The 138275-nt window shown below is 53.2% G+C and overlaps 4 protein-coding genes across 4 annotated transcripts in view; 2 read left to right on the plus strand and 2 right to left on the minus strand.

The window, feature by feature from the left end:
* GRPEL1 (GrpE like 1, mitochondrial) overlaps positions 1-11331 on the plus strand; it is a 16416-nt gene extending 5085 nt beyond the window's left edge. The window contains 1 exon segment of the mRNA XM_003356847.4: positions 10220-11331. Coding sequence (XP_003356895.2) covers positions 10220-10566 — 347 coding nt within the window. The 3' untranslated portion in view covers positions 10567-11331.
* On the minus strand, positions 12662-25719 carry TADA2B (transcriptional adaptor 2B). Its single transcript, XM_003356846.4, has 2 exons — positions 25387-25719; positions 12662-15904 (listed from the first exon to the last, which is right to left on the minus strand). Exons 1-2 carry the CDS (start codon positions 25654-25656, stop codon positions 14912-14914), a joined length of 1263 nt encoding a protein of 420 aa, XP_003356894.2. The 5' UTR covers positions 25657-25719; the 3' UTR covers positions 12662-14911.
* CCDC96 (coiled-coil domain containing 96) lies at positions 25995-28916 on the plus strand. The gene has a single exon (XM_003356850.4). It carries the CDS (start codon positions 26286-26288, stop codon positions 27951-27953), a length of 1668 nt encoding a protein of 555 aa, XP_003356898.2. The 5' UTR covers positions 25995-26285; the 3' UTR covers positions 27954-28916.
* On the minus strand, positions 30920-116389 carry TBC1D14 (TBC1 domain family member 14). The gene is given in 14 exon segments (XM_021100966.1): positions 30920-33346; positions 36873-37131; positions 45872-45981; positions 49274-49402; positions 50060-50131; positions 53229-53323; positions 54831-54911; positions 58141-58247; positions 60686-60803; positions 62803-62885; positions 65168-65286; positions 88654-88774; positions 115649-116297; positions 116300-116389. Coding segments are annotated over 14 exon segments (2082 nt in total). The 5' UTR covers positions 116373-116389; the 3' UTR covers positions 30920-33280.

Genomic DNA, 138275 nt, shown 5'->3' on the forward strand with positions numbered 1-138275 from the left:
GCCCATGGGCCTTCAGTCCCTGTGTTCCAGACGCAGGACTGCAGGTTCACAGTGGAAGGCTCAACCCTGCCCAAGCACAGGCGGCGAGCGCACCCAGTGGAAACTAACATCCAGGCCTTGTGGGTACAGAAGAAAGCTTTTCTTGGAGCACTTTTGTTCCTGCATGCTGCCGCCTCAGCTCCTGTTCTCCTTCTGTACGGCTGCTTGCCTGCGCCCCAAATGTCTGGGTTCTTCAGGACCCGGGGCCAAGCCTCCCCTCCTTCTTGCGCCCCTTCCCTGCTGACCGGCCCTCTGACAACCATGAGCAGGTTCTGTGTCCAGCCCAGAGATTTCTTGTCTTCCAGTCCCGTATATCTCTACCCGGATGTCTCAGGTATTTTAAACTGAATTCTTCCCTCTGCCTGTGCTTCCTTTCTTCCCATTTGAGTAAAGGATGACTGCCCCCCCCAGTCTAGGTCGGTCATCTGAACCCAACCTCCCCATCCCTCATGCCCACTTCCTCCCATCCAGCGAGTGGTGGTGGCTGGACTCTGCTGCCTGCACTCTGCTCCTGTGTCACTGTGCCTCACCCCAGACATGCAGATGTGACGTGAAGCACAGCTTGACCACAGCACACCTCCACCCGTCTGCTAATCCTTCCAGAACTGTCAGCTGCTCCGTGTCTGCCTCTTCCCCGTAGACTGGCCTCCTTTGAGTCCTCCAGTGCTTGAATAGCTGTTAACCCTCCAGGGCTCAGTTCACAGAACCCTCCCCTGAGGGTAGTATCTTAAGCCACCCTCAGAAAACAAGGGAAAATTAGGCAGACCAGTTTTTCTAGACTTGCTGCAAATAGGTTTATCTGACATTTTATCAGCTATAAAACTGTGTCTAACAATAGCTGTATTACAATGCAAAAGCCTAGAATTCTCTTGTTTTAGGAGTTCCTGTCATGGCTCGAATGCGACTAGGAACCATGAGGTTGCAGGTTCGATCCTTGGCCTTGCTCAGTAGGTTAAGGATCCGGTATTGTGGTGAGCTGTGGTGTAGGTCACAGACAAGGCTTGGATCCCGCACTGCTGTGGCTGTGGCGTAGGCTGGTGGCTACAGCTCCGATTAGACCCCTAGCCTGGGAATCTCCATATGCTGTGGCAGCGGCCCAAGAAAAGACAAAAAGACAAAAAAAAAAAAAAAAAAAAAAAAGCAAAAGTCTAGTAAGTTAATGACGTTCCTTTTTTGATTCACTTAGTGTGATAATCTGTAAATGCATCCATGTTGCTGCACATGGTATTTTGTTCTTTTTTAGGGCTGAGTAGTACTCCCTTGCATGTATGGGCCACATCGTCTTTATCAGTTTATTTGTTGGTGGACATTTAGGTTGCTTCCATGTCTCGGCTATTGTAAATAGTGGTGCTGTAAACACAGGGGCACATGAACCTTTTCAAATTAAAGTTTTCTTCCCTTCTGGATGTATGCCCAGAAGTGGGATTGCTGTATCATATGGCAACTCTACTTGTAGTTTTTTAAGGAACCTCATTACTATGCTTGTTTGCTGCATTAATTTGCATTCCCACCAGCAGCGTAGGAGGGTCCCGTTTTCTCCACACCCTCTCCAGCATTTGTTATTTGTAGACCTTTTGATGATGGCCAGTGTGAGGTGATGACGCACTGTACTTTTGATTTGTGTTTCTCTATTAATTAGCATGTCCAGCATCTTTCCAGGTGCTTTTTGGCATCTCTCTTCTTTGGAGAAATGTCTGTTTAGATCTTAGCCCATTCGTTGATGGGGCTCCGTCTTGTTTTTGTTTTGACGCAGAGCTTCATGAGGTGTTGATTATGGAGATTGAGCCCTTGTTGGTGCTTCATTCGGATGTTTTCTCCCATATTCTGTGGGGTTTTTCCTTTTGTTTATGGTTTCCTTTGCTGTGCAGAGCTTTTAAAAAATTTAAGTAGGTCCCATTTGTTTAATTTTGTTTCTGTTTTCATTACTCTAGAAGATGGATCCAAAAAGATACTGCTGAAATTTATGTCACAGTGTGTCCTGGGAGTTCCCGTCCTGGCTCAGCGGTAACGAACCTGAAGAATATCCGTGAGGATGTGGGTTTGATCCCTGGCCCTGCTCAGTGGGTTAAGGATGTGGCCTTGCCATGAGCTGTGGTGTAGGTTGCAGACGTGGCTCAGATCTGGTGTGGCTGTGGTGTAGGCCGGCAGCGACAGCTCTAAATTGACCCCTAGCCTGGGAACCTCCATATGCTGCAGGTGCGGCCCTAAAAAGACCAAAAAAAAAAAAAAAAAGTGTTCTGCCTATTCTCCTCTAAGAGTTTTATAGTATCTGGTCTTATATTTAGGACTTTAATCCATTTTGAGTTTACTTTTGGGTATGATGTTAGAGAATGTTCCATTTTTTTAGATGTAACTGTCCAGTTTTCCCAGCAACACTTATTTAAAAGACTGTTCTCTGTTGTATGTTCTTGCCTCCTTTGTCACAGATTAGTTAACCATAGGGGCCTGGGTTTATTTCTGGGCTTTCTGCCCTGTTGCATTGATCTGTGTTTTTGTGCCAGTACCACAGTTTTGACGACTAACTTTGTAGTATCGTCTCAAGTCAGGAAGCCCCTTTCCTACAGCTCCGTTTTGCTTTCTCAGGATTGCTTTGGCTATTTGGGGTCTTTGGTATTTCCATACAAGTTTAAAATTTTTGGTTCTAGTTCTGTGAAAAATGCCATTGCACTGAATCTGTAAATTGCCTTGGGTGGTACAGTTTTGGTTTTTGGTTTTTTTTGGAGGGGGAGGTTCCGCCCCATGGCATAGGAGTTCCCAGGCCAGGGACTCAAGCTGCAGTTGTGACCCACACCGCAGTTGCAGCAATACCAAATCCTTTAACCCACTGTGCCAGGCCAGGGATCCCATTGTGCCACAGCGGGAACGCCAGTGTCGTCGTTCTGACGATACCAGTTCTTCTAGTCCGAGGACATAGTGTTCCTTTCCATCTGTTGGTGTCGTCTTCGGTTTTTCGGAGCACAGGGTAGGTTTATTCCTGGGTGTTTTATTCTTTTGAATGCAGTGGTACTGACGTTCCTTTCCAATCTCTCATTACTATTGTTCAGAAGTACAAAGATTGCTGTATATAATTTTTGTATCCGGCAACTTCACCACATTCATTGATGAGATCTGGTAGTTCTCTGGTAGCATCTTCAGGATTTTCTTTTTTTTGTTTTACTTTTTGTGGCCACACCTGCAGCATGCAGAAGCTCCCAGGCCAGGGGTGGAACCAGAGCTACAGCCACAGGCCTATGCCACAGCCAGATAGGATCTGAGCGGCCTCTGCCACCTATGCCACAGCTTGCGGCAGCACTGGGTCCTCACCCACTGAATGAGGCCAGGATTGAAGCCACATCCTCAGAGAAACAGCGTCGGGTTTTTATCCAGCCGAATCACAGGGGCAACTCCATCTTCAGGATTTTCAGTGTGTGGTATCATGTCATCTGCAAACAGTGGCAGTGTTCATTCTTTTCCAGTTTGGATTCCTTTCATTTCTTCTCTTGATTGCTATGGCTAGGACTTCCAAAACTGTGTTGAAAAGAAGTGGCAGGAGTGGACATTGTTTTGTTCCTCCTCTTGGAGGAAATGTGTTGAGCTTTTCACCGTTGAGTATGATGTTAGCCGTGGGTTTGTCATATGTGGTCTTTATTATGTTGAGCTAAGTTCCTTCTACGCCCACTTTCTGGAGATTTTTTTCTCATAAAAGCTTTATGTCAAAAGTTTTTTCTGTATCTACTGCTGTGGTCATGTTTTTTATTCTTCAGTTTTTAATGTGTATCACATTGATTTGCACATATTGAAGCATTCTTGCATCCCTAGGATAAATCCCCCTTGATGCTGTTGTATGATGTTTTTAATGTGTTGTTGGTTTTGGTTTGCTAGTATTCTGTTGAGGATTTTTGTGTCTATCACTGATATCAACCTGTAATTTTCTTTTTTGCGTGCTCTCTGTTTCTGATTTTTGTATCAGGGTGATGGTGGCCTCATAGAATGAGTTTGGGAGTGTTCTTTCTCTGCAGTATTTTGGAACAGTTTCAGAAGGATAGGTGGTCATTCTTCTAAATGTTTAATAAAATTCACTTGTGAAACCGTCTGGTCCTGGACTTAGGTTTGCTGAAAGTTTTGAAATCACAGTTTCAATTTTAATACTTGTGATTGGTCCCTTCATACTTTCTCTTTCTTCCTGGTTCAGTTGTGGACTATTGTACCTTTCTAAGAATCTGTTCATTTATTCTAGGCTGTCCGTTATATTGGCATGTAGTTGCTTATAGTAGTCTTTTATGGTCCTTTGTATTTCTCTGCTGTCAGTTGTAACTTCTTCTTTTTCATTTCTAGTTTTATTGATATAAACACCTCCCTTTTTCCCTTGATGAGTCTGGCTAAAGGTTTATCAATTTTGTTACTCTTTTCTAAGAACCAGCTTTTAGTTTCATTGTTTTGTCTCTTTCATTTATTTCTGCACTGATCTGTGCTTTCTTTGCTTCTACTAACTTTGGGGTTTTGTTCTCTTAGTTGCTTTAAGTGTAAGGTTAGGTCGTTTATTTGAGGTTGTTGTTTCCTGAGGTAGGTTGTATTGCTATAAACTTCCCTTATAGAACTGCTTTTGCTGCATTCCTTGGGTTTTAGATTGTCACGTTTTCATTTTTATTATTCTCCAGGGTTTTGTTTTTTGTTGTTGTTGTTTGTTTGTCTTTTTCTAGGGCCGCTCCCGAGGCAAATGGAGGTTCCCAGGCTAGGGGTCGAATTAGAGCTACAGCTGCTGGCCAGAGCCACAGCCACATGGGATCCAGGCCACATCTGCTACCTACACCACAGCTCATGGCAATGCCAGATCCTTAACTGAGCTAGGCCAGGGATCAAACCCACAACCTCATGGTTCCTAGTCGGATTCGTTAACCACTGAGCCACAATGGGAACTCCTCCAGGTGTTTTTTGATTTCCTCTCTGATTTCTTCCAGGATCCATTGGTTATTTAGTAATAACATGTTGTTGAACTTCCATGTATTTATGTTTTCTACTTTTTTTTTCTTGTAGTTAATTTCTACAATCATAGCATGGTTGGGAGAGATGCTTGATGTGATTTCAATTTTCTTAAATTTATCAAGGCTTGTTTTGTGGCCCAGCATGTGATCTATCCTGGAGAATGCTCCATGCGTACTTGAGAAAAATGTGTATTCTGCTTTCAAATGGAATGCTCTGTAAACATCAGTTATGTCCATCTGGTCCAATGTCATCTAAGGGGTTCCTGTCATGTCTCAGCGGAAACAAATCTGACTAGTATCCATGAGGACGCAGGTTTGATCCCTGGCCTTGCTTAGTGGGTTAATCTCCAGCGTTGCTGTGAGCTGTGTGTAGGTTCGGATTTGGTGTTGCTGTGGCTGTCGTGTAGGCCAATAGCTGCAGCTCCGATTCAGCCCCTAGTCTGGGAACCTCCATATGCTGCAAGTGCAGCCCTAAAAAGACCAAAAAAAAAAAAAAAAGTCATTTCAGCCCTGTGTTTCCTTATTGGTTTTCTGTCTGTGTGCTCTGTCATTGGTGTAAATGGGGTGTTATAGTACCCCACTATTAATATTTTACTGTCACTTTCTCCCTTTGTGTCTATTAATGTGTATGTATGCTGTGTGTATATGTGTGTTTGTGTATGTTATATATTGAAGTGCTCCTATGGTGGGTATATATGAATTTATAATTGTTGCGTCACCATTTTTGATTGATCCTTTGATCATTATTTATTTAGTATCCTTTGTTTATCATGACCATCTGTATTTGAAAATCAATTTAAGTATTGCTCCTTTGGCTTTATTTATTTATTTTTTTTAACTTTTATTATTTTTTTCTCTTTATGGCTACACCTGCAGCCTATGGAAGTTCCCAGGCTGGGGGTCGAATTGTAGCTGCAACTGCTAACCTTCACCACAGCTTGTGGCAATGCCAGACCCTTAACCCACTGAGCAGGGCCAGGGATTAAACCCACATCTTCATGACACTGTGTTGTTTCCATCTGCATGCAATACTTTTCTCTATCCCCTCACTTTTAGTCTGTATGTGTCTTGATAATTGTTTTGGATTTGTTTTTCTAGGTCTTTTTTCTTTCCTTCCTCTTTTATTGTTCTCTGGTGATTTGATGTCTGTCTTTAGTGTTGACGTCTCTCTTTAGTGTTAGATTGCTTTGTGTGTGAGTGTGTGTGTCTATTGTAGATTTTATTTTGCAGTTACCATGATGTTTTGATACAGAACTCTGTATGTATGCAAGATTGTTTTAAGTTGCTGATCTCTTAATTTCAAGTGCGTTTCTAGTATCCTGCGTTCATGCTTTCCTCTTGTCACATTCCTGGTTTTTATATTATATATGCGTGGGGATGATTTCCTACCTTTACGGTATGTTTGCCTTTACTGGCGAGCTTTTCCATTTGTAGTTTTCATGATTCTAGTTGTGGCCGTTTCTTTTCCACCTAGAGACGTTCCTTTAGCATTTGTTGGAAAGGTGGTTGGAGGTGCTAAATTCTCTTAGCCTTTGCTTGTCTATAAAGCTTTTGATTTCTTCATTGAATCTGAGCTCAAGCTTTGCTGGGTACAGTATTTTTGACTGTAGGTTTTCCTTTTCATCATTTTAAATATATCATGCCACTCTCTTCTGGCCTGCAGTTTCTGCTGAAAAATCAGCTGATAATCTTCGGGGGGTTCCTTTGTATGTTACTTGTTGCTGTTCCCTAGTTGCTTTTAATATTTTCTCTGACTTTAGCTGGCCAGTTCGATTCATGTGTCCAGGTGTGTGTCTCCCTGGGTTTATCCTGTATGGGACTCTGCTTCCTAGACTTGAGTGAGTGTTCACTCCCACGTTAGGGATGTTTTGGGGGTATTCTGTCTTCAGATATTTTCTCAGGCCCTTTTCTCTCTTCTTCTGGGACCCCTGTAATGTGACTATTGGTGCATTTAATGTCCCAGGGGTCTCTTAGACTACCCTCATTTCTTTTCATTCTTTTTCTTTTTTTTCTGAACCTTAAATATTTATTTTGAGATATAATATACACACACACCCCAATCATATTTTAAAATAAATATTATATAAAATTTATATGTAAATTATAGTTTTATTCTTTTTCTCTTTTATGTTAAAAAGGATAAGCTCCTTGCTGGCAAGAACAAGCCGTATCAAGTTACTTGTGTGATGGGAGAGTGGGGGGTGTGGTCTTGCCATGTTGACCCTACTGTTTTTTGTTCTGTTTTGTTTTGAAGTGTAGTTGATTTACAGCTTTGTGCCCATAGCTGATATACAGCAAAATGACCCAGTCTCCACACACACACACACACACACACACACTCTCTCTCTCTCTCTCTCTTTCTCTCTCATGTTCCATCCCAAGAGATTGCATATATCGTTCCCTGTGCTATACAGTAAGACCTCATTGATTATCCGTTTTATTTTCTTTTCTTTTTTGGCTTTTTAGGGCCACACCCACAGCACAAGGAAGTTCCTAGGCTAGGGGTCGAACCAGACCTGTATCTGCTGACCGACACCACAGCCGCTGCAATGCCAGATCCTTAACCCGCTGAGCGGGGTCCGGGATCAAACCCGCATCCTCGTGGATACTAGTTGGGCTCGTGATTGCTGAGCCACGATGGGACTCCTGCTGGCCCGTTTTAAGTAGTTTGCATCTGCTGATCTCAAACTCCCAGTCCGTCCCACTCTCTCCCCTCCCCTCTTTGCTCTTTATTCTGTTCTGCAGCAGCGGTGTCCACTTTTGTCTTCCAGCTCACTTATTTGCTCTCCTGACTTACTCTGCTGGGTTCCTTCTAGAGTAGTTTCCATTTCAGTTATTGTACTGGTCACCTCTGTTCCTTAAAGCTTCTGGGTCTTTTTTAAACATTTCTTGTGTCTTCTCAACCTGGGTCTTCTTTTTCCGAGATCCTGGATCATCCTCACTCTCGTTACTCTGAGTTGTTGTTTTGGGTAGACTGTCTGTCTCCGCTTCGTTGTCCTTCTTGGGTTTTGTCTTGTCCTTTGTCTGGAACATAGCTCTCTGCCATCTCGTTCTATCTTTCTGTGGTGGTGTCTCCACTCTGCACGCTGCGGAATTGGAGTTCCTCTGCCGCTGGTCCTGCCCCCTGGTGGGTAGAGCTTGGTCTTGACCCTCTGGTGGGCAGGCCTGTGCCAAGGGGTGTGTTCAGAGGTGGCAGTGGGCTCTGGATGACTTTTAGGCAGCCTGTCTGCTGGCGGGCGGGGCTGTGATCCCATCCCAGTATTGGCGCCCGCAGGCTGCTGGTGGGGCCAGGTCTTGGTGTCCAAATGGGGGCCTCCAGGATAGGTCACACTGATGCCTGTTCCCTGGGGACTCCACCACCAGTGTCTCCCCACAGTGAGCCCCGCTGACCCTGCTTCCCCAGGACCCCCTCCAAGACCCGCGGGTAGATCTGGCCCAGGCTCCTGTGGAGGCCCCGCTTTGCCCTGGGTCCCAGTGCCTGGGGGAGCGTGTGTGCACCGTCCAGGACTCGAGTCCGTTTTCCCGTCCAGAGGAGCTCCTGCACGCAAGCCCCTCTGGCCTTCAAAGCCAAACGCCCTGGGGGCTCCTCTGGACGCCAGACCCCAGGTCCAGCGTGGGGCCCGGAGTGCTCGCTGCCGTGGGGGAACCTCCATGGCAGGAGCTTTCCCAGTGTGTGCCACCCACCCGGCAGATGCAGGCCATGGATGCATCTCAGAAGCAGCCCTCCTCCTGTCCCGCTGTGGCTTCTTTGTCTTTAGTGGAAAACTGCTTTTTTTAGGTTCCAGTCTTTAACGTTTTTGTCAGTGGTGCAGCAGCTGGTTGCGTTTTTTGGTGTTTTCGCGGGAGGAGGTGAGCTCGTCATTCTGCCCCCCCCCCAGCTCCTCTTGGATGTTAACTTGCATTTTAAAGCAGCAGCGTGAAAGTATCCTGCGAAGGAGTAAAGTTTGAAACGAGCCTCGCCTCCTGCCAAGTAGAGCCTCTGAAAGCTGGGAGGGCTGGAGCGGGAGCTGGGCTGCGCGAGCCTCCCTCGGCCCTGGCTCCCACCGTTCAGCAGCTGAGGCGTTTTCTGGAAACCACGTCCGAGTTTCTAACATGTTATTTCTCCTGTTAGATTGGGGCGAAGGCTGGGCGTGCAGCTCAGTAACCTCTAGCGCAGGGTGCCCAATACTCGCTGCCAGTTTGTGAGTAGCTAACGGTGGTCCACACACCTGCGTGTCGGTTAGGTCCTCTTGTCCTGGTTTATAACCTGAGGGGCTGAGGCCCGGAGAGCTTAACCAGGACCACATGGCAGCTCGGGAAGAGCACCCGGGCCCTGGCTCTCTTCTGTGCACGGCAGCTGCCTCTTGCCGACGGACCGGCGGGGCCCACGCTGGGGCTGTTCTGCCCTGGGGAACCGTGTGCTCTGAGTGTGCGCAGCCTCTTAGTTGGGCGCGGACTGCCAGTGAGGGGCTCTGCAGGTTTGCAGCTACCCTTTTTTTTTTTTTTTTTTTTGTCTTTTTGTCTTTTGTTGTTGTTGTTGTTGTTGCTATTTTTTGGGCCGCTCCCACGGCATATGGAGGTTCCCAGGCTAGGGGTCCAATTGGAGCTGTAGCCACCGGCCTACACCAGAACCACAGCAACGGGATCCAGCCGCGCCTGCAACCTGCCCCACAGCTCACAGCAACGCCAGACCCTTAACCCACTGAGCAAGGCCACGGTCGAACCCACAACCTCATGGTTCCTAGTTGGATTTGTTAACCACTGAGCCACAATGGGAACTCCTCAGCTGCTTGTCTTTATATCTCATTGGCTTTTGTCTAAAACTCAGAAAGGTTTTTTGTTTTTTTAATCCAGGCATTGAATTTCTTTCTTTTTTTTTTTAAAGGGCCGCACCTGCGGCACATGGAGGTTCCCAGGCTAGGGGTGGAATCAGAGCTGCAGCCACCAGCCTACACCACAGCCACGCCAGATCTGAGTCCCAACTGCAACCTACACCACAGCTCACGGCAACACCAGATCCTTAACCCACTGAGCAGGGCCAGGGATCGAACCTGCGTTCTCATGGATGGTAGTCGGGCCCATTGCCCCTGAGCCACATTGGGAACCCCCCGGCCATGTAATTTCCAAGACAAACGAATGTTTTCAAGAGGTGTCACTAAGCGGCTGTGTGTGAAGTTAGGGCACACAGTTGTGCGTTGTCAATGCGCTTGCTACACGTGGTGTCCTTGCCCTTGGTTTAGGCATTCAGGGCTTCTGCAAGGACCTGCTGGAGGTCGCAGACATCTTGGAGAAGGCGACACAGTCTGTCCCGAAGGAAGAGATCAGAGACGACAACCCCCACCTGAAGAACCTCTACGAGGGGCTCCTGATGACCGAGGCCCAGATCCAGAAGGTGTTCACCAAGCACGGCTTGCTCCGCCTGGACCCCCTGGGCGCCAAGTTCGACCCGTACGAGCACGAGGCCTTGTTCCACACGCCGGTGGAGGGCAAGGAGCCGGGCACGGTGGCGCTGGTTAACAAAGTGGGCTACAAGCTGCACGGGCGCACCCTGAGGCCCGCCCTGGTGGGGGTGGTGAAGGAGGCCTAGCCGCCGCCAGGGCTGCTGGCGTTTGCAGGTGACTCTCAGAAGGCCGGTTGTCTTTGCTCCTGCCAGTGCTTTGACCTTTCCCTGACCCCCGTTGGAAGGCTTCGGTCACCACGGCGCCACAGAACAGCAAGCCAGTTGCGCAGTCGTGTCAACAGACTGGAGCTGGGGAGTCGTTCGTTGATTTTCCATGCATATTTATAGGTGGTGTGCTGACGGATCGCTGCCGGAGCCTCGGGTGTCGTGAAAAACACTGTGTCTGCTCAGACTCTGGTGACCTCAGAGGGTTTGAGATGAATAAAAGGTCGATGTCTGGCTAGCTGGCCGCGCCGCGCCTGTGTCCTGTGCGTCTCCTGCAGCACACGCGTGCCCGGCCCGCCGCCTTCCATTCACGGAGGAAAGGCCCAAAGAGTTTAAACATTTTCTTGCCAAGGAAAAGTTGATGCCTTGGCGAATCTGTTTGAGTTCAGTTACAGTCGGTCTCGAGGCTGCAAGGGCGCCGTCTGGCTTTCGGCGATAAGGCCCCCCCTTAGCATTCATTTTGCCAGTAACTGAATCTGACAGAATCAGTCACTTTTGTCCTGTATCGTTCATCTATTTAAAGAAATGTTTAAATCTCTGCCCCACTAATTAGTGGTGACCTGAGGGTATTTCCCCTCCTAAGATGGACTTTCCTAGAGATCCGAGAACCGCATGTTTGGTCTGTTTCAGTGTTGATTTTTAAACTTTATTTAAGAGGATTAAAGCCCTGACATGTTTATTTTCCTACGTTCCGATAACCCTTTTGTGTGCTTTGGGGGAGGTGACCCTTGCGAAGAGAAGCCTCACTTGGCTTCCCAGGCTCTGCTCAGACCCTGCCTCTGTGTACCTGACATGCAGACGCGCTGGCTTGAAGCGAGAGCAGCTTCCCTCTGGGGGCAGATGGGAAGCCAGATGCACACGACCTGCAAGCGCGACCCCTGGGCCTCTCGCCGTAGGACCCTCTGGGCCCCACTCACGTTAGGGGACAGCGGGATGGCTGAGGTGCCGTTCCTGACAAGTGAGACGGGAGCTGTCCAGTCTTTTCCTCGAAGAGGTGCTTCAGGATGGAGGGTCAGTGACGTCGCACCTCTTCGCAGCATTTGGGGCAGGGGCGGGCAGTCCACAAGATGGAGATACACTCCCGTCACCACCACTCCAGTTCATGCCCTTTCCTTTGAGCTGCTTTAAATCATGCGGTTAAAGGCGTGGCCCAAACTAAAGGAGCAGTGCGGCCTACTGAAAAGGTGGCCCGGCCTCTCACCTGGTTGTATACTGTGTGGCGCTACAGTCGCTGCCTCCATAGCACTTCACCCCTCTGGACTCATCTGTAAAATGAGGGTGAATGAGAAAACTGCTTTTGGAACTACTTTCTGTGAAATGTGTGTGGTCCTCTCCCTCCCCTTGCAGCCAGAGCTGCACCTGCTCAAGGGCTCCAGACCTTCCGTGTGGTGAACTGCACGCTCCCTGTGCTCCCAGTCGCCGTGTGCACACTGACACCGGCAGGTAAAGGCCTGAGGGCCACACTCTTGTTCACGAGTGCTTGGGTTTGGCATAATTGGGCCTAGATGATGGAGTCAGTGCTGCCAACTTACCACAGACCTTTGCAGCCCGGCTCCAGGGAAAACTCGCCTTTCTCTGGGTGTGTTCCGCTCCTTTCAAGAAAGGAGGGCTGGCGTCAAGTTTTCTGCTTAACAGAAATCAATTTCAGCTCACCGTGCATGACCCACGAAAGCACGTGACACACCAGGACATGCCACGGGCAGACTCCATCCTGTTGGGTTTGTTTTTCTAGTGCCGCACATGCGGCATATGGACGTTCCCAGGCAAAGCTGCAGTTGCCGGTCTATACCACAGCCACAGCAATTCAGGATCCAAGTCTCGTCTGCGACCTACACTACAGCTCATAGCAAGGCCAGGGATCGAACCCAAGCCCTCATGGATACTCGGGTTGGGTGCGTTTCCACTGGGCCACGCTGGGAACTCCCCCATCCTGCTCTGAGTGCTGGTTCACACCGTCTCCGAGGCTCTGAGAGCTAAGGCTTGCGGGGCAAGCGGTAAGAAGCAAGCAGCGACACTATTTGGTTCTCAACCTGTTTAATGTGTAAAAGAGGAATAACCGTAGGCGGAGGTTTGGTTTTAATACATTCTCAGAATGCTGGCCATCCAGAGCGTTATTCTGAACAGCTGAATTATCTAACTTTTGACTCAGAGTTTAAATTTCGAAAATACCTAATTTCATGGGATTATGGAGACTAATTTAACATGAGAATTAAATATAGAAATTTAAAGGTTCCAAGCTAACAGGAGAGTAAGGACTAATGTGACAGCAATCATAAAGTTTTTTCCCTTGTAACAGAAGTGTTAATACTTTAACATAAATTATACATTCATCATGGTGTTTAAAAACAGTCAGGCCTAAGTAAATTCTTCATACCATCAAAAAGATACGCACACTGAAAACCTGCTTAAACTTCCAATTTTTTTCACTTGACAGTTCTCGGCCAGGGCCACGCACATTTACAGGGAGCTTTTGCTTCTCAAGCTTAATGAAAGTCTGGCCATTGTTTTATATAAAAATAAAACTAAATTTAAAACCTCACCAAACTAGGAATCTGCTGTAGAAAATCAATGAAGACACCAGAGTAGCTCAAGCCAGTGGTTCTCCAGCTCTACCTGGAAGGCTTGTCAAACAGCGGCACGCGTGCCCCAGCGCTGGCGCTTCGGACCCAGGAGGACCGAGCAGGACCTGAGTGCCTGCACTTGTAGTAGGTTCCCTGGGGACACGGTGCTGCTAAACCCCAGGGGAGAACCACTGGCTGAAACACCTGTAAAAACTTAGCACCGTCTCCATCTCTGCTCGGCGGTGGTGGACAGTACCAGCTCTGCCAGTTACCCTGCAGGGACAGTGGAGGTGGCCCCCAGCAGTAACACCGTTTGCTGTTTCCTCTGGTCAGCGGAGTCCCGGGCTCTCTGGGTCCCAGGGAGCCCTCCTCTGCCAGCATGCAATGCAGTTTCCCACTCAAGCCATATACAGCGCATTTGAAATGTTTGTTGAATGGTGGAAAACTTACCCTAAGGGACGTCAAACTTACCCTAAGGACGTCAAAAGAAAGGAAAAGGCACGGTAATTAAGTCGTCCTTGGAAATGATGAGGTTTCTTTTTCTTTCAAATAACTTCACTTTAATGTAACTTCAAGCCCAAACCTTCTGGGAGGTGAGCAGTCTGGGTGGCTCTGGGGGAGGGAGGAGGCAGGCTGAGCTCTGGGAGGGATGGGTGGAGTGCTGGGTCTGAAAGCAGGGTTTTGGCCTTGAGCAGTCTGAAGACAAAAAGACTCCTCCAGTTCTAGAAGGAAGGTACCGCGCAGATTCCTGAATACCTTTCTGAAGAGGCCTGGGCAAAGCCACGTCCGTCCGAGTCTGGTTCAAGACCCAGACGCAGTGAGCAGAGCCCAGGCCTCGAGGCCCCTCCCACCCCCGCCCAAAGAAGCCGGAGACGCTGGGCCGGACTCTCGGTGAAAGAGCTAAGTGCCCCTGGGGCGAAAGCCCTGGAGGGAGCTCACGCCAGAACCCGGAACTCTCAGCCTTGAACTTGCTAAAAGGAGAAAGTAAAATGCAAATAAAATGCACTGCAGGTTCTAAGAGTAGCAGAAAGCACCCCCAGGAGGGGCGGCTGGTCCCCCCCTCCCCCAAAGCACCCAGACTCGCCACTCCCACAGCGAGCCCGCCAGCTCTGCCCCCCAGGAAGCGAGCCGGGGAGCTTCAGGCTGCAACCACCCCCGCCAGTGGTCTGAGGGGGAGCTCATCCGTCCCCTGGGTTCCACACCGGATCCCTCCTCTGGGGCCCCGTCCTCAGCCTCACGTCCAGCGGCCCGGCCCCGCCCCCACCTAAAGTGCCACGTGCGGGGCTGTGCCAGGTGCCTGGGCGGCAGGAGGCGCGGCCCAAGCTCAGGTCACAGGTGAGGCTGGCAGCTGGCGGGGCCGACAAGGAGAGGTGCCCCTCCCCCCACGGCACAACTGCGGGTACCCGAGGGAAGAAGGTCGCAAAGAAAATTCGCCAGCGTCATCACAGTCCTCAAACCGGAGGCGAGGCGGCACAGCGCCCTCTTGGGGTGTTCCTTCTAGGCCGAGGTGCAGCAGGCGGGTCTGGCTCCCCCGCGATCCCACGTCAGCCTGAGGCTCTTGCTGCCTCGGGACCACACGAAGAACTGACGCCCCGCACACGCAATCTGTTTTAAAAGAGCAACGACGGGGACCAAGGCGCCCCCCCGCCCCGTCGTCTTGGCTCACAAGCTCTCGGCCTGGTTCCACCCGCAAAGCGGGGTGCGCTTCAGGAGGCGTCCCTGGATATCCAGCCGCTCTCGGTGAGGAAGTTGAGGATGCGCTTCTTGAGCACCTTGTCCAGGTAGCCGGGCAGGCGGCTCTTGGCCGGGACGCCCTGCCGCTTCTGCAGGTGGTCCTTGATGATGATGGTCTTCACCGTCACGTAGCGCGCCGGGCTCAGGTTCAGGGAGCTGCAGAGCACCTTCTCGCGGTCCGACAGGAGCTCGAAGCCCGGCAGGTGCTCGATGGCGGCGAACTCGCCGTCCTTGCCGTCCTCCTTGCCCCTCTTGGAGCCGCCCGTGTTCCGGTTCTCCTTCCGCTTCTCCCGCTTGTGCCGGGCCGCCTCGTACTCGGCCGACTCCTCCATCTTGGTGATGCCGTTGCGCCGGTAGCGCTGCAGCTCGCGGATCTTGGCGCGCAGCATCTTCTCCTTGTGCATGTTCTCAAACAGGTCGTCGAACTCCTTGCAGGACATGAACTGGTAGAGCGGCCGCAGCTTCAGCCGCAGCTCCTTCTCCTCCTTGGTGACCTTGCGCTTGGCCGCCTTCTCCTTCTCCTTCTTGTCCTTGCCCAGGAAGGCCGGCACCAGGTTGTAGTCGCGCGCGATGTTCTTGCGCCGCTGCCGCTCCTTGAGCTTCCGCACGTACATGTCCACGTGCGCGCGCTTCAGCTCGATCTCCACGTCGTCGTCGTCGTAGTTGACCGAGAGCCCGCTGATGAGCGTCTCGGCGTCCTGGTCGTACTCGATCTCATAGTCGTCCCGCAGCGGCATGTAGCCCAGCTGCTGCTGCTCGGCCACCGAGATGTCTAGGGGAGGCAAGGGGGTGGTGAGGCTGGGAGACAGGGGGCCTCCACTGGGGCAGGTGTGGTCTGTCACCCGGTTGGGGATGGTGTCAGGGATGCAGGCTTTCCCCAGGTTGCCGTGGATGTACATGCTTACGTAATGCTCCATCACTTCCTGGGGGGTCCGGGAAGCGCCCACGTGAGCAGCCATGTCTTCCTACAACGACAAAGCGCAGAGGTCATTCCAGAGTCAGGGGAGGCGCAAATTCCTTTAACATTTTTGCACAGGGTCCCCTGAACTACTTTATGACGTCATTATGGCCACCTCCCCAAAGACACTCAAGCACGGTTCTCCCCGGCGCGCAGATGGGATCTCGAGGATTTCCGAGCTGGAAGGAGCCTCCCGAGATCCACTGGACCCAGTGGGGATCCAGACAGGAGCAAGACAAGCGCGAGCTCAGTCAGGACCAGTCCAAGAGGCCACTTCCTCTTCCCTCCTGCAAACCTGCCCACGGAAGGGCCGAGGCTCTGTCTTTGACCCCCCTCAGATCCAAGAGCCAGCAGCATGTCCCTTTCCTAGGTGGCAGTCAGATGACTAGGAAAGAGACTTTTATTTTTTTATTTATTTTGGTCTTTCTAGGGCCGCTCCCACCGTAGGGAGGTTCCCAGGCTAGGGGTCAAATCAGAGCTGTAGCTGCCGGCCTACGCCAGAGCCTCAGCAACGCGGGATCCGAGCTGCATCTGGGACCTACACCCCGGCTCACGGCAACGCCAGATCCTTCACCCATGGTTCCCATGGATGCTCATGGTTCCTAGTCGGATTCATTACCCACTGAGCCACGATGGGAACTCCAGGAAAGAGCCTTTTAAAGGGGGAGGAGAGCCATCCCTTCTAGCAGCCCCCACGGTCCGGCAGGCAGCTGGAAACCCGCCCCAGGCCGCAAGCACGCATCCCTCCAGAAGGTAACCCGCGAACACAGGGTTATTAATGGGAGGAAATTGTACAACTCCCTCACTCTTTCCTTCTGCCAAGAGGCCTCTTCCTTAAGTCAACCGCTAAAGCCACTTCAGAAAGTGACTGCCCAAAATGCGCACTCATTCCCCCCGGCGGCCGCGCAGCACCCCACCTGCCTCGCTCGGCCCCCTCTCTGCCCTCCCCGCTCCGGCACAGGCTCCCTGCCGCCCCAGAATCGCTCACCCCCGACTGAGATCGGGGTGGTCTCTGCACCCCTCGAAGGCCATACGGGAACCCAGCCAGTCCCCTCGGGCTGAACGTGCTGACAAGCTGGGCACCGCGGGGAGGGAAGGATTCGTGGCACAGTGACCAGCCCGGCGTCGCGGGGCCTCAGCGGCCTCTTCCCTCCAGGGGGCCTGCGCAGGGTGGGGCTTAGAGGCCCCGAACACAGAAGCAGGGCAGGGCCTGACCCCAGAGGCCTCTGAGCACCAGGAAGGGAGAAGGGGAGAAGCTGACACTCGACTCTGCCTCGTGGAGGTGGACTGGCTGCACGGTTTCCTCTTTAAAAGTCACGGTGAGCACCAAGTGCGTCGCTATCCCTTCCAGGGAGCATCTGGTCCAAAAACCAAAAGCAAGTCACCAAACCCAGCAGCCACTGTCACTCTGTGACCCAGGCAGGCCACTCCCACCTCAGATCCGCAAGTCCTCAGAGTTATGGAGCCACAGGAGGCTGTTCCCCCAAAAGGCCCCCCTCGTGGCGCTGCTGAGGCGCTGGGGGACTTAATACTCTTCCTGCCCCCACACCGCGGGGCCAAGGAGCCCCTGCAAGGAGCTGGGACGGGGGGAACGGATGCGCTCACCAGCCGGCACCCACTCAAAGCTGCAGGCGCCAGGAGGGCAGCCAGGGGCGAGGCGAGCTTGCCCCGCGGCTTCTCCCCACGCCCCTGCACCCATCCTGGGCTGCACGCTCAGGAATTTGGGCCCCAGGTCTTGGCCCCATCCCTGGTCCGGCGCAGACCTGCCGTGAGAGGTCTGCCCTCCTGACAGGTCTGCTGTCCACCCTGAGCCTCAGCGGCCTGCTCTCCAGAAACCACCAGGTGCTCAGAGCACCACGCAGCGGGGGGGCATGCGAAGCCACAGAGAACAGGGTCCTGGATGGCCAGGTCGCATGTGACCACAGCCAGGTACCTTCATTCATTTGTCCATCCCGACCCTCTGGGAACGGAGAGCAGAGGATGGAGGCAGCAAGGAAGCCAGGGAGCACGTGCGTCCTCACGCAGGTTCATTCCGGCACACCAGGCAGCTGAAACCACGCCGCAGAAGTGGGAGCACGCGTGGCCACCCTTGTGCCAAAACGGGGCCACAGGGGCTGTGCTGGCGGCGCCTCAGACTCTTTCCAAGGACAGTACCCAGGGCATCGGGCGGGGTTGGGTACATCACTCACACCTTTTTATGACTTAGCCTTCTCAACTTTATGGATGCACTGCCCACCCTTCAAACTAAGGAAAAATCCCAACCAGGGCGAAGCAGCAGGAGGGGACCCTGGTCCACCCTCTGCGAGGCCAGGACGTGGCTCCCGGGATCAGCAGAGCACGGCAGCCAGACCCGATTAAGACGTGTGTCTGGTCAGAGACACGCAAAGTCGTGTGCGGACCGGGGAGATGTTGCAACGTGTCACCGGGGGTGGCGGGCCCCCTCCCTGTCTGTGGGTCTGCGCGTGAGCTCCTGCTTCTGCTCGCGATGGAACGTCCGCTTCCTGCCCGTGCGGCGCTGAGCGAGGGATACGGCCACTGGGGGTACTGTTTTTTAACTCTTCTGAGCAAAACTAAACGTGTTTAAAGGTAAATTCTGCCTCGACGCTCTAAGATTCTCACTCAAAATATTTAAAGGAAAACAGTAAAACAGACGGCTTAAAAGAGACGACGGCTCTTCTACTCGATGTGCCACAGCCAGTTAAGGACGCGGCGTCGGCGCAGCAGCGGGGCAGGGAGCAGCTGCGGCTTGGACTTGATCCCTGGCGGGAGTGTCCCCACGCCGGCCGGTGGGGGCAGCCAGAAGAAGGAAGAGGATGACTCTTCTGTTGCACCCAGCGCAGAGCTAACACGCCCAGGGCTTCACAAGCGCCACGGCTCGGTCTGTGCGCATTCACGCTGCCGCGGTGCCGCCTCCCCGTCCACGCACACAGCCTGGGTTCCCTGCCCCGCCAGGCGAGCAGGCCCGGCAGCTGCGGACGCGGCACTGACCTCAGTGATCTGGCTCCTCTCTAGGTAACAGAGGGGACCCCGGCTCCAGATGGACCCGGGTTAAGGGGATCTATGAAGCCACAAGTCACAGGGGCTAGCGACCTGTCACCAGGAACCCCCATCAGCAATCAACCTTAGCCACCGCCTCAAGAAGGCCACTGTCAGGAGAGACTGGCCGTCAGCTACTCGTCCCCCAGGGACCACAACACGAGCCTAAAGACTAGTGAGAAAGGCCCAGGAAAGCACACAAGACCCTAACTGCCAAGGCGCAGCCTCAAGGAGGGGGATGACCTAACGCTCTTTTTGGTCTCTTTAGGGCCACACCCACTGCACAGGGAGGTTCCCAGGCCAGGGGTCGAATCAGAGCTACAGCTGCCGGCCTGCACCACAGCCACAGCAACGCGGGATCCGAGCCACGTCTGTGACCCACACCACAGCTCACGGCCACGCCGGATCCTCAACCCACTGAGCGAGGCCAGGGATCAACCCGCGTCCTCATGGATACTAGTCGGCTTCGTTCACCGCTGAGCCACGACCTAGCTCTGCTTCTAACAAGAGGCCACAGAGGACAGACAGCTTCAGGGAAGCGAAACCGCAGTGGTGAACATTATTTTTAAAGATGACGACGGTTAAAAACAGCAACAGGTACAGCACTCCTGCAGGGGCCCGGCAGCCTGCTCACCGCATCCTGGGTGGCTTCCTCATCCCCTCATCCCCACTTGTCAGGGGCACAGGACTAGCCCACACACGTGGGAGAAGTGTCAGCAAGGACCGTCGCCGAGACACAGCTTCGGGTGTGACCAGAGGGAGGTTCTTTCCCCCACATGCTCAAGGCCAAAGTTTCTGCTTAATCAGGCTGGACGGAGAGCGGGACAGAGGAGGGCTGGCGGCGGCGGCGGGGGGGATGGATGGACAGACCACTGGCTGGGCAGGCAGAAGCGACAGGAGTGAATTTCGGAAAGAGCTTGGAGAAGAGAAAGTTCACCCCAAACCCACAGCTAAACGAACCGAGGACAGCGCCGTGTGCTCAGGCTGGTTCCTCGGCCGCCGCAGACACAGAACAGGAAAGGAACCCAGTCTACGAGGTTTGCGCTTCCCTACACAGCACCCCAGAGCGAGCCTTCTCTCTCTGGGAAAGCGAAGGAGAAACAGGCATGCTTCTTCCTCCAGCTCCTCTGAAAAATAAAGGAGAATGTGTCTCTGTGACACCGAACTAGGCCACTGAGGTCTGCTTGGCAAGGTCACCTGACCAGGCCAGGAGGCGACCTCTCCAGCAGAGGAAGCGAGCCCCAGCGGGCCCCTGGCTGGGCCGCTCTCCCCGCCTTTTCAGGGTGCACTCGTGCCAGCCTCCAGCACCTGCGCGGGAAAGGACGAGGAAAAGCTTTTGCACGGCGCCCAGGTCATCCTCCTAGCAGTTCCCACCAGGTGGCATGATGCCCAGTGTCCACACGTCACAGATTAGGAGAAACCTCCCCAAGGGCACAGGCCACCAGCAGTGCCCGCCCATCGGCCTGAGCCCTCCCTCCTCCGTGGACACGCTGCTGTCAGGGGCGCCCCCGGGCAGAGCCCGGGGACCAGCACCAGCCTTTCGTCTGTGTTTCCTGGTCGTCAGCCGCTGCAGCGCCCCGTCTCCCTGGGTGCCCGCGCTTGGCTGCTAGGGGTCTAAGATGCAAGTTCTGTACGCCTCCCTCAGTTTCAGCTCCCGTCCTCCCCTCTGCCCTCACCCAGGCTCACTCAGAATTCACCAACCCGCTCAGGTGACTGGCCCTCAAGGGACGAGAACCTCTCAGGTCAGGTCAGGATGCCCGTAGGAGAGCCTGAGCAAGCTGCGGGGCCCGCTGTGGAAAAGCGCGGCGGGGCCTGGAAACCCCGAACCACCGCCCCACCAGCAACCCCGCCTCCTGGCGTTTACCCCGAGCAGCAAGGATGCCCACAGACGGTGACACCTGTGTGCGCCACGCCCAGTGGCCCAAAGTGGAAGCAGCGCTCGTGCCCATCTGGATGGAGGGTAGAGGCCACGCGGTCCAGCCCACAGGGCAATGTCGTTATTCCACGGAGCGCCTTCAACGGGGAGGAGGAGGGGGCGGCGGCGGCTGACACCTGCTGGTGAACCTGGGGGACCTAAGTGAAACCCGCCGGTCACAGCAGCACAAACGCTGTGAGAATCCACCGCGGGAGGCGCCCGGAGCAGAGACACAGAGGGAACGGCGCTGCCACGGCCTGGGGGGCGGGAACAGACGGGGGCTTAGAGTTCAATGGGGCAGCTTGTGACGACCAGCAGGTTCTGGGGATGGAGGGTGGTGACGGCTGCCCGACGGCGGGAAGGAACTTAATGCCACTCAACCGGAGCCGGAAAAGGGGTGAAAACGGTGAAGAAAATGTTTTTGGCGGCACCAGAGACATGTGGACGTTTGAACCCGCGCCCCGACAGTGACAAGGCGGCACCACTAGTCCACCAGGGAAATCCTCTGATGAAAATTTTAACTGTCTATTTTACCACAATAAAAAATATGTAATTTTTTCAAACATTCAAAGCTTCTGGAGTGGCACGCCCCGCTCCACAGCAGGGGTGAGTGGCCTGAGGCTCCTGGTCAGCAGCCTCAAGCACCACCCGTGAGGCTGCGGGAAACGCACACCCTACCGACCTCAGGCTCCGGAGGAGAGGGAGGGAGGACTTGGGGTTCACAGGCCCTGCAGGGGCGCTGGACCCCGCTCAAGTCTGAGAACCACCGCGCTGCGTGACCTTTCAGCTCCAGCCGCCGTGGCCTCCTCCCCGGCCTTCACGCGACGAGGCTCGGGGCCGTCAGCAGGCCCAGGGACGGACTCAGCGTTCCCACCAGCACACGGAAGGGATTCGGCCTGCGGGGTGGCTGTGCCCGAGGTTCCCAGGCGAGGCTCGGTGGACCCACTGCATCAGAGCTCCCGGGAAGCTCTGTAAGTACCGATCTCCAGGCCTCACGGGGGGTCTGCGACCAGCACAGGCGCTGACACAGACGGGGCCCCAAGTTCAAGTCCTAGGTAAATGAACGGCAGAACGAACACAGTGCGGTGATGGCCGACGCATCTGGCACTGCCCGGCCTTGCGGATGCCACCGCCGGCTACGAAATAAATGCTGTGTTCAGGACGCTCCACCTGCCTCCCACCATCGGCCCGAACGTGTGTTCACGAGCTCAGGGCCCCGTCCGTCCAGGGAACCTCACCTGCTTTTTAAATGTGAGATCCAGCTTCAGAGCCAGCCTGGCCCCGCGCTCCTGAGGTCCTGACCACCACCCGCAGGGCGGCGCCTTCTCAGACGGGTCCGCTCTCTAGCAACCCAGTAACGAATAAATAGGTGGTTCACCCACCGCAGCCCCAAACTGTCATAAAACACGGTACCTTTGTGCTCACGTCCGTGTTTGTGCTCCAGTGGGATCTGAACCCTCTAACTCTGAACAGCCCCCTATAAACAGGCTGCCCTGGGGTCCAACACCGAAGTGATGAGACCCCACGACCACCGGCCCGCCAACCCTCCCCTGGTCTCATCTTCACAGGTGTGGCCCCCCCCGTCCCGTCGCTGCTCAGCCCCAAAGGCTCCCGGCCTCAGTGCTGGCATCCCTCACCTGTGCCCGCACGGCGGTCAAGCCTCAGCCCTGAGAGTGTGAGCGGATGGCCCCGACCTCACGACAGCCTGTCCCCAAGAACCCCAGCCAACCCCGCGGCCCCGCGCACCATCCGAGGAAGGACAACGGTCTCGGCTTCCTCCACAGCCCGGCCCGCGCCCGCCACGCTGCCCCACACCCACCGAGCCCCCGGCCTCCGCCCCAGTCCCCGCACGCCAAGCTCCCGCCGAGCCAGGTCGAGACCTTGCTCCCGGCCCAGTCAGAGCCGCAGCTGCACCAGGGGGCTCCCAGCCTCCGGACCACAGCCGGTAACGCTCACACCGGGAGGCTAAGGCCCAGGCTCTGCAGTCAGGTCCCAAGCTGGCTTTCCCCGAGAAAGGCTGGGCACCCTGGACAAGGATGGCACACTTGGAGCGTCCTGGTCTGCGACTGTAAACTAAGCACACAGCCCACAGGGCTGTCCTGAAGCGCCCGAGCCATACGTGCCAGAAGACCCTCACCCAGAACGGGCACCTGCTGACGGCGGCTGAAGAGCATGAGCCTGGAAGTCGGCACGGAAAGAACACACGCCTCGGGCCACAGAGGGGCCTCCAAGGGAACACAGCCAGCCCCAGGGAGCACAGCGAGAGCCCCTTGAGCCCGGGCCTCAGCGTGGCCTTGGAGCCCTAACCCCGACTGCGCCCCAGGCCTGGTCAGCACGCAGGATCTCGGGGCTCCACAGGAGCCCGCGCGGCTACCGTGGGGAGAGGCACTGGCTTTGTCTGACACCACTGCTGCACCAGCTGCTGCCCTGGGGTCCAATCTGCATTTTAACAAGCTCCCCAGGTCATGCAAGGGAACCATCAAAAGAACACCCCCTGCTTCCAACAATACACTGGAAACGTTTTAGTCCCAGGGCTTGTTTCCATAGTGCTGCAGGGAAGGCAGTGTAGACAGTGCAGCTAGGAGCACAGACTCTGAAGTCAAACTATTCGGTTTAAAACCTGCTGCACAGGGGCGCCGGGAAGATTTCACGAGAAAGGCACGTGAGCGCAGCCCAGGCAGGGCCGGGGCAAGACTCTGGTCCACGCGAGCTATTTTTAGCTGCTACCGTAGAGATAAGAGCTGCAGGAATGAAGCCGGGGAGGGAGGTCTCTCTGAGGCCCTGAGACGCGAGCGCAGAGACCGGGCACGCGTCCTGATGGGGAAGAGCGCCCCGAGCAGGAGACACAGACTCGGACCCAAGAGGGGAGCAGCACACACTGGAAGGCCCTGCAGGCCCTCGCGTGTCATCCAAGCAGAGCTGGAAGCCACCGAGGGCTGATGTGACGTGACACGTCCTCAGAGATGGCTCTGCCTCTGTGGCCTGCAACGGGCTGAGGACACAAGAACGAGGCAGAGAGATCGGACGGAGATAAACATCAGCCTGGACTAGGCCGGGAGCTGCCGCCAGATTCCGGACCTGCTCTGAGGACAGGGCTGCTGCTGACAGGCCCGGAAGGCCCTGAGGGTGGCTGGTCACTCAGAGCCCGGGTGACCTCGCCAGGTGGGGTGAGGCTGGGTCAGCGAGTCGGGATGTCCAGGAGCTGGACACGGGCCATCAGGGGCGGGCCCAACGCCAGGCTCAGGAGACGCTGCGCCCGAGGACGAGGGGCCGCCCCTTCCTCTGCCTCCTTCACGTGGCACGTGCACGGAGCAGATGCCCGATACACATGAACAAACAGCCCCTCAGGACCACGTGAGCCGGAGCTTCTGGGTGGGTGACAACCACGATGCTGCCGCTCAGGGGGGCATTTGAAGGGTGGTGTCTCTAAGGAGCTGGAAGCAGGGCTGTGCAGTGGGTGCTGCTCCCTGAAGACGGGCGCGCTTGAGGGAAAGAAAAGCAAACACAGATAAAGGCAGGGCAGGTTTGGGAAGGCGGGGAGAACCGTGGCCCGTCTTCCACCAGGAAGCCCGGGAGGAGGCGCATGGGCAGCCCTCCGCACCCCTGGTTCTGCATCCGAGGATTCGACCCACCCTGCTTCGCCGTTTTCTACAAGGGACCTGAGGACCGGCGGGCTGGGCGGCCCCTGGGGGTTCTGGAACCAATCTCCCAGGGACCCCGAGGGAGGGCTGCACCGCTGGAGGAGCGGCAGCCAGATGAAATGCTGGTTCAAGGAAGGCGGGAACCCTCATGGAAGGGTCTGGAGAGGTGAGGGTCCGGGGTGGCTCGCGGCTCCGGCCCTGCCTCTCCTAAGGCCTGGAGGGGGCCGCACGCCCGGAGGCTCTGGACCAGAATACAGCCAGATTCGCCCTTGCTCGAAGGGACGAACGCTGCCTCGTCCAGTGACAAGAGAGCTCCTCGGAGGCCGCGAGGGAAGAGCCACCACGTCGCCCTCACAAGGACCCCAGTGTAAACGAATCCAGTCCAGCTCTCAGATAAATGTCTCCATAGAAACCCCCCTGACAAACGAAGAGCAAAAGCCAGGGCAGGCGCGTCCGGGCTCACGCTCCGGGGGCAGAACCCGCCGAGCCCTCCTCACACGACGTCCTGGGTGCTGCGGGGACAAGCAAGTCCCGGGCAGGGGACACAGGCCACAAAGCGCGCGGGGCCACGAGGACAGGGTGCGCGCACGCGAGGCGGTGGGAGAGGCCGCGGGGCCCGGCTGAAGCCTGCCCGGCCTTCCCCGCCGCCCTGCCCGGGCAAAACCAACTCCCTCCTCCGCGCGCCCACCGCCGCGGGTCTGCAGGCCTGCCCGCGCCCCGCCCGGAGGGCGCCCTCGGCGGACACCCACGAAGTAACCTGCCCTGGCGGCAGCCACCGCGGTCCCCATCCCGCTCTGCCACTTCCTGCTGTGTGACCTTGGGCGTGTGGCTTAGCCTCTCGGCGCCGGGTCTGGGGCGAGCACCGGCCTCCCGCGGGCGCGCACGCCCGCCGCTCACCCAGTTTCCGAAGCCGAACTGCTCGATGGCATCCAGCAGCAGCTGCTCCTCGCGGCTGGTCCAGCCGCCCTCGGCCTCGGGCCCCCACAGCGTGAAGCGCCCGCCGTCCACCAGCTGGTAGCCGTGGTAGCGGCGGTGGTGGCCGATCTCGGCGCCGGCCGAGAAGCACTCGGGGCACAGCTCGATGTCCTGGCACTCGGTGCAGCGGAAGCGCAGCGGGCTCACCTCGGCCAGGCAGTACACGCAGTACTTCTTACCCAGCTCCGCCATCTTCCCCCGCCCGCCGCCCGCCGCCCGCGCCCGCCGCCGCCGCCGCCGCGCCGCCGCCGTCAGCGCGCCGCCGCCCAGGCCCGCCGCCGCGCTCGAGCAAACGCCGCCCGCCGCCGCGGCCGCCGCCACCGTGCCGCCCCGCCCAGGCGCCGCCGGAGCCGGGCAGCCGGGCCGCGTCCCGCCTCAGCACGCAGGCGCCCTCGGGCCGGCCGGGCCGCCGCCGCCGCCGTCGCCCCGCCGCACCGCGCAGGCGCCCCGCGCGCTCCACCGCGCGGGGGCCCGGCCCGCCGCTCTGCGCCTGCGCGCCCCTCGCGCCCGCGGTCCGCGGCTCCCAGCGCCTCCCGGACGCCACGCCCCAGGCCGGGCGCTGGGAAAAGGGCGGAAAGGAAGCGCTGCGGGAGCGCCACGCCCCTCGCGGCGCGAGCCCACGCCCTCTCCCAATCAACGCCGCCCGTCGTCCACTCGCGGTCTCTCATTGGTCTGCCTTTGCCGGGAGGCGGGGAGAAGGGGGCAGGGCGTCGGGATGACGTCCGGCCAATCGCCGGGCCCACCGCGCGCGCCCCTGGTTGCCCCTGGAAACCTAACAGCCCTGAGCGGGAGTCTGTGGCGCTGTCCCGGCGGGGAGGGAGATGGACGACTACTCCGAGCACTCCGAGGACCTCGAGAGGGCAGATGGAGACGTGGAGAGCCTGACCTCGCGGTTGTCGGTGATCAAGACCAGCTCTGGCGCCCAGTCCCCGGCCGAACCCACGGAGCCGGAAGCCGTAGGAGCTTCAGAGGCAGAGGCCGCGGAGGCCGAGCGGGTCAAGCCGGCCGAGTCCCAGGAAGGGCTGGGGGCCACCGAGGCTGCGGGGGAGGAGGGGCCCGTGGAGCCGGAGTGGCCGGCCGAGACGGAGGCGGAGGCCGAGCCGGAGGAGCCGGCCGAGGCCGAGCCTGAGGAGCCAGCCAAGCCAGTGCCCGAAGGCGGGCCCGAGGGACCAGAGGAGGAGGACCTGGAGGAGCAGGAAGAAGACGAAGACGAGGACCGGCAGGAGGCGGAGGTGGCAGCGGAGCCGAGGAAGGAAATCCTGTCGCAGGTCCCTCCGGCCGGCAAGGAAGAGGCTGCGCCAGTCCGGGATGCCGAGCGGGAGGGACATGAGGAGGAGAAAGAAGAGAGCGAGGAGAGCGAGAAGAGCGAGGGGAGGCATGTGGAAAGAAGCAGGGAGAAAAGCAAGGGAGAGCTGGGGGATCTGGACGAGGGACTCGAGTTTGGCAGTCAGGAATGGACTGAGGAGGTGCAGAAGCAGCAGGAGCAGCAGCTGCGCGCCGAGCTCCTGGAACAGTACCACTCCCTGATGGTGGAGCGGAGCAGCTACCAGCGCTACAACATGTACCTGCAGCACAAGATCTTCGAGGCGCTGCACAAGAAGAAGGGTCTGGATGCAGCCGAGGTGCTGGACAAGGGCACGGAGCCTGAGGCCCCCGAGAAAGAGCAAGCATACCTAGGCCATCTGGCCTTGCTGGAGGATCTGAGGAAGCAGCAGGCAGACGACCTGAGCTGGTATCACCAGGAGCTAAACCAGCTGAAGCAGCAGTGCAGAGAGAAGCTCTCCCGGGTGGAGAAGGAATGGCGAGGCTTCCAGGCACTCAAGAAGCAGGTGGTGATGCAGGCCATGGGCAGCTGCCAGATGAGGGGTGGTCGCCAGGCCGCTCTGCGAGAGGTGGAGCAGATCCAGGCGTTAGAGGATAAGAAGGAGAAGGAGATGAGCGCTGTGAGGCTAGAGAACGTGCAGCTGAGGCAGAGTCTGGTGCATTTTGAGACCAGGATGAGGGCCCAGGAGGACTTGAACGAGGGCCTGCTCCTCATAGATTTTGAGCAGCTTAAAATTGAGAACCAGACCTTCAACGAGAAGGTTGAGGAGCGAAATGAGGAGCTTTTGAAACTGCGCAGCAAGGTGACCAACAATGTGCAGATCATAACCCACGTGAAGGAAAAGCTACACTTTGTGGACCTAGGAAACGCTTGTAAAAAGGCAGAGCTTATGGAACTTGAGGCGCAGGTGGCCCTGAGGAGGGACGTCTTGACCAAGACCAAGCAGGCCCGAGACAGCCTGCGGACTGACAACATCAGGCTGCACCAGCAGTGTGGGCTCCTGGGCCAGGAAGCCCTGCTTCGGGACATGGAAGAGAAAGTGGACAGGACTGATGCGCTCAGCCGGCGCCTGGACTCCCTGAAGCACCACCACGCCGGGCTTATGCTGTCCTGCAGAGGCGTGAGGCAGAAGATCAGGGAGGCCAAAGCCTTTCTGCCCTCGTGACTCGACTGCTGGCAAGAGTCAGCAGTATGTCCTCGGCCCCGGCAAACTTCACCCTACTGACTTTTATTCTCCATGCGTGGCCGTTCCTGCAAAGGCCTATGGCATTTGGGATAGAATTATATTTTGCATTCTTAATTTTTCGGCTTCAATTGGTGCGGAGCACAAAACCGAGTTAGCACTCCGTTTATATGGGGTTCAGTAAAAGAGGTACGAGAAACCAACAGGGAGGGTTTAATGGAACTGACTCCTCATACAAAGCTGTCAGTTGCCACACCTGTGGCCCTAAAAGAAAGAAAGAAAGAAAAAAAGCTGTCAAAAGCCTTTTATATCTGAGCAATCCCGTAGCTTCAGGGTCCTGATACTGAGGAGAACTGTAGCTCCTCCATGTGCAAAAGGGGTCAGCAAGTGGGCAGGGTGCCAGAAAAAATTCCTGTGCATCAAGCTAATTATTAAATCCCCCTTGAATGTACTGAACTCTGTGGTCCTGAGTCACCACAAAGCTCAATAGCTGTCTCAGCCTAAAGTTGTTTTGCGTGTAAGCGCACTAGCTTTGGGGTAAAAAAACCTCCCAGGAACAGGAGGAATGACATTAACTGGAGCAAGGAGCTGATGGCGTCTCTGCATCTCTCCTTTGCCAATGAAAGGAGGCTCAGTCTGCTTAACTGTGAATGTTTGTTTCTGGCTCAAGGACAGCCTTCAATTCTAATGAAAACGTTTTCTCGGATTCACTAAAGAAATGCCTTGATCTGTACAAAAAAGACGAAATTTTGTTTTCCGGTGAAGACAAAATGGTGATTGTGTGTTTTGCCAGGTGCAAAATATATGGTGTGGTGACTGCTGACTTCCCATAAGCCTTTTGTTTTCAGCAAGCTATTTTCAGATCTTGGCAACAGAACCCTCACTATGCATGTGATTTTACTCTGTATCAAATATTAAAGTCTATCACTCCTTGGGTTAAAGTAAGAAAGAGCTGTTGGGTCTACCTCCTTAACCTGGAATCAGTGATGAACATTTTCAGTTTTCTTTGATGCTTTTGGAGCTAGGGCTTGGCTTTGTTTCTTCTTAATCTTAGCTTGAATTTAGGATGTACAAATTTAGGACTCAGCGTATTCTCTCATCCCTCCATTTAAGAATAAGAACGATCCTAAGTATTTTTGATGCTAAATACCTTTAAAGAATGGTGGCAACCCCACTCACAATAACTGTCATCTTTTGATGATGTGATTTTATTGTCTAAAGTGTGTTCCTGGAGTTCGCTCTGTGACTCAGTGGTTAGCAAACCCGACTAGGATCCATGAGGATGCAGGTTTGATCCCTGCCTCACTCCATGGGTTAAGGATCCAGCATTGCCATGAGCTGTGGTACACAGATGCACCTCGGATCCCGCATTGCTGTGGCTGTGGTGTAGGCTGGCAGCTGTAGCTCCGATTCAACTCCTAGCCTGGGAATTTCCACATGCCATAGGTGGGGCCCTAAAAAGAGTAAAATAATAAAGCGTGTTCCCTTTGAAGCCAATAGATGAAAATCCTTTTTTTTTAATGGCCTCACCCACAGCATATGCAAGTTTCCAGGCCAGGCCTATGCCAAAGATACAGCAATGTTGGGTCCCTTTTTTTCCTTTTTTTTTTTCGGGCTGCACTTGCAGCACATGAAGTTGCTGCACTAGGAGTTGAATCAGAGCTGCAGATGCCGGCCACAGCCACGCCAGATCTGAGCCAGCATCTGTGACCTCTGCCGCAGCTCGTGGCCAAGCCGCATCCTTAACCCACTCAGCGAGGCCAGGGATCAAATCCACACCCTCAGGAACACTATGTTGGGTTCTTAACCTGCTGAACCACAGTGGGAAACTCCAGTGCTGGATCCTCGAACTCACTCCACCAGGCAAGGGATTGAATCCACGCCTACGCAGGGACTGGAGCCACTGCAGTTGGATCCTTAACCCACTCGCTGTGCCACAACAGGAACTCCAAAAATTCCTCTTCTAACCGCCAGAGCTTGAGTACACGCTTTTATAATATTGTACTTATCAAAGCACACAGACGTTAGCAGTGAGGGGAGTTGTTAGCAAACATTTTTCCTCATCAGCCTTCAGGCCAGTGACGGAGGAGGCTGGCACTGCTTTAAGCAGCAAAGTTACCAGTGTTCCCTCAAATTATATCCCCTCTTGCTGGAGATGTTCCCATTAATTAGAAGATAAATAATCTTCTGATTATTTCATAACAAAGTTCTTTCCAATAAGATTACAGGCGAGCTCTTGATCATGAAATAGAACATGTTCATTTTGATAGATGCCTCCGAGGAAGGAAGCCCTGGAGCCCCACACACCCTCTCCCACTGCGCCTGGGGAGGCGAGGCAGGTGGAGAGGCAGGGCACTGTGTCTCAGCATTGGGTTGGGGCCAAAGACATTTGCGCCATGGCCCTGCGAGTTGCTCAGTCTCTGGGCGCCCGAGGACTGGAAGGACGAGCACACCGACAACGTGAGCCTGGCTCTGCCTGGTCCTCTGGGAGCTGGAGGACCGCTTCGCGCTCCCCGCCACTTCAGCAGGGCAGCACTGCTGACCCCGACCGCAGACGGGAATGGAGGCTCAGGGGCCCAGGGAAGAGGCCACGGCCACCCGGCTAACGTCCCGAGCCTCCGAGCAGGTTCCGGGTTAAATGCGCAGAGCCAGCCGGGTGACTGGCCCAGAGCGAGCCTGAGGATGTGTGGGGCTGGGAGCAGCTGAGTGTGGCAGACACGTGGCCTGGAGGAGCGGCAGGCCAGGTTCCCCTCAGCCTGGGAGGGTACCTCTAACTTTCCAATCCCATTATGGCAATTTCCAAATTACCGTTAACTGTATAGACCTTTGTTTATTTAACTGAGATGCACTGGGTTTTAAAATGTTCAAGCAGCATGATGCTCAAGGTCAAATTTTCCCTACTTCAAGGTGAACACGCCAGCTTTAAACCAAAGTGCAGTGCACGTTAAGTAACAATTTTACATGACTTTTATTTAATAAAACCACATATGTACAATTCAAAAAGCCCTAGTTTGATACACTTTACTAAATAAAATTAAAGGTTAACTGTACAAGCAATTAAAACATGATAAGTAGCAAGTGTTATCAGGAGTTTCCTATCAGCAACTATTTAAAATAGTCAAAAACTGAGCAGTTAAAAAGTACCTTTTTAAAGTGAGCCTTTTTTCCAGATAGGATTTCAGGGACTGGTGGGGACATAGCTTCTGACTCTAAAGGGCCAGCTGCACCAAGGTCCCAACCTGAAGTCTCACATTCTGAAAATCAGTGGCGTAGGGAGGCGGAAGGGCTGGCTTCCCAAGGCGGCAGCATTTCAAGGTCAGTCTCTCGTTTTCCTAAACGAGAACGTCAGAGAAACGCAGCCCCGGGTGGCCTGGCAGCTCCCTGCCCTCGCGGAAGGGGTGGCGACCCCAGAGAGGGACTCAGAACGCCCGGCCTCTGAAGTGGACACAGCAAACCAGCAAGACCTCGTGTGGTCCCCGAACAGGTCACAAAAACCTCCTCAGAACTGAAGATTTGCAAGTACTCTGGATTGGCCTGGAGTCCTGTTTAAAAACGTACTGCAGCAGCGTCCTATCCCAAAGAGATGCTAGTCAAGCTGAACGACAACGGTCAGGACTGGGGTCTGACTGCGTGAAGCTCCACTAACACTTTCTGAAGCGCGGCCCTCGGCCCCGCCGAATCGCTTTCTGCCAGCACTTAAGGAACATCTTATGTACAGTAAGAAAATATATACATCTCTCAGGAACAGAAAGCCCACCTCACGGAACAAAACCAAGGGCATCTGCGAGGAGCAGCGGGAGGGGCTGGCGGCCCGTCCCCCAGGCCGGGGTCAACCACGGCCCCGCGCCCTCAGGGAAGGCTGCCGGGCGCGGTGGAGACAGAACGCCTCCCCCAGAGGTCGGGCGGGTCGGCGTTTAAAGGCTGAGGCAGAAAGTGGTGCACAGGATGCTCGGGAACCTCCTCGAGAGCTGTCAGGAACGTGAGGGACAACCACACACGGAACACGGCCCAGGACGGAGTCACAAGGACAGCAACTGGCTTGCACCTGAAGTGTCATCGCGGGAATGGCAGATACAGAAAACCTACGAGAAGGCCACCGCTGGGCTCGACCCTCCCACGGCTCCCCACCACAGCTCAGAGCCGCGGGCCCTCCTGGGGGTGGGACGGTGGCTGGGAAGGGCTGCGGGCACAGGTGCCCTTGAACCCGGCCTACAGAGCGCCCCAGAGCCCAACTCAGTAGCACGCAGGAACCTGTGTCCATGGAGACCTGCCTGCCCTCTGGACATCTCTGCAGACTGCTCACGTCTCTGAATTTGGATAACCACAGTCCTCGACACCAAGCTTTCCAAGTCAGCCGAGCAACAGCTGGAACTCAAATGTGGCTACGGAACCCGGGGAGAGCCAGCCACGCGGGGACACGGAGGACCGCCAGGCCCGTGGGCTGCTGGCTGTGCTGCCGCTCCTCAGTCCTTACAACCGTGCGTCTCCAACGCGCAAGGGGGGTCCCTGCCCACTGCCCAGAGAGGAGCAGGGTGCGAGAGGGGGGCGGATCTGGGCCCCTCCAGCTCAGAGGGGCAGCTTGTCCGGCCTCCCACCAGCACCAATTCCGCCTCTATTGCCGGCGGCATGTCTCTCCCTGCTCCAGCTCAGCGCCATCGCTCAGCAGGCGCAGGAGCCAGCCCCGCACGGACAGCACGCCCGCTGGAACCCTCCCTCGTGCTGGAGTTTTGTCAAGGCAACAAGGTAACTGGCCTGCCTGAAGGTCAGACCGTGTGCCGAGCCTGGGCCCACATCGGCGGCTGCCTGTGAGAGCCCGCTTCCCTGGGGTAGGGGCTTCAGAACACGACCTCCAGCTTGGAAAGGGCTGTCTCCATGACTAAGCTGGCAATCCCTTTCTCACTAAAACATGAAAACACAAGCCAGGGACGTCCTGAGGCCTCCCAATGACATTTCTCATGCACCTTGGCCACGAGAGACTGTAACGTACTTCCCAGTAGCTGACGTAAAAACATTACAATTTAATGAACTTCTGCTGAAACGAGGGGCGGGAATTAGCCGCTGCCCTATTTTAACCATGCAGAGTATGCAGTGCTTGGCCAGGGCGACACCAGGCCATCGCTCCACGAGCTTCTTAAGGCTAAGCCGTGGTTTAATGCTTTAAAGTTTTGTTTGTTTTAAGGCCAACTCCAGTATTAGGAACCAAACATGAAAGCAGCCCTGTTCTTCGGAGCTGCCAGGGTGTCCGCCTGAAACAACACAGGTGCCACTTGGAGATCAGCTTCATGCCGAGCGCAAGTCCACCTGCCTCCTCAGTGCCTGAGAGACGGGCTTCCTTTCTCCAGCTCCCGGCTGTCCCTCTGCAGCGCAGTCAGCACCTGGGAATGAAAGGGACAGCAGGGGTGACCCACAGCACACTGAACCAGGTCCCGACAGCCGCCCGGGCCTCGGCCTGCCCACCACCACCTCCTGGTCCTTCTTCCACTCCTGCATGCAGACTCATCTTTCTTTCTTTTTAGGGCCGCACCTGCGACACATGGAGGTTCCCAGGCTAGGGGTTGAACTGGAGCTGCAGCTGCTGGCCTACACCACAGCCACAGCAACATGGGATCTGAGCAGCATCTGCGACCTACACCACAGCTCGTGGCGATGCTGCATCCTTAACCCATGGAGCAAGGCCAGGGCTCGAACTTACAGCCTCATGGATAGCAGTTGGGTGCTCAACCTGCTGAGCCATAACAGGAACCCCCAGGCTCATCTTTCCAGCAGGGCGATGTGACATGCTGTCTCTGGGCTCATGAACGACAACCACTTCCCACCAGCCGCGAGGCACCACTGGGTACAGGGGGCTTCTCCTTCCCAATCTGGCTGCAGCCCCTGCACTTCCCACTGCAGAGAGAATGCTAACCTGCCTCCCAGGCCTTTACAGGAGCGGCTCCCACCGCCTGTCCCTCTCTTCACCAGCAAGCTGGGCACCTTTTTAAGGCCTCAGGGACATCAGCTCTTTTCATGCCTTCCCGAGCTTTCCCAGCGTGGCTTAGCTCCCTCCTCCCTGCTCTCGGCTCTTGGTTAATACCTGTATTTTCTTAAGCATTCCACTGTGACTGCTTGACAACAGCAGCGACATTAACAGGCCCCACGTACTGCACGCCCGCTCCAGCCACACAGAGCAGGCGCCAGGCACCTCCGGCACAGCGGCTCTTTAATCCACACAACATCCTAAGTTACCTGAACAACAGACTTTCTACAAGCCAAACAGCTCTTATGGATTCAAACCCAGATTTCTCTGATTTCAAAGCCAAGGGAACCTTTGTGGCACCAGTGCTAAATGACTTGGGCCAGGCAATAGGCCACGTTAATTGAAATACAAATGACAAGGGCTAAAGCAGAAACATCTGATGTGGCCTTCGAATGCACTGCGCAGGAGGGCTGCTGGTAGATGCAAGTCTCCAAGTAAGTGAGACACTGACCTCCTCGGCAGCACTCCCCAGGGCTCAGCCTCCACCAGACAGGGACTGAACATCCCTGCAAAGCTCACCGGGGCCTCAGCCTTAAGCACAGCATTTCAGAGAAATGTGCGTAAGCCACAACTCCCACGGGACCTGTGCTGACTAAAGCCTGGAGGCCCACCCTCAGGCTACGCCCTATCAGTGCCCCGCCGTCGGAGGCCGTCCCCCTGCTCAGTGACCTCTGCCCTGGTTTACCAGTAATTTCCACCTAAAGCCAGGAAGCAAAATGGCAGATCCGGGGTCGACGCTTCCGTCTGTGCGAGCGCCTGGGGTCTGGGGTTGCGGGAGTGGCTGGAGGAAGGACCCGAGAAATACAAAGGCAGGTCACCAGGCCCGGGGCTGCCCGAGCTGGAAAGGCAAGGTGGGAGCAGCTCTCCGTGTTGAGTCACGGCCACTGGGATAGGCCCTGGCCTTCTGCAGGGACGTCGGAACCCCCACGCGTGAGTGACTCCCGGGAGACGGCCGAGTGGGAAGTCGCCCAGGCCAGCTCCGTGGCTGCGGCCCACGCGCCAGCAGGCCCTGCACTCGGCGGCCCCACTCGGCCTCGCGCTCTGCGGCCGCCATCCCGAGACGCTTCATACGAATTCCGGACGTGGGCCCCGTCCCCGTGGAGCACGGCCCGTCTCTCTTAATGGGAAAAGGCTCTTGGGCCCTCTCACCAGCTCCCTGCTAGTTACAGAGTCAGGCCTGGTCACACACGAGCTGAGTGTGTTTTTTAAAACACCTTCATCGTGATAGAATTTACATCCCGTACAAGTCACCCAGGTCAAGTGTACAGTTCCGTGGGTTCTGGTACATTCCCAGAAGTGTGCGACCGTCACCTGTCAGTTTTAGAAAGGTTTTCATCACCTCAAGAAGGAGCCCGTGGAGTTCCCGTCGAGGCACATGGGTAGCAAACCCGACTAGTGTCCACGAGGACACAGGTTCGATCCCTGGCCTCGCTCCCTGGTTAAGGATCCGGTGCGGCCACGCGCCTCGGCGTGGGTCTCGGCCTCGGCTCGGAGCCCGCATGGCCGAGGCTGTGGCGCACCCAGCCGCGCAGCCACTCGTCTGCGTCCTGTCGCTCTAGACTTCCGTTTCTCAAGCTGCGCATGAACAGAACCAGGCAGAACGCGGTCCTTGGGGTCTGGCTTTTCACTTCATGTTTTAGCTTCGCCCACATTGCAGCATGAGCCAGTATTCATTCCTCTTTATGAACTGAATGCATCTATTTCAGAAATGCAACTCACATCACCCTAAACTCAAAACTGTGCCCACTCCCCCCCTCAAAAACCCAGGGGGCATCTCACAGGTCCCATCACAGTGGCCCTGCTCCTTCCCCAAACACCCAGACGGGCAGGCAGGGAGTCTGCCAGCCAAAGAGAGCATCACGTAAGGGACAGGCAACGAGAAGGGCCAGCTCGGGAGGCGGAACAAGGAGCCCCTGAGAGGGACCCTCTCTCTGGTGACTGAATAAACAGGCACTGCCCTGGACAATTAAAAGCGTGAATTTCATGGCATGAAAATTAATGAAGCTGTTCTAAGAAAAAAAGGGGCTGCTAATAAGATCCAAGAAAGAAAGTCTGATCCCCCCAAATAATCGGGCCAAACCTAAGAACTTGGAACCTTGCGGGGCCATCAGATCTGTCCATTTACAGGCAACACCGAACAGAAGGCGCACGTTAACCACACCCAGGGATGTGACCACATCCAGACTGCCGGACCTGCCACGGACAGGAGACCTCGTTTCTTTAAGAAATGAGGCGGGGGGAGAAATGGAAGCTGAGCAGCCTATTTCCTGGAAAAGACTTAAAAGCTCTCTCGGCCGATGGCGCGGTGCAGGCCTTCTTCGGATCTTTATTTGAGCAAACGACGAAGCTGCCGCTGACATGCGGAAACAATTAGAAATGTGAAAACTGGGTATTTGGTGATACGTGGGGGCCATCAACACCGGCCAACCCCACAGGGGACAAAAGCTACAAGGGTGTCCGGAGAGGGAGGACGTAGGAGGCCCAGGCTGGGTGCTCCTCAGCGCTCGCCCGCTCCACCCCGGGAGGCCCTCCTCCCCCTCTGCAATGCCTGGGCTTAGTTCCCTTTGCTTTCTGTCTCTGGCGTTAAAAGGGGGGGGCCAGTGGCTTGGCTTACAAAATACCACCCAACATGCAGAGGACAGCGTGAGGGAAGCCAGAGTTCTGACCTCCCAAGGCCACCTCAGAATCGGCAGGAAGGCTTTTTATCCTCTGGCCCCTTCCTCGGACGGCGACCCCAAGAGGAGACGACTGCCCATGACCCCCCGCGGCAGGGCCACGCCTCAGCCCCAGGCCACCTCACTGCCCCAGCGAGAGCTGCTTTCGAGGGGGCTGCTTCCCACACCAGAGGCGAGCCACCGTTCTGAGGGGACGAAAGGAGCCCTCACCTGAGCCCACTTCTTGTTCCGGCTCTGCATCTGAACCGCCGCTATGGAGGCAAAGAACTCCTCGGCGGGCAGGTCCTCGGGCAGCCGCGTCAGGAACTGCGCCACGTGGATGAAGTCCATCTTGGTCAGGATGTCCTCGAAGAGCTTCAGGATGCCCAGCGCCGTGCGGAACAGGAACTCCTCGCCGTCGCGGCAGAACACATCCCAAATGCGGCAGGCCAGGTCCAGGGGCAGAGATTTGCTGTATAAAGTGAAGATCCTGGAAGACAAGCGTGAGGCTCTCAGGCAGCTCCTCCGGCACAAAGACAGGGCTCTGAGCTCAGGTCCAAGCCCTGGAAATGCTCCCGGGTGAGTCCCTTTCACACCGGGGTCCAGGGAGCCGGGGTGGGCTGGCCTGCCTTCGCTCTGCAGGCCAATTCGCGCACCTCACCAAAGAGCACTCTCAGCTTGCAGCGCCCAGTTTCTGAATCCCTGACAGCAAGTCCTTCTGCATGCAGCAACCATTTCGTGCGCACCTACTCTGCGGCAGGCACTGGATGTTCGACGGATGAGCTCAGGGTCTGGGGGGGACGGAAAGACCACCCAGAAATGCCTGGCTCAGCACACACGGACCCGGAACTCTGAGGAGGAACTCTCCTTCCCCCAGGAGGGCCAGCAAAGGCACAAAGCAAATTCTTCCAAACAAATGTGATTACAAGAAACTGAGCCTGTATTTAACAATGCAAACAAGCCATCGGATGGGGGAAAGGGACATACAGATATGTATTCCCCTAACGATCGGTAACAGCCACAATTCAAACCACCAAACAAATGCCATCTTAAGTGGTCAAACACGTCAATGGGTCTCATTCCCTCCCCCTGGACTGCGCCCAGGCCACAAAGCAAGGTGACCAAACGGCAGCTCTGTGACACCCCCCACGCCCACCCTGGCCCCGCCCGGCAGTGGTGCCATCTGAGGGTGTGTCCTGACCCCCTTCCAGCCAGATGCCCTTTCCTGCTCCGGGCTTCCCCTCTCCACTGGCGCTCATCACAACACCGGCTGCCTGTCTCCACCAACACTGGCCAAGGGCAGGGACCCCACCCAGGGCATCTCCACCCTTGGCTTCCGGCACAGCACCTGGCCAGCTCTGCCAGGACGTGGGCCACAAGCTCCCAGCCCGCTTCAGGATGTCCCGACGTCAGGGGGGCTCACCGCCTTCTCGCCAGGACTCGGCCCGCTACAAGTGGTCATCCTCTCTTGGTGGGGGCGTTCTCCACCCCCCCTGGAAAACCGCTCTGCCACAGGTTTCCGCGGGCCCTCAGTGGCCCCGCTGACTCAGGGGCTGGACTCACACTGCGAGACTGACCTGGTCAGGAGCCCATGTCACCAGACCCTAACAGCAGGACCCTCACCTTCTCTTTCTTTTATTCTTTTATGTCTTTTTAGGGCCGCAGCCATGGCATATGGAAGTTCCCAGGCTAGGGGTCGAATCGGAGCTGCAGCTGCCAGCCTATGGCAACACGGGATCCTTAACCCACCGAGCCACCAGGGAACTCCAAGAATGTACCTTTCAAAGAAACACATGGTTTTCTCGGTGTGTTTGTTTTTCGCTTTTTAGGGCCGCCCCCTCCGCATAAGGAGGTTCCCAGGCTAGGGGGCGAATTGGAACTACAGCTGCCGGCCTCACCACAGCCACAGCAACACAGGATCCAAGCCATGTCTGTGATCTACACCACAGCTTGCGGCAACACCAGATCCTTGACCCGCTGACTGAGGCCAGAGATGGAACTCAAGACCTCATGGTTACTGGTCGGACTCGTTTCCATGCACCATCAAGGGAACGCCAAAAAAAACATGTCTAAAAAACTTTCCCCAACACGTACTCCCCTGCAGCTCAGTTAGATAACCCCTTCCTTGGAAGGCTGTTCCGGGCCCCTGGGCTCGGCTGGGCTTCTCCGGTCTCATACCCCGCTCTCCTAACAGTTACCGAGTGGGGATGGACCCCCACTGAGCACTGCAGACTCTGGCCCAAGAGTCCAGGGTCGCTGCACTCGCTCCTCTGCTCAGGCAGAGGCCCTGGTCTGCAGTCTCTGAGCAGGGAGGGTGTTCACGTCTCACGCCCTCCTCCAGGCAGCACCGCTCGGCCGTGCGCAACGCCCTGACGCTCCCGCTCCCCTCCCACCTCCCCTTCACTGGAAAACCGTTCGTTACCAACAGCTTTCAGACGCCTGACTGTATTTTAAGCCACCTTTAGACTCAAAAACCAGCTGTGAAGAGATACGAACAACGCTCTCCTGGTTCATTCTCAGCGGCGTGGGCAACCTCCTGGTTCACTCTCAGCAGCATGGTTCATCAGGCACCACTCACGCGAGTGAAGGGCCACCCAGCTCCCGAGGGAGCTCAGGAAGCTGCCGCCAGGCTCCGTCCTGCTCCCACAGAAGCCCCGCCACTGCCATCCTGCCGTGTCCACACAGCCTTCCCAGCCTCCAGCCCTTCGAGGCCACTCCCCACAGGGCACCGCGGATGAGTGTGCGAGGAAGGGGCGGGCAGTGGCGGCCCACTGCTGAATGTTCCTTCCGCGAGAGGGAGACCTGAAGGACCTTTCTCCCTCGAGGCACGGCTGTTTTTCTGTCTTGGACCACATGTGTCACTGCACTGCCCATCAAAAATGACAGGTTCTGGAGTTCCCGTCGTGGCACAGTGGTTGACGAATCCGACTAGGAACCATGAGGTTGCGGGTTCGGTCCCTGCCCTTGCTCAGTGGGTTAACGATCCGGCGTTGCCATGAGCTGTGGTGTAGGTCGCAGATGCGGCTCGGATCCCGTGTTGCTGTGGCTCTGGCGTAGGCCAGTGGCTACGGCTCCGATTCGACCCCTAGCCTGGGAACCTCCATATGCTGCGGGAGCGGCCCAAGAAATAGCAACAACAACAACAACAACAAAAGACAAAAAACAAAAGACAAAAAAAAAAAAAAAAAAAAAGACAGGTTCAGGTACCAATTCAACTAATGCCAAAAAGGTCTTTCTACCTTGCTAAACTAATGAAGTGGCTTATAAAAGACAAGAAACACAAATCGTATCTATTTTCCCCACGAAGTCAGAGGAACAGACCAGTGTCCTGTCAAGCCATCACAATTTCCAGAAAACATTCTTATCCAGCAAGGCCTAAGTGACCGCCTGCCCAGGTCTGCAGGCGACGGGGGCCGCGTTGGGGCGGGGAGCCCACCGCCTCCCCGGCCGGGCAAGGAGGCACAGCCTCCTCCTCGGAACCGACTCCGACCCGGCCTGCCCCCACAGGCTGGGCGGCAGGCCAACCAGGGCTGGCCGCTGCTGCATCTGCTCCACCTGAATCCTCCACTTCGGGGAGGAACAAGCGCCACCTCCAGGTGAGAAAGCCACGAGTGAAGGCGCTGCAGGAACCGGCTGTCAGCCTGAGGCGAGAGGCCGTCCAGCTGGGAGGCCCCAAGGCAAGGGCCTTCGAGGCCCAACATCACCAACTTCCAGCTGTGCCCAGATTCTCCCATCCTGACTGGTTCCTAAGAATGAGCCTGTGGGAGTTACCGCTATGGTACGGTGGGTTAAGAATCCGACTGCGGCAGCTTGGGTTGCTGTGGAGGTGTGGGTTGGATCCCTAGCCCAGTGCAGCGGGTTAAAAGGATCCAGCACTAGTGGAGCTGGGGCGCGGGTCACAGATGCAGCTCAGATTTGATCCCTGGCCTGGAAACTTCCTTATGCCACGGGCACAGCCATAAATTTAAAAGACTAAATTAAATTAAAATGAGCATTTGAAAAAAAAAAAAAAAGAGCATTTGTCCCCTGTGGTGGCTTAGAAAGCAGCCCTGAACCCCACCCCACCCCCACCATGGAACCCCCTGTGCCCCTCAAACTCAAGACAAGCAGTCAATACAGACATGGCTAAATAACTACTCAGCCTCCTTAGACTTTCGTGAGGATTAAGTAAAGCAGCATTAAACACCCGACATAGAACTGCATTCATTAAAAAACTGAAGGTAGTGGCACATTCTAAATCAACCACACTTTAATAAAAAAAAGAAGAAAATCTGAAGGTAGTTATATATAAATCTCAGTTCAAATTTCACTAACAGGCCCAAGCCCTGCCCCACTCGGTGCTCCCAGAGCCCCCCTGACCTGAGCCCAGGTTACATGGCCAGCACCTCGCGGGGCTGCAGGCAGGAGGTTAGTAACGTGAACCTGTCTTAGAACACGGGCTCCACCTTCCGCCCAGCTGTGCGCTGGTGCCCCGTGGCTGGCTGGGCCCTTCCTGTGAGCAGGTTTCCCATCTGCAGGCTTGGAACCCTCCTGCCCCCCACGCACCCTAAAGAGGCCCCTCTTGGCCAGACGTGGCTCTGGATGCCTGCGTGCTCAGAAGGACAACCCCTCTGCGGAGGAGTTTCCAGGCACCCCGAAACCTGACTCAGTAGAACTACAATTTCCCAACAGTAACTTCACCTTGAACCTTGCCTTTAAGCTACAGGTTCAGTGTGATTTGCCGGACCTCCACGTAGTACCAATGGCCTTCCAGAACCATGCATCGCGCTACGGAATGTTCCACCTGATGCTTTTATTAATTCAGGATTAGCTATTACAAAACCCACTTTGGCCTCTGAATACTTCTGCCATTTGACAGCAGTGGGAAGTGTTTTGATAAGTTAAATGACCACATTCGGACCTCTCACAAACCAGGGACCCTGACTGGGAGAAGCTGTGGCACTGGGAGTCAGCACGGCTGGTGAGACCCTGTTCTGACCTCCATCTGTGTGTGAGCGGAAAGGGTGACAGGCACACGCAACAGGACCCCTGCCAGGAAGGGGGCATCAGCCAGTCAATCTAAGCCTCAGCCCTGAAATCTCTGCACCACTGGCAGACAGCACCCCCAAGCCCACAGGGGCGGGGAGGCTGGCACCGAGTGATCCTCGGGCTGGATTCAATGTGTTCAAACTCAGGAAAGGGCCCCTCAGGAACACAGGCGTTCTTGGACCTACGAGCCTGAGCCACGCGTGCGGCCAGCCCCGAGGGCCACAGAGGGGGCTGACAAAGCTCGGTCGGCTACAGGAACAGCAAAAGAGCCGAGGCTCTCGGGGGTGGGTGCTCTGAGGGGGAGCATCAGGCGCCAGGGTGGGGGGAGAGGAGAGGGCGTTCCAGAGGAACTCTCGAACCAACGAGACGGTGCCCTGCAGCGCTAGCGGCCAGACAGACCAGCCTGAGAAGGAAGGACAATTCCTAGGTGGCCTCTGACCTTGTCGCTGAATCTGCACACCCACACAGCTCAAGCCGGGATACTCGCGGGCCAGATCACAGGCCCCCAGCCCTCGGACGTGCACGTGGAGCCCTCTGCTCACCATGCACAGGGCAGCGCCACCAGCCTCTGCGGCTCAGGCGGGCCCACTGTCAAGGGTGCAGAGGTGGCTCTGGGGACGGTGATGTGATCAGGCAGAAAAAGCCAAAGCTCCGGAGTGGGAGCGGTCTGGACCGCTCACCCAGGCGTGCCACTGGGCGAGGGGCCTCTGTGGCTTCCTTTGTGCGAAGATGGACCCGCTCCAGAGGTCCCTGAAGATGAAAGGAGCAACGGTTGTCTCTGAAACGCCAGCTTCTAGGGCAGGTCCTGAGCAAAACTGGCTCTGTTCCTAGGCAACCTTCCCAATGCCCACTCTGCCTCCGACCTGAGCTTTTACCCAACTATTAGCACCTGACTCATCACCGCAAACCACCCCCGGGTGTGGACTGAAAGGCATAAAGCATGAACGCACGGTTTTCCCGTGCTTAATCCCACTCGCACCCTCACTCAGGACTTGCTGTGCGCCGAGCCCTGCAAATACAGACAATGATCTACTTGGTCCGAATTCTAGAAGACAGTCAAGCCCTTCTCCAAGAACAGGCCACACCAGCAGACGTCTCATCAAAGCACAGTGGGCAGCACTCAGCATCAGGCCCCAACCACGTCATGTCACAAAGGCCCCAGCAGTGGAATCCTCGAACCCTTTCGTTCAGACCCCGTGCCCTCTGTGCCAAGTTCACCACCTGCCAGTCTGACACGCGCAGCATACGCTCCTCAGGTGCTGCTGCACCTCGGGAACCGCTCTGTGACCAAGACCAAACCCCCGGAAAGAACTCCGTGTGGAGGTGCAGGCGCCCTGGAGCAGGCGACGGAGCCTGAACCCAGCGCTGCTGCTCGGGCAGCCATGTGACCTTGGGGCAGGTCACCGTGCCTCTGGACCTCCGTTTCCTCCTGCGGAGAAGAGGGGTCACTACCCACTCCAAGGGGTAAATGAGAGAGGCCCTGGGCTCCATGAATGGGGGTGGCCTTGGCCTTTGCCCCAGTGGATGACAGGCTCTTCAGCCTAGAACGAAAACAGACAAGCAGTCCTCACGCTGCCCGTGGTCCCGCCGCTGATCACTGCACCACGGCCCCGTCAGAGAGGACCAGCACCAGCTTTTTTGGGAACAAGCAGAACCGGAAACTTCAGAATCCTCTGCTCGTGTAGAGGCTGGTACTGTTTCATGAAACCTTAGGCCATATACCTCTGTCTGTCTGTCTGTCTGTCTACCCTCTCTGTACCATCTATCTCTCTATCTTTATCTCTCTCTCTGTCTCTATCCATCCAATTTTTATCTCTCTATCCATCTCTCTCTGTCTCTATCTATCTATCCATCTACCATCGTCAAACTGCTGCACCCATGGCCACATGCTGGGCCACAACATAAACATCGTATTTCCTTCTGCACGCCAGGGTGAAAAAAGTTTGAAAGACCCTATTCAGGAGAGTTGTTCTCCAGACTTCACTTTCAGCCGGGAATCCTAAGAATCTAACTTGAGGGCCTTAAGCGGCTATGGGAGAGCTGTGACCCCTCCCACACCCTCTCCAGCAGTCGTGGGCTCGAGGCCTGGGAATCTGAGAGGTCAGGGTTCACAGCCAAATTAAGAGCACGTGTGCACCTGCAGCGGGTCAGCCCACCCAAGAGCTGGGTGTTCCAGTGTGGGGAGATCATTTGTTAGTTAAATAAAGGGGCCTCTGAGGCAAGCCCCGGGCTCTTGCTCCCAGCACAGCCAGGCAGCCCAGCCCAGCAGCCTGTCGACGGCCACTGCGAGCGAGGCCTGACGTCTATTCCATTCCACGGCGACCCCAGCTCCTGTGGCTGCAGCTACGCGCTGACTTCCAAACCCTTGTTCCAGCAAGAATTCAGCAGTCAGAACAGTGTCAGGGTTTAGGACAGAAGCAACGAACACCAAGAATCCCAAAGGTTCGCTCCCATAGGTGTAGACAAATCAGCTTTATTTAAGGGACTGAGCCACTTTTCAGACGGCATTCAGACTTTACTTTCTAGAAGCCTTTAAAAGTGAGGCTTCTAGAAAGTGAAAAAAGTGAGCAAAAAAAAAAAAAAAATCAAACCAGCTCTGTGTCCCCAGCAGTCCTGGGCTCACAGTGCAAGCTCAGGCTGGTGCCCCAACGGGCCTTTCAGTGAGCTGAGCGACACCTTTCCTTCTGCGAGTCGGCGGTGGGGACGCTGGGGGTCAGCCTACAGGCCCTGAAAGGCTAACCACCTCAAATGACTGACGAGGAGACAGGCTCAGGGAGGTTCCGGGGCCTCGCCTCCAGGTGAGGACGAGCAGGGCCAGGCGTGGGCGGGACTGCAGGCATCGGACCCCCACCGCCCTCCCCACAGCTGGAGAGGATGCTCCTTTGCTCCCCTAACTACCCCCGGCCTTCTCACCTGTGCCCTCAGGGTGACGTGCCAGCCTCTCCAAAGGCGACCACACCCTCCTCTGTGCAGACTGGCCTGGTCTACTGCGATGCCCGAGAGGTACCGCCAGACCCCTGGGTCCAAGACCAAATCCACCCCAGTCCTGCCCAATCCGCCCCTGTGTTCCGACCCCAGCCGGTGCACCAGCCCTCCTGCCACGGCTGCAGGACCTTCCCTGGGGCCACAGCTTTCCTCTCGACAGCGTGTCCGCCCTCCTACTCTCTAGCAGCCTCAGCTCAAGCCCAGGTCTCCTCCCCTCCCCACACCCTTCTTTTTAGGGCTGTGTCTGCGGCATGTGGAAGGTCCTGGGCCAGGAGTTGAATTGGAACTGCAGCTGCGGCCTATGCTGCAGCCACAGCAACTCGGGATCCAAGCCACATCTGTGACCTGCACAGCAACGTGTGGTAATGCCAGAGCCTTAACCCACGGAGACAGGCCAGGGATCGAACCCGCATCCTCACAGAGACAACGCTGGGTCCTTAACCCGCTGAGCCACAAAGGACACTCCCCTGGTCTCTTTTCCCTACTTTGCCTCTGCCTCCAGGTTCCCCTGCCTCCCAGCCTCACCCAAGCAGAAGCCTTCAACCATGCCCTCTGGCCCTGTAATCCCATCCAAGCTCCTCAGCCTGGCATCTGAGACCCACCAGATTGGCCTCAACTCCCGCCAGCTATTCCTGCCCTTGACTTTAGCCCCCACATCACCACACCAACTCCTACAGCCCTGCTGATTCCGAAACACCGCATGCTCGTGTCACATCTTAGCTCCAACTCCTGTGTCGCCTCTGTGTACTCTGACCCCAAGCCTGGCTCCAGGCCGCTGTCCTCCCCTCCCTCCAGAGACAGCCTAAGTCACATGCTGTACAGCTCAGCTGTCCACGGCCAGTCTCCCCCTCTGGGCAGGAGCCCAGACGGGCAGGCATCGTGTCTGGCTCTGCATCCAAGTGGGGAGCCCGCACAGGCCTGGGGCTGGTGCTGGGGCTTCCACACGGAAGCAGCGGATCGACGGCACCCTGAAAACACAGCCCAGAACAGCATTCTCCTCCAGAGGGAGGTGTGGGGCCTGTCAGTGTCACAGGCAGTCAGAGAGCAACAGAGCTGAGCAGGTGACCAGAGCATGGGGCTGGGGACGCAGGGCGCCTCACGCTCCCGGCAGCCAGGGAAAGCAGAACATGGGGGGTGGGCCGAGCCCCGAAAGCTGCTGGCACGAGGAATGGAAGGGGGGCATGGAGGGGAGAAGACACGTAAAAATGCAGCCTTACCAATCAATTAGGTAGATGTCCGGAGTTAAGTTGTTTTTCTTGAAGTGAGCAAATAATTTCGGCAAATTTTCTTCAAAGAATACCTCAAATGCAGCAAAATAAGTCAACATCTAGGGAGATAATAGGAAATAAATAAACTCGTTACCAGCACGTTTCCGATCTAGAAAGAAGTCAATATACTTAAACCTTGAGGACCCGACAGCCGCCTTCGTGTGTAACTGCTCACACGTCCTCGCCCCAAAGTCGGTGCCACCCAGGCAACTTCGAAACAAGCCCAGTGGCTCACCTCATAGGAACACCACTGACCACGACTTGTTATGTCTTCCATTTGGAGATAAAACAACTGGAACCCAGAGCAGTTTCATAGCTTGCCCTATGAGGCCTCGTTACCCGTGTGTGGCAAGGCGGGGACCCGAACCCGTGCCTGGCCCTCGGCAGAGGCTGACGGGCTCATCCTTCTCCAGGAGCCAGGGCTGAATTCACTGTCGAAATGGTCTGGAAAGGCATGCCTACCTCCTCCGGACTCGCAGCACGTCTGGGGGGACTGTACGACAGCTCCCGAGGCGAGGGCCGCACCACGGCAGCTCAAAAGTGCAGCCCCTTCAACGCAGCGAGGAGGAAACGCTGAAGGGGGGAAGCAGCCATGGCCTGCGTTCCCCCAGCACAGGCCTTTCTGCCTCTCGGAGGGTCGGCGGGAAAACCAACTGCGAGGAGCGGGGCCGGGAGCGACACACGCGGGAGGCTGGAGGCGCGCGGGCAGACGGCCCCTCCGATGATGTCCACACACATGATGCAGGCATGTGCTGGGCACCAGCAGCCCCAGCCAGGGGCCACCTGGCCGCCCAGGGGACCTCCGGCCACGCCTCAGGACCCGCCTGGCTCTTGCAACCAGGGAGGGAGGTGCTGCTGGCTTCGGGTGGGTGGAGGCCAGCGGCGCTGCTCAACGCCTTCCACGCAGGGCAGCCTCAGCTCGGCTCCGGCCCCGGGTGTCACAGCACGGCTGCACGGGAGGCCGGTCGTAAAGGCGGGACCCGCTCAACCTGACGACTCCGTGGTCTCCCCTTGATGACACTAACTAAACATTTTACGTACAGTTTTGATCACGTGTTTCCAAAGAGGGAACTGGGATCTTATCTTCCAAATTAGAAAGTGTTCCGACGTAGATCACATTATTATCTATAAAAAGTTTTTCCTGACTATGACAGCAGTATCTGTACAATGCTTACTGTAGAAAGCTTACAAAAAGTACAGAAATGAATAAAGACCATCCATGAACACTACCAACGCGGGGGTTTATTTCCTTCCATTGTTAAATATGGGGTTATTATGGCATATGTTCTGTTTTACATACTTCTGAAAATAAATGAGCATTTTATCTTAAACACTTTTCCTATACAATTCTTTGCAAACATCAGTATGGTACTTGACATATTTCCAGATTTTAATGAGCCACTCCCCATTCCCCTAAATCCCTACTTTCAAATGTTTTCATTTTCACAATGGAAAATAATTTTAAATTTTTATTAAATAATTATAAACAACTGTGTAATAAATTCTTTATGCACGGTGCTTTGTCCACAGGTGTGGCTTTCTCAGAACTGATTTTTTTGTTTGTTTTCATGCTATACATAGTTTCTTTTTTTTTTTTTTCTTCTTTTGTCTTTTTTTTGCCATTTCTAGGGCCGCTTCTGCAGCATATGGAGGTTCCCAGGCTAGGCATCTAATCAGAGCTGTAGCCGCCGGCCTACACCAGAGCCACAGCAATGTGGGATCCGAGCCACATCTGCGACCTACACCACAGCTCACAGTAACGCCGGATCATTAACCCACTGAGCAAGGCCAGGAATCGAACCCACAACCTCATGATTCCTAGTCGATTCGTTAAGCACTGTGCCATGACGGGAACTCCCATAGTTTATTTCTGACTGGAGAAGAAAACAGTTAACAATTTAAAGGTATACCTATAAAACCTGGGAGACGACTAAGTCAACAATTTCTAATTCATAAGATTAGGAGACTAAGGCTCGAATCTACTAAAAAAAAGTATACAGGGTTATGCAGCAAGTTAGTGACAAGGCTGAGGCTACAGCTTTGAGCTTGTAACAACCACAGCAAACCATACCTTGCTGCTGAAATGACCAGCTGTCAGCACCAATTTTACAAGAAGAACTACCGCCACTGTCTGCTGCTACTGACACCTAAGAGCGAACTGTCTTCAGAGGAGCGATGCCCACTTACACGTCGCTTCACAGCCACCGTTTAGCAGCCGTCTTAAAACACTTACGAAAACGTATGTAATGACAGAGCAAGAAACACTCCGGAGTCCTTAAGATATTAAGGAGGAAAAATTCCCTGGCTGATCTGAACGATTAGACTGTTGGTCCGAAAGGCCTGGTGACAAATTATCAGCAAGCTGTTCACAAGGGATGAGCAGACCAAGACAACGCTGGTGAAAAAGCGGGTGGATGCGCTGAACTGTGACTCTCTTCTGGGCTACGGGAAGCACACGGGTTTCAATGCCAGCTCTTCACTGACCAGCTACGGGCCTCGAACAGGCCACATCATCCCCGAGCCTCGCTCCCTCATCTGCGTCTGGCAGGGGATGCATCTCCGGGAGCAGGAGGGACCCCCCCAGGACAAGGACTGTCACCTCCTTCCGAACACGCAGGTCTACAGCAGCCTCCTGAACACACCGCTGCTGCCCCTGTCAGGGCAGGGGCTGCCCTCAAACGCGTCTCGCCTCCCGGGTACAAGCCCGTGTGAAGCAGAGCCCCACGTGGCCTGAGCCAGTCTGGTGGACAGACTCAGCGTGGTTCTGGTCCTGAGCTTCTGCTTTGCCACAAAGTGCGCCCCTCTGTGCAAGAACCACCCCTCCTCCCTCACCTGAGGAATATACTTTGAGATACCTTCTGAAAAAAACCATTAAGAAATCCACACGGAGTTCCCGTCGTGGCGCAGTGGTTAACGAATCCGACTAGGAACCGTGAGGTTGCGGGTTCGGTCCCTGCCCTTGCTCAGTGGGTTAACGATCCGGCGTTGCTGTGAGCTGTGGTGTAGGTTGCAGATGTGGCTCGGATCCCGCGTTGCTGTGGCTCTGGCGTAGGCCGGTGGCTACAGCTCTGATTCAACCCCTAGCCTGGGAATCTCCATATGCCGCGGGAGCGGCAAGAAATAGCAACAACAACAACAACAAAAGACAAAAGACAAAAAAAAAAAAATCCACACAAATGGCTGTCAACCACCTGTCTTTGAAGTTCGACGCAATGCCAATCACCCTCCGTGTGACCTAGTGCCGCTCACTCTACATATCTCAGTGGAGGGAAATGCCGTCTTTTTCCCATGAGAGAAAGGAGGATAGGCAACCCCCGCCGTGTGAAGACACAGTACCCAGGGGATACTTACAAGGCCATGGTCCACTCGGAAAAACGCCATTTGACAGGGTTTATTCAGAAGATTAGAGAAAGCAATGAAGGCATCTGCAGTGTCCAAGTTCAGGATCAACACTGCCGCTATGAAGGACATGCCCTGAACCTGAGAGGAGAGAAAAAGGCGTCAAACGAACACGGCCACCGCGGTCAGAGCAGCTCTGCCATCTCACTGAAAGAGGCACTGACGCCTCTCCCGGGCAGGGCCCAGGCTGCGCCCTCCCGCTGCCCCCCGCCAAAGGCGGAACTGACAGCCCCCGATCCTGACCTGTCCTTACTCAGAGCCCCCAGCCTCGGGTGCGCTCCTCCAGTCCCGCCCCCAATGCACGGAAAACCGCCACGACCCCGCCTTCTGCACATGAAAGGCTGCTCTAGAAGGCACAGTCCACTGCGTGGGAGAGACGCGCGTCTAACGGAACTGCTCTAAAACCATGCAGGAGCACATCTGCCAGGTCGCAGTAACACCAGCGGCGCCGTTTTATAAACGGTTACTGCTAAAAGCTTTTTTGATTTAATGCTGAAAAACATGACATGCACTAAATGAGGATCAAGTACCATTAAAGTGCGATTAATGCCACAGCAGCCGGGTCAGCTCAATTTCTCTACAAGGAAACTGAGGCAAAAGTCATTTACCGTGAGACTTTTCACACTCAACAAAAAACGGGGGCGGTCAACCCGCCGTCTGCAGCTAAGATGTGCTGGGCGGTACTGGGACTTTCTTTCTGGATGGGAACAGAATGAAATAGTGAAAACGGTCACTTACGTAACCCACATCCGGCCGGTAACAAGTGTAAGCGCCCAGAATGCTGTGCAACGTGTCATGGTACGGACCACCCTGCAAGGACCAACGCCAGAGACAGCGCGCGTCAGCCGCGTCAGCGCTCAGACCCCACAGGCGCGCCTGCTGCTCCCACGGAGAACTAGCTGCCAAGCATCATGCCAGCAGCTCAACATGTGCTATGTGACTGGACCCATGAGCCACCACGTCAAGGGGGCGAGGACGTCCGCGCCTACAGAGCTGCTCTGAAGGCAGCCGGGGAGTCCCGTGAGAGCATCCACCACGCTGGACGAGCATCCTTCACTCGGCTCCTGCTGGACAACTGCACTTCCCTTCAAGGCTCGGCAGGAGATGGGGGGGGGGCACCCTGCCGTGCCCACCGTCCCTCTGCCGCCACCTCCCAGCCACGCCCTTGTTCTGAGGATCTTTTTTTTTTGTTTTTAATCATTTATTTGTATATATTTTTTTTCCTACTGTGCAGCATGGTGACCCACTTACACACAGACGTGTTCCACCCTAAGTGACTAGACAGAGTTCCCAGTGCTACACAGCAGGACCCCACTGCTAATCCACCCCGAATACAACACTCTGCATCTGTTCACCCCAAGCTCCCCGTCCCTCCCACTCCCTCCCTCTCCCCCTTGGCAATCACAAGTCTATTCTCCAAGTCCATGAGTTTCTTTTCTGTGGAAGGTTCCTTTGTGCTATATGTTATGTTCCAGATGTAAGTGATATCATGTGGTATCTGTCTTTCTCTTTCTGACTTACTTCACTCGGGATGAGAGTCTCTAGTTCCATCCATGTTGCTGCAAATGGCATTATTTTGTTCTTTTGATGGCTGAGTAGCATTCCATTGTATATATACACCACATCTGACTGATCCAATCATCTGTCAGTGGACATCTGGGTTGCTTCCATGTCTCGGCTATTGGGAATGGTGCTGTAATGAACATGTGGGTGCGTGTGTCTTTTTTAAGGAGAGTTTTGTCTGGATATATGCCCAAGAATGGGATTGCTGGGTCACATGGTAGTTCTGTGTCTAGACTTTTAAGGTCCCTCCATACTGTTCTCCATAGTGGCTGTACCAGCTTACATTCCCACCAACAGTGCAGGAGGGGCCTTATGAATGATGGCCATTCTGACTGGTGTGAGGTGGTATCTCACGGTAGTTCTGATTTGCACGTCTCTCACAATTAGTGATGTTGAGCATTGTTTCAAGTGCTTGTGGGCCATCTGTATGTCTTCCTTGGAGAAATGTCTGTTCAGGTCCTTTGGCCATGTGTGAATTGGGCTGTTGGCGTTTTTGCTGTTGAGTTGTGGGACCTGCTTGTGTATTTTAGAGATTAGGCCCTTGTCAGCTGCTCGTCTGACACGAGTTTCTGCCACTCTGTGAGCTGTCTTTCTGTTTCCTTCGCTGAGGGTCTTTTCTGCCTCCTTCCCCCTGCCTGTCACTGTCTTGGCGTCTTGTGTTTTTCAGGACGGCAGGTGTAGCAAATACACTGTAATTCTTAAGTCCTAATAGCTTCCATTTTATTCCAAACATTTTCCCAGCTCTCCCATCCCTCCAAGATTTGCATTCGTTCCTGTAACTTCTTCCAAAATGTTAGTGCTGGAATTTCTTTTTCCTAGCTGGGCGCACAGGCACCTTGCACGGACGTTAAGGTGTCTGAAGACACTGTGAGACGATGGCCTTGGCCCACATGCTGTGCTCTCTGTGCGTGTCTGCCATGTGGCTACCCAAGAATGCCACTGCCCAACCATCCCACCTGACATTCAAAAAGAAGAGGCACTTCCAAATCACGGAGGACAAAAGAAAACAGAAATGGAAAGGTAAAAAGACGACCTCCAGGGCGAAGAGGGTGAGAGAGAGGGGGATGGAGAGGGACCCTGGGCGGCATCAGATGTCCGCTTAAGGACGGCTGTCAACTGTCACCAAGTGAAATCCGGTCTAAGGACAAATAAGAGAAGAGCAGAAGCACTACACTGACCTTTTCTTAAAGCTAAAAGTGCTTAACTGAAAAGGTTTTCCACTATCCCTCCGATTACATCCTTTCTTTGGGGAAAATAGTGCCCACAGACGGCAGTTCCTTATTTTAAATGCCCTTAACTTGTTTGGGACATTCCACGGTTCCCCCATATTCCTTCTTCATTTTTAAAAATATTGTCCATTCATGAAATTTAGAACTTTGGGACCCATGGACTGAGAGAGACACACTCAAGGAACCGAGAACAAAGAGAAAAGCCGCCTGTCCCCAACCTTATCCAAGAGACCCCTAGAGCTCTCTCCTGAACACATCTTTCTGCACCAAGGTCATCACCGGTGACTCTCAAAGCCAGTGACACTGAATCTCCAAGAGATGCTCCATGGAAAATGTGCTGGAACCTGGGTCTGGAAAAGGCTGCACCTTGGTGCCCACAGAAGGGAGCAGCTCTCAGACCCGACTCGGTTCTCTGATGGCCCTTCTCAGCTACCCTCCAAGTGCGTCCCAAAGCTGTGCGCTCACACTCTTTCCTCCGGAGTAAGGCTGCCTTGCGGCTGGTTCGTCCCTCAAAGAGAGCAGCCAACCAACAGTAGTGAGCAGGGCCCATGGCAGTGAGCTGCAGCCTCTCTGTTCATTCCTTAGCAAGGTTCCCTCTGCCAAAAGGAGCTGGGGGCGCCCTGAGCCATCAGCTGTTTGGTGCTTCCATTCCGGTCCTTCTGCCCGGAATGTCTTTCCATTCTCTGCTCAGACTGTCATTCAAACCTGGTCCGACCACAGCCCAGAGCCACTTGCCCTCTGACAGCCTGCCTGACCCTCAGGCCCTACTGCTCCCGGCTGCTTCCCGGGCTACGGAGAGTACTGGGGACACAGCCACTTGCCACTAACTGATCTGTTCTCATCTGTTCCACTCTCCTCACTGGTTAGCCTGCGTGAGCAAGGCGTGGTATCATACTAGACGGGACAGAATCAGACTGGGTATTTCAGAACTATTAAATACATGCTGGAAAGGATCAATTACCCTTATTTTTAAAAATCTAAACGTATTAACATAAGACTCGCCCTCCTGCGAAAAAAACCCTAGTACTGTTCAAACTTGATTACAAAGACATGCAATTTGGCATCTATGAGTTTTCGACAAAGCGCACGTAAAGCAACCAGCGACCACCACCTACCTGCTGGAAAATGCAGAGATTAGGAAACGTTCTGGAAATGTCCAGTTTAATAAGCTCCAGGCTGGCTTCTCTGTCTGCTGCTGAAAAACCAACATCTGTCAAAAGACCAAGAGTCATCACACCTCTCGGAGGCAAGCATCTGGAGTGACTGCAAGTCTCTGAACTTTCATAAGAACGAAACATCTGGAGTGACTGCAAGTCTCTGAACTTTCATAAGAACAGAACAAGGAAAGTTCTCCAGAAGCACACGAGCCTCATTACAACTGGAACCAACACAGTCGCCTTTGTAGAGTTTCTTACGTGAAGAGCAAAATCCTCTCAACACCATCCAGTGCTAGAGCATTGTCAGGTATTTTCTAGAGCCTGAAATCAAGATCTAATTTGATATTACCTTTTAAATTTTTTTTTTTTCCTTTTTAGGGCTGCACCCACAGCACATGGAAGTTTCCAGGCTAGGGGTCAAATCGGAGCTACAGCTGCAGGCCTACACCACAGCCACGGCAACACAGGACCCAAGCCGAGTCTGCGACCTACACCACAGCTCACGGCAACGCCGGATCCTTAAACCACGGAGCAAGGCCAGGGATTGAACCTGCGTCCTCATGACTAACAGTTGGGTTCTTAACCTGCTGGGTCACGACAAGAATTCCAAATTTGATATTACCTTTTATCAACAACTGTCAGTGGAAGTAAAGACAAGAGAACAGACACAAATGATTTCCAGGCACAGAAAATACAAAAAAAGAAAGAAAGAAATCATTATCTGATCCAGAACATCGCTGTGTAAACTTAGACTCTGTGGGGGTTGCTCCATAGACAATACTCACCTGCACTATTTCTAACAAACACTTGTGAATAACCTGCTTTATATATATTTTTTAAATCCAATACCACACAGGCAGTACAAAAAAAGATCAGTAAAAAGATGTCACTTAACCAAGAGGGGTAACCAGCATCATCCCTGTGTGTCATGGAAAATTCTAAAGGCATCATCTAGGAAGCACGCAGTGTTCGTGTCTCTTTGGGGGAGGCTGTGATGCTTCTCTGCAAACTCACACACAAGCAACGCTGGGGGCCAGGCTGCTGTCAATCCCGGGAGCGGTGTGGGTTATGAGCAGCCCTCCAGCCTGTCAGGACACGAACGACTCTGGGCCACTCGTGTGTTCTCTCCCCTGTAAAAAATGCTTTCTTCTTTCTTTTTAGAATCACACCTGTGGCATACGGAAGTTCCCAGGCTAGGGGTTGAATCAGGGCTGCAGCTGCCGACCTACACCACAGCCACAGCAGTGCCAGATCCGAGCTGCGTCTGTGACCTACACTGCACTTGCGACAACACCGGATCCCTGACCCACGGAGAGGGGCCAGGGATTGAACCCACATCCTCATGGACACTAGTCGGGTTCTTAATCTGATGAGCCACAATGGGAACTCCATAAAAATGTTTTTTTCTTTAGCTTGTTTGCTCAAAAAAATCCTCTTTTCCCATGAAGATTTTAAGACTTTGCACCAACCACTATTTTGGTTAAGCCAACTTCCTTTGCTAGGTAATAAAGTCACACACATAACGGTCCAAAGGAGCCCCGGTGTCGGCGTCGTACACACCTTCACTCTCCACTTCGGAGCCTCCTGTGCTGAAGGACCGCCACCTCTCCTTGGCTCGGGCAAGACAGATGTCAAAAAGCTCTGGAAGAAAAGCCTCTGGTAAGTATCACGTGCACACGTATCTTCTCAAAAGCGCTGGACACAGCACTGCCTCCTTCCAACATTTAAAGTTCAGCCGCAGCCTACACGCTTACGACAGCTACCTAACGCCCCAGCCTGGCCTGAAGGTACCCCCGATGTCTGAACACTTCACCACGTACGGAGAAATACACAAAAGGCCACTATGCTGGGTCCTCACCTCGACGGCACAGCCCGCCCATCAGGTTATTTTGCTTTGACGAGTCCGCGAGGCGATCCCTTCTACCGGACGGTGAGTTCCTGGGGCGGGACTCGCATTCACGTCTGTGTCCCGCGCAAAGAGCACGGGGACAGAGGTCAACACAACCAGTGCCTACGCTCAGTTTCCAGGAAGTGGGCTTAGCTTTGACCATTTTAGCAGGAGGTGGACGAAATCAACTGGGGGGCCCCTGACCACTGGGAGGCAGTGCCCAGATGAGGTAGCTGGAGTTAAAGCACAGACGCCAGCAGCCTCAGCGCAGAAGGGTTAGTGTCCGTTTTTAAAATACCTGCATGGTCTTACTGGTGTGTTTGTCAGGGGAGGGCGAGTTAGAATAGTGAATGTACCTCCCCAGACCCAGTTTCGAAGGGCAAGGCTGACTTCCTCAAGGGTGAAGTTTTGTTGGTTTGTGTTTTGGTTGGGGTGGGGGATGGCTAGGCTGTGCCTGCGGCATATACAAGTTCCCCGGCCAGGGATCGAACCCACCCCACAGCAATGACCCAAGCTAGTGCAGTGACAACGTCAGATCTGTAACCTGCTAAGCCACACAGGAACTTGAAGAGTGAAGTTATAGTCCTATTAGGTTGACTTTCGGTGAGTTTCTAATCGCACAAGCACGAGAAGAGCAAAACTCTGAGGCTTCCCAAATCACAGCATGGGCTTCAGGGTTTAGCTGGGGCTAGAACTTTCCCTGGCCCCAGCTCATACCGGCCATGAGCCTGGAGCACTGTCCCTAACCTTTTCAGGATGCCAGACTTTCTCAGCAGGAAAACAAGGCCAATACCCGCCCCTGAGGCTGCTGTCCATGATGTAAGGGAAGAGCCTCGCCTGATGCCCAGGCTCAACTTCAAGGCCACGGGCGCTCTCACATGGGCTTGAGCAGGCAGCAAAACTGAGACTAACAAGGCCCGATACAGTGGCATTCATTCGCCCACTCGCTCAATCCTTCACGCGGCACATGCCTCTTGAGGGCCTGCCTTGCACAGAGTGACAGGACGGCTCGAGGGACAGAATGCAGAGCATGACATGTGAGGCCCCAGCTTCCTCAGCATCAGCTCTAGGGGGACAACTGACATCAGGCAGCTAATTAGACAAGAAAGGCACAATTTAAATCAAATGAGCCAATATCAAGATTTAGATAGACTCAAGACAGGTAACTGACTAATTAGCCATTTAGCGCGATATACTATCATACGGTTTATGGAACATTTTATAAAGTTTTTTTTTTTGTTTTTTTTTTGTTTTTCTATTTCTTGGGCCACACCCACGGCACATGGAGGTTCCCAGGCTAGGGGTCGAATCGGAGCTGGAGCCACCGGCCTACGCCAGAGCCACAGCAACGCAGGATCCGAGCCGCGTCTGCAACCTACACCACAGCTCAAGGCAACGCCGGATCCTTAACCCACTGAGCAAGGGCAGGGACCGAACCCGCAACCTCATGGTTCCTGGTCGGATTCGTTAACCACTGCACCACGACGGGAACTCCGGTTTATGGAACATTTTAATTTAAATAATATCAGGGCAGCCAGTGGTGAGAAGCAGAAGTTAAAGGCGCACACAGAATAATACATTATATCCAACTGGCTTAGACTTGTCGATCGAGTTTAGAAATTTTCAAGAACAGGGACAGAGATAAATGGTCAGCCATTTCTCCAAACCTCTACTTCCAGGATGATTATTAAAAACTATCTCCACAAGTTAAATGCTATACATTTTCTCATGTAAAGAGGCCAAGTTTTTGGCAGGTGAGGATTGATCAAAAAAAGGAACTTTATGGAGTTCCCGTCGTGGCGCAGTGGTTAACGAATCCGACTAGGATCCATGAGGATGCGGGTTCCATCCCTGGCCTTGTTCAGTGGGTTAAGGATCCGGCGTTGCCGTGAGCTGTGGCATAGGTTGCAGACACGGCTCGGATCCCGCGTTGCTGTGGCCCTGGCGTAGGCCGGTGGCTCCAGCTCCGATTCGACCCCTAGCCTGGGAACCTCCATATGCTGCGGGAGCGGCCAGAGAAATAGCAAAAAGACAAAAAAAAAAGGAACTTTGAGGCGATTACAATAAACAGAAACCAGGTGCTATCCACCCAACCAGCTGTCCTTACTTAAGACGGAGACCACTGCTGGCCAAGGCTACAATCGCAGAGTAAGATCAGCATTCTATTTCAGATAAAAATTACAATAAAATATGAACCTCGGCTACACAAATACAAATCAATCTCTTTTAAACTCACAGGCCTTCAACAGGGTAAAAACTGCCCCTGCCAACTCCACACGCTGGACACTAACATAAAGAAGACGAGGGTGGCGTTCCTGTCCCTGGACGGGGGGGGCAGGGAGGGGACAGCGAAAGCAACGATCGCCGTCTGGGAAGCGCTACTCGTCAGTCCACAGCTCACACCGGACCGCAGCCTGTGAGCCCCGGGCACGTGGCAGGCGGAAAGGACACCCGACCAAGTGAGCCTGTGCGTCCCCTGAAGGGGGCTTGAGCCCACCTCCCCCTGCACTTGAGCCACCAGACCCTCAAGGACCCAGTCCCAGTCCAGTACGCAGGCCCCTCTAAGGTGTTCATGTATGAGCTTCCTAGGGGACATGGCCGTGGAAGAACAACCGTACCCCAAGGGCACGAACCCCACAGGAAGAAGCACCCCCCGCCGCCACCATCTCCCCGTCCAGGACTCTGAGAAGAGAGTGGACACGACTCGGCCACCTGACACTGGGAGACACACATCCTACCCCGTGTACTCAGGGAAGAGACGGCGGCTGTCACGAGGGAGGCCGGCCTCTGCTCTGAGCTCCAGACCCCTGATGCTCAGGAGAGAACTCAGGCCCCCGGCCCCTCCCTCCTGGGGGCACACTCACCTGGCCCCTCCCGACACGGCTTCGGGGCAACGGCTGCCTTGCTTCTAATGGGGCAAGTGGGTCTGAAGCCACAGGACCCTGGGGGACCCCTGCGCCTGGGACCACGTGAGCCACTCACCGTGGGTGATGTTCAGCTCGTTGCCGATGGCTAAGCTCCAGACTTTGCCTCTCACGCTGGGAGGGATGCCCTGCCACCACAAATCTCGAACTTTTCTAGAGCACCACCTGGACAAAAACGGAAGCACGAGGTAAGGAGCTTGTTCTCAGTGGAGGAAGACTTCTCCACCCACGCGCTTAACCCCAAATCACACAAGCGGGGGACACACGGTTGTGTCACAGCTCCTGGCAACTACTTCGACCCAGGTACGCCACAGGCACTGGGCCCGCAGAGGTGGTGCCACAAACCAGTGGGCCCAGAGCACCAGCCCGGAGCCAAAATCTGAGTGACCAGCAGCAGCTGAGGCGGATGAGGCATGGGCAGGACTTTCTGAGCAGAAAGCATAGCGACAAGACATCCACAAACAGCCGGGCCAACGTGGGGGTGCTGCGGTGCTGTGGCAGACCCGCCGGTGGAGGGCAGACCCGCCGGTGGAGGGCAGACCCCGAGGGGCCTCGTGAGTGAGCCCGAGAGCAGAGGCGCCACCCACTGCGCCACCGCACACAGGAGGCGATCGGGTTAGGAGCTGCCGACTCGACAGGCAGGTGGCCCTGCGAACTCGGATCTCTCTGTGCTCCACAACGGCGCTGACGACTCGCGGGTCACAAGGCACACGCGCTGCCGACGAACTGGGACAAACACAAAGGTGCCAAGGCCTCCGACACAGCACAGCGCTGACGCTGCAGACACCAGGGCCGGCCCCCATCCCACCTCCCTGTGGGGCCGGAGTAACTCCCCCTCCCCTCGCTGGGGACCTCCTCCCTCCCCAACACCTGGATCTCGAAACCTCCCCCCGAAGGGCCACTGCGAGGATCGAGGGGTCAGTCACAAAGGCACCCGGCTGGGGGTCGTCCACTGGCAGCTCTCGTCTGAACGCAGGCACCCGGGTCCCATCGGGCATCAGGGCAGGATGGACCCAAGGGGTTCTACAGCCACACAGGGAGACGGCCCAAGGGTTCTGAGGACCTGAACTCTTGTTACTGGACCCGTTTGAGAGTAGCTGTTTCCTGACCATGTCCAGCCTATTAAAGAGAGTGCTAGAAAAGCGGGGTCTGGGCATAGCTTGTTTTCCTAGTGGACACTCTCAGCAGTGACACTGGGTAAGTGCCAGAGGTGAGGCCCCAACTTCCTGACACACAGTTCAGGTTCAAAGGGACAAGAAGAAAAAGCAACGCACCCAAGCTCCAGCGCAGCTCTTGCTGGGGAGAAGGGTTGGGGCACAATAGGAGCCCCCAGCCTGTGCACAGGGCCCTGGGGCTGCTGTCCACTCGCTGGCTCCGAACACGCCAGAGGAAAAGACCTCCGGCCGTCCCCCGGGTGTGAAGAAGCCAGCAGCTGCCAGACTCTACTGGGGACTGGCTGCTGGGGGTCGTCATCAAAGCAGACCGTGCCCACCCTCAGACAGAGGACAGGAGAAGCTCGAGCAGACAGGTGCAGTGCCCGGGGCGGGGGAGGTCTACAGGCACCGGAGCCAGGGCACGGGCAGGAGAGGCTGCTCCAAGGAAGACTTGGCTTTAAAGAACAGTGTTAACTGGATGAGGAGCTACAGGTCAAGGGCATCACCCGAAGCAGAGGGAATGGCAGGAAATAACACCCAGTCTCTTGAGACAGAACATGACAGAAGAGAGTATGGGAAAGAGAAGGTATATCTATCATGACTGGGGCACTTTGCTGTACAGCAGAAATTGGCACAACAGTGTAAACAACTATACTTTAACAAAGACATTAAAAAAATAAAATAAGCTTCCTCGATATTCTGGGCACGAGGGGTGGGAGAGGGGCTGTCCCAGCGTCCAGGGGAGGAGCAGCAGGGCTGGACCGAGGGCGGGGAAGGAGGCTCTGTGCGCCTTTAACTCAGGAGGTCACAAAGGCGGAGTTCCTGTTCTGGCGCAGCGGAAATGAATCCGACTAGGACCCAAGAGGTTTCAGGTTCAATCCCTGGCCTCGCTCAGTGGGTTAAGGATCCAGCATTGCTGTGGCTGTGGTGTAGGCCGGCAGCTGTAGCTCCAATTAGACCCCTAGCTGGGAACCTCCATATGCTGTGGGTGCGGCCCTAAAAAAGCAAAAAAAAAAAAAAAAAAAGCAGAGGGAATGGAACATGCAAAGGCCTTGAGGCTCCCTAAGGAAAGGGCCCTGTCCAAAGGAGAGGTGAAAGGTGAAGCGACAGAGGCATCTCACAGCACCTGTCGGTTAGGCCAAGGAATTCAACTTTTACACTGTGAGTCACAGGAAGTTACCGAAATTTTAAGCATGGAAGTGACACCAGTTCGTGCTTTAGAACTGAGGAGACAGATGGACACGAGGGCTGGGAGAGGAGCTGTCCCAGCGTCCAGGGGAGGAGCAGCAGGGCTGGACCAAGGGCGGGGAAGGAGGCTCTGTGCGCCTTTAACTCAGGAGGTCACTTCATCAGAGGCTGTGAGATGAGCTACAACTGATTACAGCAGCCGCCTGCAGATTCCACAGAGAAGGGATTTACAGCCTGGAGCGCCCCTGTGTGACAGCTTACATGGTCTCCCAGTTGGGCAGAATCTCATTGTTCCAAGTAAGGACCGCATTTCCAATACTTTCTTCTAATTTGCATCTTTCTTCCAGCTGTTTTTTCCTCCTCTGGGCTTCTTTCAGCTCTAGAAATCACAATTAAAAATAACGAGAAAACATCTATTAACTTAATTACCTAGCAATTTCACACAAGGCGACTTCTGTCAGAGTCGTGCTGCAGAAATGAGAAATACGGCCCTGAGGCAGGGCAGTGACACCCGACCTCCCAAGACTCATTTCACACCCAAGGGAGTTTAGAGCTGAGGCCCCATCATCTCTCAGTACGCTTTCTGGAACACATGCGTACCATACAACACAGGTACAGAAAGGGAGTTCCCGCTGTGGCTCAGTGGGCTACGAATATGACTAATATCCACGAGGACGTGGGTTCAATCCCTGGCCTTGCTCAGGGGTTAAGGATCTGAAGTTGCCGTGAGCTGTGGTCTAGGCTGATGGCTACAGCTCTGATTCAGCCCCTAGTCTGGGCACCTCCATATGCCATGGGTGTGGCCCTAAAAAGCCATAAATAAATAAATAAATAAATAAATAAATAAATAAATAAATCTTAGCATGTAACAGCAACTCTGAGAAGTGCCATGCATTTTCTTTTCTTTTTCTTAAGGGCCACACCTGTGGCATATGGAAGTGCCCAGGCTAGGGGTCTAATCGGAGCTGCAGCTGCCAACCTACACCAGAGCCACAGCAACTCAGGATCTGAGCCACATCTTGCGACCTACACTGCAGCCCACAGCAATGCCAGATCCTTAACCCACTGAGAGAGGCCAGGGATCAAGCCCGCATCTTTGTGAATACTAGTCGGGTTTGTCATCTGCTGAGCCATGACGGGAACTCCCCATGCATTGTCATTTTCCTGAATTTTTTGTGGTAAAACATACAAAATACCAACTTCATTTTAAACACTGTAAGCGTACACTCAGTGGCATGAGGTATATTCACACTGTTATGCAACCATCACCACCACCCATCCCCAGAATCTTCTCATCTTCTCGAAATGAAACTCCAGCCCCATCAAACACTACCCCAGCCATTCCCCCCGCCCCCTGGCAACCACCCACCAGCCGACCTTCTGTCTCTATGAATCTGACTATTCTGGGGGCCTCACCTAAGTGGAATCATACAGTATTTGTCCTTTTGTTTCTGGCTTACTTCACTTAGAAAAATGACATCGAGCTTCACGTTGTAGCACGTGTCAGCATTTCCTTCCTTTTCAAGGCTGACCAATACTCATTGTATGGACAGAACACATTTTATTATATATTCTTTTTCTTTTTTAATTGTTAAAAAGTTTTTGGGCCACACCGTGGCATGCAGAAATTTCCAGGCTAGGGATCAAACTTGGACCACAGCAGCGACCTGAGCCACAGCAGTGACAACGCCAGATCCTTAACCCAATGAGCTAACTGGGAACTCTCTTTATTATATATACTTTTAATTTTATTATTATTATTTTCTTTGCTTTTATCATTTTTTTTTTTTTTTAGGGCCACACCTGCAGCATGTGGAGGTTCCCAGGCTAGGGGTCGAATTGGAGCTGTTACTGCTGACCTACACCACAGCTCACAGCAATGCCAGATCCTTAACCAACTGAGTGAGGCCAGGGATCAAACCCACAACCTCCTGGTTCCCAGTCAGATTCACTTCCGCTGTGCCACAACAGGAACTCCTATATATACTTTTTAAACATCCAAAAATCATAGGGTTCTTAGGTGCCACAAGGCACTTTATCAAATCCCATCACATATTCCGGTAAATAAAGAAAGCTTAGCCCAGAGAGGAAAGAGATTTGCCTTTCTGTCACCACTGGTGAGAGCTTTCTCCAGTCCGGCACTTTTATCCTAGTCTCTTCCTTTGTGTAAATTCCAAGTGTTATTATCATGAATAAAGTTACGGGGAATGAGGAGTTCGTAGAAATATGCATTGTTGATAGAAAATCATAAATTTCAAAATACTAAAGCATTCACCCACGTTCAGGTTCTAGACCTCCAAAAGGTAGGAAGAAAATATCCAGAAAGACACAAAATCTGGTTCTACCTTACATAACCAAACACATGTGAATTCCATTACCTCGTTTTTTGGCTTGAACCACCATTTCTTCATACTGTTGCCTGTGTTTCTGAGCTTCTTCAGCTGGCTTCGCTGGGAGGTTTCTTGATAGAAAATAAATGATTTTTCACTGTTATAAATATTAAGTAAGAGAAACTTAAAGCACTGTTTACTAAAAAAATGAAAAGCTCAAAGACCAAAACCACACGTGTTAGATAATAAAGACACAGCTCTTCCATAAACTAGAAATACTTTTTATAAAAGTAAAATAGGATCATTTAAAATTTTTTGAAGTGTAAAAATAAGCAGAAGAAAAGAGTAATGACTCATAATTCCAACAGAGGTCAACACCTAACCCTCTGGTGCTTTTTCACCCTACTCTCCAGACGCTTTAATCTGACCACAATGCACTGGTAACTGCCACCAGGTACCTGAGAAGGAGGGTATCTTAATGGCATAGACAATATATTCCCTGGCCAGGTTTTTTTCTTTTTTTTCTTTTTTTGTCTTTTTAGGGCCATACCTACAGCACATGGAAGTTCTCAGGCTAAGGGTCAATTGGAGCTGTAGCTGCTGGCCTATGCCACAGCCACAGCCATGCCAGATCCGAGTTGCATCTGCAACCCACACTATGCCACAGCTCACGGCAACACCGGATCCTTAACCTACTGAGCGAGGTCAGAGATTGAACCTGTGTCCTTATGGATACTAGTCAGGTTCATTACCACTGAGCCATGACGAGAGCTCCTAGTTTTTTAAGTGTGCAAATTTCATACGAGCTTGTGGTTCATCTGTGTTTTATATATATGCAGACAGATGTATACAACAGTTCTAAACATCTAAATTTGGTGTGCAACTTCGAATCCTGTTTCAAAAAAGCAAAATGCAATTTCTCTTTCAGAAAAGAGCCGGTGAATTTTCTGGGCTCTGACAACTGGGAGGCGGCACCGTCTGGCTGCGCTCCTCAGTGTCACCCTCGTTGCCTGGGCGAGCTGAGGCCTGCCTGCCTTTCCTGCAGGAGAACAGGGCACGACCCCCCCCCCCACAGCTCCCCGTTCAGAGGGCAGCACACAGCCTGGCCCTCCGGTGTGGTGGCTTCACCACAGTCTCTGCCGACCTTGACAGTCCTCCATCTCGGGGTTTCTCTCCCCATCTCCCCACACATCCACGGTTTCCAAGGACCAAAAATTAACATCAGAAAACCTATCTTCTTCAGCGTTCACCAGTTTTAAATGTCAGGATGGCAGGGACCTTAGGGATTCTAGCCTAATGTTTTACAATCTTTCTTTTTTAAAGCTGTGGACTCCTTCTACTCAAATACAATGTCCTGGAGCTCCTGCTGTGGTACAAAAGAATCAGCAGCATCTTGTGAGCGCTGGGACACAGGTTCAATCCCTGGCCAGGCACAGTGGGTTAAGGATCTGGCATTGCTACAGCTGAGGATTAGGTCAAGATGGCCGCAGGGAAGCCAAAAATGGGGGGAAAAAAACAAATACAATGTGTCCTATGGAAACCCAACACTTAAATAGAGGTAAGCTACGGCCTGGTACTATGGGGCAAGCCTTTTAAGGTTTCCAAACACGATCTGCAAGCCAGTCATCAAAACCCACCTGCTCATCAGATGGCTGGAAACGAGGGGACAGGGCCTTGTAGGATCACCCAGCCCATTTACTGCAGATCCCAAAAAGCAGCAGGCTAGTCCAGGAAGCGACCCACAACACTGGGCTACGTCCAAACCTCCTACTTTTTATTTATTGATTGATTGACTGATTGATTGTCTTTTCTAGAGCTGCACCCGCAGCATATGGCGGTTTCCAGGCTAGGGGTCTAATTGGAGCTGTAGCCACCAGCCTACACCACAGCCAGAGCCACAGCAACGCAGGATCTGAACTGCGTCTGCAACCTACACCACAGCTGACGGCAACACTGGATACTTAACCCACTGAGTGAGACCAGGGATCAAACCACAACCTCATGGTTCCTAGTCGGATTCGTTAACCACTGAACCACGACGGGAACTCCTTATTTATTTATTTTTTTCCAACTCCCCACTTTAAAGAACACTCCCTGGAACTTCTTACAGTGACCAGCCAGGCTGTAATTAATAACAGCTCTGCAGTATCTGTAAATATGAAATCAAAATGAACAATCACCTGTATGGAAAATCCTGGTCCAAACTTCTACCCGAAAGCAAAGGTTTTCGAATCAGTCCCTTACTCTCGTAGACTAAACGGTAGGAAGGGGATGAAGAGGGCCCCACACGTTGAGCAAGTGACGTGCTAATTCTCCCCCCACCCCCACCTGGTGCTTTTCTAATGAAGAAGGTGAGGAGCCAATGTACCCATCCCCGAAAGCAAAGGCCCTGCAAGCTCTCCTGCAGACTCACGCTGGTCTGTCTTCCAGGATGAGGGCAGTGGTGGAAAGTGGCTCAAAATCAAGATTCTTCCTCACATTCTGCTTTGGAGAGGGTGGCCTGCTAGGTCGTCCAGCCTTGTCTTCACATTCCTAGGACAAAGAAACCAGGGATAACTGCAGGCCCGGCCGATGCTGACACTAAGCAGTCTTTCTGAAAGTAAGAAGATCGTTCGGCCATGAAGTCCTTTACAACAGTCTGGAGGATGACGCACTCAAAGCATCTCCCGCTCTTCAGAAGGAAAAACTGCCAGTGAGAGGCGTCCTACAGCTCTGCAATTCAGGTCATCACCTTACCAGGGCAGTGCGCTGCCCTGCTGTGGGGGGGTGGGGGGAGGAACGACACTAAGGATCTCAACATCCCAGCTGCCTGGCTCTAAGGCCCGCAAACTCATCTCAGGTCTCCTATGCTTCCTCTTGCTAAGAGGTGTGCTTTCTGTCATCTGAACACTGTAAATATTAACTTTATTGCAGTGGCCACTGGGAAGCTCAGAGCCAGAGTGATAGCCAATTCTAGCATTCATCTGACCCCCAGGCTTCACCTCAAATAACATGCCCATCTTAAATTGCTAACAGATTTCCTTTTTTGTTGTTGTTTTTCTTTCTGTCTTCTAGGGCCGCACCTGTGGCATATGGAGGTTCCCTGGCTAGGGGTCTAATCGGAGCTATAGCTGCCAGCCTACACCACAGTTGCGGCAACGCTGGATTCTTAACCCACTGAGCAAGGCCAGGGGTCAAACCCACAACCTCATGGTTCCTAAGTCGGATTCATTAACCACTGTGCCACGACAGGAGCTCCCAGATTTCATCTCATGGCATTTTACGTATTTTTGTTAGCCCTTCAAACCTTTCCTGAAATGAGGAAGGGGTTAAAGCAGAAACACAGAAAAAGAAATTCTTCAACACCTTCCTGTGAAGCCGTGACGGCGAGGTGCTGCATCAACCACCGTGCCATGCCCTGGACTTGCAAGCACAGCCTCCACACTACCAGGTCACCAATCTGTCCCGTGAACGGCAACCAAAAAACCTCAGTCACGGCTGGTGACCCACGTTCCAAACACCCAGCCAGCAGGGTTCAGGGAGCTAAGCAATCTGTGCCAAAGCGTCCAGTCTCTGAAACTGTGTGTTGTACCCTCAGCCCTCCGCAAAACAGTATGTTCTTCTTGCTGATTACAGACCAGGCTCCAGGACGCTCCGCTAAGGAGGCAACCTAACCGGGCAGACGGGGCGAGCAGGTGCAAAGTTAGCCCAAGACTGAAACACCCATGCCAGCATCCTCGGAAGCAGTGTCTGGGGTGGAGAGTGAATTTAATTTTGCTTCATGACTATTATTCACACCGGGGGTCAAGAGGGGCCTTACTGGAGCACTGGGCAAGCAGCTATGCTCTCAGCCAGAGAAGCCTACAGAGGCTTCTAAAAAGCTGAATGGAAAAATGATTTCCTCAAAACCCACAGGCGTGAGAAGGGCGTGCCCCAGAAGCACGCGGGGGGCAGTGTCTGCGCATCTGCACGCGCAAGGTTAAGGGTCCACGCGGCTCCCTCGGTGCCGAGATGCCCTCCACTCAGCCGGCGCTGAGGAAACAGACTCACTTTTCCATCCATTCAAACACCTGAGCACCTATGCGTGGCAGGTGCTCCATGCAGCTTAACAGGGGACCAAGCGGCCACCAGGAAGCATCCGGGGGGCCCGCGGGTGTAAGACGGCGAACTTCATGGGAAAAGCCACCGACAGCTGTGAGCTGAGCAAGGTGCAGAGGGCACCCCGCGCTTTAACGACAACTGCTCATGAGTGCCCTGGACGGCGCCACTCTTCTGCTGACCCTGCTCTAGGGACTCGTACGCCAAGGCTGCAGGCGTCAAGCCCCGAAGTCAGATGCCCGCTTCCACTCGCTTCTCTGCGCTCTACACACGGCATCTCACTTCATCCCCAACGGGCTCAGCGGAAGGGTCACCTCATTTTACAGGCAGGTCCCCTGAGGTTCACAGCGAGGTGCCTGGTCCCTGAGGCCACCGCCAGCACGGAGCTGGGCCTGCAGGACTGCCCGCCCTGGGCAGGCCCTGCCTCTCCTGTGGCTGTACTCACACGGTGTGCAGCTCTGCAGGGAAGAGGCCGCGTCCCCTCCGGGTAAGGGCGGCCTCCAGAGCCAGACAGGCCCGTGAGCAAATTCAGATCCACCAAGAACCAACTGCGACCTCGGGCTCAGCACAGCCCCTTCTCTGCACTGGGAAGAGCGAAAGAGCGCCCGGCAGAGGGGCTGCCTGAGGAGCCGGGGCCCGGTGGGCACTCAGCGCAGCCCTGGGGCAGAGGGGCATCCGGGAAGGCTGGCCCGGCCGCTGTCCGCCCCCGCCCCGGTCTCCTCAGCCCTGAAACCGAATGAGGCAAACAAAAAAAGGTCTGGGACCAAACACCACTCAGGGCGCCCTGCAGAGGCTGCAAACAGCACAGGTGTGAAAAGGAGGTGCGAAATACACAAAACACGGTGATTTTCTAAAAATCCAGCTCTTCAGTTAGAGCTCGGAGGCTCCACCACCAACAACAAGCCGCAACACCGCTGACAGCACCGTCCGAGGGCTTCGAACACACCACGGCGGCTCGCCCGGCTCACGCTAGCCCCCAGGGAGGAGAGGGCCCGAAGCCAGGCGCCCTGGCTCTGCAGCCCCGCTGCCCTCTGCAGACTGCCACTCGCCAGAATTCACCACCCAGCAGGGATCTAATCATTGGTCTGCAGTGTAAATGACGCTTTCGACTATGAGACAAACCTGTAATATGAACTAAGTGCAGATGCAGGGCCAACACTTATGTTTTAATTGTATAGAGCAATGTGTGATTTAAAAAAAAAAAAGAGGAGGCCTGGCCTGTCCACACTTGAAATCCCAAGGAAAGGCTTTTCCACATTCGAAACGGCATCTCAGCATAGAAAGGGCTTTGGACATTGTTCCAGGGTCTGCTCCACACGTGGCTCTCATGGGGCTACCTACACGTGGGTCAACCGTAAGCTCATCCTCCACACCAGACAAACCAGCTCTAGGAACAAGAACAAGGACGAGTCACGCTCTCAGCTGTGAGTTACCGGCACTGAGGTCGGCATGGGATGTGGCGGGAGCTGGGGCTGTGGAAGCAAAAACACTTAGATCCTGGGTCCTGGCGGGACGCGAGGCCGGCCGCCCTGCTCCTCTCTCAGCTGCGAGACGGCAGCGACTGGGAAGAAAGACTCCTGCGACCGTGAGACGACCCGACTCCCATTCGGCGGCTGCCCACGACGTCTGAGCCCCTCCTGTGGGCCAGGCAAAGGGCAGGTAGTCCCACCTCAGTCCAACGTCTCAGGGTCCTGATGCAACCAAGTTTTGGGGTCTCTTGGCTCAAAGCAAGTAACAGCCATTTACGGGGATGCTCCTCAGAAGCCCTGCAGCTCATCAGCACGACCACCACTCAGGGACTGCCTCGGGGTCTGTGGATAAGCCTGGAGGGAATTCAGAACAGGGTTCCCCAAAGTTCTAGTGGCAAATTAGGTTAACCAATCTAAAAAAATGCTGCTAGTCATGGCAGCATCTTCTTTTTAAAAAAATCAAACAATAAAAAAAAAAACAAGAGAGCACATAGTAAGGACAGTTTGTTTCAGCTCTATACCTAGTTATAGCTGTGCCTTCATGAGAGCACTGAGTTTCAACCCAAACTGTCCAACCTGGGGGGGCAGGGGTAGGGGTCATGCCAAAAAAAGTTTGCCAAAAGCCACTAATTGAGAATAGGATGCAGTCCCTGCCCACAGCAGTTTATCTTGTATCTTGCTGGGAAGATAAGACCAATAGCACAGGAAAGCAGCAAACAAAATCTACTGCCCCCAATTTGGGGGGGGGGCTGCTAAGTTGTGGCGTGTGGTCTGACAGTGAGCAAAGGTTCAGGAAAAACACAATAAACCAGGGCAGCTCAAGAGGCCTCAACACGAAGCAGGGGCCAGCACCTATTTGTGAAGGGGCCACATGGGGCCTGGCACTTTTGGAGACCTGCAGACCCCGTGGCTCACTCTACTAGGGGCAATAAGAGGCCAGCAGAGGCTACGAACCCAGAGCAGACAATGAAAAATGCCACCCAGGCGAGAGCAAGCCACGTGCTGTGGGAGCCCCAAGCACAGGGTGCCCATGGCTGGAGAGAAAAAAGAAAGTGTCTCATAAAGGTGCCATCTGAGGGGACAAAGGACAGGGGAGATCTGGGAGAGAAGCCGCTAGGGAGAGGCATCCTGACAGCACAAGAGATCACGGTGGGCAGGCCTATTCGTGGGTGAGCACAAGCACTTTACGTGGGCAATGATGCTGGGCCAAGGTTGTTCTGTTCTACGTTTTATGGTCTCAGAAATAAGCTACCTAGAGTTGATGGGACAAGCCAAGAGCGAGAGAAAGAGAGGAAGAAAGAGAGGTAGGAAGGAAGAGCCAGACTCGGTACACAGCCAGCAAGTAGGGAGTGGGAGGTGTGATGAGCCCGTGAGATACATCCAACGGCAAGGATGACATCTCGTGCATGATCTGAGCATCGCTAAGGACAAGGACGGGGCCTTAGACTCCTGAATTAAGTGTATGATCTGCCAGTTAAAAAAGAACAGAAGAGTTCCTGTTGTGGCGCAGTGGTTAATGAATCCGACTAGGAACCATGAGGTTGCGGGTTCAGTCCCTGCCCTTGCTCAGTGGGTTAAGGATCCGGCGTTGCCGTGAGCTGTGGTGTAGGTTGCAGACGCGGCTCGGATCCCGCGTTGCTGTGGCTCTGGCGTAGGCCGGTGGCTACAGCTCCGATTGGACCCCTAGCCTGGGAACCTCCATATGCCATGGGAGCGGCCCAAGAAATAGCAACAACAACAAAGACAAAAAAGACCAAAAAAAAAAAAAAAGAACAGAAAACAAGCAGCGATCCCATTGTGGCTCAGTGGGTTAAGGACCCGGGGTTGTCTATGTGAAGGTGCAGGTTTGATCCCTGGTCTTGCTCAGTGGGTTAAGGATCCAGCATTGCCACAAGTTGCGACACAGGCCACAAATGTGGCTCAGATCCGCTGTAGCATAGGTCACAGCTGTAGCTCAGCTTCGCCCCTACCAAGCATGGCAGGTCACCCTGTGGTACCTATTTTTTTCCTTTTTACTGCCACACCTGTGGCATATGGGGCTAGGGGTCAAATCAAAGCTGCAGCTGTGTCTATGCCATTGCCACAGCCACCCAGATCCAAGCCACAGCTGCAAGCTATGCCGCAGCTTACGGCAATGCTAAATCCTTAACCCACTGAGCGAGGCCAGGGATCGAACACACATCCACACAGAGATAACGCTGGGTCCTTAACCCAGGGAGCCACAAGAGGAACTCCCCCAAGGTACCTATTAAAAGACACGAACCAAGCTGAATGACAGCACAGCAGCCACATGAGGCCAGGCTGAGGGCCCTGCAGGGGAAGCACTGGGGTTGGCAGCAGGCCTGGGTCCAAACCATCACCTCCAGATCATCACCAGCAGCAGTGACCTTGAGCATGCTCCTTCACCACCCCCCCAAGCATGTCTCCTCCTCTACTAAACGAGAAGATTAAATGAGAATGAACTAACCCAACACACACAGCCACAGCAGGTGCCCCCAAATGACTGTCACTGTACTACTACAGCATTGTCACAGTATTTCCTGTTAAGAGGGGTACTTAATAAGATTGTGGTGAAGTCTAGATGAAGTGCCCAGAACACGGCAGCTGGTTTCACTTTGCCATTTGTTAACAAGCAACTTCTGGGGCGAGAGGGGCATTGTTTTAAAATCTGGGATGAGATCTGTTTTGTTTTGCCATTTTAGTGGGGGAAGTGGCCTGAACAGGTCTCACAAACGCTTAGCCTTCCAAATGACAGTTCTAGTGACCAATGAGGCTGGCCTCATTAGGACCCTTGCAACCCCTGAAGGGTCCTCACACTTCAATTATTTTATCCACCCCCCCCCCAGTCCTTTCAGAAAGCACTAAGTTACCGGAAATGCTGGCTTTTGGGAAAGCAACTCCCAGGAGGTCTTTTTAATCCTCATGTTTCTTACAAACATCTAGGACACAAAAGTTCGTCTGTGGACGGGGAGTAAAATGTATTAGAGCCGAAGTGTGGGTTTCAACGAGCCTGGTTACTGCTGCGATCTGACCACCTTATTCGGACCTGGAGCAAACCGGGTATAGCCTGATTTCCCTGGGACCACGAACAATGAATGCCATTCAGGCCTCTAAGAGGGGTGACTGGCCTGGACTGACCTCAATCTCAACACCGGCTGCAATCCCATTTGGGGTGATAAGAATTAGGACGCGCTGGCTCGCTCTCCTGCAGTCTCTCACTCAATCCTGGGAGAAATCCACACGGAATCCCAGACAAAGACTGGCAGGGAGGAGGAAGGCGCATCGCCGCGGTCACATGCACGCTTCAGCTCGCTGGAACAGATGCATGGAACACGCACACATGCACACGGGCGCACCCACGCAGCGGCCTCCGCGCGGGTGACGGGCGGGCAGGCCCCCGGAGGGGCGCGGGCGGGGCCGGGCCCCACTCACCATGAACGCCGCGGGGCTCAGAGGCGCGCGGCCGGCGGCTCCATGCCCGGGCGAGCGAGCGAGCCGGGCTCCGCGGCGGGACCTCGGGCGGCGGCTCCGGAGGGCGGGCGGAGGCGGCAGGCCGCTCAATCGCGCGCAGATGCGGCGCCGCCGATCCGCGGCTCGGTTTCGGCGCGTCAGGCCTGGCTCGCAGGGACCGGGGGCGCCGGGGGCGGGCCGGGGGCGGGGCTGGGGAGGACCCGAGTCCCGCGGGGGTCCCTCCAGGGCCCGCCGGGTGGGGAAGGTCACACGCACCCTAAGGACGCAGGACGTGCCCGCGCAGGCGGGCGCAGAGTTCAGGCGCGGGATGTCCACGCCGTCACAGACCCGCCGGCCTGATGCTCACACTAAGCAAGTTACGCTGCGTCCTCCGCTCACAAGTGCCACGCTGGAAATCGGACCTTCCGAAAAGGAAGCAGCGAAACCCCAAGCAACGAACGCCAAAGCTCTGCTTTGCAAGCTTTCAAAAACAATGAGACTTGTACCGTGCCCGAAGGAATATAAAAACAGTAACACTAGTAACCTTTGGGTAGTGGTTAGAAGCAATTTTACTCGACTACGGTTCAGATGTTTTCCACAAGAACGGTTCAAGCAAAACGTCAGGGTGCACACAAAAACACATAAAGGGAGAAGTTTGACTAGTCCTTGCTTCTAGGGACTTGGCTGGGAAGGGGCATTAGAGACTGTTGGGGGGGGTGCGACAGAAATATTGTCTAGATAAGCATCAACAAAACTAACTGAACAGCAGACTTTAGGAGAGAGCATTCCACTGCTGGTAGATTATACCTCAATGTTTTAAGTCTTTAAAATCCGCATAAGGTCACAGTTATTTCTGGTCAGCCCCGGGGTCCAACGGCCAAGGGCTGAACAAACTGGGTCTAAGACAACACAGACTCTCCTTCAGTTCCCAGACTAGGAGTACCAGGCTTTGCCCAGCTGACTTTCTGGGTAACACCATTACCAACTTGACACCAGAAACGTCTTCACTCAGAAGAAGCCTACAGTGTCCACGAAGCTGTAATAAAGAAGACAGACAATGACAAGGGATGACGAATATGTGGAGAATCTGGAATTTTCATAAGTCATTGGTAGTCGCAGCCATTTGGGAGAAGAATCTGGCAGCTTCTTATATAGTTCCATATACACCTACCACACTCCAGGGAACCGACCCAAGAGAAATAAAAAATGCATCCACAAAAAGACATGCATGCAAATGTTCACAGCAGCATTATACATAACAGCCCAACACCAAAAACAATCCCCAGATCCATTAAGGAAGGACTGGGTAAATAGCACTGACGCAGCAATACCGAGGGGCCCTGATACACGCGACCACATGGACGCCACATGGGGAGCCTCAGGAGCACTGGGCTGAGTGAAAGATGCCAGGCAAAAGGTAATGTGCACGATTCCATTTATACGAAATGTATCTTAAAACAAACCTCTAGAGAGAAAGCAAATTAAGGTTTGCCTGGAGCTGGGCAGGAGCAGAGATCCACTGCCCACAGGCACCAGAGAACTTTTCCGTGTGATGAAAATATTCTAAAACTGGATTGTGATAGTTGCATAACGGCGCAGGTTTATTAAAAATCATGAACATGTAGAATGAGTGAATTTTACAGTATGATAATTATACCTCAATAAAGCCTTTTTTTTTTTTTTAAGTAATAGGATAAAAAGGGAGAGACTGTTTCTGGCTGGAAGGATTACGGAAAGCCCTGTTGAGGAAAAATTATTCAAAATGTGGAAATAAGACAAAAGCATGGAGGAGGGGTGGCTTTTCACTTTATTGCTTGGTTTATTTCATTCTCTAGAAGTACCTGTGCTAATACCGGTTAGAGTGCAGAATCTGTAACGTGACATATTAGCTTGTGGATTCATGTCCAACAGAAATGATAACTCAAAAGATTGTTTTCTAATCCCCATCAGTTTGTGTAAGTTTAACCTAGCACTCTTATTCTAATTCTTCTTTGGTTTTGTGCCTATAAATACCCACTTCCTCAAATGCCTTTGGAATCAATTTTACCATCTGACTGATTCAGCGTATCTCAATGCATGAATCTTCCTTTTTTTTTAAGATTTTTATTTTTTCCACTATAGTTGGTTTACAATGTTCTGTCAATCTTCTGCTGTACAGCAAAGTGATCCAGTCACAAACACACACGCACATACATACACACACACATATATACACACATTCTTCTCACATTCTCCGCCACCATGCTCCATCACAAGGGACTAGATACAGATCCCAGTGCTGTACAGCAGGATCTCACTGCCCAAATGAATCTTTAATCCACAGTCATTTTTTTTAAAAAGGGAAATGTCACAAGAGGGTGGTAGAATAACCTTTCTATTAAGAGAAGAAAGGGACAAATAACTGAGGGCCATACACAAACCCGACTGGCTGCCGATTCCAAAGAACAGTTTGGTGCAGCCAGGGAGAGCAGAGCACGATCTGGTTACGGACACGGTCATGGTCGGATGCTATCATGGGATGACGATAATTTTCTTAAGTGTGTGATAACACCTCCATGATTGTGTAGAGAGCTGCATGCTGGTGTATTTATGGGTAAGACATCATGATATCTGCAACTTACTTTCAAATTTTTTTTAAAACGTCCTAGAAAGACATGACAAAGTGAATATGGCAGAATGTTAACAACTCTTCAATGCAAGTGGAGCATATCTGGCTGTTCATCATTCAATTACTCCCTGAGGAGTTGCGGTCGTGGCTCAGTGGTTAACGAATCTGACTAGGAACCATGAGGTTGCGGGTTGGATTCCCTGGCCTTGCTCAGCGGGTGAAGGATCCGGCATTGCCGTGAGCTGTGGTGTAGGTTGCAGACATAGCTGGGATCTGGCGTTGCTGTGGCTGTGGTGTAGGCCAGCGGCTACAGACCCGATTCGACCCCTAGCCTGGGAACCTCCATGTGCCGCAGGTGTGGCCCTAGAAAAGACAAAAAAAAAGACAAAAAAAAAAAAAATTACTCCTTGAATGCTTCTGTAGGTTTGAAATTTGTCTTCACAAGGGGAATAAACTGGTGACAAATCAACTTAAACACCTGTCCCCACGGAAACACTCCCTGCCCTGCCATGTAGACTACAGCAGGGCCCTGTTCATCCCTCTCCTAGCATCCTGTTCTGTTTTCTCATAGCACTTAATCACAACTTGTAATTACGTGACTCTCTGATTAGTATTTATTTCCCTCAAGAGACTACGAAACCTCTGAGGGCGGGGACTTGCTGTAGCCTTTTCACCACTGAGGGCCAACGAAGTACACAGCAGAGACAAGACCCTCAGCATCTGTGGGATCCATCCTTTTTCCATCCAGCCAACAAGCACTTAAGGTGCTTGGTCCTAGGAACCAAGATGAACAGGCTGCCTGCTCTCAGTGGCTCACAGGCCAGCAAACAGACAACTACCACGCTACCTGGGTGCTCAGTCCTAGGACAGAAAAAAAACTCAAGGTTCCAGGAGCCCCCAGAGCAGCTGACCCAGCCTGAGGAGTGACTGGTGACTTTCTGGAAATAATCCCTGCAACCGGAAGAGAGCCAGCTCCATTCTCGCAGAGAGGCATGGGCTCTCCGCCTCTCCACGCCTCCCACCCACACCCAGTGCCGCACATACTTCGGAGGGCAGCCAACCTGAACCCACAGGCTCGCTGACTTTGAACAGGAGAGAGATGTGTTCAGGATGTGTTAAACAGGCAGCAAGATGTGCTTCCCCAAACACACTGCTCAGCTCTTCTGGCAGGCTGTAACCTGCAAGTCACTTTAACAATAGTTTCCATCACACATTTTAGAACGGAGTACCTACCGTTTATAAAGTTCTAACTATATATTATACCATGTGATAACTTAAAGCAAAAATAAGAAGGAAATAGAGCCTTTTATCTATCTCACTATTGCATTAGATTTCGTTTTTTTTTTTTTTTTTCTTGGCAGCGCCTGCAGCATGTGGAAGTTCCCGGGCCAGGGATGGAACCCGTGTCACACCAGCAACCCCAGCCACTGTGTGAAAGTGCTGATTCTTTAACCTGCTGCCCCACAGCAGGAACTCCAGGTTGGACTTCTGTCTTAATTCACCTGTTAAGAAGTCTTCCTCAAGTTTCTGAGTTAACCAGCGCCCCTCCCAGCTTCTGTATCTCCATCAGTTCGCTGGATTCATTCGCTTATGCGATTCATCTGCAACACGGCTGTCTTCACCCTTTTAGGTCCAGGAGGTAGAACTGACTGGTTTGTCTGAGGCAGCAGCCTAACAGACAGGCGGACAAACTCGGCCTTGCTACAGACCCCGGGGCGTCGCAGAATCAAAAGGTGACTGCAGGGACCGCTTCAGTGCCAACCTAGGAGACGGTCAGGTAAATCATGACGCAGCTACACAAAGGCCTTTAGTGAGCAGAAGTGAGGTCGCAGACGAATATTTAATGACCTGGGAAATGCTTACGTCGTCAGAGAGATGAGAAGAAAGTCTACAGAGTGGTACATTGTGAAATTCTGACATTCTTAACAGTCATTCATCCATTTAACACACACGTGTTAACACTCCACTAAAGCCAGAAACCGTTCTGACCCCGGAGATGAAGCGACAGAGAAGCACACAAGGTCTGCTCCCAGGTCTCCTCAGTGTGTGTTCCAAGAGGGCTGAGAGGCAGGCAATAAACAAGCAAACAAGTGGGCAAAAATTTAAGATGGAGAAAAGTTCTGAGCAGAAAGTCCCGAGAGTCCTGTGACAGAGGGACAGCCGATGGGTGGCGGTGGCGGCTCCTTCCCACAGAATGAGCAGGGATATTTTCTTTTTTCCTCTCTTTTTTTTTTCGGCCATGCCCCTGGCAGTGGGGAAGTTCCCGGGCCAAGGATCAAACCCGCACCATGGCAACAACCCAAGCTGCTAGAGTGACAGCGCAGGAGCCTTAACCCCTTGCACCACAGGAGAACTCCAGGGAAAACTTCTTGGAAGACACCATGGAAGAGTGAGCATCTGAGCTAACCCGGTGAGTCTCATCAGCCCTAACAACCCCACGAGATAAGCACTGTGCTAGGCTGAACGACGGCCCGCCAACACGCCCATGGCTCAGTCCCTGGCACCGGGGCTAGTGCCTCATACAGCAGAGGAGACGCTGCAGACCTGATTAACGTTATGGACCCTGAGCAGGGGAGATTATCCTAGATTATCTGGTGGGCCCCATATAACCAAAAGGGTCCTTAAAAGCAGAGGGAGATGTGACTGTAGGAGGGGAAGGCAATATTCTGATGGAAGCAGAAACTGGAGTGAGGCAGCCCAAGCCAAGGAATGCCCGCAGCTTTTAGAAACTGGAAGAGAAAGAACAGGTTCTCTCTTGGAGCCTCTCAGAAGACAGCTCTGCCAGCACTCTGATTTTAGTCTGGAAGACTCATTTCAGACTTCTGACCCCCAAACTACAGGAGAGTAAATCTGCATTGTTTTAAACCACCAAGTTTGTGGCAGCGGATTGCAGAAGCAACAGGAAACGGTATAGCACTCAGCATGCCCTGCCGCGTTTTCCCCCAGATACAGCAACAAAGACTCGCCTGAGCACCTGTAAGTCCTCGATGGCCAGTGGCGGGGGCGGGGTGTCTAAACCCAGGCTCCTGGCTCCAGAGCCCCATCCATCACCTCCCCTGAGGCACTGCCTCTGAACTGAGATGTCAGTTTCCCAGAATTGTGTTCCCTTCCTGGCCCTAGGGCCCCGTGAGCTCTCAGACACAGGCATGAGGCCCAGGAACAAAAACACGTGCCTGTTAATCCAGGGATACCATGGAGTTTCTGGCGTCAAAGAGGAGGCTCCACCCGAAGTGCTTACTCAGGCCGACAAGATGTTGCTTCGGGAGTGTTGTGAGGTCAGCTTCCATGAGTAACTTAAAGGAAAGTACAGTTAACAGCCTGACTCTCCTCAAATCTCAGGTCTCTCCAAGTCCTGCCCGGGCACTTGCTGAGTCTGTGTCGTCAGGAGGGCCCGCAGCACGCACTGCAGCCCACGAGACGACGACGACGACGACGACGACGAGGAGCCAGCCGGGCCTGGGCCTGCTGAGTCCTGAAGAAGGCCCAGGAAGTGGCCCCCTGCGGATCTGCCCATGACTCGAGATTATAAAATACCTGGAAATCTCAGTCTTCCATCAGGTATTAGGTCAAGGCGAAAGAAGCGGTTTTCGTTGGCCGTCAGCATCTTCCTATCGGCACATTAAATTGCTCGGAGAAGAAGCATTTGAAAGCTCCTGAGGGCCCCCTCCCCAGGCTCCCTGGCCAGGTCTTCCTTGGAAGCTGCCCCAATTCAGCTGCTTCCATGAACACACTTTTCCGGGCCAGGTTATTCGATGGGCCACCTAACTGCAGATGCTCTCGCCTGAGCCTACAGTCAGAAACTGGACTCAGAGCATGGGTGGTCCCCTCTGAATCGTCCTGGCCACAGCATCTTCAAGGTCAGGGTCAGGCAGGTTGCCAGTACCTATGGCGTGCAAGCAGAGGCGCTGCACAGCTGGACCTCAAACATGCAAGGGCAAGAAACCAACGGAAGCTGCTGAGAAAGGCCCGGGGGCAGGCACTGAACTGTCAGAGGCTCCCACCTGGAAAGGCTGTGGGTGAAGAGGGCTTCCTCTGCCTACCTCTATCACTGGGGTATCTCTTTTTTTTTTTTTTTTTTTTGGTCTTTTTGCCTTTTCTAGGGCCACTCCCTTGCGGCATATGGAGGTTCCCAGGGTAGGGGTCGAATCAGAGCTGTGGCTGCTGGCCTACGCCAGAGCCACAGCAACGCGGGATCTGAGCTGCGCCTGCGACCTACACCGCAGCTCACGGCAACGCTGGATCCTTAACCCACTGAGCCAGGCCAGGGATTGAACCTAAAACCTCACGGTTCCTAGTTGGATTCGTTAACCACTGAGCCGCAATGGGAACGCCCATCTGGGGTATCTCATAGATATGCTTCCATGAACTATTTTTAGAATTTGAAAAAAAAAAATATTTTTAAGCCACTTCAAATGGAACCCAAGGCTGATTTTGCCAACAGCAATCTCCTAAATACACTAACCAGGCCACCGCAGCAGCAAAGCTTTAAAGGTGTGGCCATAAGGGGACCAGCCTGAGAGACACCTCTGAGCTTTACTGAGCTCCCACCGGACACGGATCGAGCGCCCAGAACACCCACACCTCCCCTCCCGACCCCCCACGAGCACAGGCAAGGTGCGCGTTATCTCTGCAGAGGAGGGGACCAAGTTCAGGGTAGCGACGTCAGGTCATCGGCCTAGTCACCCGAGTGACTGTGCGTGACAGCGTGAAGACCCAGACAGGGTGCTCTGAGCCACCGCGAGCGTTCCTCCCCAGCCCCCTGCTTTCCCGAGCCTGGGACCCCGGCCCCGGCGGCTGTGAGAGGCCCCAGGGAAGCTGTGTGCATGTCCTGTTGTCGCAGTCCTGTGTCTCTGCGGGGACCACGCCAGGAAGACAGCGGGCGCGCGCTGAATGCTGCCCGCAGGCTGCCGGCGAAGCGCAGCCCTGCCACGCTGGGAAAAGCAGCAAACCCGAGGAAGCGCTGTGCACGGGACTTTCCGTTCATATCGCTACAGGCAACTGGGGTGAGAGGGTTACACTCCTCGCATAAATGAGCCGTAACCACAGCAACAGCAGGACACAAGCCACCCATAGAATGAAAACAAAGTTCAAATTAAAATGACCGCACTGCCACTCGCCTTTCTCCTCTGTTCCCCTTTTCTTTCGCTTCCAGAAAGGGAACATGTGGAAATGTGAATTGTCATTAACCTGCTGCCTCTCTGAAATCCAAAATGAGTAGGGACTAGACGTTTCACGAAACAGTCTCCCGAGAGACTCACCCTCAAGCAAAAGGTCCTGATTGCATACAGATGTGCCAACCACCTCAACAAGCCAAAACTTCCAAAAGAGACTCCACTTTACTCTGGATCATCAGCTGCTGGGTAGTTTCCCTCTCTGCTCTAGCCACTAGGAAGCTCAGTGTCAAATCTGAAGGGTGCCTCTTGCAGCTGCATGGAAACTTGTGAGCTGTGCTTTGAGGTATCCCTTAGGCTCAGGGTTTTTTTTTTTTTTTTTTTTTTTTGTCCTTTGCCCAAATTTTTCAACATTTTTTTTTCTCTATCATTTTGCACATTTTTTAAAAAACTTTTTTTGGAATAGACCTGCACACAAAACAAAACTCAGAAGGTACACAGTGAAAGTCTCCCTTTTCTCCAGTTCACTCGTCTCTCCCTCCGAGGCAACGTTATGATTACCAGGTTCATAGGCGCCTTTCCTGACGCCGGATCTGCACTCGCAAGCAAATGCTTGTATCTTTATGCACACAGAGCACACTAATATAGAGGGTTATTCATCTTGCTTTTTTAAGGTAGGCACTGAATTTTACAGAGGGCTTTAATCAATTCTCTACTGCCAGGCACTTAGCTAGCTCACAATCTTTTATAATCAATCTTTTTTGTAGTCTTCCAGTATTTTGCAATTGATACCTTTAGAAAACCATCATTTACCTACACACTAATTCACCTGTAAGATAAATTCCTAGAAGTCTAAATGCTGGGTCAAAAGTACCCTAACTGGAGTTTCCGCTGTGGCTCAGTGTAAGGAACCTGACTAGTATCCATGAGGATGCTGGTTCGATCCGTGGCCCCACTCAGTGGGTTAAGGATCCGGCGTTGCCCTAGCTGTGGTGTAGGTCGCAGGCATGGCTTAGATCTGGTGTGGCTGTGGCTGTGGTTGGGCCGGCAGCTGCAGCCCCTATTTAACCCCTAACCTGGGAACTTCCACCTGCTGATGGGTGAAGCCCTAAAAAACAGGGGGGCCCCGACTGACTGACTGAGTCATTTGTTCATGTCAGCTTTATGTTTTCATTTAACACGCACTTAGCTCTTTTGGTGCATGCGCGTCTGTGGCTATTAACACAAACGGTCTTGCAGCCACGACCCTCATGATCCAGACACAGGACGGTTCCATCATCCCCAAGACCTTAGTAGCCACGCCGGGCACGGCAGCGTTATCTTCTCAAGTATGTCGTATAAATAAAATCATACAGGATGTAACCTTTTGAGACAGGATTCCTACAGTCAGATAATACCCCCGAGATTTGCCCAAGCTTGTTAATATGGTGGCGTACACTGATTGATGCTCAAATACTAAACCTGCTTTGGATTCCTGGGATAGATGCCACATAGTCATGGTATACTACCCTTAAAAAAAAATGTGTGTGTGTGTGTGTGTGTGTGTGTGTGTGTGTGTGTGTGTGTGTGTGTGTGTGTGTAGCTGAGTTCAATTTGCTACTATTGCGTTGAGGATTTTGTGAGGGAATACAGGTCTCCAGTTTGCCTTCTTTGTACTGTACTTTCGTGGTTTTGGCATCAGGCTAACACCAGCCTCATGAAATGAGTCATTCCTTTCTCTTCTAAAAATGGTGTCATTTAACTTTTTGGTAGAACCGAACAATGAAACCGCCTCTGGGCCTGCAGATTTCTTTTTCTGGAAGGTTTTTAGCTACAATTTCTATTTCATTACTAATTACAGGACAATCTGGGTTGTCTACTACATCCTGGATAAGTTTTAGTGATTTGGGATGTTCAAGGAAAAGAACCATTTCTTCTAGGTTATCAGAGTTACACATGCAGGGTTTTTAATAACATTCTCCTATTATCCTTTTAATTTCTACAGCATCTGTAGTGTCTTCTTTTTTCATTCTTCTTCTTCATAATTGGTTCTCCTCTGTTTCAGTCCGTTTTGTTAAGAGTTTGATTCTGTTGGTCACTTCTTTTTTCTTCTCTCTCTCTCTTTTTTTCCCTGTCTTTTTGTCCTTTTCTAGGGCCGCACCCGCAACACATGGAGGTTTCCAGGCTAGGGGTCTAATTGGGGGTTTCCAGGCTGCTGGTCTACACCACAGCCACAGCAACACCAGATACAAGCCATGTCTGCGACCTACATCACAGCTCATGGCAACGCCAGATCCTTAACCCACTGAGTGAGGCCAGGGATTGAACCCGCAACCCCATGGTTCTTAGTCGGACTCGTTTCTGCTGCGCCACAAGGGGAACTCCCTGTTGGTCATTTCAACGAATCAGCTTTTGGTTTCACAACTATTACGTTTTTCTGTTTTCAAGTTCAGTGACTTCTAGTCTCATACTATTTCCTTCCTTTTGCTTGCTTTGGGTTTATGTGCTCCTTTTACAGTTTCTTAAAGCAGAACAATTAGATTCAAAACCCTTTTTCTTTTCTAATGTGACTGATTTAATGCTATAAATTTCCTTCTAAGCACTGTATCCCACAAAGTTTGATAGCCTGTAACTTTACTTCAGTTCAAAATATGTTCTCCTTTTCCTCCTGACTCTCCTGTTGTCCAAGATTTATCTAGAATCGTGTTACCTCTTTAGTTTCCAAGTTTGGGGAGATGTCCTTATAATCTTTCCGGCGTTGGTTGAGCGCAATTCCACTGCAGTTCAAGGAGGTGTTCTGTGTCATTTCAACCCTTGCCGATTTAGTTTCTTTCATCATCGAGGTTGTGCTTTGTCTTGGTGACAGCACGTATGTAAAAAGGAGAGGTGTGGTGCTCTTGCTGGAGGCTCGAGTGTTCTGGGAATATCACTGCTGGTCACGTCTAGGTTCTGGCTAATTCTGTCAAGAGTTCCCTCATTTACGAAGAGGGGTGCCATCACTCCAGTTGTAACCTGCCCCTCGTTTCACATCTGTCGGACTTGGCACATGTATTTTGAGGCTCTGTCGTTAGGGGCACACATGTTGCATATCCTGGTGTCTTCATGAGGTAACATGCCACCTTATCCCTGGTCATTTTCTTTGCTCTGAAGTCTGCTTTTTCTGATATTAATACATCTGCTCTATCTTCATTTTGACTAGTGTTTCCATGGTAGTATATCTTCTCCATCTTTTAGTTTTAACTACATATTTTATAGTTTAAGTGAATTTCTTTTAGGCAGCATATAATTGGGTTTTTTTTTTTTTTTTTTTTTTCTTTTTAGGGTATATGGAAGTTCCCAGGATAAGGGTGGAATCGGAGCTGTAGCTGAGGCCTGCCACACAGCCACAGCAACACCAGATCCAAGCCACATCTGCAACCCACACCACAGCTCACAGCAACGCCAGATCCTTAACCCACTGAGCGAAACCAAGGGTCAAATCCACGTCCTCATGGATGCTAGTAGGGTCAGTTACCACTGAGCAACGACAGGAACACCCAGGGTCATTGTGTTTGTTTGTTTGTTTTTTGGTCTTTTGTCCTTTTAGGGCCACACCCATGGCATATGGAGGTTTCCAGGCTAGGGGTCTAATTGGAGGTTTCCAGGCTGCCGGCCTACACCACAGCCACAGCAACACGGGATCCGAGCCGCGTCTGTGACCTACACCACAGCTCACAGTAATGCCAGATCCTTAACCCACGGAGCAGGGCCAGGGATCGAACCCACAACCTCATGATCCCTAATGGGATTCGCTTCCACTGCACCAGGACGGGAACCCCCAGACCATTTACATTAAGGTAAGTTATTGGTGTGCTCCCGTTTAGGCCTCGCATCTTATTTGTTTTCTGTTTTTCCTTCCTCTGTTTCTTCTTCCCTGCCTTGATTTTGGATTTTTTTAACTTTTTCTGGAGTTCTCTTTTAATGTATTGCTTTCTAGTCTCTCTTTTTATAGCTTCGTGGTTGATCTGAGATTTGCAAGATCCTTTTCCACAGTCTAATTAGAATCAACATTTTAGTACCTCAAGTGGACATAGAGCCTCATGTCTCCCACCGCAGATTTTATTTGTAACATGTGTTACAGCTGCACATACAGCAAACACCACACAACATTACCTTTCTGCTTTCAACCAAACATACTGTGAAGAACTCACGGGGAGAACAAGGGTCCAGTGTGTCCCTCTGCCATTTCTGCTCCTCAGCCCAGCGTTCCAAGTTTCCTTCTAGAATAATGTCCCTACTGTCTGGAAAACTTCCTTTAGCCATTTTTTTAGATCTGCTGCCAACAACTCCTCTTAGTTTTCCTTTATCTGAAAAGATCTTTATTTCACTTTCACTCCCAAAGGGTGTTTTGCTGGATATAGAATCGGGGTTGAAGGTTCTGCTGTTGAGCTGTTTCCCCTCCTGGTGGCCTCCGTGGTTTCGGAGGAGAGAATCACGGTGACCCAAAGGGCCGTCCCCCCTTTCTCAGGCTGCTTCGAAGACCCCCTTTCTCTGCCTTTAGTTTCAGCAATTTGGCCACGATGTGTCTGGGCACCAACGTCTTTGGCGTTCACGGAGCCCCCGCACCCACCAGATCTGTAGGTTTTTATCTTTTGTCAGATTTGGGATGTACTCAGCCATTATTTATATTACCCTGTATCAAGCTGGGGGGATACCAGAGGAGGAAAAAAAGATAAACCCAATCGATTCAGTGGGACTCTGAATTCTGGTCTTCTTCCCTAACCCAGCTGTTTGAGATTCCTTGTCAGCATCTCAATAGCTGCTCCATGTACTGTGTTCAAGTTTTACAGCTGCGTTCATGGGGAGAGACGGGTTAGAGAGGGCTTAGTCCTTCGGACCCATAACCGGCATCTGATCTGTTTGTACACTGGCTCAAACCCATTTCCAAAGGCATGAAATAAGAGATGATAAAAACAAAGGAAGCTTTCATTTCTTTTTCTTTCTTTCTTTTTTGTCTTTTGTCTTTTCAGGGCCACACCAGTGGCATTTGGAGGTTCCCAGGCTAGGGGTCTAATCAGAGCTACAGCCGCTGGCCTACACCACAGCCCACAGCAACACCGGATCCTTAACCCACTGAGCAAGGCCAGGGATCGAAGCTGTAACCTCATGGTTCCTAGTTGGATTCGTTAACCACTGTGCCACAACGGGAACTCCAGCTTTCATTCCTAAATGAAATGAAACTGCTGTAGATTTCACCTGTGGACCAGCCACCAATGACCCGCACTGCCCAGCCAGGCTTATGCTTCCTGCCATTCGTGATGACTCGGGATTTTCCGAGCGCAGAGGTGAGGATGAATATCACTCTAAGTTGCCCTGGGTTTGCCTTCTTCTGGATTCTCCCTTTAACATCTAAGAGCTGGCCTGAAATTCCAGAAGGCCATTCAAGACATTCCAGGCTATACAAACCCAAACACCTGTACTTATCTTTGCTCCCACGACAGAGTTTATCGGGGACACTGAAACCCACAAGCTCTTCCTTTCCTGCACCTCTCCTTGCCACGACTAGGAGCTGCCTCGGCGCCCAACCGGAGCCCAGCCTCATCCCCTGACAACAGCGCCAGATGGTCCTGTCTACATACATAGTGTTAGGTCTCAAAGATCCAGAATATCTGTTATAAAGCATCCGCAAGTGTCTGCGGCCCTGAGCCCCTCGGACATCTATTCAAACTACAAAGGCTCACCTTTACTTTTCAAATGACCTTTTCTTTAACGAAATAAAAAGAGGAGTTCCTGTCGCAGCTCAGCGGTTAACGAACCCAACTAGCATCCATGAGGGCTTGGGTTTGATCCCTGGCCTCACTCAGTGGGTTAAGGATCTGGCGTTGCTGTGAGCTGCGGTGTAGGTCGAAGACACGGCTCGGGTCTTGCATTGCTGTGGCTCTGGCTCCGAGTGGACCCCTAGCCTGGGAACCTCCATATGCCATGGGTGCGGCCCTGAAGAGACAAAAAGACCGATAAATAAATAAATAAATACTCAAAAGAAAGAGCACAGACAAATTACTGAATGGAAAAATACCAAAATGCAAACAGTAGGGGCAATAAGACTCCAAGTGTTTTCTTTTCCTTAATTTGCTGATGTCTTATACATATTCTACAAGTCACAGAACTGAGAGGTCAGTAATACTAATTTATCTAAAGGAATCCATTCTCCATTTCCCAGAAACTTGAGCAACTGGGGGCCGTAACCACCAGCCGTAACCACCTCCTGCCAGGCTGCGCCGGGAAGGCTAAGAACACGTGTCCACATGGCCTCACTGGAGCAGGAATTAGAGTTTACTATACATCTTAATTAGGCTTTAGCTCTATCTAGAGTTACTGCCACCACTTGGGATCACACGTCTACACACTCAGGCCCCACACGGGCCCTCTAAAGCTGGGGTGCTGTGTGAGCAGACATCTGTGACAGCAACCAGCTCGAGTCTGGTGCCCAGGAGCCTCCTCATAGGGGCAGGTCCCTGGCTCAGGATCCTTCTCAGGTCTCGCTGGCGTGGGGGGAGTGGGAGGACAGGGTGAGAGATGAGAGGGCCAGAGACACAAAGCACGAGCAACCAGGACACAGCAGGACTCTGTGACGCAGGAAGGTACAGTTGCATCCTTTATTATTGATGGTTGAAGCCAGACAGTCCTCTTCTTGGCAGGATTGTGTTACCACATAATTAGCGACCTAGTCACTTCAGTTCACGAAAGTCCTCTAAGTTCAAGAATATAATCCAAGTTTGCGTTTAAAAACACAGGGTACAACAAAGGTAACAAAGAAATTCAAACGTGATGCAAGTGACACTAAGAGCCATGGGAAGATCTATTTAGAACAGTGGCTACTTCTTTGAAAAGTGTGAGTTTCTTTAAAAAAAAAATTTTTTTTTTTTTTTCTTTCTAGGGCTGCACCCATGGCATATGGAGGTTCCCAGGCTAGGGGTCTAATCAGAGGCATAGCTGCTGGCCTACACCAGAGCCACAGCAACGCCAGATCCGAGCCACATCTGTGACCTACACCACAGCTCCCGACAACGCCAGGTCCTTAACACGCTGAGCAAGGCCAGGGATCAAACCAGCAACCTCATGGTTCCTAGTTGGGTTCGTTAACCACTGTGCCATGACGGAAACTCCCTCTTTTATTTTATTTTATTTTTTTTATTTTTTTTATTTTTTTTTTGTCTTTTTGCTATTTCTTGGACCGCCCCTGCGGCATATGGAGGTTCCCAGGCTAGGGGTCGAATCGGAGCCATAGCCACCGGCCTACGCCAGAGCCACAGCAACGCGGGATCCGAGCCGCGTCTGCAACCTACACCACAGCTCACGGCAACGCCGGATCGTTCACCCACTGAGCAAGGGCAGGGACCGAACCCGCAACCTCATGGTTCCTAGTCGGATTCGTTAACCACTGCGCCACGACGGGAACTCCGGAAACTCCCTCTTTTAAAAATTTATAACAGCTTAACTACTGAGTTTCCTAAGAAATTTATAGCTGAGCTCTGCATATAAACTTATCATATTTGATAAGTGATTCAAATTCAAAATGTAATAATCTATAAAAATGAATTCCAATACTGATTGACTGAGTCTCCCGAGTCCAGATAACTGTTACAGGGAAACGTTAGACAACATTCAAATCATCTTTAATTTGCCGAGGTACGAAAAATGAAATCTGCGCAAAGCCGCCTTGCTGTCGAGCAGAGCCCCAGCGTGTGCTCGCTGCCTTGCCCTGTACACCGCACCCCCGTATCTAGCACATTTCACTCAGAGGGGCCACGATATGCTGCAGCCCCACAAGCCCCCCAGCGCCGAGTCAGACCCCACTTCCTCTCCCCTGGACTAGACCAAGAGCAAGTCGCACTCTGGCCAGGGGGATCTTGTCACCCCACACAAGCAAAGCCCACGGGGTACCCCAGTGCCTTCAGGTTCTGAGCACATCACACCCCACTCGTGGGCCCCACGGACAGCCCGCTCTCACCAAGCCCTGGGCTCACGTGCACACAGCCCCTCGGCACCAGCTGCCCACAGCTGCCCACTCTTCCTGTGGAGAGGCAGAGAGGCAGAGCAGGCCCGGGCCCCGGATGCCCGGGCCTGAATGCCAGCTCTGCTGCTTACCAGCTGCACCTGCCCGAGCCACTCAGCCGGGACTCAGTGCTCCTTCGGTGAAATGAACACAGCAGGAGTATCTCCTTCCTAAGGCTGTTGCGAGTTGTAAGTGAACTAGACACCAAGCGCTGGCTCCCTTAACACTGGCGCACGGCAGTCACTGGGCACACGCTCCCCGTTACTACCACCCTCCGTCGCGCCCTTGCTCTCCGTCTTCAGTGCGGCCTTGCCCGGCAGGCCTGCGGTGCTCCCTGCGACGCCCACCCTGGGACCATTCCCTCACTAGAAGGCGCTCTGGAGCACGGGTGCTGTGCCGCTTCTCGAACCCCAGTGCCAGGCATGAGCCCTGGTGCATAGGAATGTCTACTGAGCAACCAACCGTCCACGGATTCAAAGTGAGGGCAGGCAGGAGACTCGCTGGAGCAGGGTCACCGCGTGGCTGGGCCTCGGGGCCAAGCAGAAGATGCAGGTGGTGAGCATCGGGCTGCCGAGGCCACACCCCCCCCCAGCCTTGCTGCGTGGATGCTGGAGCCCCTCCCTGGGAAGATGAGCACATGCCCCCAGGGACTCGTTTCACTCCCTGCAGGGGAGCGAAGCAGCCCGCAAAGTGATGAGCTGCCACAGGCCTGGCCTGACTCTGAGCCCCATCCTCTCCCCCAAGACGTGTGGGCGGCTCATACTGCAGCCCGGGCAACAAAGGCCAGAGGCCTCTTGGTCAGGCCGGCACTGGGAGGATTGGGTCCCAAGAAACTCTTGGGATCAGAGGGGGAGGATTCTTTAATATCAAACACAGTAATAAAAAGTTGATAATAAACACATTTGCAACTCTTACTGAAAAAAAAACTGATTAAACTTAATCAAGGTATATACATCTAAAGCCCAGCTCTCTCAACCAAGCTCTCCTGTGGGTGCATCACAAACTGAGAAAAGAAAAAGGTTCAAGTCACCCACATTCTGAAGACAGATTTTAGGTACTTAGCATGCAAGTTAAAGTTATTCAAGTTCAAAGCCTCCATAACGGTCATTTTCACATGGTTGATAAACATAAGCTGTATAGCATCTCTCTGTGTATTTGTAGCTCGTATACCTTTTGCATTTTCTTCGAATCTTTCTGAGCATTCTCTCGGAGTGGTACTTTTCCAAATAACTTCCATCCCAAGTCGTTCTGTTTGTCGAGCCTTGCATTTTGTTTTCTAGCAAGCAAATTCCTACAGGAAGAAAATAAAAGGGTTAGGGAATTCCTGGGTATTTACAGAAACTCTCTAACAAAAAACAAGCAGACTTTCCTTTGAGAGAACAATGAGATGAACCATCAACTTTAATTCTTCAGACTTGATTTTCATGTAGACACAGAACTATGAAGCAGGTGAACAGACCCTGAACCACCACAAATAACCTTTTCATGATTCAACGATTACATGTACAAGTGCTGTAAGTTAGAGTAAAGAAAGGCATCGTAGCATGACAAAGTGTATTCGAAAAACTGAGCTTTGAAGTCGGCCCCAAACTGAAATCACTCACTAGCTGTGAGTCTCTGAGCAGGGTATTACCCTCGCTAAGGCTCAGTTTCCTTGTGTTTAACAAGGGTCGTTATACAAATTAAAACTACACGTATGCAGTCAGTGCTTAAAAGATAACAGCTGCTTTAGTACTTAACTTTTAACTTCGTTTAAATTATCTATAAATCTGTATTACCTATTTGTAGAGTCTCCATGTATCAAAGAAAGCCACTCCTGCTATAGTCACAAGGTCTTCTCTCCCAACAACATGTAAACAAAAGTCTCAACACAAATAAATCCCAAATGGTACCACCAAATAAACTATGTTTTGAAATGTATGGTTTTGGTACATTCATTAAAGACAAATGGTTTCTAGGGCTCATTGGAAAGTAGAAGAGGAGCATGAAGCATCTTGTGTGCTAAAAAAAAAAAGTGCTCAAAGAAACATAGGGATAAGTTTAACAAAAGCAGTAGCAGCTTGAAAGGGCCCTCACCGTGCTCAACCTGGAACAAGGTAACCATCAAAATAAATAATGAGAACAAGGAATTATAACCCATCAAATAAAAACAATCCATGATTCCAAATGGATACAAATAAGTAAACAAATATAAAGTTGGAGGAGGAAGGAAATCACTCAGAATGTTCCCTGATGGAGTTAGGAATTAAATCAGCAGACGCTGGTAGGTGAAAGGCGGATGAAGAATGCGACTTCTACATGATTTAAAGGATCTCCCACAAGTCACTGGTTAATTGGTACATGTACACAATGGAATATTACCAAAAAAGGCTGCCTGCCGTTTTCAGTAAACAACGAATGCTGCCCACCAGTGGGGCATCAGCCACTGCAGCCATGCCGACCGTTGCACTCTGAGGGGATTCAGGATGGAGGGAAAAAGGATGCTGCCCCTAGACAGTTAAGATGCACGTCAAAGGGATGATTTCAGTCAGTTCGGATTCTTGCCTCCTCCCGCACACAGAGAAGCACTAAAATCACTAACTTGACATGTCTGTTTTTAGTGACTGGCAGTATCTTCTGATGTGCAACCTCATGGGGTTGGGGGGGGGGGTAGCCCAAACTCCTATATATCCTGGCTCCTCACTTATCTCTTTGGAACAATCCCTCACAGCTATGCCTTCAAAGCTACTCGTCCACAGTAAGGCCACCAAATAAAACAGAATTCTCAACTTTTAGGCTGTGCTTTTTTTTTTTCAGTCAACAAACAAAGGCTGAAGAATTGTGTTCAATTAATTGTGTTAATTAGGAGACTAAAGAGACCTGAAGATGAGATGCAGTAGGTGGATCCTGTACCACATCCTGGACCGCGGGCAACAAAAGGTATTCCGGGGACTATTAGGACAATGATGCAACTGGAACACAGACTGTAGAGTAGAACCACATTGGGTTAATATTAAATTTCCTGACCTTGGAGTTGCCTTCGTGCCTCAGCGGTAACAAACCTGACTAGTATCTATGAGGACTGCGGTTCAGTCCCTGGCCTTGCTGAGTGGGTTAAGGATCCCACATTGCTGTGGCTGTGGTATAGGCTGGCAGCTGCAGGTCCGATTCGACCCATAGTCTGGAAACTTCCATATCCTGCAGGTGCAGCCCTTAAAAGACAAAAAAAAAAAAAAAAAAAAAATTCCTGACCTTGATAACTGTACTACAGGTTACCGAAGAGAACACCCTTGTTCTTAGGAAAAACACTGATAAATTTAGGGGGAAACAGCCATGATACTTCCTACTGATTCTTCCAATGCTTCCAAAATATTCTTATATGCTTACAGAGGATATACACCACGCCACAGAATGAATAAAACAAACGAACCCGCAACCTCACGGTTCCTAGTCGGATTCGTTAACCACTGAGCCACAATGGGAACTCCCTATAAAAACTTTTTTAAAAGGTTTCTGGAGTTCCCATCATGGCTCAGCAGAAACGAAACCCAACTGGTATCCATGAGGACACAGGTTCGATCCCTGGCCTCACTCAGTGGGTTAAGGATCTGGCACTGCCGTGAGCTGTGGTGTGGGTTGAAGACCAGGCTCAGATCTGGCGTGGCTGCAGCTGAGGTCTAGGCCAGTGGCTACAGCTCCGACTGGACCCTTTCTTTGTATTCTTCCTTGCTTTCTGATAATGGAACCTATTTCAGAAATGGTTTCATGCCCCAAGGCAATTTCTATTTACATTTTTAGGAAATGAATTTCGAGGTGTCTCCAGACCCAACCTGTTTTACCACCCAAGATTTAACCAGTGGTGAAAAGACACAATTAAAACCAAGCTAAGGAGTTCTGTCATGGCTCAGCGGAAACGAATCAGACTAGCATCCATGAGGATACAGGTCTGATCCCTGGCCTCGATCAGCTGTGGTGTAGGTCTCAGAGGTAGCTCGGATCCCACGTTCCTGTGGTTGTGGCATAGTATCCAGAGGATGTGGGTTCTCCTTTTAATTGAAAACAATTTTTAGTCTATAGCTCTGATTTGACCCCTAGCCTGGGAACCTTCATATGACACAGGTACAGTCCGAAGAAGACAAAAAGAAAAAAAAAAAAACGAAAACGAAAAAACAAAAACAAAAACAAGCTATAACCTCAGGCACCCAGAAGGAGTCTAAGAACTTGGGCATCCAAAAGTTGGGTTCACTAACAGCTTATAATTTGCTAAAGAGGAGCTGCCTATGGGGAAGGGAACTGGGTACAAGAGACAAAGGGTGAGGAGACCAAATGCAGCTGGGAAGGGGACAGGCCAAGCGAGAGAGGGGCAGCTCCTAAAGAACCCTGACTGCCCCCGGAGGGAAGCCAGGTGCTGAGAGTCCAGCAGGAACAGCAGAGAACTGCTCAGAAACAAGTGGGGGCAGGGAAACTCGATGCCCAGTTCTGGGATCGGGAGGCTGAGTATACCCAGCGTGGGACGTGCTGAGCCCGGGCCAGCAGGAGGCGAGCCAAGAGGAACAGAAACGCTGGTTTCTCCATCCAGGCCTTAAGGCTACCTAACTTCCTGCAAATATAGTGTGATGAAGTTTATCCAAAATCAAAGCTGCGTAATTATTTTTAGCCTAAGAGCTTAAGCTCAACATGAGCGGCCCTGACTTCTGAAAGGTTTGTAAAAGATTATTTCTTGTGGATAAGAAGCTGGAGTCACCACGAGCACCAGGCCCTCTGAGCAGAAAAGAGTCCCTCTCGAGCTTCAGTGGCCGTGTCAGCCGCAGCTCTGGTGTTGGCACAGGCAGCAGGAAGCCCAGCCAGACAAAGGCGCTGGCCCTTTGCTCCCCTTTCACGTCGAGACTCCTGGGGAGCCAGGCAAGGCTATACAAGGTACTGGATCTGGGTCCTCCCGTGAGCGAGCTGAGAGCAGCACCTGCCCTCGGTGGGGCCTCAAACACGTTCCTGGATACTCGCTACTCTCGTCTTGTCTCATCACCAGACTGGAAAGTCCACGAGGCTGAATATTGCCTCTTCTGTTTACTGCGGTGTCTCTGGTATCTAGAACATTATGCAGACAGAAAAAAGGCTCCATGAGGTTAAGAAATGCGTTCTTTAAGGGACATATAACTCTTTTTTTTTTGGCCTTGTTTTTAGCCCATATAGAAGATCCCAGGCTAGGGGTCGAATCGGAGCCACATCTGCGACCTACACCACAGCTCACGGCAACGCTGGATCCTTAATCCACTGAGCGAGGCCAAGAATTGAACTTGCGTCCTCAAGGATGTTAGTCAAATTCGTTTCCGCTGAGCCACGACAGGAACTCCAGAGACATATAGCTCTTGATATTCATCTGAGGTAGAGAAGGGAAACATCTCCAACGATTCCTCTAAAGCTCATCTTACAGGGGTTTTTCCCTGGCATCCAGGGAGACAAATGTATTGAAGGCATGCTTTCATGAATTTTCATAAAGATTACATGGGCACGATTCCTGCCCACTTAAAACAGCAACCTGCCCAGCCCCAGCTAAATGACACAGACCACGGCTGCTCCCTGGCAGATCTGGAGTCGGGCTGTCCCGGAGGGTGGGGGACAGCTGGGATGGAAGGACGTCACCTTCCCGACCCGGTGGAGCAGGTTCCTCAAGCCACCAACACTCATCAGGGATCTCTCAGAACTTCGCAGAGCCTTAAGAAACAAGTCGCTAAGGCCCTCCTCCTTCAAGACACTGTAATTCAGTAATTAGCTGGGGCTCCCTCCCGTCCCACTGACTAACCAGTGGCAATTTCTGATTCCACAGCAATCAGAAATAAGCGGAAACGCAGCATTCCACTCCCCGAGGACTGCCTGGCCCACACGGGTTTCGTCTCTGCCATCTCCTGAACCATCGTCACCTTCTACATCGCCTGTCAGGAACCTGGTCGTGCACCTGGCACTGCACAGGCATTTGATGTGTGAAATAACCCTATGAGAAAGGTATTATTAAAGTGACCACTATACAGGCAGGAAAGGGACATATAACTCCTGCTACTCAGCTCAGGTAGAGAAGGGAAGAGTCTCCAATGATTCCTCTCAAGCCCATCTCAGAGGTATTTTTTTCAAGATCGCCACCCCCTAAAAACTAACACACCCCACCCCCACAAACTCTTACCCTGGGCCTCTGAGTCTGCTCTGAAAACGCAAGGGGAAGAGGCTAGTCCCACTTCCACTGTCACAGAAACCCCAATGACAAAACAGTATCCTGCAGAGCCAACCTCCCGTGTGATAAATTCCTACTTACCCTGTGGGAAATAGGAAGCGAGTAAGAAAGACACCAAGGTTTTATTTTGATCCATCGTTGTGCCCAAAATCCCTGGTTCCATACACAAATGTAGCCAGAAGTCCCTCCTCTTTCAGCAATTGTTACCCAAGTAGCACCTGATGCTCAACATTTAATCCCTCAAAGCAGTGACAACAGTGGGGGGTGGGGACAGTGAGCCTCAGACACCACCTGGATGTAAACACACAGAGCAGAGCCTTGCTGGATGGTACCCATTTCAAACTGAGGACTACCCAAGGAGACAACTCCGCCCCACGGCAGGTGCGGGGTTAAATCATGTTAAAACCCACCTAACATGGCAAAGGCCTTGCTCTGCATAAGTCTCTGATGACAAAAGCAAGAAAGGCACAAACCTGTCCATCAACAGGAGCGCAGGGGAGACGGCCATCGCATCTTCGGTGAGCCCCGGCTCTGAGAGGCCAGCCACAGGCGTGCTGACCCTCCCCTGCAAGCATCCCGGCCGGCCAGCCGGAGCCACCGTCCCAGGGGAGCACCAGGAGCGCCCTCCGGAGTTCTGCTCCACGGGCTGGAAGGCTAAGGCACGCAGGGTGGGGCGGATCAGCTGGAAAGGCAGCGGGAGGGGCGGGCAGGGCTCTGACTCCTAATTAGTCACAGGGAGGGCTGCGAAGCAAAGCTGAGTGGTGTTGCAGGGCCCCAGCATGGCTCTGCTACGCATCTCGGCACCTGCAGAGACTCAGAGCCACACACGCCAGCACAGGCTAAGGACCACAAAACCCATGGGCACTGCTGACCAAGGAGCAAGGCAAATCACATCGAACAGCTCCGAGCGTCTCCTCTGGGCCAGACTGGGCTTTGTGAAGAAGTAAGCGATACGGTATTCAGGTGAGTCACAAGCTCGGTCACAAAAATTTCAGTCCAAATCCTGCAACAGAACCATCACTAGGGGGTTCTCCCTCCATGACTTACAACAGCGTTAAAAAGTTTTTAATTTATCTTTTTTTTTTTTTTTGGTCTTTTCAGGGCTGCACCTGCGGCATGTGAAGTTCCAGGCTAGGGGTCAAATCGGCTCTGCAGCTGCCGGCCTGCACCGTCCTCATGGATACTAGCTGGGCTCGCTATGACGGGAACTCCAGTGCCAACATTTTTTGAAGGACAAGATCTAACTAACAATGCAAGGTCTATAAAACCCACCTATTCTAAACCCACAAGAAGATTCCTCAGGCTGGCCAACCCTCAGAACGGGCACCATTCAATCATGTGCCAACAATTAGCCCCTGGTAACACAACCCTCCAGGCACCCGGCCCGTGTCTTCTTTTTTTTTTTTTTTTTTTTTTTTTTTTAATTTTTTTTTATTTTTTCTGTCTTTTGTCTTTTTGTTGTTGTTGTTGTTGTTGTTGCTATTTCTTGGGCCACTCCCCGGCATATGGAGGTTCCCAGACTAGGGGTTGAATCGGAGCTGTAGGCACCGGCCTACGCCACAGCCACAGCAACGCGGGATCCGAGCCGCGTCTGCAACCTACACCACAGCTCACGGCAACGCCGGATCGTTAACCCACTGAGCAAGGGCAGGGACCGAACCCGCAACCTCATGGTTCCTAGTCGGATTCGTTAACCACTGCGCCACGACGGGAATTCCAAGTGTCTTCTTTCTAATAATCAGCTCCATCATCCCTCTAAGAAAGAAAAAACTGTCTGTCCGTGTGTTTGTATGTTTGCGACGGCACCAAAAGAGGCTGCTTGGAGACACGCGGTAGGTAGATGGACATCTCTGGCAAGGGAGGCAGCGAGGAGCAAAAGGGGCGTTTACTTCTACACTACAATTCCTTCAGAGCAACAACACATTGTTGCAATTAAAAAGAAAACAGATCATCAGTGATGGGAGATAAGAAGGCACGCGGTGAACAGAACCGACACTGCCCTGCCCGGAGCAGCTGAGCCCAATGAACATGCTCTATCGTGCTGGGCCCCAAAGTGGGGTGTCTGGACCAGAGGCAGGCAGCATCACCTGGGAGCCGGCTAGAAACACAAATTCCTGAGCCGCATCCAGACCCACGGATCAGAAACGCCGGGGCGGGGCCCTGCAGTCTCCCCGCAGGCGGCTCTGAGGCTCACGTCGGCGAGGCCCTGTCCTGACTTGTACACTGACAACACCTGCTGTCCTACTGGAGACTTCCGGTCGAAGGCCTCGTGACCCAAGGAGTCAAGCGGACATCTTTCCTTCTGGCACATCAGCTGCTGGGGGGGCAGAGAAAAGATTCCCGAAGGGGCCACGACAACACCACAGAGTCAACCCCACTGCCCCCACCCCTTCTGGGGCTCCATCTCCAGCCCCCTTCTCAGGACGCTGAGTGTCCCTACACGACAGAACGACAGCTTCTTGTTCCTACATCCTTCCAAATTCATCCTCAACCTGCACTATTCATGCTTTATAATTAACCGCAGCAAAAAAATTTCCAAGAACATCGTAAGTTAAAAACTCACAGAGAACACTCCGGTCCAGATGGTCTCCCTGGCGAATTCTTCCAAATACTTAAAGAAGAACGACACCAACTCGTCCGGAGAACAAACCTTTTAACCCCCCCACACACCCCGCAGAGCAACTTTATTAGGTCCCTTAATGAATACATTTGTAGGCATTACCGACCAAGAAAAAAACAAGGACTTTCGGACAGCCCCTCGAGGATCATTCAACACGGAGTGTGTGTGTGTGTGTGTGTCTGTGTACACTTTAAAAAAAATTCCCATGAAGGCTTTATTATTTTTAAAAAATTAATATACAATAAACCTGACTTTTTGCTGCAAGTACTGAGTTTTAATGTACTGGTCAGTTCATTTAACCAGCAGAGAAAAATCTTACAGAAATCCTTTGAGAAAACAGAAGGTAAAAAACATCCCTTAGCCCATTTTATAAGGTCAGCATAATCTTGATACCAAAACTTGACAAGGACGCTATAAGAAAGGAAAATTACAGGCTACACTCTAAATATAGAGACATAAAAATTAAAAAAAAAAATTTAGCAAACAAAATCTAATGACAGATATAAAGGATGATATATCAAGAACAAGTTGGGATTATTCTAAGAATGCAAAGTCAGTTTGTGTAACATTAGAAAAAAAAGTTATTCACCACATAAAGGAGAAAACATACAATCGTCAAGAGATACAGGGTAAAAAGCATTTAATAAATGCAATGCATTCATGGTTTTTTTTTTTTCGGTCTTCTTAGGGCTACACCTGCGCCATATGGAGGTTCCCCAGCTAGGGGTCTAATCGGGAGCTACAGCTTCCGGCCTACACCACAGCCACAGCAACATCAGACCCAAGCTGAGTCTGCAACCTACACCACAGCTCACGACAACGCTGGATCCTTCACACACTGAGCGAGGCCAGGGATCGAACCCACAACCTCATGGTTCCTAGTTGGATTCATTTCGCTGCACCATGACGGGAACTCTGCATGATTTTTTAAAATCACAAAACTAGGAATAAAAGGAAACTCCCTTAATCTGATAAAAAGGTACTTAAAATTAAGGTATCTGATAGAGAAAAATATCTTACTGCAAAAATCAGACTTAACGGATGACTCCCCATTAGTGAAGGCTTTCCCAGAGACCAGCGCCACCCAAGGCCTCCTGCCAGAACCACTTCAATTCAGCATCGTACGGAAGTTCCTAAGTCATTCAATAAGGCTAAATAAAAGATCTAAGAATGGAAAAGAAATAAAACTCATCCACAGGTGGCATGATTTTCAACAAAGAAAATCCAAAAGAATCCAAGGATAAACTATGAGAACAAATGAATTTAGAAAAATCACAGGATTCAAGGTGTAGACATAAAAATTAATCCCACTGACAAGAAACATTTAGAAGATGACCTGTGTAAAACCATCAAAAAATAACAAATATCTTAGAATAAATTTAATGACAGAAACATAAGGCCTTTACATAAAAAACTAAAATATTATGAAAAAATTAAGGCAAATCTAAATAAATGGAAGGACCTACCATACTCAGAGGCCAGAAGTCTTCACCTAGTAAAAAAATGACCAACCGATTCAATGTAATCCCAAACACCACCACAGCAGATTTGTTGTGGTGACTGCCAAACTGATTTTTAAAATTAGCTGTTTATTTTTTTTGGCTTTTTGCCATTTCTTGGGCTGCTCTCGCGGCATATGGAGGTTCCCAGGCTAGGGGTCCAGTCGGAGCTGTAGCCACCAGCCTACGCCAGAGCCACAGCAACGCGGGATCCGAGCCGCGTCTGCAACCTACACCACAGCTCACGGCAACGCCGGATTCTTAACCCACTGAGCAAAGCCAGGGATCAAACCTGCAGCCTCATGGTTCCTAGTTGGATTCATTAACCACTGAGCCATGACGGGAACTCCTGATTTTAAAATTTATATGGAAATAAAGAGGACCTAGAAGAGCCGAAACGATGTGAAAGAAGAACAAAGGAAAGCCTACTCTGTTAGATACTGGGACCTATTACATAATTATAGTAATTAAAAGGGTATTAGTGAGAGGACAAATCAATGATGGAACATATACGGTCACCTGATTAATTTCAAAGGCTCAATGGGATGGATAATCTCCACAATAAATAAGCATTAATTGCCCACTACCTCACACTGGACAGAAGTTGAATTCTGATGGATCATGGATCTAGTTGGTAAGGCTTCTAGAAGATAATACAGAATTTTTTAAACAGGACACAAAAGGCACTAACCATAAAAGAAAATCTATAAAGCAGAATTCATCACCATTAAGAACTTTTATTAGATAAGAAAGCAAAATTAAAAAACATTAGGAGGGAGTTCTCTTGGGGCTTAGCGGGTTAAGGATCCGGCATTGTCACTGCACTGGCTCAGGTTGCTGCTGTGGCATAGGTTTGATCCCTGGCCCAGGAACTTTCAGGTGCTGCGAGTGCAGGCAAAAAAATAAAAAATAAAAAAATAGGAGAATTCAAAGGTAGGCCTATAGTGCAGGAGACAATGCTACAATACGCGCATCTCACAAAAGACTCCCATCCTGAGTACACCTATAAAGGAGTTCCCGTTGTGGCTCAGTGGTTAACGAATCCAACTAGGAACCATGAGGTTGCGGGTTCGATCCCTGGCCTTGCTCAGTGGGTTAAGGATCTGGCGTTGCCGTGAGCCGTGGTGTAGGTTGCAGACTCGGCTTGGATCCCGCGTTGCTGTGGCTCTGGTGTAGGCCGGTGGCTACAGCTCCGATTAGACCCCTAGCCTGGGAACCTCCATATTCTGCAGGAGCGGCCCCAGAAAAGGCAACAAGACAATCAATCAGTCAATCAATCAATCAATGAAGTACAGCTATAAACCAGTAAGACAACCCTGGAGAGGCAAGTCCCAATGGAAGACTCCAAGCGGTCAATAACATGAAAAAGTGCCTCAAATCACAGTCATCAGGAAAATGTAAATTAAAACCAAATACCCATGCCCTATCACCAGAATGGCAAAAAGAAAGCAAACACCATAAAACTGACAAGACCAAGTTTTGGACAGGATGTAACAGCACACACAGCAAGCAACCCTACACGTTGCCATCTGGCGTGTGTATGGGTACAACCCCGCTGGAAACCCCTCCGCAGTGTCCGCCAGAGCAGACACAGCAATTCCGCCCCGAGGCACGCGCGCCCTGAAAGACCCTACGATTAGCACTGTCCCCAGGGGTCAACAGCAGAAGAAACCAAACCTGCATCCACAGGAGAACAAGAGGGGTATACTGACACAACGGAAAAGCACACCGGATGAGAGAAAATGAAGGATGCCGCCACCCAACGGCCACCTGGGTGAACCTCGGACAAAGCCGAGCAGAGAAAACCAGACACAAGAGCACATGCTGTGTGACTCCATTTATCTCAAGTTCAAAAACAAGCACCGCTCATTGACGGTGACAGAGTCAGAACAGGAGGTGCCCTTGGGGAGCGAGGCGCTGATGGAGAAGGGGCATGACTGGGGTCCTGGGACACTCTCCCCCCGCTCAGCACACCCTGCTCAGCTCAAAGCGCTGTCCTCTGGAGCCACCTGGGCAGATGGCCCCCTGCCCTCCTAGTCCCTCCTCCGTGCCCCCAGAGCGCTTTCGCCCCGCCGTTTGATAGAGAGCTAGGGACTGCAGTTTAGTGATTTATAAATCACCCCCCACTCCTCTTATTTGGCCTTCATACCCTTTGAGGCCTGGCATAAAACCTGCTGGCTGTGCTGCATTAACCGGTCACTCATTAACTAACCCTGAAACGCACTCCCGCCTGTGTGCCTCTCACTGATAAGGCAGAGCCCAAAACAAAAGCCAGTGTTCTCCAGAGTCACAGCCTCCTTGAAATCTCCTTCAAACACTCCCAACATTTAAATACAGGAAGGAAAAGTTAAACAGGCCTGCATTCTCTATCATCAGCTTAGGGTTTCACAAGGAGAGGAGGAGGCAGGGTGAAATGCCTATGGAAGACGGCCAAGGAAAAACATACAAACTGATGCCGAATCGCCAACTGACTACCAAAGAAAAGAGTTCCAGAAAGCAGGGCTGCCCGTCCATAAGTCTGTAAGCGTCACGAATCACCCACGAGTGGTCCAGGAGCAGGATGAAATGGTTATGTTTTGTCAACTTCAAGGACCGCACGGAAATTGATGTGACCTAAGTGGAGAAAATACATGCAGGGTGCAGCGTCAGGCACATCTGGGCTCAAACCCCAGCTGTGGAACCAGCTGCCTGACTTTGGGTAAGGAAGGAACCTTTCGGCTTTCTTGGTGGAACAGAGGCAGCGCCTCTCAGCCAGTGGGTGTGCAAGTGCTACGAGCATTTTATTCGTTACATCAGGCCAAGCGCCTTTAACCCTAACCCCGTCCACACACGTTATGTTTTTCATTCGACAAGCACATGCTGAGCACTGACCACATCTGAGCCACGTGCCAAGTGCAAGGCATGTAATCAGCGATGACCAGAGACAGGGGTCCCCACCCTCGAGGGGCTTACGTTTGGCTTTGCTCAAGATGAGGAAATTCAGAGACACGACCTGGCCTAAGGTCGCACAGTAAACTGAAAGGCTTGGATCTGGTCTTGAGACCGTGCTTTCCGCTGGAGGTTCTCAATCCTGGCTGCGAACCAGAATCACCTAGGGAGCTTTTTAAAAATCCTAATGCCCAGATTTCACCTGAAGCTGATCTCAGATGGCAGTGCCCGGACAACTTCTTTAAAGTTTCCTGGACAAGTCTATTGTGCTGCAACGGCTGAGAACTTTGCTCCTTAACTAATAAATGTTCCCTTCCCATGCTATCTCGTTTCTTTAATTGATGCTTTAATCTATATGAATTTAAGACTAACCCCTTTCCAATAGTTTCCATGAACAATGAATCACTTTTAGATTTTGCTTTCAACTATTCCGACACTTCTATTCACTAAAGCAAAATCAAACTGTGAACACCTGCCCTATAATGCAGACTTTTCTAGTATCTTCTAGTCTCTGTTTCCACTGATCAGGCTACGTGCAGATTCCTAACCAGGTAGCCTGTGGCGCTCACCTGAGTGTGCCCTCTCCCTCCACTACAGCAAATCCACGCCGTGCCCCCAGAATTCAGCATCCCTCTCTTCTGCCACACGGAAAACACCCAGCCCAGAACACGAACAAAGCAGGCCCTGCCGTGTGGGTTAAAACAAACCAGTCTCTTACGTGTGGCTCCGGGAACAAGAGTCTGCCCTGTGAGAGTGAACGGAACCCAGCCGTGATCTGCCAGTGTTCCAGGGCCAGAAAGAACCCAAGCTGGGCATTAGGAATGACCAAGACCCAGGCCCTGACCTGGAGGGGTTCACAGTAACAGCAAGACATACAGAACAAAACAGGACTAAGTAAAGTGAGGCTGAAGGAACAGAGAGCAGCCTGGCTGGCGGAAGCTCCTCTGCCCTGGAGATGCTGGGAAGGTGTCCCAGAAGAGGTGTCAGCTGTGCTAGGCCTTAAAGATGTGCAGGAATCAGCTGAGGGGACACAGGGCGGGGGAAGAGAGTAGCTCAGGCAAAGGCAGGGAAGTGGGAACCAGCAATGGTGGGTTCAGGCATTCAGGCCCATGGGCCAGCACACGGGCCCCAGAGAAGGAGAGAAGGAATCCAAAGGCATCTCCGCATCCTGTGGACCCCAGGGCCCGGGAGAACGGTCCCCCAAACTTCAACAGGAGGTGAGAGCTGAGAGCAATTCTATCAGCCCATCAGCCATCAATCAGAGTTGCCTCATTCATAAAACAGGGCCTGGATCTTCACCGCCAGTAAACTTGCACCAAGGACAGAGGCTCTCGGAGGTTCACCACCGTCACCTTGGGACAGGGCAGATCAGAGCTGACGGGGGCCGGGAGCACGGTCAAGGAGCAAGACTCACTTCTGGGACTCTGTCCCAGCGGTCATGTGAAATGCAGACAATGCACACTAATGGGAACACAGGTAATTTTATCATCAAAAAGCAGGAACAAAAAAATGATTTCCTTATTGTTGGATAAGCAAATGATTCACAGGGTGGAATACCACAAAGAGGTTAACAGGCAAACAGACAGTTCATTTTTAATTAGGTGAGAACATGTTTTCTATCAGTAAAAATGCAGGATACCAAGCTGCAGAACCAGCACACGTTTTTATGTTTAAAATTCACAGGAAGTCTTGGAGTTCCCGTTGTGGCACAGTGGAAACAAATCCGATTAGGAACCATGAAGTTTCGGGTTCTATCCCTGGCCTTGCTCAGTGGGTTAAGTATCCGGTGTTGCCGCGAGCTGCGGTGTAAGTCACAAACGCAGCTCGGATCTGCCGTTGCTCTGGCTGTGGTGCAGGCTGGCAGCTGCAGCTCCGATTCAACCCCTAGCCTGGGAACCTCCATATGCCACAGGTGCAGCCCTTAAAAAAATAAACAAAAAAACCAATAAATATATAAATAAAATTCACGGGAAGTCTATAAGGGAATACAGAAAAAGGGAAAATAGGGAGTTCCCGTCATGGCTCAGTGGTTAACGAATCCGACTGGGAACCATGGGGTTGAGGGTTCAATCCCTGGCCTTGCTCAGGGGGTTAAGGATCCAGTGCTGCTGTGAGCTGTGGTGTAGGCCGGCGGCTACAGCTCCGATTAGACCCCTAGCCTGGGGTCCTCCATATGCTGCAGGTGGGCCCTAGGGAAAAAAAAAAAAGGAGGGGGGGATTAATAGTAGGTACAAAAGTGGAAAGGACAGGAATTCCCACTGTGGCTCAGCAGAAACAAACCTGACTGGTAACCCTGAAGATGCGGGTTCAATCCCTGGCCTCGCTCAGTGGGTTAAGGGTCCAAGAGCTGTGGTGTAGGTCACAGACTCAGCTCAGATCCGGCGTTGCTATGGCTGTGGTGTAGGTAGGCAACTGTAGCTCTGACTCGACCCCTAGTCTGGGGACTTCCATCTGCTGCATCTGCGGCCCTAAAAAATAAAAAAGGTGGCAAGTACAAAATAGAATGATGAACATAAAAAGTCAAATTTCTCCTACGTATTTTTAAACAAAGAGGAGCTTTAAGAAAACATATGTAAAAAGCTTTATCATCAAAAACAAAAACCAAAAAAGTCTCAGAAGAACAGGCCAGTTTTGCAGACACCGCAGGTGTGGCTGCCCCATGTGGAATCTGAAACCTATGTCACTGGGTGACCTGAAACAGGAGATCAAGGTGGTAGGGAGAGTGTTCTCCCAGATTCCAAAACAGTAACATAACTAAAAGGTAATACTTAGACTTTAAAAGTGTTCCAAGTCTCTTATTTCCTTTTTTCAGATGTTTGGTCCACCTCTCATTAGGATTATTTACGGAACATCTACTAAATGCCTGCTCTGCCCGTAGCCCTGCCTCCAAGAAGTTCATGGTCGAGGGAGCAGCAGAGTGGGTGTGATGGGTGCTGCCTCAGAAGAAACCCAGGGACTCTGAGATCCAAACGAGGGCTTGGCAAGGGGGCAGGGTGATCAGTGAAGGCTTCCCAGAGCAGGTGTCACTTAAGCTGAATCCTAAAGGACAACAGGCAGAGGGAGCATTGCAGCTAAAGGTGCAGAGACAGCCAGGGCTGATTCAGAGAGCTCTAAGTACGAGTTCGGGGTCTGTGGCTGTGGCACAGGACAGGAGCCGGAGGCCTGTGACGAGGGCAGGGGCTGGATCCAGAATGCCCTTTATGTCACACCGAGTAGTTTGGAGTTTATATTGCGGGTGGTGAGAACTGCCATTTGAGCAAGAGAACGACAGAGCATCCAACTCACTGGCTGCAGGCATTTAATTCTCCTGAAGAAGGAGGATCGAGAGAAATGATCCGGAGTTCCCGCTGTGGCCAAAGAGGATTGGGGCGTCTCTGAGCACCAGGACCCAGGTTCGATTCCAGCCGGGCACAGTGGGTTCAAGGATCCGGGTGTTGCTGCAGCATAGGTCACAACTGTGACTCGGATCTGCCCTGAGGACTCCACATGCCTCAGGGCGGCCAGAAAAGAAAAGGAGAATGATCCTGAAAAATGGCCAGCTTAAATCAACTATAATAAAAAAAAAATTTTTTTAAAGGGTCGGCTCCTGGCTCTTTACCAAACCCATTTCCTCATTATCCCAGGCACGGGCCCATCTCCCAGGCTCCCGCACAGTAATGTGGCCACAGGACCAAGTTCCAGCTAACACGCTGCGGGCGGAGGACGGGCACCGCCTGGAGGGGGCCTGGCCCACAAAACCTCCCAGGCCCAGGCCCTTCTTCCCCCGCTTCCTGGGGCAGAGGAGCCCAGAGTCCCCACGCTGGAGTTGACACCGCCACAAGGTGGAAAGAACCTGGGAGGGGGAGGAAGCAAACCCCATCATCTGAGCCACTGTACCCATTTCAAGCTGGTCAGGGCAGCTAGCATTCTCCCAAGTAAATACATATTCACCTGTTCTTTGACCACCTCAATTTCCTCTGCTTCAAAAACAGCTGCTGTCGAAGGAACTTTTTTTTTTTTTTTTTTTTTTTTTTTGCTTTTTGGGGCCACACTCGCAGCATATAAAAGTTCCCAGGCTAGGGGTCAAATCGGAGCTCTAGCTGCCGGCCTACACCACAGCCATAGCAACGCCGGATCCAAGCCACATCTGTGATCTACCCCACAGCTCACGGCAATGCTAGATTCTTAACCCACTGAGCAAGGCCAGGGATCGAACCCGCAACCTCATGGTTCCTAGTCGGATTCGTTAACCACTGTACCATGACGGGAACTCCTCAAAGGCATTCTAAAAGGAATGAAACCTGTTCGTTGCAGGGTAAGGACTTAGAGTAAGTGAATGGTCGTCAGGTGTAAGGGAGAGGGCTGATCCAGGAAACACTCCTCGTCTAACTGGCCTCTCACCCTCTTCCTCCTCATGCTGGGCTCCCTTCCGCCTGTGGACCAAAGAAACCCGCTGCCTGCCATGCCAGTAAGCAAAGAATGCTGCCCACCGCCAAGCCATCAGCCACTAGAGCCAACCCTCTGGTGAGCCCTGAGGGGATTCAGGATGAAGACAACCAGGATACGGGCCCTGGACGGTTACGAAATACATCAAAGGAAAAATTTCAATCAGCCTGGACTCTTGTATCCTCCCGTATATAGAAAAGCACTAAAATCATTAACTAGAGATGTCTGCTTTCTGTGATTAGCGGAAATCTTTCGTGTTCACCCACATGCCTTTTGCTTTTTTTTCTTCCAGCAAAAGACGCCTACATGTCCTGCCTGGCTCCTCCTAAGCTCGCTGGCAGAGGCTGCCTTCCTGGGCCATAGTCCTCCTAAGGCCACTGAATAAAACAGAACTCTCAGCTTTCAAGTTGCATATGTTTTTCCAGTTGACACGCCTCTGCAGGACGTGGACTTGGGGGCAGAGCCCATGCCCTCTCAACCTTTTGCCCCTGTGCCACCCCTCGTGGTCGGACACACCCAAATCCTGAAACCTAAAGGAAATGAGGGCTCAGTTCCAAACCTTAACTTTCAAACCCCAGCAAACACTTGCTATTCCCTGTAATACTGTCCACAGAGCCTGGATTTTCAAGGTCTCTGGCTGGAAGCAAAGGGGAATTAACAGGAAAACTGAACTGGTGTGGGGCCCAAAACGGCTCTTAGGCAAATCTGGATGACTCATCATTCTTCCATATATAGACCCTTGCAGGGATCCTAAGACAAACCACAAGTATTCACAACAAAGAATCAGCAAAACTGGAATTGAAACAACTCTCAGTTACAAACCCAGCTCACTTCACACAAACAGGAACTAGCTGATTTGATGTGGCAATCTCGTAAGACATACACCTGGAAAATACAGGGGGACGAAAGAATTTAATGTCAGCTCTATCGAGTACTCAGTGCTCTACAAACAAACACGTTATTTTAGGACAGGCACTACGCAAGGCAGAAAACAGAACAAGGAAGTGGGGTTTTTTAATTTAATTTTTATTTTTTTGTCTTTTGAGGGCCACACCTGCGGCATATGCAAGTTCCCAGGCTAGGGGTTGAATCAAAGCTGCAGCTGCCGGCCTACACGACAGCCACAGCAATGCAGGATCCGAGCCATGTCTGCGACCTACACCACAGCTCACGGCAACACCAGATCCTTAACCCCCTGAGCAGGGCCAGGGACCGAACCCACGTCCTCATGGATGCGTGTCAGGATCATCCCTGCAGAGCCACGATGGGAGCTCCAGAGCAAGAGCATCTGCACTGCTGTGTCCCTCCATTAACAACTGTGAAGATGCGATACCCGCCTGGGCAAAGGGAAGTTAATTTACGAGGAGAAAGTAGCCGGGGGCTGAAGAACTGCTTTGCGGGAATGGGTGTGCCTGCGGGTTTCCCAAACCCCACAGACTCAGGCTCTCAGCAAGCGTCCAGCTTGTCACACTGAATCACCCTCCCCGCTGACCGTGACTTCAAGCGCCATAAAGACGCGGGGCATGATCTCCCGACGATGTCAGTACACCGAGTACTGCACAAACGCAAGCCAAGTGAATCCTGCAAAGAACAAAGACACTCTCCTTATCTTCCGGCCCCCAAAACTGCCTTGCTTGCTGTAGTTGTGAAACTTCTAAGGACATGAACACCTTCCAGAAGCCAGGGCAGAAACACTGCAGGGGAATCAGTGCAGCCTGTGAGGTGGGTCAGGAACACGACCTGGCCACACACAGAGGCACAGGCTGAAGTTCTTTCTTGGTTCCGGGCTGGCCACCCCCGGATGGGGCGAGTCCAGCACACCTCAGTCAAAGTCTCCACCCTCCCCACCTGACGCCAACAGTCCTTCAAAGTCGGCACCAACAGTAAGCAGCTGAACCTAACAGCTTTCTTTCTGCAGATAGAGACAAGCTTCCCGACCCACAAACGGAAGGTAAGATAACCCAGCTGGGATCTCCCAGAACACCTTCCTGGTCCCCTAAGTTCCACACATAGCAAAGAACTGGCTAGATCACAGAAAACCAACCTGCTTTTTTTTTTTTTTTTTTTTTTTTTTTTGTCTTTTTGCCTTTCTAGGGCCACTCCCTTGTGGCATATGGAGGTTCCCAGGCTAGGGGTCGAATCGGAGCTGTAGCCGCCAGCCTACGCCAGAGCCACAGCAACGCGGGATCTGAGCCACGTCTGTGACCTACACCACAGCTCACGGCAATGCTGGATCCTTAACCCACTGAGCGAGGCCAGGGATTGAACCCGCAACCTCATGCCAACCTGCTTTTAATCAAGTCATCAGGAAGGCAAAAGAAATCCCACGGCCAGGGAACTTCTGCATCCCATGGGTACAGCCAAAGGAAAAAAAAAAAAGCAGAAAAAGAGAAAGAAAGAAATCCATGGTGCTCACCCTCCAGGCCTGATCGACCCCCCTGTTTCTCTGTTTTCCTTCCCTGCTGCTCATCCTTTACAGGGTGGCCCGTAGCCAGTCATTCATTCACAGCTTCATTCACTCAAGCAAGACACGGGTCAGAGACCCCTGATACGTTCCAGAGGCAGCGCCAAGCCCTGTGTTATAGACACTGCCTCGTTAGCGCTACTTCAGAGACAAGGAAATAAAGCTTCAGGAAGACAAGGCCACCCACCTGCCACCCAGCCAGAGGCGGGGAACGGATGTTCTCACCTCTGGCTCTGCACCTGCACTCCCTGAGCATACACCGAGCTCGCCGGAGGCACAGCAGACACCTTCAGAACACAGCCGTGAGGGGCACAGCACCTCCCCTCTCTCAGGTGCAAAGGGATCCCGAAAGTGCCCAGGGCTCACAGGCAGTGCCGAACGGGACCTCACGGGAGACCCTCGACAGCCTGCAGGGGGCTCTGGCCCCCACCCCTCGGATCCAGAGAAGAAGTGGTCGGCCCTCTGTACCATGCAGGCCACCCGCCTGTTTCCTTCCTCTTCCCGAGGGGCCCCAGGGTGCTTCCTTCTACAGGCTTCCCTGGACACCTCACCACACTTGTTTCACAGCTACCACGGGCTACATGAGAACAAAGATGAAAATAAAGTCACATCACAGGGAGTTTCCATCGTGGCTCAGCAGTAACGAACCCGACTAGTATCCATGAAGATGCAGGTCCGATCCCTGACCTTGCTCAGAGGGTTAAGGATCCGGCGTTGCTGTGAGCTGAGGCACAGGGTGACAGCTACAACTCCTATTCAACCTCTAGCCCAGGAATGTCCATGTGCCACGGGTGCAGCCATGGAAAATAAACAAACAAACAGACATTAACACACCTGCCACGTGCTGGCTGCATCACACCATGTACGTTTCCTCCTCACTTAAGTTCAACGACCCTTTGAAGCAGGAACTTACTTCTATTTTCCAGAAGAGAAACCTAAGTTCATAGACCTGTATCATCTTTGTATCCCTTGCAAGCTACGTACCCACCTTTTGCCTCTGCTTCCTCATCCATAAGTGAGAATCGTTTACAGAACTTACCTGAATCCATCAGCTTTCAGTGCAGGAGACAGAAACCACTCCAGGAATTTCAAGCAGAAGGAGATTTAATTCAAGGAATTAGATAATTTCTTTCTTTCTTTCTTTCTTTTTTGCTTTTTATGGTCACACCCGTGGCATATGGAAGTTCCCAGGGTAGGGGTCAAATTGGAGCTGTAGCCGCCAGCCTACGCCAGAGCCACAGCAACGCAGGATCTGAGCCGTGTCTTCTACCTACACCACAGCTCACGACAATGCCAGATCCGTAACCCACTGAGCAAGGCCAGGGATTGAACCTTCGTCCTCATGGATGCATGTCAGGTTCATTAACTGCTGAACCACGACGGGAACTCCAAGGAATTAGACGATTTCAAAATCGTTAAGGGCTGAAGCTGTCGGCTCTGTACTGGGCCCCCAGGATGGCTCCCTGAACACTGCAGAACTGATGACACACCAGGGGAGCTGCCACATCTCAGGTGCCGCTGGGACCGTGGGATCTGAGGATGCAACAGGACCAGGAAGCCACCACAACTGCCTCCCGACAGTGCGAGGCGCAACGAGCCACCTCTCCCCCCTCTAGACATTCAGGAAGTGGACACAGGGGTGACGCTGCAGGAGAGCCTGGCATCTCTATGACATCACCACGCAGCAGAAAACCGCCAAAAGGGGAAGAAAACCCGTCTCTGCCTAACTTCCGCCTCAAATCCCTCACACATGGGGCCCAGTTCATGCCCAGAACCCTAACTGCTGCAAGCAGCTCTGGGAGCTGTACGTTTTTAACTCTCCACTGTGCAGAAAGGCCCCCAGAAGGATGACAAGCCAGCCCACGGCCTCTCACACACACACCTTCTCACGTGGTTGTTGAAGATTTAACAGGCGACCACGTGAAGGGCTGAGAATGGCGCCTGGCGAGCACTCGTCACTGCCTGTCACTCCCTGTGCCCAGGGCCCTGGCTGCCGTGTGTCTCTGAAGTGCTCCCACCCTGTTGGCAGGCAAATTCACCTCCTAAAAGGAGAGCAGGAGCAAATCTGTTCCTTAACTCTGCTCATGTCACCTTTCAAATGATCAAATCCCAAAAGCTTAAACCAGTACAGCAACTAAAACTGTGGTTGAGCATTTTCGCAGTGAGTCAAAACACCCATTTAAAGACGTATTTTCGGAGTTCCCATCGTGGCGCAGTGGTTAACGAATCCGACTAGGATCCATGAGGATGCGGGTTCGGTCCCTGCCCTTGCTCAGTGGGTTAACGATCCGGCGTTGCCGTGAGCTGTGGCATAGGTTGCAGACGCGGCTCGGATCCCGCGTTGCTGTGGCTCTGGCGTAGGCTAGCGGCTACAGCTCCGATTCGACCCCTAGCCTGGGAACCTCCATATGCTGCGGGAGCGGCCCAAAGAAATAGCAAAAAGACCAAAAAAAAAAAAAAAAGTAAATAAAAAAAATAAAGACGTATTTTCTTAAGCCAGTGGGTTCAGGTTTTTTCATACAACAGGCCCTTGTTAAAAAGTGAAATACTGGAGTTCCTATCATGGCTCCGTGGTTAACAAATCCAACTAGGAACCATGGGGTTGTGGGTTCGACGATCCCTGGCTTTGCTCAGTTGGTTAAGGATCCGGCGTTGCCGTGAGCTGTGATGTCACAGATGCAGCTCAGATCCCATGTTGCTGTGGCTGTGGCTGTGGCTGTGGTGTAGGCCGGCAGCTACAGCTCCGATTGGACCCCTAGCCTGGGAACCTCCATATGCCATAGCAGCCCTAAAAAGCAAAAAAAGAAGAAAGAAAGAAAGGAAGGAAGAAAGAAATCTTATGTGAAACCCAGCAAAAGCACAAAGCAGTGCCAGGAATTCAACCTGCTCACACTAGGAACGTGCTCTGTCAGAGCTTCACCCTCGCAGTTTCATTAAACCTCTACATCAACTCTTTACAGGAGGTACAATGAACCCCCTGTCACCCAGTACACACTGGGGATCCCAGAAGTTTCAGTTTCCTGAAGTCACACAGGTCAAAAATGGCAGAGCTCAGGTGCAAACCCAGGGCTGAGCAGCTCCCGCTCTCAACCGCAGAGTCCTCTGTCTCCCCTTGAGTTCCAGCTCAGTGCCAGGGCGGACCAGACGCAGACTGCGCCCCGCGGGGCTGCTGGCCAGGTCGGGAAGCAGACCAGAAAATGCATCATTCCAGGTCTTTAAGCGCAGCCAGGCGCCCCACATCTCCCGCCAGCTACTCCCTCTGCCCCACATCTTCGACTCGACTCGGCGAGCTCCTCCTCAGCCTGCACATCCAGCTCGAGCATCTCTTCTCAGCAAAGGATACTCCGATCGGCTGAGAGTTTAACAAAGGGCTACGCAAAACGAGATGCATGTGGTCAAAGCTAATCACTACCTTCCAGACAAGAGCAGATCAGGAGCCTTAAAGCCTGGGCTTCACAGGAGCCCCAGCCCTGTCTCGTGGAAAACCAGCGTTTACAGAATTCCTCTCACGTTTGCGGTCCGGCTTTCCAGATAAAGGCCGTTAACACCACACTGAGCTCAGAGGGTCTCTACACATTTCCTGCCTTCTACATAAAATGAGGATCCTGCTCAAAAGATATCACATTAGTGGACTATAGCTAATATTTTATAATAGCTTTTGTTCCTTTTGGGGGGTGGCCACACCCAAGACACATGCAAGTTCCCAGACCAGGAATCGAACCTGCACCACAGCAGCAGCCCGAGCTGCTGCAGGGACAATACCAGAGCCTTAACCCCCTGTGCCACAAAGGACTCTTGTAATAACTTTAAATGGAGTAAATCTACTAAAATAGCGAATCACTGAAATTAACATAATATTGTAAATCAATTATACTTTGTTTTTGTCTTTTTGCTATTTCTTGGGCCGCTCCCGCGGCATATGGAGGTTCCCAGGCTAGGGGTCTAATTGGAGCTGTAGCCACTAGCCTACGCCAGAGCCACAGCAACGTGGGATCCGAGTCGCGTCTGCAACCACAGCTCACGGCAACGCCGGATCGTTAACCCACTGAGCAAGGGCAGGGACCGAACCCGCAACCTCATGGTTCCTAGTTGGATTCGTTAACCACTGTGCCACGACGGGAACTCCTCAATTACACTTTAATAAAAATACATACATTACATTAGTAAATCTCCTGCAAAGAAGCAATTAAATACCAGCATTTACAACTGCTAGCTCAGTGGTTCTCAATGGCTGGCTGATTCCGTCCACCCCTCCTACCCCACTCACCCTGCCCCTCTGGGGACATCTGGCAACATCTGAGGATGATTTTGGCTGTCACAACTGGAGAGGTGCTACTGGCATCTAGTGGGTAGAGGCCAGAGATGCTACTAAACAGCCTCAGTGCACGGGACAGCCTCCCACACACAAAGACTGACCTCCCCAAAACGTCGACAGGGACAAAGGGGAAAACTCTTGGTCTTTTTCAATAATGGACTGATTGATTGGAGGAAGGTACAATATGAGGATAAGAACTAATAAAAGCTTTAGGAAACACATTTTTTAGAAATAATAAATTTTTGGCTGCACCCACAACATGCAGAAGTTCCTGGGCCAGGGGTTGAACCCAAGCCACAGCAGTGACAACACCGAATCCTTGACCAATAAATAGGCCACCAGGGAACTCCTAGAAATGAGAATATTTATGTCAGAATCATTGACAGTTCCTGCTTACGTAGTGCCAGGAAATGTGCTAGATGCCCCACTTAAGGCTCAGAGAGGTGAAGTGACTTGCCCAAGGTCACACAGCTATTAAGTAGGACAGCTCACACTGAATCCAGCCAGCCTGACTCCTGAACCAGCACTCCTGACCTCAGTACCCCCCAAACATACACACACACACACACTCACCCATGTCCATACTCATACCCCCACCCCTGCAGCGTGCGTCTGTCTCCCCCACTGGCAGCAAGCCCCTGAGGGCAGGGACCATCTCCAGGCTCAGGGTGGAGTGTGCGGACTGCAGTCTGTGGGCACAAAGGGGCAGAGGCACAAGCAGGAGCTGGGCCTGGGCTTCCATGGGGCCCTCCTGGCTTCGCTGGCTCCTGACTCAGCTGGGCCACCCTCGTCAGTCAGGGTCAACACCAGGTCTGCTCCCGGAGGCTACAGGCTCCCTGACCCAGATCGCCGGCGCTTCTCCCGAGCCTCATCCTCTGGACTGGCCTTCCACGGTACTGCCCGCATGCTCTCCACACCCCGGAGGCAGACTCAGAGAGGACAAGAACGAGTGGCACGAGGGCAGAGGGAGCTGCTGGGCCGAGGGACAGCAAGGAGAACCAGGAGGATGCAGAAGCCGGGCTGGGAACCGCAAAGGCCCAGCTCTGGCCTCAGGCCTGCCCTCCACAAAAACGCACCCAGTCCGCAGCCCTCCGAGTCCCTGCTAAGGGCCAGGCCCCCTCTGTTACTCATCTGCAAAATGTTTAGTTGGCTCCAAACATTTTTGGGACGGGACCCCCTTTTTCCCCTCAAAGGAATGATAGATTAACTCTTCTCTAACACTTAAGACTCCAGGACAGGAGTTCCTGCTGTGGGTCGGCAGGTTAAGAACCCGACAAGTATCAGCAGGTTCGATCCCTGGCCTCGCTGAGTGGGTTAAGGATCCAGCGTTGCCACAGGCTGTGACCTAGGTCACAGATACGGCTCGGATCTGGCGTTGCTGTGGCATAGGCCTCAGCTGCAGCTCCAATTTGACCCCTAGCCTGGGAACTTCCACATGCCGCAGGTGCGGCCCTGAAGAGAAAAGAAAAAGACCCTGGGACAAAAAATTCACTACACTTGGCCCATGACATCAGCAATCTTAACTTTACTCGTCATTAATATTCCACCTGCTTCCCAAAGGTACTTAACGATAGCTCACAATGATAATGTCACAGCCATCAAAACAAGGGCAAAGAGACAAGAATTCAGAAACAAGACAAAGAGGGGAGATTTAGTTTCCGAGGCACAAAGCTGCGAAAGATTTTCAAGACACAATTGGCAGTAACCGATGGTGCTTCCTTTCAAAGGAAAAGCGGCTCCGACACAGACAGTAAGCCCAAGGCAGCAGACAAGGCGAGGGCCAGTCACGATCATCGCAGAGAGTAACTGATGCCTCAAAGGTTGCTCTGTCTGGGTCTGCCCCACGTGAGCCCACCTCCTCCCCACGACCGCCACAGGAGTAGGTCTCATGGTACCCACTCCGCAGATGGAGAAGCCGAGACAGAAAGCAAATGACAAGGACGACGCAGGTAAGAGCACACACGGAGCACGTCAGCATCAGCAACCTAACAGGCACCACGGGCTAGGCACCTGCTAGTGCTATTTTAAGAGGTGAGAGAGCTAACTCAGAGAGGTGAAGCAACTTGTTCAAGGTCACACAGCTAGCTCGTGGCTGCAGACCTGCTGAAAGGAAAGCTAAGCTCTTTCCTCTGTGCTGTTTCACAGCCAACCCCTCTTTCATGCAAGGTTTCCCAAAGTTGCCAAGAACCCGGGTGATTCTGAAAAGCTGTCCCCAAGGCCGTTCCCCTGAGATTCTGATTCGGGAGCTCTGGGCTGGATCCTGAAGAGCCATATTTAACAGGCACCCAGATGGTGTTCAGAGACTGATCCGAGTGAAGGAACAGCTCGGCCACACAAATCGGAACGGCAGCAGCACTATTTTAGGGCTGTGGCCTCAGCGGGGACAGCGAGTCTCTCCCCCAGCCCCCGCCTGGGTCTCGGGTCCCTCCCACTGAAGGCAATCGCGGCCACCAAGAGCTGGGACCAGGATTCCTCCTGGAGGCAGCACCACCTGTCTGTATGCACATCAGAGACAAAACCATGACCGAACGGGAGCTCCCTTCCCTCAGGGCTGGGCTCAGACTCACCCAAGATCAGCCCTCAGCTGATGACAACACCGAGGCAGCCCAAGTTGCCGTGTGTGCCCACAGCCACCGAAGTCCCCAGCTGACGCTGGCTGGCCATCACACCCTCTCGAGGAACACTCAGTGCCACAAAGTGTCCCACGTGGGCCCTGATCCAGGCACACACAGGAGCAGCCAGGCCGGCCGCAGAAGCGCTCCCGTCGGCCGGGCCCTGGGCCCAGAGCGGCCGTGCAGCCAACGGCCCTTCCAGAGCCCCTCGGCCCTTCCGTGCAGCACTGCACAGTCCGGGGGCTCACGACTGCCTTTGCGACTGACTGAGGGGCCACCTCCACACCCGCGCCTGCATGCCCACCCGAAGTCACTGTCTCTGCCGTATTCCTCCTGTCGGAGCAGAGTCTCAAACACAAAACACTGTTGAACGAAAACATGAGAGCACAAAAAAGAGGCAGAAGCTGGATGAGCGGCAGGTGAGCTGGAGGTGAGACCCAGGACCCCCAGCATCCCTGGGTCAGCGCCTGAGGAGCAGGGCACCCCGGGGAGCAAGATGTACAGCTGGGTCCTGACGCAAGTGGGAACAAGTGTGGCTGCAGGGCAGGGACAGCCACAGCTGAGCAGCAGGCCCAGGGCCAGAGCCTGAGCAAAGAGCACAGCCATGCAGAAGCTCAGGGGGCACATCCAGGGCCAGAAATACGAGCCCCAGGTTATGCCCGTGGGGGCTGAGCCCCGACACGTGGGCTACTAACTCTGATGCCACCCTCACCAGCAGCCCACACATGGCCCAAGAAACACAAGTTACCAGCGTAAAGGGCCCGGCAGAGGATGAAGCTGACAAAGGGGGCGATTTGATCACAGGGGCCACTTGTCGGTGCCCCTCTGCCACCGCAGGTCAGAGGCCAGGAAGTGCCAAGAGACTGTGTGAGTGAGCCGGGGCCACAGAAGTGGCAGCTGGCAGTGAGGAAGGAGACCACGGAATCAGCAGCACGCCAGTCCTACACACGAGGCCACAGACTCTGGGCCATTGGGAAAAGGCACGACTGTCTGTGCGACACCTTCTGCTCACCAGGCAGGAAACAGGCAACACGTGCCAGCCAAGACCCAGGGTCAGCACTGAGTGAGCGGCCCTGCTGGAGAGACCATGGCGGCCTTACCGTGTGAAGAAGCTACTGAACGGCCCCAACAGCCTCAGTTTCCGCCCCTCCTCGGTGGGGTCGGCACCGTCTGGCGGGCGTAGGTCACGGGCTTCCTTGCCAGCGCTCAAGGTGACGTCCGTGAACTGGGGGTCATCGTCGTTCTCCAGGGTCACGATGGCGCTGGAGCTGCTCGTGACCACGAGGTCCAAGATGTCCTCATTGCTGACGGACAGCGTGGTGGACAGCTCCGTGCCCAGGCTGGACACGCTGCAGACAGACACATTGTCGCTGCGGTTCAGGGCCTTGGAGCTGGGGCTGTAGAGCTTCACCGAGTCATAGCCCGTCCTGGGGAACGTGGAGGACTTGCGCACGCTCGGCTCCCGCTCGGCGCCGCTGCCCGGGGCCGGGGGCGCGCAGGACGGCAGCGGGCACGCGCTCTGGCAGGCCCGCTCAGGGACGACCTCTGCCGCCGACTGCTTCCTCTTCACGTGCACCACGCTGCAGGGCACGGGCTCCGGGTTGCCGATCTCTAGGGTGGGAATACCCGAGTCCACCGAATTGAGGCTGTGCCGGTCCTCCAAAGCACCCGGTTTCAGCTGGGGCCCGGACTCCGGCAGCGAGAGGGAGCGGGGCGCCTTGAGGTTCAAGGGGTGCAGGTTCTGAATGTGGTTCCTGGCCGAGCGTCCAGAAGGCCCATCAAGGCTACGCCATTTGTAGAGGCGGAAAGGTTCCCATCAGTCATCTTGGTCCGAGGAGAAACTAGGGAAAAACCCACAAAGATGAACATTTAGTGGCTGTAAAAGCCGAAGAGGCAACTCCTCGGATGCACGTTCAAATGTTCTCATGCCCCGTTTTTGGAGGAAGAATCCTTGAGAAAAAAAGTCCAACGCACCCAAGTTTTAATGCAGGAGCAGAGCCAGAGTTTTAACATGTGTTATCATGACATAAAATAACCGGGAGCTGGGAGTTCCTCTGCGGCGCAGCGGGTTAGTGAGCCAGCTTGGCTCTGCGGTGTTGCCAGTTGTCATCACCGCCCCAGGGGTCTCATCAGTGATCCCAGGACAGCACTGGGAACGTGGGGATTGTGCCAGGCAGAGAGGAGGGTTTTGTGTCTCGTGGCTTTTTAAACAATCAACAAGATACCTCTGCTGAAAGTGTGTGAATTCAACACCCATACGTAAGTCAAGGTTCTGCTTGTTCCGAGACAGCAGAAAAATCAAGCAGGAAAATGAGATAAGCTGTACACGCCACGTGCAGTGAGATCACCCCGGCACATCCAAGTCGGCCGTGGCTCTCCCAGTGCGTGAGTCACTGTACACAGGTCTACAAGGTTGGGCCTAAAGCCAGGCTCAGGCTAAGAAACCGGTCCACTTTCTGCTGTGCAGCCCTGGGAACTAGGTCTAGTCACTTATGGTGGAGCATGACAATGTGCAAAAATAGAATGTGTACATGTATGTGTAACTGGGTCACCATGCTGGGCAGTAGGAAAAAAAATTGCATTGGGGAAATAACTATTAAAAAAATAATAATAATAGGAGTACCCGTCATGGCTCAGTGGTTAACAAATCTGACCAGGAACCATGAGGTTGCAGGTTCCATCCCTGGCCTTGCTCAGTGGGTTAAGGATCCAGTGTTGCCATGAGCTATGGTGTAGGTCGCAGACGTGGTTCAGATCCCAAGTTGCTGTAGCTGTGGTGTAGGCCAGTGGCTACAGTTCCAATTCGACCCCTAGCCTGGGAACCTCCATATGCCACGGGAGTGGCCCTAGAAAAAAGCGAAAAGACAAAAAAAAAAAAAATAATAATAATAATAATAAAAAACAGGTCCAAGACCATATTGCTACTTAGCGGCCAAGCTGGGATCTACAGGACTGACCCCAAAATAAGCCATACCTAGTGGATAAGTGGCTTAGTTGGGGGTTTTAAAAATCCAGGTCAGAAGGCAGACAATCAATAAAGGAAAAAATAAAGATCTTGAACCTGCAGTAAACACCTGAGCGAGGAGAGTCAGAGCTGCTGGTGACACACAGACCCTGCCCACAGTTCCCTGACCTAAGGCTCGGATGAGGGAGTGGGCAGCGCATCAGCCTGGACAGCATAGTCCCCAGAGGACTGAGACCCTGGCATGTGTTATGTTCCCTTTTATCATCCTTTAAAATGTCAAAGTATTCCGTCTGGCAGTTAACGATCGACTAGACCATGAGTTGGGTTCGTCTGCCTTGTCAGTGGGTGGTTGTGGTGTGTGTTGAGCGGCTGATCCCGTTGTGTCTGGTAGGGGTCATCCATTTATAGAAAATAGCCAAAAAGCAAAAAAAAAAAAAAAAAAAAAAAAAAAAATCAAAGCTAAAGAAACCTAGTGGTGCATTTAAATTTGACCCAGGATGGCACTAGAGACGCTCATACTAAGTCAGGTCAGTCAGAAAAAGAAAGACAGACACCATGTGACATCACTTACATCTGGAATCTAATTTACGGCACAAATGAACCTATCTACAGAAAAGAAACTCATGGACTTGGAGAACAGACTTGTGGTTGCGAAGGGGGAGGGAGCGGGATGGACGGGGAGTCTGGGGTTAAAAGATGCAGACTTGCATTTGGAGTGGATGAGCAATGAGATCCTGCTGCTAGATCCCATATCTAGTCATTTATGACGGAACAGGATGGAGGACAACATGAGAAAAAGACTGTGTGTGCGTGTGAGAGAGAGAGAAAGAAAGAGACTGGGTCACTTTGCCGTACAGTAGAAAATTGACAGAACACTGTAACCGGCTATAACGGAAAAAATTAAAATCATTGATTAAAAAAAAAAATTTGACCCATGGAGTAGAACAACAACAAAAAGGACACTCTGGTCGTTCCTGGATTCTGGTCCCGACAGCATAGGACGGCCCCCCCGGGAGGATTAAAGCCGTGAGAAGGGCGTTAGGCAGGCGCACTACCCCCCCCCCACCCCCCCCAGCAGGCACCTTGGTAGCTGCTATCATCAAACAGCAAGTCGCGGAAGGTTTAAAGCCGGGCAATAACACTGATAACCACTCCCTTGTGGGTGTTATTTTGCTTCTGCAATGAGCTTCCTGCTCCCCTTCAGGAAGCCTGGCCTGCCTCTCAATGTCAACACAGCAAAAGCAAATTCATTCAAAGCCAAAAACGGGGGAGGGCTGATCTTCCTCCCTCCCTCCCGGGAAGTGAAGGAACCAGGCACCCAGTGCAATGGCTGGAGCAAAAACAGAAATAAGACAGAATGAATTCAAATGCAGAATTCAGAAATAGACTCAACCATACATAAAAACTTGAAATACGACCCAGCAAGGAAGGAAGGATTGTTTAATCGCGGTGGTGTACCAATTGGTTAACAATTTTTCTTAGAAGGTAGAATCACACTGCATTACGCCAAAACAAGAATACAAGTACAGCCTCACACAAAAGCGAAATTATAAAGGTGTCGCACAAAATAAAGTGCCCCTGACTCTCAGAGCAAAACCTCGGTTCAGCCTAAAGGACCCAGGCTTCACGTCACCACACTGGAACACGTGTCTGATGTTCTGCAATTCACTCTGCCCTGAATTTCCTGGGCTAGAGCCCCTCCCTGAGTCCCCAGCCATGAGTCCCTCCCAGGCAAGGCCACAGCAAACTGTCTCTGGACCCCTGCCCTGGGAAAACTCCTGGACTTTGCTGTGATGTCACAGGTTTCACTGCAGGAGGACACAAGAAGACAGATTTGTATACAAATTTGAAAGTTCTACATTTTTTTAATTAAGAGGAAAATACAATAAGAAACTTTTTTTGAAGTTCCTGTTGTGGCACAGTGGTAACAAACCCAACTAGTATCCATGAGGATGCGGGTTCCATCCCTGGCCTCCCTCGGTGGGTTAAGGATCCAACGTTGCCGTGAGCTGTGGTGTAGGTTGCAGATGTGGCTCAGATCCCACATTGCTGTGGCTGTGGTGTAGGCCGGCAGCTACAGCTCTGATTCGTCCCCAGCCTGGGAACCTCCATATGCCAAGGGTGCGGGAAAGAAAGGAAGGAAGAAAGAGAGAGGTAGGGCGGGGGATGAAACGTTTTTAGCACTCAGTTAAGAGCTAAGCTTTGACAATGTCAAAGGTGACAACAAAACACCATCGACACACAAACAGGTCAAACTGGCAAAAAGCCAGGAATACAAGAGGTACCGCTCACACGCCGCAGAGCTGAGACCCTTGGACAGGTCCAGCTAAAATTCCGGCTCTGCCACTCGCTAGCTGGGGAGAGGCTAACCTCCGGAGCCTCAGCGTCCCACCTCCCCAGCAGTGAAATGGGGCCACACCACAGAACCCACAGGCTGGTCAAGGATAAATGAAATGCAGAGGGTGGGTGAGGTACCAGCAGGTGCCGAGTAAATGTGAATTTCCTTTACTTGAGCCACGTAAAGAGCTTCCGTACCCGAAAAAAAAAAAAATGAATTTAATCTGAAATTTTGGCACTGGAATAAAGAGGAACACATAACAAGTGTGTTAACTGAACCCAAAGACCCTTCTGCTCTGAGGGGCCGAGACAGACGCACAGGGAAGAGCGCACCCGGGCTGGACAGAGTCCAGAGCCGCTGGCAGTGGCCTCGCCCTTCCTCCTCTCCTCCTTCTTGGGGGCCACGGACAGCAGCCCAGGGCCTCTTCTAGGGAGAAGCTGAGGGACCTGTGACGCTTCTACTGGCTCCAAGTCCAGTTTAAGTTCCTCAAACCCGAGGAGCAGGGTGTCAGCCTTCGGAGAAATAACCCTGAAAGGGAAAAGGTACTTCCGGTTGCATCATATGCTCTAAAATCATCTCTGCAAAGGCGCCAGCCGCCGTCCTGAAGCTCTTTCCCCTGGTGCCACCAATGCCACCAAACCAGAAGCCACCCTCGAAAGCACCTGCCCTCCGATGGGGGCAGCCACTCTAACAAAGGGCGTGCTTCCCCGAGAGGCTGCAGGCTGGACTCTGGAAGCCAGCCAGAAGGCCAGCTGCGGGTGGCCTGCCTCCAAGTCACACATTTTCTAAAGACAGAGTAAGCCTAAATTCCCCAGCCTGGCACAGGGCCCTGCTCATCTGTCCCTGCCAGCCCCCCAGCCTCACGCTGTCCCCCTCACCTCCCTCAACACCCAGCCATGCTGCGCCTCGGCCTCAGGTACCCTCCCAGCTTGGCCTCAGCCCCGGGATCAGGAGCAGGTGCCTCTAGGACACAGCCCACCTGCAAGGCCGCGCCCCTGAGATGCCTTGCCCAGCTCTCCCAGGAAGCTCTGGGCCCTGCTTCCTCCTAGCTCCCAGCGGCCACATCCCACCCCAACGACCGTCTATACAGCAGTTCTTCCGTCACTCCCAGGCTTCAGACAGGCACACGCTAATGGTTTCTGGACACCACTGCCTGGCCAAATGCTGGCGTGGTCAAGGATTAAAAAACTCGACTTGCTGAATAAATTATTAATAACAACTACATTCTGAGTGGACAGGTTTCAGGGACAGTCCATTCAAGAAACCTCTGTGGCGAGCTGGGTTGTGTTTCGAGAAGAAGAAGAGTGGCGGAGGTCACCCAAGAGGAAGGAAACGCTCCCAGCGCGCTCCCGGCAGCGCGTGAGGGTGGCAGACCCGCGAGCTCTGCCCTGGGCACAGTGGGCTGCGGCAATGCCATCAACGCTTGACGGTTCAGCAAAGTCAAACAAAAGCTCCCTTTTCGGTTGTTTCGCAAAGTCTCATGAGACCCCACCCCCGGCCCGAGGGTCCCCCAGGCCTGGCCCAGGCCCAGGTGTGATGCTGAGCCGCACCCCGCCAGGTGAGAGAGACGCACTCGCGGGAGGGGAAGGCTGCTGCTTCCAGGCACCGAGGCCGCCTGAGACCCCCTCCCCGCCACGAAACCGAGTTCTGAAGGCAGCAGAGAGACTGGGAAGCCTTCCCTGGGCCGGCCCGTCCTCAGTTTAACACGAGGCAGAAGACGGACAGCAGCTCTGCCACGGACCCTGAGCAAGGCTTCGGAAAACAAGTCCATCTTGAAACAGCAGTTTAATTTTCTCCTCCTTAAAGAGCAGTGGGACTGGGTCTTGACCACATCTTCACAAATAAAACAGTTTGTGAAATCAGAACCAGAAGGTTTAGTTACGTCCCCAGGGGGGACATCCACTCGCTGGCGCTTCGGAGAGCCGTGTCGCTGCCCGGCCATGCGGACATCCTCCCGCGCCGCCTCCGCCTCCACGCTCCCTCCTGCCCCCACGAGCACCCCCACCCCCACCCCGTCCCAGTCCTCGGGGTTGCTGCGGGAACACGGCTCCTCTCACCCCTGCCAGCGCGGGGACAGCGCTGCTCTCCTGGACCCTCCAGGGAGGGGGCGAGCATCTCTGCTGCCAAGCCTCCCACCGCCCGGCTCTGCCTCTGGTTTCCATACCCATCGGCTTCAGAGGCGGGCACACATAGCTCCCTCTATCGGCCACGGCCTGAGGGCGTATCTGTCAGAGCCGAGGTTTCAAGAGGGCTAGAACTGGAGTTCCCGTCTTGGCGCAGCAGAAACGAGTCCGACTAGGAACCATGGGGTTGTGGGTTTGATCCCTGGCCTTGTTCAGTGGGTTAAGGATCTGGTGTTGCCGTGAGCTGTGGTGTAGGTTGCAGACTCGGCTCAGATCTGGCAATGCTGTGGCTGTGGTGTAGGCTGGCGGCAACAGCTCCAATTCGACCCCTAGTCTGGGAACCTTCATGTGCTGTGAGTGCAGCCCTAAAAAGCAAAAAAAAAAAAAAAAAAAAAAAAAGAGGGCAGGAACTGTGTCTGCAACACCTGATGACACCAGAGCATCACCATAAAACTGCAATTTCATGAGCACCAGGCACTGTGCGAAGCTTGTAACATGAGAAGTTCCTGGGCCAGGGATCGAACCCAAGCCACAGCAGTGACAATGCAGGATCCTTAACCCACTGAGCCACACAGGAACTCTGCCATTCTATTTTTATAGCCCCCGACAGCCCTCCGTGCCAGCTGTGATCCCCGCTGCACAGAGGAGGAAACTGAGGCACACAGCATACGCAGGCCTCCACTTGCCTGTGGCAGCAGCTGGGGCTTGAGCTCAAGTCTGTGACCCACAACCCCTGGGTAAGCCCTGCTTCTCCTAGAGCCCGAAGGCAGACATGCGTTCTCCACTGCTGACCAAGCAGCCGAAAGTAATGGATTAACGGGCATCACGCAGAATGGAAAAGTCAACCGGAAAAGTAGTTTTGTTTTTTTAAATGAGGTATCCTTCAGGATAAAAAGAATCCTTAAAAAGAATTTCCTAGAAGCCCAATATGCTTCTCTGGAGGGTGAATGGCAACTATGAGGCACCTGGTACTCAACACTTCTTATTTTATTTTTTTTTTCGGTCTTTTCTAGGGCCGCTCCCGCAGCATGTGGAGGTTCCCAGGCTAGAGGTCTATCGGAGCTGTAGCCCACGGTCCACACCACAGCCACAGCAATGCCAGATCCGAACCACATCTGTGACCTACACCACAGCTCACAGCAACGCTGGATCCTCAACCCACGAGTGAGGCCAGGGATCGAACCGGCAACTTCATGGTTCCCAGTCGATTCGCTTCCACTATGCCACGAAGGGAGCTCCCGTAGTGATTTACTAAAACTAATCATCATAAGTACCTGTTAAGTGACTGAGAGGCAACTGACAGGTGAAGAAGACAGACCACTTAACAAAGCCAACACAACCAGAATCTTAATTATTAATAAGACTAACAACTTACTGAATATTTACATATACCAAGCGCACTAGGAGCTGTCACATGCACTAACCATCACAGGCCTGCCAAGTTCACTGAAGACACTGTGAGATTCAGAGAGGCTGAGGGACTTACTCCAGGTCACACGCAAGAGAAACTGGACTCAAACCAGATCTGACACCAAAGCGCATGCACGGCTTGCTGGAGTGCTGGAGAATACATTCCCTAAACTCTGTGATAAGTGAAAGCTAAACACAACAATATTAGACTTCTCTGTATGTATGTTAGACTTCGAAAAAAAGATTTAAAAATAAAATACACAAGGGAAAAAAAAAAAAAATGTAGGTTCCAGGAGTTCCTGTGGTGGCGCAGTGGTAACAAACCCGACTAGTATCCATGAGGACACAGGTTGGATCCCTGGCCTCCTCGCCCAGTGGGTTAAGGATCCAGCGTTGCCTTGAGCTGTGGGGTAGGTCACTGGCAAGGCTCGATGTGGCGTGGCTGTGGCTGTGGTGTAGGCCTGCAGCTGCGGCTCTGATTCGATCCCTAGCCTAGGAACTTCCATATGCCTCCAGTGCAGCCTTATAGGTTCTGGAGACAGACTCCTTGGGTTCAAATCCCAGCTCCTCCACTTAACAACTGTGTGATTTGGAGCTAGTTTCTTAACTTCTCTGTGCCTCAATTTCCATGCAGTCAAATAGGCACCATCAGAAACACTACCTCATTAGGCAGTAGACAAGACTGGGGGTCGGGGTGTGGAGCGAAGAAACCCACATAAAGCCTTTAGAATCGTGCCTTAGAAGGTGCTGACTGGTGCTACTCTTCCCAGGCACCTGACAGAGCCAGCCACTCAAGCCCACTATTTTAACAACTCGTTAGCCTAAGCAAGCCCGGACACAGCAGGTCTATATCTGCACAGCCTCACTGGATGGCTCTGCCCTGCCACCCCCACCTCTCCTCACACCTTCGCAGTGGCACTGGCTGAGTGCTGGGCCTCGGCTTCTCCACCTGTAAAACGTGATTAGCCCACATCTATTATCTAGAAGGCTAACCATCTAGAATTCTAAACCCAAGCCCTAAAAATTTTATCCTCTCTCAAACAAACATTAACAAACAACATACATTCCTTTTCTTAAAATTCGTTCACGTGCCAGGTATAAATGTCTTTCGTGAGGACGGATCTTCCCCAACGTCTCAAAGCTCCAGGAGGACCCACCACATGTTGGGCAGGCACCCCATGCTGAGGCTAGGGACACGATGGTTAGGTCTGACCAACGGGAAAGGCAGACCTAACACAGATCCTAAAACCGATAAGCTGCGTCTCTCCATTAGAAAGGCCTTCAGCAGAGCCAAGCACGGGGTATGGATGCTGGAAGGAGAACTCACCCATCGGACAAAGGGGAGCAGTGGGATGGAGAGATAGGGAAGAGGAGGAGGGAGGGCTGGAGAAGCCCAGAAAGGGTCCCTGAGAAGCAGGAACTGCAGGCATCAGCGGAGGCCAGGGGAGGCAGCTCTGATGCAGAGCCTGAGGAGTGCGCTGGGGGCAGATTGTAAAAACTAGTTTCACAAGCATGGAGCAGGCCAAGCTCAGAGCAACACAAAGCGCTGAGCAGGGAGGGACCTGCTGGGACTTGCTGGGACAGTGAAGGTCACTAAGATGGGCAGAGCCTGGCCCTGGGACCGGCCTCAGTCTGACCCTCATCCCAGCTTCTCTCCAGCTGGGTGACCCCGAACCCATCCCTTTAGCTTCCTTCATGTTTCCCAAAGGATGTACCCACGCAGTAACCATGAGCCCCAAGGACATGCCAGGTTCTCGTTAGGGCTGGGCATCAGACAGAACCCACAATCTCAAGGGGTCAAACATACCACAACCAAGGCAGTAGTAAGACAGCCCCGGCTGGGGGGAGGGGGAGGAGGAGAGGATCCCGTGGGACAGGTAAGACGTGGAGAACTTGAGATATGGATTGGTGCTGCCAGATAAACCCGGGCAAGAGGAGGTGACGGCTCTAAGTTCTGGCCTGGCCCCACGCAAAGCACCTAACAGGGCCCAGCAGCAACCCAGCCTCCACAGAGGCAGCAAAGACAACAGTGGGGTGCCGGCATCCCATAGACACGGGTCCCAAGACACCGTCCTCAGCTCGCCTCCGTAAATAAAGTAAGACCATGCCCAGGGGCGTCCTGCGCGAGAAGCTTCCAAAGCAAAGCTTCCACTTCCACTTCCACGTTGGACCAAACGGTGCAGTGAAATTTAGAAAAAGAAATCGTTTCCCATGGCCAGGCAAGGATCCAGTCTCTAAAACGCCCACTGCCCAGGCCTGGGGTCCAGTCTGTGGCCAGTCCTGCAGCACCCTGAGGAGCCCCCCCCAGGGCCTCAGCCCCACAGCTCTGAGCCCCCTCCATGCCTTCCTCAAGGAACAGGGCAGCTCCCCATTCCCGCCACAGGTTCCCGCCTCTCAGTCCGCCCAGCGGGAAGGATCCCCAGGCCTGCGGAGGGGCTGCAGCCAGGAACAGGGGTCTCTGAAGCAAAAGGGAGCCCCTGGCCCGGGGACTAGGGGGTCCCCAGCGAAGGGGAAGTCCGTGGAAGGACAAGGATATGAGAAGCAAGGGGATCGGGAGCTCCGAGGCGGAGGGGCTTCCAGGGGGCTGGATCGTCTAGACGAAGGGGGACGGGGGAGTCGGGGAGAGGGGACGTCCGAGGTGGCGGAGGTCCCGCGGGAAGGGGACTTCAAGGTAGAGGGGATCCTGGCGGTTGGGGGGGCGGGGAGCCGCAACGTGGGGAAGGCCCCAACTGAAGGGAGCTCCGAGGTGCAGGGGTCCCGGTGGCCCCAAGGTAAAGGGGGTCCCGCGGGTCAGGCGGCGCGGCTCTGCGCGCCGACCGGCTCCGCTCCCCGCCGGAGAACCTGGCGCATCTGGAGGGAAAACTTTTCGTCAAGTTCCGGAAAAGGAGCGTGTCAGGGCGCGAAGGAGCAGACGAAGCGAGCTCCGCCTGGGCTCCGCGATGTTCCCCGGGCCCCACGCGCTCCCTCGGCGCCGGGGAAGCGTCGGTCGCTCGGCGAGGGGGCACCCGGGCCGGACCTGAACCCGCGCAGCCCGCCCCGCCCCGCCTCAGGCAGCCTCCCGGCTCCGGCCAACGCTGCAGCAGGTGGCAGCGGCCCCGCGCGCCCCGGCCCCCTCCCTCCCTGGCGGCCCGGCCCTGGCTGGAGGCCCTCAGTACCGGAGTTAGTGCGGCTCCGACGCCATCCCCGGGGCCCGCGGGCCCGCAGCCCAGGCCCCGCGGGACCCGCAAATTGCGCGGAGAGGACGCGGGGCGCTGCAAGCGGCGGACCGGCCCCACAGGTGCAAGCTAGACGCCCGCGGCCAACAGCTGCGCGCGCCCTCGCCCCGCCCCGCGCGCCCTCGCCCCGCCCCGCGCGCCCTCGCCCCGCCCCGCGCGCCCTCGCCCCGCCCCGCGCGCCCTCGCCCCGCCCCGCCCCTGCCCGAGCGGCCGCTCTTCCGCCCCGGCTGCCGCCCCCCGCCGCGCCGCCGCGGCTCCTCGAGCTCGACGCTCGTCTTGATGCCCCTCCTCCGGCCCGATCGACCGCACGCCGCTGGCCTCGGAGCTATGTTGCCGGCCCTTTTCTCTCCTGAAGGCCAAGAGGGACCTCGAGGGGTGGCCTAAGGGGATCCTCATGCCCGCGGAGCCCCCGTGGACACCCGCCAGGGGCTCCCTTACCTGATCGGCTCCACCCGCGGCCATCTTGGAAGTGGGAAGCGGTCGGGAGGGGGAAGGGGCACGAGCGGGCAGGGACCAGGCGTGGGGAGCCGAGCGGCGGAGCGCATCGATGAGCGCCCCTGCCCCGGAGCAGGTGTGCTGGGGAGGAGAGGCCCCGCCCCCACCTGACCGAAGGGATCAGATGGTCACGATCCGAGCTCAGTCTCCGGACTTGCAGCCTCGGGACTGTGGCTTTGACGAATTCCTGGCCAGCCATGGTCTCTTAATCTGTAAAACGGGCTTTTCCAGTACTTTTTTTTTTTTTTTTTTTGAGCTAGTTCAGAATGCATGGTCCCCCAAACTTGTCTGCACTTCAGTATCGCCTGGAGATTTTTGAAAATTTCAAAGCCCTTGGCACACCCCAGGCCAATTTCAGAGGCTCCGGAGGTGAGATACAGTTTTAGAAACTGATGTGCTGACACATTTGGGAACCGCTGGCCTAGCGTTCATGTGCGTTATTTCCCGTCAACATTACAGAAACTTAAGGGACAGGGTCTCGGATCAAAACCTACGTACAGAAGGTTGGGAGATGAAGTCTGTTGCCCCAGGTTCCAAGGCCGAACAGTAGCTGAGGGGTCAGAAGCCCGATGCCCCGCCCCAAGCCGCCTTGCAAGATCATGCAAAACCCTGAATAAGAAATCTCTTGTTCCCTGGTAATTGACCCCTTTCTCCTCCCTCTCCTAGAATGTAGGCTCCTTGGGCTGAACCAGGCTTATCTTGTTTACTGGTGTGTTCCCTGAATCTGACAAATAGTAAACACTGAAGTGTTTGTTGAATTCTTCTGAGGTGTTTGGGAGCTGGAAGGCCTGGGTTCCAGGGCTTCTACCACCCAAGGCCCCTGAGACTTGTCACAGGCAAAATGACCAGAGAGGAGGCGTTCCCATCGTGGCTCAGCAGAAACAAATCCGACTAGTATCCATGAGGATGCAGGTTCCACCCCTGGCCTCACTCAGTGGGTTAAGGATCTGCCATTGCCATGCATGAACTGTGGTGTAGGTCACGACACAGCTCTGATCTGGAGTTGCTGGGGCTGTGGTGTAGGTCGGCAGCTGCAGCTCTGATTCCACCCCTTGCCTGGGAACTTCCATATGCTACGGGTGCGGCCCTAAAAAGACAAAAAAAAAAAAAAAGATCAGATAGGAAACTTCATAGAGAGGAGCAGCTGCCTCTAGCAGAGCGGTCGGGGATACGCCTGGTAAGGTCTCCATCACAGCCGCTGGAGGCACGCAAATGGAAGGTTAATTTGTCTGGGCTATGCTCACGGGCGGCGGGCCAAAGAACCTGCGACTTGTTTCTCCTGCCTGGGTCGTAGCTCTAAAAACTCTGTGCACCTACCAGTTATGATGGCAGGAAGAGTGGAACTTTAAAATGGAAATCTGTTAGGAATACATAACAGCCTTCACAAGGCCAGGGCATGACAGTTTTATAAATGCTGACACTCTGGATGTCTTAAGGAAACAGTACCAGATCTCCTTCAAAGCCCAGAGTGCCCTCCTGAGCTTACTGTGGGAAACATTGAGAGGAAAGCACAGACCTGCTTCAGGCCTGACTTAATGAGCAGTTTAATGCATCAGACTAATAAATCTGCTTTTACAGTGTTTTTTGCGAATCCCCAAATCCATTCCAGCCCTAAGTCTTAGGCTTTTAAAACCCCACAATGACAGCAACCATTGTTCTAAATCCAGAACCAAGGAAGTTTGTAGTCCTTGGGTTTGCATTTGGCGCCCTCTGTCTGCCTCTTCCTCGCCCTCTTCATCCTGTGCACCCCACAAACCCCAAACCCGGCCCGGAGCTCCTCCCCGGGGCCCATCTGTCACTGACACCCTCGGTGTGGTTTGACCCATTTCTTCCCCTGTCATCAGCACCCAGAAGTGTTCTAGATAAATCTCATTGCAGCTAGAGTGTAACAAGATTCAAAGGACAGAGAATGAGATCAGCAGTGTGTTGGTTTGCACTCGGGTCACCTCCGGAGCCTCAGCACCTCCCAGGCCCCAGCTCTGATATGAAGACGACAGCTGGATCGTTGGGGGTCAGCCCCACGCCCCACGCTGCCAGCTAACTGCTGCCTGCTTTGGTGGAGTCATCCCGTTTCCCCCGTGCAGACCTAAGCGCGAGGGTCCTTTGGGGACGGTAAAGCTGCCGCTGGATGCAGACAAGCACCAGGCCTTCAGCTCCCTCTCTGAGTGCCAACTCAGGATCGGGAGCCCTGAAACCTTCCCACCTCTCCCCTCCCCTCCCCAACTCAAGCCTCATGGCACCTCCACCTCTTGACCTGTGTGACCTTTTTTTTTCCTTTTTTTTCTTTTTTTTGTCTTTTTGCCTTTTCTAGGACCACTCCAAGCTGCATCTGCGACCTACACCACAGCTCACGACAACCACTGAGCCACGACGGGAACTCCTGTGTGACAATTTACATGTAAAAAACCTGGGAGTTCCCGTCGTGACTCAGTGGTTGATGAATCTGACTGGGAACCATGGGGTTGCGGGTTCGATCCCTGGCCTTGCTCAGTGGATTAAGGATCCGGCGTTGCCGTGAGCTGTGGTGTAGGTCGCAGACACGGCTCAGATCCCGCGTTGCTGTGGTTCTGGTGTAGGCCGGCGGCTGCAGCTCTGATTCAACCCCTATGCCGTGGGAGTGGCCCAAGAAATGGCAAAAAAGACAAAAAAAAAGAAAAAGAAAGAAAAAACCTAAACAACCTGGCTTTGTCAGCCTCTGGCCTGTTTGGGGAGCACTTGCTGCCAAGTACAGAGGCTCGTGGTGGCTGATCCGCTTGTTTTGACAGGTCTCTGTCCCCGGGTCTGTCTTTCGTCTTCTATGGGCCCAAGGTTGCTGGAAGGCTTCTCTCCAGCTACCTGGGCTGCTCCTGACTTTTGCTTCCCTCATATTGCTCAATTTGCAGAAGCAACAAGAGAAACCTAAGTTCCAGGCATCGTGTCCTAAAAATGAGAACTTACATCTTGGCAGTGAGACAAAGGACTAAACTCCTAGGAGTTTATAAAAAGGCGCAGGCATGGCTCCAGCAAGAGAGAAAATTACGACACACCGCATCTCTTTGGTCTAATAGTGCACTTGAAGAGCGCTCTCCTGAAAAAAATTACCCCAGAATTCAGGCAAAGCCTGCTGTAAAAAGATGCTCACCGCTGTGCCCCTTCGAGCAGGACATGAATGTCATGTGCAGGTCCAACCACAGGGGGAGGCTGACTAAGCAGAGAGACTGACATGCAGCCAGTTTTTTTAAAAAAAATCTTCAAATAGTTTATGATAGCAAAGAGGAAATGCTTAAGTTATAAGAGTGACACTGAATTGTAAATAAATAAAGAATATGGGGAGTCCCTGTCGTGGCTCAGCAATAACAAACCCGATTAGGATCTATGAGGATGTGGGTTCGATCCCTGGCCTTACTCAGTGGGTTAAGGATCTGGCATTGCTGTGAGCTGTGGTGTGGGTCGCAGATGTAGCTTGGATCTGGTGTTGCTGTGGCTCTGGCATAGGCCAGTAGCTACAGCTCCGATTGGATCCCTAGCCTGGGAACCACAGGTGCAGCCCTAAAAAGACCAAAAAAAAGGGGGGGGGATATGGGATATGCATCACCCACAAAAATAAACAGGAAAGAAACACTGAAATGGTATCAGAACACATGTGACTATCTTCTGATTGTGTATTTTGTATTTTGAAACTGTTAGATTTCCCATAACAGACGTCCGCTCTGTTTATCGTGAGATGTGTTAAGATGCCAGCTGATGGGTGATGGCCCGAATTCAAGAGGCGCAGTCACCTGGGCCATCGGCTGAGGGCTCTGCACCCTGGCCCTTCTCGCCGAAGCGAGACAAGCCCCACTGCCATTTGTGAGTGGAAACACGCGTGCTCCAAGGGGTTAGAAATCAGTACACAGCCAGACACCCTTGCTGTGGTGGGACTGCTGACACAGAGCCCTGTGACGGCGGTCTGTGTGGCCTGCCACCTGCATCCGCTTTCCTAGCTGCCCTGGTGCCCATAACACCCTACTGCTGCCCCATTTTATGGAGGACACTTGAATCCAGGGGGGGTCTGGCCCCAAATCAAAGGCCACTAATTCTCAGAGCATCCCAAGTCATGGCTTGGAAGAAGGAAGTTATAATGAAACCAACAGACCCTCCCAAGTAGGGAGCCCAAGGCCAGGTGGGGGTGGGGGAGTGGCGGGGCGTGGTAGGGGTCGAAGGGCCTGTGGCCTGTGACTCACTGATGCTTAAGAGGTGCCTGGGCTGGAGGCCTTAAGGCTCTAGGTGCTAAGAAACCACCGAAAGCCTGTGGGGGCAGGGCTCCATGTGACAGCAGAGTGGAATTTTCCAAATAGCCTTGTTTTTTAAAGGCATCCCCCGGCTGCCTGCTGCTGCCACCATCAGAAAGTAAAGGCCGATTTGGAAGCTAGGGGATCAGATCTCATGTGGGAGCCACGTGGGGTGGGTGCAGCTCCTTCTCACACCACTGTGGGTGGCTGGGAGGGCGCGCGGGGGGGGGACCCCCCCCCCGCTTCTGGGCGAGGCTCTGCCTTGGCACAAGGGCACTCCAGGCTCCCAGAGCTCCCCACGGCCACGCCTTTGCACCTGCTCTGCCCTCCGCCTGAACTCCTTGGGCTCCCTTCTCCGTTACTGCGTGGTCCCCTCCGGTGCTGCCTCAAAACAGTACCGCAGATGCTCCAACCCTCAGAACAGTGTCCTGACCAACCCAGTCCCCACCCCAGGCTGTGCGGGGCTCCAGCAGCCCCCCGGCCACCTCCCAGATGCCTTCTTGCCCCGCAGGGTCTCTGTCAGTCCCCAGCGGGCAGGGGCAGCCCAGGCCCACACAGAGGAGGCGTGACAGCAAAGCCTTACTGAGCCTGCACCCCGTGCACCCATCCTTTGGTCCTTATGACGCTCGGGCTGCAGCATCCCCTGCTCTGGACCCACTTTACTTGCTGTGTGGTGCTAGTTGGGTGGTGACCAATGGGACACCTGGGGTGAGGCCCTGCCCACGCCACCCTTCTCCCCCTGCTGCCCCTCCACCAGAGACCCCACCTTTTCTGGCCACCAAGAAAGGGGTGAGAGGAGAGAACATGAACTTGCAGGGCAGGCAGATCTAGACTGGAATCCCAGCTCCGATGTTTGCTGTGTGACTTTGGGCAAGTTGCTTAACCTCTCTGAGTCTCAGTTGCCTCTTTCAGAGGAAGGGGTGTCCCACGTACCTCAGGTGACAGGGTGCTTGGATGTCACGCAGAGGAGGTAACTAGTACGTGTTGTCTCTCTTCCTGATGCATCCAGCCTCCTGAACTTAGCAACCTCCCCGCTTCCTCCTCCATCCTAAGGCAACCTGAGACCTTGCCTGGCTTAGAGAACCTTCTTTGATGCACCCTGAGTTTCTCTTCCTGCCAAACCTCAGCAGTGTTTCCTCCTAATGCATTCGCCCACCAACAACTCCTGAACGCACACAGAGACACACACATACAAACACACACAGTCACACAAACACTTCACACACACAAACAGCGTTGAAATTGGCTTCCTGACGTCCCAGCACTGGCTTAGCCGCAGCCCTTCCTGGGGCCCACGCCTGGGCTGGCGGGTGTTCCCAGCTCGCACAAAGACACCCCTGGAGGCTCTCTCTCGCCCTTCTGCCTCCAGAGCAGCTGCTCCTCCTCTTTAGGGCAGGAGCAGAACTCAGCCTCCCCACCCCTGGGTCTCTGCCCCACGCGGCCTGCTGACCTTCCTCCCCGGGGCTCGTCACCGGTCGTGAGACCCGTCCTCCTGCTGCCAGTCCACCCCCAGCCTCCAGAAACTGCAGGCACCATCTCTGCACCAGCCAATGGCCAGGAGAGCAAATGAGCCGCTGAGCGAGGCCAGGGATCAAACCCTCATCCTCATGGGTACTAGTCAGGGTCTTAACCCGCTGATAGGAACTCCCCCATCTTCTTGTTATTTTTATTTTTCCTGGATTCTTTTAGCATGTGTCTCAGCTATGTCAGAATCCATGAAAATATGTCAGCTTGCTCCATGCACATCTCTAGCAGTGAGGGTTTTGGAGGCATAATCACGATACTGTCAGAAATCTAATAAAACTAACAGTAATTCCTCAATATTTTATAATTGCCCAATTATCTTTAAAAATGTCTTCTGGGGAGTTCGCATCATGGCTCAGCAGAGACAAATCTGATGAGCATCCATGAGGCAGGTTCAATCCCTGGACTTGCTCAGTGGGTTAAGGATCCGGTGCTGCCTTGAGCTGTGGTGTAGGTCAAAGACATGGCTCAGATCCTCGTTGCTGGGGCTGTGGTGTAGGCCGGCAGTTGTAGCTCTGATTTGACCCTTAGCCTGGGAACCTCCATATGCCACAGGTGCAGCCCTTAAAAAAAAAAAAAGTCTCCTGGTGTTCCCTGGTGGCCTGGGGGTTAAGGATTCAGCTTTGTCACTGCTGTGGCTCAAGTTCAATCCCTGGGCACAGCCAAAAAAAAAAAAAAAAATCTCTTTATAATTTGTTCGAGTCAGGTTCCAAAGGCAACACCTTGCGCCCGGTAGCCAGCGCTCTCGTGCCTTGCTAAGTGGTTCTCCCTTGGTTTGTTTTTTTCTATGCCATGTATTTGTTGAGGACCAGTTACTTGTCTTGCAAGATTTTCCAAATCATGGATTTGGCTGACTCTATGCTCGTGGTGATGAATAAGTTCCTCAATCCCCAGGAGTTCCTACCAACTCAGTCCAGCTCAAGCAGTGGTTCTCAACTGCCCCCGAGGCACACGCTGCATGGCCTCTGAAGAGAGTCCCGCAGGCGCACTGAGCTAGGGCTGGGAGCAGGACCGGCAGAGCGGCCCGCATCATGGGTGGCCCCCAGCATCCACAGGTCCCCGTGCACTTCCTACACATCCTGTCAGGCGTGCACAGCCCGTCCTTGGACTAGTGGGCTCCGGTGCTGTCAGCACGCCATTGATGGTTCAGCCGTCCGTGACCATGGTCTAGACCCAACCATCAGAGGTGCAGCCTGGTGAGACCTGGAAATTGTTTTCAGTGTCAGGCAATTATGTTAACACTTCCTAAGTTTAAACAGGACTTTCCCATCCGGAGGGACGAACCCATGTCCCCGCTGTGCTGGAAGTGGGTCCCATCTAACACTGTCTCCTGATGGGAGGCTGAGCTTAGGGATGAGGCCCAAGACCCCACAGCTCAGGGTCAGTTCTGGGCTGAGCCTGGGTGTAGGCGCCACGCAGGGCTCCACTCAGCTGATGGAGAGGCCTGAGCTGATTCTAAAATCTCTTTCCAACCTCGAGACCATGGAGACAACTGCTCACCCACGATGGAAATGCTGGCCTGGCTTGTGCGGCTTCCCTGTAGCCTCCAGGATGAAACGCCAGGCCCCTCCCACCTGTCTCTTCGCATCTTTTTTTTTTTTTGGTCTTTTTGCTATTTCTTGGGCCGCTCCCGCGGCATATGGAGGTTCCCAGGCCAGGGGTCCAATCGGAGCTATAGCCACCAGCCTACACCAGAGCCATAGCAACACAGGATCCGAGCCGCGTCTGCAACCTACACCACAGCTCACGGCAACGCAGGATCCTTAACCCACTGAGCAAGGCCAGGGACCCAACCCGCAACCTCATGGTTCCTGGTTGGATTCGTTAACCACTGCGCCACGACAGGAACTCCTGTCTCTGCCCATCTTTCCCCCATCCCTGTCTCCATCCCAGCCAAACCCAAATGGGGCACTGAAGTCAGGTTCTGATAAACCAAGAGGCTTCTCGTAGAGGTGACTGGTTGATCTGGGTGGGCACCGGGGATTAGCAGACGTCCAGCACCCATGGGTGCAGGTACGTTACTCTCCCCGATCTGGGGAGTGGGTTTCACCTTTCCAGTTTTTCAGATGAGGAAACTGAGGCTCGAGATGGTGAAGGGCTTGCTGAAGGCCACACTGGGGACCAGGGCTGCCGGGCAGCGTGTTCCCCCCACCCCTGCCCCCATCAGGTTCCTCCTGCTGCCCCTTGTGTCCGCCCTCCAGAGGGGAGGGAAAAGGCGGCCCCAGAAGGGGAGGCAGAGGCCTTCCAGCCACAGGGAGGCTGGGCCCAGGCACTAGTTTCCTCTGCTTTCTGTGACCTGCAGCCGCACTGCAGAGTGGCTCTGCCAAGGACGAAGTCACGTTGTCAAAGGCCAGTCTGCAGCGTCACAGGCTAGAAACGGGCCTGGGTGTCTTCCAGAAGGATGTGTAGTCATTCCGCGGGAAGGGCCGCACGCATGCCCTGGGAGGGGGTCAAATTGATGCCTGCACCTCCTTCCTCCCCCTGCCCTGCCCAGGGGCACCACACGCACTGGCCACGTCGGCCCAGCAGTTCAGGGCAGAGCTGGGCCCTGCATGCACCCTGCACCCCTGGCCGGCTGACTGCCAAGGGCCCTGAGTTGGGTGGGGCTAGGGGGCTGCCAGGCAGGGGAAGGTGGGCAAGATAAAGAAGGGCCTCCCCCCGCCCCGACGGGCCTGGGCTTGGGGGGCTTCTCCACTTTCCTCCAAACTGCTGAGAAATCCACACGGCTGGGAGCTTGGGCAGGCTGAAGAGACCCTTGGAAGTTTAGGAGCAAAGAGAAAACTGTGATATTTATCATCGGAGAACTAGGGCTTACTTAAAAAAAAAATTCTAGTACCAGCATTAGGTTCAGGGCCTGGCACATCGTAGGCTTTTGCTTCGTTTGCTGAATGAATGAATGAATGAATGCAAGTTTCCAAATGCTATTTTTGCAACCAATGCCCAGAGACATCTTTTTCTTCCTCATTAGTAGCTTAACGCCAGCGTGAGGACAACTGGCCCCCAAGAGGCCCCACGCTGCTGTCCCCTTGGCACGTGAGGACTCAGTAAGGTCAGGGTACAGACTCCAAGGCTCTACTGCTCACCAGCCTAGGGTAACAAAAGGCCTCTAGGGTGAGGCCACCAGGCAGGAGGTGCGGCTTGTGGAGCAGGGACCCGAGATCAGCGCGAGGGCGCCACCCAGTGCTGGGGAAGGGGAGGCGCGGGTGTGAGAGCGGCTGGGCCAGCGACAGGCGGGGCGGTGAGGAGCCCGGAAGGCCCCTAAGGATCCACTAACACCTGCTTCTGGAAGAGGCCAGGCTCCCCCAGCAGGACAGAGGGCCACGCAAATCTAGGTTCTCGAGGCTGGGGCCTCCAGACAGACATAGGTGTGTGTGGGGTGGTGACCAGGGCAGGCTGAGACCAGCGCAGATGCAGCAGCGTTGCTAAAAGCCACGGTCTGCCACTGAGTTGGCCACCTGGAAGCGTTCCCAACCTCTCTGAGGGGTCCCCCGGGCCGGAGTGAGGTGAGGAGAGCGCCAGCAAGCCCCCAGCACGTCAGGCAGCCTCGAGCGGGAGCCTGCTGAGCTGGGCTGCCCACTAGTGCCGGCCTGCAGCTTGCGGTGTGTGGGAGGACGCTGAGGTCACGTCTGACATTTGTGACCAGCAGGAACTGAGGGCTGGGCAAGGCCAGGCCAGGGGCCAGGCCTGGGATGCGAAGAGGCGGGTCAGGCCCGGGGGGACAGGAACTGGCTCAGGCCCTGGGAGAGCCTGGGGTTCATGGCACACAGGGAGTCTCTTTAGGAAGAAGGTGCCCTGGAGCTGGCCTCCAGGCTGGGCCAGGGCCACTGGGCTCACGGGACTCCGAGCCCTCGAGGGCGGCCTGAGACCTGGTTCTGCAGCTGTTCGGCTTCCTCTGGAGGCTCTTACCCCTGCCGAGTCTGCCGGCTGGTTGGGGGCGGTCTTGGTCGCAGAGCTCACCATGGCGGGGATGGTGGTGCTCCTGGCCAAACCCCTGGGCTTTCCGATTGAGGCCGGGTGACGGATGCTCCAGGTGCTGCGAGGGCCCAGGAGGTGGAGGGCAGTGGTAGATCTGCTCCAGCCATGGCAGCGGGTCACAGCAGGAGCTCCCAGTGTAGGTCACCTGCCCCAGGACACAGGGACTGAGAGAAGTGCGAACGGAGAAGTGTGCTAGGGAGCTCGTCCTCCATGCCAGTTAGGGGTCAGCTTCACGTCCCTGGCACCGTTCGGCCTAGCCTGGTCCTGGGAGGGCCACGGTGGCATCCTCATCCACAGTTGGCAAGAGGGCGACCACCTCAGGGTCACACCGCTGGCCAAGGTCACTGCGCACTCCCAGGTGAGCAACGAGAAGGAAGGAGGAACAGGACCCATCCAGGGAGTTCCCACTGTGGCCCTGCCGGTTACAAGCCAGACTAGGATCCATGAGGATGCAGGGCTGATCCCTGGCCCCGCTCAGTGGGTCGGGGATCCGGCGTTGCTGTGAGCTGTGGTGTAGGTCATAGACGTGGCTTGGATCCCACGTTGCTGGGCTGTAGTGTAGGCTGGCAGCTGCAGCTCCAATTCGACCCCTAGCCTGGGAACCTCCATGTGCTGAAGGGGTGGCCCTAAAAAAAAAAAAAAAGCGAGAGACCCAGTTCCGTGTGCCCTCACCCCCCTCCCCACCCAAATCTGGACTGACAGCCACGTCCCCATCCACGACTGCAGGCTGGGGCTCAGGGAAGCCAGGGCCTGTTGGGGTAGCAGCCAGAGGGTGGGGCCTCTTTTGTAACCCCCCAATCAGGCCTTCCCATCTCTGGGACCCCAAATAGTCCCCTGGCCTATGACGTGAAGTGGCTGGCCCAGTGCCTGCCCCTTGGGGGTAGGGAAATAAGTGGCAGCTAAGTGGCAGCCAGGCCTGCCTGCCACCCTGGCTCCTTGGCTCCACTCCGAAGGGCACGCTTGGTTCCGCTGCTGCCCTGGCCCCTCTGGGAAGGACAGGGTGACCTCACGTTAGGGTGAGATGAGAGGACCCAGCCAGCCATGGCCAGGGGCTGGGATCAGCACTAGAGGCAGAGGCCTGCAGGGATGGACCCTGAGACCAGGGCTTTGCTGCCTCTGGGTTGGGGGAGGGAGGGACCGCCTGAGAAGCTGGGATTCTCCTGCGTCACTGGGCTGGGTGTGGCAGCCTCTGGAGCGGGCCCTGCCACTCACTCTAGTGACTGTGGCTGTTATTTCATCTTTCCAACACCCCTCAGAAGAGGTCCTGCTGTGACCTCCACTGGCGCCAGGGCACAGGTCACTTACCTGAGAGTGCCTGGCCGGGAGGCAGAGCCAGGCCTCACACAGGCATCAGTCTGGGCTCCTGCAGATAACACGGCACAATTACATAACTCACGAGGACCAGAAAAAGATCGCTTGGCAGAAGCAGCTG

The sequence above is a fragment of the Sus scrofa genome, chromosome 8 (genome assembly GCF_000003025.6).
Source record: "Sus scrofa isolate TJ Tabasco breed Duroc chromosome 8, Sscrofa11.1, whole genome shotgun sequence".
Taxonomy (NCBI): domain Eukaryota; kingdom Metazoa; phylum Chordata; class Mammalia; order Artiodactyla; family Suidae; genus Sus; species Sus scrofa.

Coding starts and splice junctions, on each gene's coding strand:
- TADA2B (XM_003356846.4), bottom strand. CDS start 25,656: ATGGCGGAGCTGGGTAAGAAGTACTGCGTGTACTGCCTGGCCGAGGTG. Junction 15,905..25,386: donor AGTTCGGCTTCGGAAACTGG/GTGAGCGGCGGG, acceptor TTGTCGTTGTAG/GAAGACATGGCTGCTCACGT.
- CCDC96 (XM_003356850.4), top strand. CDS start 26,286: ATGGACGACTACTCCGAGCACTCCGAGGACCTCGAGAGGGCAGATGGA.